Source organism: Aquila chrysaetos, chromosome 22, assembly GCF_900496995.4.
Source record: "Aquila chrysaetos chrysaetos chromosome 22, bAquChr1.4, whole genome shotgun sequence".
Lineage (NCBI taxonomy): Eukaryota > Metazoa > Chordata > Aves > Accipitriformes > Accipitridae > Aquila > Aquila chrysaetos.
The window spans coordinates 13,284,298-13,391,315 of record NC_044025.1 but is presented as its reverse complement, the minus strand read 5'-3'; the positions used below and the strand labels follow the sequence as shown (position 1 = coordinate 13,391,315).

Below are 107,018 nucleotides of genomic sequence, written 5' to 3'. Positions count from 1 at the left end.
AAGCTTTCCCCTTTTGTCCACTGGTGACACACTTGGCTTCTCTGTATCAAGAAACTTTTGGAACTTTTTGAGTAACTGTACTTCTGTTATCCCTGTGCTTGTTCAGATAGTGTAACAGAAGGGCTGGGCTTTTTTCTTTTCCTTCTCCCCCCTTTTTTTTTTTTTAATTAGGAAAACATCCAACAAAATGCTGCTTAATACCCGATGTTAACTTTGTCTCATCAAGTTTCATAAGGCATATATAATCCAACACATATTGTATACATTAACATTTCAGGGGTAGAATACTTCAAATGTCATTACATCCAAAAATAAAATCAGGACTTGCTGAGGTAAGAAAAGATCTCATCATTAGGAACAGGTGAATTAACACACTAGAGAAGACAACATTTATAATCAAATTTGCTAGTCAGTGAGTCACATCATCCTATGAAATGTGAAATGCCCATTTCCCTAGACTAACAGGCATATGCCACCCACTGCCTTCACTGCAGTGCCACCCACTGCCTTCACTGCAGCTACAGTCCATTGTTTTTCCTAAAAGCAAAGCTGTAACAGAAAAAGGGAAAACTATCACTGTTTTGACCTGACAACAGAGGAAAAAGTCAATGTTTTGGCTGAAAAAAGCCCAGGAAGCCTCCCACAGCTTTCTAAGGGTTTGCCTTAAACACAGAAAAAAAAATAACCTAGAATAAACAAATTATTTGTGAAACTTTTTGGAAAGTGAAAGCAGCCTTAATTACTTTTTAAATGACATGATCCCCATTTACCTCAATGGTTTCAAAAAAAGTTCATTGCAATTGTTAGATGCTGCTAGGACGCAGTATATTAACTATGCAGTATTTTGAAGCTGTAGTACCCAGGCCTATGACTTTATTAAAAGCATAAAAATTAGACAAAAATTAACAAAAAACCATTGAGCATCTACGACAGTTTTTTTTTGAATGGCAAAGTTAAAACGTCCTTGACAAACTGTAGCTCCACAGTGCACAACCTCTCTTATCCTAGAGGCACTAAATGTTTCTTCATATCTTCCACATGAAACAACATTTGCAAAATAGATACCAAATTAATTCTGCTCACTTGCAACTATTTTAGTTACCTACAAGCAATATAATTTAGATCTAGTCCGGGGAGAAAGAAGGAAACAGTGGTGGTTGAATAAAGGACAAAAGTGTTAACTTTGTAAAATTATTTACACATTTCTAAAAAAAAAAGAAAAGTTTCTCCTTTTCTCCTTCTTTATTGTTACTTATGTCACTTAAAAAAGCAGATGATGTCCTCCAATGAGTCAAACTCACTTCAGTTCATCTTTATCTGCACCGAGCTCAATCCCCACCACCCAACAGCTAAATACTTTTGCCTGCCCCTTTAAGCAACATTTCTGAAGACAGAACTATCAAGTGACACAGAGATACAGCTTGTTAAATCACAGTTAAAAAACAGAGTTAGTACAAGTTCCCTCACTCATAAGGTTTACCTGTTTTTTAGCTGCTCCACATACTTTGGAAAACATACATACTACAGTGTTACATGGCAAAAAGATGGAAGTAGGATTTCCCTGACAGGAGGGGCAAAGAAGCCACTTCTTCACTATCAAATCACTCTTTTCCTTTTGCTATGGGGGACTGAAACAACTCAAACGTTCTTTAAACATGATTGATATGGCTTCCACTTGATGGAATACTTGCAGGTTCTTCCAAACTTAGAAGTTCTCAATTAGTATAAAGGCTAATTATCCAATCAGACTCTCCTTCCTGAGAAAAATGCTCAGCTGGGCACAGAACCAACCTAAAAGGCAAATACAAACCATCTGCACTGCAAAATGATTCACTTCATGCATCTATATTAACTATGCAGGAAATATAAGTTAGTCTAAGCATCTATATTAAAAAAAAAAAAAAAAAAAGGAAAAAGTAGGCATTTTTGTAAAGTCAAGACTGGTTATGATTTACATCTAAGGAAATTAAAATCCAAATAGTTTTAATTCATTTAGTTGTTGAGACTCCTGGCAGCGTTTCTCTGTAAGGCAAATTACACCGTATTAAATCTGTGATAAAGGAATTTTTAGGTTCTCTTTAGTACAGTTTTATTATTACAAAACTAGAAGGGAATGCATTATGCAGACTTTACACTAATTTTATTTTTACTATTGCGTTACACATTCCTGAAAGGACCCACTGAAATTGTAAACAACTAGCACTTATTTGAAATGGAGGAACTGTCAGCTACAATTCCTCTCAGTCAGATCCCTTGCTTCCACACTATAAAGCAATTTAAAAACCAAACCAAAACAAAAACATAAACAAAGCATACCCGAAAAAAGCAGAAAGTGACAAACGAAGGTACAACAGAAAAAACTAACTTTAATCTGTGGCTACCACCTCACATGATACATTTAACAAAAAGTATGCTCTTTTGTTTCTACCAATAAACACACAGCTCACAAAATATTAAACATTTTCATCTGCCTAGTCACTCACAACCTCCAACAGGTGTACAATAAATGCTTTGTGTGCTTGTACTACAGCAAAGCAAAATACAACATATACCCTCAGATTTCATTCTGCCTCTCACTATGGTGAGCTAAAAAAAAAAAAAAAAAAAAAGTGTTTTCTTCATGTCATTTCATCAATAATGCTACACATTGCTGCATCTTTGTCTAAAACCTGGTCTCTCTTGCCACCAGAACGCTCTCTCTGCTTTTCGCTCTGTCCAATACAGTTGCTGCCATCATCAGCATCCATTGCTTCTGTTTTCACTCTCAGTCCTCCCTCTGAATGAGGCAGATCATCAGGCAAGGAAGCCAGGCAGTTCTGAATCATCTCTACAACTCGCTCTAAGTGCTTCTGAAATCGCTCTGCCGTTTCCAAACGCTGACGTTTCTGCACCTCCATCATGACTCTCAGCGTCTCCCTAGCTTGGTGAGGGCGATACTCATTTATAAGATGATGGACATGAACAAAAAGCAGTTTCAAGTCTTCCAGTTTCTCCTCTCGCTTTATACTCCCTGGACTCCTTATCAAGATATCCAAGAGGTCCAAAAAGTTGACCAGGATAGACATATTAAGTTTTCTTAATTCCTTCTTGTGATCAAACTGCATAGGATGTAGCCGTTCAATACCCTGGCTCTCCAAGGGTCGAATAATCAGATCATCACATTGAAACTGATTACCAAACATCATATAACTGTCTTTCACAGGTGGAGGTGGCTTTGGAGCCAGGCCTTTCCGGATGTTTTCATCAGTGTATTCTTTTATATATTGCATTGGAGGCGGAGGAAGGGCACTCACTTGCTGAGGTTCACCCATTTTTGCCAGACGAAAATACCTAGGGAATGTCCCAAGAAAGATATGTTAAACAATTTGCATGACAACCTTATCGTATAAATAGAAACAAGGGCAATACAAGAGAGCTGGCTGTGAGAAGATAAGCCAGAAGAAAGCCATCTTAATGTGTAGAATACAGGAAACTCCCGAATGAATCCATGTTAGCTTTCCACTGAGCTATACTTTTAGCAGGATTAACTTCACTAGAAACACATAAAGCATTCACTTCTCGAACCACGCAAGACCAGCCTGTGAACAGAGCAGCCACAAGAAGAGAGGGCAGACGCCTTTCCTAGCTGAGGCCTGGCCCGCTAACACCACACCCTGCCAGAGAAGAAACCGCGCAGCCCGGCGGCGGGCAAGCACCGCCCTCAGGGGAGGACGCGGCCCCGCGCCGCGGCTCCACAGCCGCCGCCAACGCCCTGCCCCGGGCCAGGCCGGGCCGGGCCAGGCTCTGGGAAGGCCCGAGCCGCGCCGCGGGGCTCTCCAGGCCGCTGCTGAAGCGAGAAGAGCCGGGGTCTCGCTACGGCGAGACCCCATCGGCGACTGACCACGTACCCGGCGAAGGGGACGGCCCCGCCGGGAGCCCGCGATCCGCGGGGAGCCGCCGCTCCTCACCTCCCCGCCGAGCTCCCCTCAGCGCAACCGCCGGCGCCCCGCTTCCGGCCAGCCCCCAGCTTCCCTTCCTCTCCATTGGCTCGCCGTCGGCAGGGCGGCACGCTCTGATTGGCCCTCCCGAACACCGGTCAGAAGCTCGCTCCACTCACCGCAGAGGGTTCCCTCGGGAGGCGGTGCCGAGCACCGCGGGGCGGGCCGGGCCGTGGCGGAGTGAGGAGGGCGGAGGGAGCGTTATGGCGGCGGTCGCCCGGCCAGGGGCTGCCCTGTCCCCGGACGTGGCAGCAGGCAGCCCAGGCGGGACTTGGGGGGCCGCATCCCCACCGCTGTTGGGGGTCTCCCCAGGGGTGCGGGGCCCCCTCACCAGAAGCCGCTCCTGAGGCGGCGAGGCCAGAGGCCTGTGGGGGGCGGGAGCGAGCGGCCTGGCATTGGCCGGGCTGGGGCCGGAGAGTTCGGCCCCGCGCTTGGAGGCAGGCGTTTGGGTCGGAGTGTCCCTGCTGCTGGGAAGCACGGACTGCTTCGAAGGAACGTACTCGGATCGGGATCGGCCAACACGATTCCTAGGCGTTAGCCGCCGAATTACGCAGAGATGCGGGGTGTGGTGATCCTGTGGTATGTCGTGCTTCCACGCATCAGAAATGCGGGCATTACCCCGGCCGTGAAATGAAGACGTTACCCTGGAACGTGTTTGCGTCGTTCCTTCAGCTGAATACACTAAACCTGACCACATAAAGACTGTAACAAACAGCCGGGCTCCGTTTTTTTTCTCTCAGTTTTGTTTTATGAGGAGTTGAAGAATAAATGGTGGATTTAAGTTTTTCACCTTGTGGATCAGGGGGAGCTGGGCTTGCTGGCATCACCTCTCCAGGAATTTCTCCCTGAAATGGCCAGCGGGAAAGGATTCTTGACGCTTGGCCATTTACGTCCCGTTTTCTCTCTTCCTCAGCAGATGGCAGCAGTGGCCTTTGGCTGACGGGACGCGTTGCGTGCACACGCAGTATCATTTTTGCAGATTTCACTTTTCAAGATTGATCATTTCACCAAAAAAAAGTTTTGATTGAGCGATAACTACTTTGGATCTTTTAATTATTTCTAAAACAGTGCAAAGGAACACCAGAATAGTTAGGTTTAATTGACTAGAAAACCTGAAAAAAATTTACTGCTCACATTTTACTGAACATCTGAATATATATTTAAGTACTCCAAACCAAACAACACTCTACAACTGACAATGAGCGCAACCCTGGCTGCAAAATAGGCTGATCTATTTTCTTTTGTAAGCAAAGTATATTTTTGGGAGGAAACAACCCCCCTTTGAGGCAGTTGTTCTCAGATTATGTAGCAAGGGTCTGTCACATAGGAAGGAACTTCAGTGAACTTGCTGAAGAAGTCTTTCCCATTATGAAGTTCGATGCCGTTGTTCTCTGACAGTGCAGTACAGTATTCACACATTTTACATGATGTTGCTAATTATTACATTGTCTCTTAGTCTCATTATCTCTTCATTACTTAGTCTGAGTTAAAGGTTTGTCCTTTTCTCTGTATTCATACAGATTGATGTCATCAGTATGATTGTAGTTTAGAATTTATCCATGTATATGTATATATGGATATGGCCTACACTGTGTTTTCAAACATTTCTTGCCATTTAGTAATGACTTACAACTTTGATTTAGGGAAAATTGACACTAAATTCATCTGGGCATAATCTGTATTTGTCACTAGTCTCTAGACTGACAGATCTGATGCCATCTGATATCTGAAGCAGTATGTTCACGTTTTCTGCCCTTGATGCCATTACTTCTACTTAAAAAGTGAGACAAAGGTCCTTAGATGAAGGATTTTGTGGTGCCCCAAGATGTGAATTAGTCTAGTGTTCTTTTCAGGAACATATCCATACGGACTGAAATGTCACAAATGTGAATAGCTTGCTCAGACCCAGGAGCCTGGGTATAGAAAGCTCTTATTCTTTGTGCAGAAATACCCTAATGAGCAGGCACGGTGGGCAGCACAGTGCAGAAAAAAATGTAACAGGATAAGGTGGTTTGCCCATGTTGTGTTCCGTTTTCAGCATTTCAGCACTGGACCTGGGCCAACCATCCCTTTGAAATGTAGGAGCTGTCCCAGTACACAATCTGTTAGTAAGAGTCACCTTTAAGAAAACTGGAAGGCACAAAAGGTAACTTGATTCTAATATAAATATTCTATGCTTTAATTATTTTGACAATCAAGACTTAAAAAACCAAACAAGTTAAAGAATTAAAAAGTTTAAAAGGTTGCTACCAGTCACCGCTTTCCTACCACGGCTATGGAACTTACGATCTCCACAGAGTGAAGGAGTGCTTTGGGTGCAGGCATTGAACTGGGACTCTGGGACTCAAAGAGCCACAGCCTTGCTCTTTGACATGAACCAGTCATTCAAACTCTCCATATTAAGCCACAATGTCCTTTGGGATCAGCAGGAAGATTTAAGAGACCTTTAATCTTCATTCATAAAATCAAAATACTTTACCACATTGCTTCTTTCATCAGCTGGTGATCTTGTCAGTTGAGAATCTAAACAGTTCAGAGCAGAAAATCGTGTACTATCAGCCAGGGGGATCCAAGATGGCTTATCTTTTCTTTTCTTTTTTTTTTTTTTTTTTTTAACATGGTGCTTGTTTCTAAGTACTACTTCAATGCATACAAAGAAGCGAAAGTACTCCAGAATGGAGATGCAGATCTTAGCAAGGCACATAAATATGGAACTGAGAGCATGGTTTTCAAACACAGGCAAGGATGCAGTTCCATACTGCATGGATGCAGTTCCGTGCCACATTTCTGCTTTGGAAAGGGAGGTCTCATTCCTTCACCCTCCTGCCCTACTCTTTCCTCCTGGTTCCGCTCTCTTTTCTTCCTTCACTGCTCCTCCAGCCCCCAACTTCTGGCTGTGGAGTCCTTTCTTCTCACTACTTCGTACCATCACCGTCAGGCATTGGATTGCAAAGCAAACTGATGCAACTACAAACCCCACAGAAAACATTTTGGTAATTTTTCTGGATTAAGTTTTCAGCTCTTCTGGTGAGTTAAATCAACTCACTGTGCTGTGTATCCTGTGAGCATCAGGGTCAGCTTTTAAGAGAGGAGGGCGCATAGGCAGAAGGAAGGGAGGAGGTCAGGGAAATGGTGAGGGGAATGGTTCTCCTTGTTTCTGTGGCAGCAAGCTCTTAGCTTGTCTCAAATCATCTTATTACATCATAACCTGAAAGATAGGCAAGGAATAAAAAGCACCACCTCCAGAGAGGCACAAGAAAACCCATGTAGTAGGAGGTACTAACACACCTTTGGTTTTATTGGACTTTCCAGACTTTGATTTCACATTCTTTCAACAGGAGCTGAGCTTAATTCTCTAGTGCCTTGGACTCAGTGAACTGTGCAGCAAGGATGTAAAATGCTGTGACTTCAAAAAGTAGAAGACAGTGGAGGGCCAAGCACTTGTTTTTTACCTGATCTCTGTGATGTTCTTGAGTCATCTTTCCAGTCTGTATGTAGTGGCCGAGACAGAGGGGATACAACGTCAACTAGTGAAAGAAGACAAATGGGTTTCAGTCTCATTCTTGGTAGCATGGCTGATTCTCAGAAGACCCATGGATGACCCTTTCCAGCCTATGGGGAGCTGCTAACATTTCTCTTTACAGTGGTTCCAAATGAGAAATTAAGAATGATGCTGAGTGTCATGCGTAGCACTTTACAATTTGCTTTCTGCTGCATTTCAGCTCTTTTCTGAAATAAGAATGCTATCCAGTACAAGCCTACCACTGATAATACAGCACAATTCCTACAGCATCTCCAAACTGTGGGAATGAACCTGGACACCCCTTCAGCAGATGGTGAATCAGTACAATGATATTCTCCACATCAAGGACACAGCATTTTAATTTATTGCTTTAGTTAAGTTTATGTTGTTTTTCTTCATAACTAATTTTAGGCAAATTGGCATGTTTCATTATCAGGCATTCCAGTTCTGTTAATTCAGCAGCAGTGTGTACAGTGTGTGCCATTGCAGTATGCTAAGTTATTTTAGCAGAATTTGAATCCAAGCATTGTACAAGCACAGTAAATACAAACCCCATGCATGGTCTTAGAACAGCGCTGCTCTCTTCTGTGCTACAATATATTTCTTCCATTTTTGATTGCTATTGCACTCTAAAGAGTAAATAAAAGTGTGGTGTTTTTTTCCCACGTTGTCTGAAAAATAACCCCAAAATGAAACTCAGTTCCAGTCTTTTGTTGGGTTTAGGTTGAGTGTTACATCTTACAGCCTAGTTAAGCAATGAGCTCAGGAATTTCCTTTTTTGGTGACTGTTATAGGCTTTGTTGCAGGATATACCAGGGAGGAGGGGAAAAGAAAAGGAGACTGTTGGGGGTGAAGGGGACTTAAGCAAGCTTTATGTCTCCATCTGCTGCAGTTAATTCCCATCTCCCTGTCTCCTGCTGTGGCTTTGGGAATTAATGAATTTGCAGTGCAGTACTGTGCTGCCTGTTCTCTCTGACTCCCCAGACTAAAATATCAGCTGCAGCCTATTGGTGTGTCTGCTAATGCAGGAAAGAAGTTTAATGTTCCTGTCATGTAAAAACTGGGGCACACCAATCTTCAATGCACATGACAGTTGAACTGTTTCTTGCTATACAACCTATTACCGGATTCAAACAGATTCAAACCTCAGCACAGAGCCTGCATGGTTATTTAGCAATGAAACAAGTATCTCACTACTGGTTAATAAATTGACATGGCTCAAAATCCAGGCACATGTTGATAGAATCAGCCAACACTCTTTCCTATGCTCATAGTCTTAATGTTGTTTCTGGAAGCAACCCCCCTACCTGATTTTTAAGCCAGACATTAATGCTGGGTCTTTACTTGGTCACACACCTGTGGTGACTGCCTGTTCTAACTCGTAAATGAAGATGTCTCAAAAAATGCATCTGCATGGCATGAAGAAGTAATCCCTACCCAGCCATCAGCAACCTGGGTAGCTACAAACGTGTCATATTGCCAGAATAAACTGCGGGATTTTCAGCACTGCAGTTTTGCCAGCAGTGTAAGTCATGCCTTTGTCTTCAGAAGGAAATAGTAACAGACAGGAACCATGATAGGCAGGCACTAATAAAAGGAGCTGGAACAAATTCCCAGTTTGGGTATGACCCGATGAAACTAGGTTTTCCTTTCTGCATTTTTGCCCTAGAGAACAGCTGAGCAAAGTATTATTTGTACCTTTGTCACAGAAGAGCCTGTCCTAACCCTGTGCAAGTTCACCCGTATAAAACATGTTCTCTATGTTACTGCCAACATCAGTAAGCCTGGGAGTGATTCGCTTCAGGCATTCAAATCGTGGATAATTCACTACATCCTCCTAGCAGATGCTCAGAACAAGGCATCTACTTTCCCGAACAGTTCACAGGAGAATCTTGCTCTGGTTCTACAAGAGCAACTCCCTTGGTCACTGGGATCAGTGTGAGCAGATTCAAAGGTGCAGTTGTAAGACCTAGAGGAAAGCTGGATGCATCTGGCTCGTAAAGACCAGGCTAATTCTTCCCTTTTTCTGCAGCTTTCTGTCTTGTTCTTTGGGTCTACTGGAGACATGTTTATTAGGGTGATAATGAACTGCCAAAGAAGCAAGACAGCTGAGTAACCTAAATAGAGTTTCTCACACTCTAAAAATGCAAAGTAGCAAAATGGGTTGAATTCTGGAAGCTTGGAAGTTGAATGATAATCATCATATTGAGCAGCTGGTGAAAAGGAAGAGCTGGCACCCAGGCAGTAAACCTGGCCCAAATATTACACGATAGAAGTATACAGGTCGTTTTATGTGAAGAGTGAAGATATAGTGGCAGCCTTCCGGTCTGTTTTTTTACAAAAATTAAACCTATCTATATTTAACTTTATAAATTTCTCTGCCGCCTTCAGGACATAAGCATTGGTATCAGAGCAGGATGTGCGGGTGGGGAGATTTCCACAGTCTGCAGTAATAAAAGTGTGAACTGCATAATCTGGGTAAATCCCCTAAGAAAAAATCCAATCCCTGAAATAACATTTTTCAGAGCAGAAATAGAGCAGTTTGCAGGAGGTAGCAAGGGAAGAACGAAGGTGATTAAAAGAAAAAAAAAAAGGAGCCCACTAAGGCCACATTTGATAAGTCTATCTGTAACCTCAACTTGCCCAGCACAGAGGAGAATTTAGTGCACACAGCAGCTCAAACTTAAATCTGAAACATTTAAAATATTTCAGAGTTTCTTGCATATGGATGGAAAAGTGTCAAAGGATACATGGTAGCAGGTTTTATAAAGGCACCTCAGCAGAGAAGATGCAGGATACCTAAAAAATTCATCAGGCTTTGTCTCCTCATCTTAAAGGATAGACTTACAATGGTTTTAAGATACTTAAGACAGTTATATTTAATTCCTTTCTATTAAGGATACAGAATTTCTGTACCATGCAATATATAGCGGTGCCAAAAGCCTTGAACAAAAGGAGTGTGCTCGTACGTTCAATGTACCACTGCACCGTCATACAAGGTCAGGTTCCAGAAATGAGATACCTGTGTTAGCGGGATATTCCAGCTCACCCAAGGAGCCCTTTCAGGAAGGCTACGTAGTTTGTGTATAGAGCTCTACAGACTTGTCCTCACATCTTCCAGCTCTGCAGTCAACTCGGCCCTGGACAATTGGTGTATTTCTACCTAACTGTATTTATATATATATATCACTCATGCTTTACTGTAGAAGGGTCCTGAAGCCCTTAAATGACTGAGGCTTTATTTAAAAGGATTATAACCTATTAGTCACCCAGGTGGATGATGACATATGTTTTATGTCTGCAGTTCATGTCTTAAAAGCCACGAAGAATTTTAATTAAAAAATGGACAAGAAATCATGATCTTTGAAATTAAATAAAATTCAAATACACATAAACAGGTTACTCTCTCATAAATGTATAATTAAATATAAATGCAATTCTTAGACCATATGTTTTTGTATATACATGTCAACCTGGTTATATACTCGTTAGAGTTAGAGAGCATTCATATTCTGGTTTTGGCTTGCTACACTCAAATATTTGCGTGTTTGCTACACATGGAGTTCAGGATTAAAGTGAAAAAGGAACATGAAGGGGTAGATCTGTGGCAAGAGTGGATACAAAAATATGTCAGTCCCTACCTTCCTCCCCAGTTCAGCAGTGAAGAGTTATCAGTTGATAAAGATATTGTAAAACAGGAATAGTTAGCAGCTGTCACTGAAATCAGCTCCTGTGTCTATGTCAATGACACTTGAATCTGGCTCTGTTGACTTGTTTCCTTCCTTACAGTCATTCTTATTTTTGTCCCTGTCTAATATCTGGCCCATCATCACCTTGAACTCGCCATGGAAAACTCAGAATGGCTGATCTCGCCTGTTAAATCCTGCTAGTTCTGATGTAACTACCAGATTCTTTATTACTCCAGGCCAAAAATCTGTGATTATGTTCTTAGACCTATGTGCGTCTTTCCTTCTACATGCATTGTATCAAATCGGTACCTTCTCTTTCACAACAGCTCAGCCTGTCCAGTTCTCCCACGTTTCTCTCTTGCCTTGACCCTCACGGCATCTTCCCGTCAGACCTCCTACAGCGCATCGCATCACGCCACGTTTACGCCAGATGAAGTGCAGTTGCCAAGCCCCCTATCTGAACATTTGATCACACTGCTCCCCTCTTCATGTCCCTCCGCTAACTCATCTCTTATCTCATGAAGAAATCAAGCTGCCAGTCACTACATTCAAAGAATTTCTTAGCTCTCCCCCCACTACTTGCCTCCCTTGCTGAATCTCTTCTCCCCCCACATCCTCTCACCTCCAGCAGCATTGCTGCCCTCAGAGGTCTACGTGTTGGTGTCTCATCTCTTTGCTGTCCTGTATGCCTTGCTTTTTCTGCAGAGCTGTAGTGTCACACCCTTGCATTTCTATTTATATTCAATTTTCTGAGAAGACAACATGTACATCTCTGCCAACAGACTGCAACCCCCTTGGCCCAAGCTACAAAGACTTTTCCGAAAGTCCTTAACACACTACGATTAGTGCAAAGAAGAGACTAGAAGGAATAACATAATCCTAAATAAGTGTTCATAGCAAAAAATGCAATGACATTACAAACTGTGGTTTGTTTGACACAAATCAAGCAAATGCTATTAAGATCAACAGCTTTTGGGGGGGAATTCACTGTGCTAGCAGAGTGAAGTCCATACAGTTTGTTGGGGCACTCTACTGCCTATGTTCTGGTTCATTAATTACAAGAAAGGGTCTCGGAGCATAGTTTAAACCAGCAAATTCTCAAGCATGAGGAAAGTTACATGCACGCAAAAGTGGTCCTATATTTTAGAGGTGCAAGCACTTAAACAAGGTCTGGAAATATCCGAATAGCTGCTGTTTACACAGAGTGTGACTTTAGAAAACTCACAGCAGACTGAATTTTTTATATATGTGCATTGTATGAGACGAACTGTTTTGTAGAAGAATTGGGAAATTTGGCCCGAGTATTGATTCTAATCTACAAATAGATATGAAATCCCCCTTGGTAGCAGTAAGTATTTTTCAGGAGATCACAGGCTTGTGTCATCTTTCTTGTTCAACCACAGGAGTTCCTTGGAACTCAGTCACTCTGCCAAGAAATGAAACACAACTGCGCTAGACTTGCGCACTCTATGCTGCATCTCGTCTTCAGCAAGACCACCACATATAGAGAGATATACGTAGGGATCAACTGCACAACAGCTTCTGTTTGTCCTTGTTTCTGTTCCATGATACTGGATTGCCTTTAGCAAATTCTCTTACAGATCTGTATGTCAAGTGCTATCTTTAAATTGTATTTTTATGGCAAAAGCAGGTTCTCAATTAGCATTGAACAAAATTGATAAGGAACATTTCATGATCCCTGGAACATGCTGCCTAAACAATATAACAAAAAAGAGCAGGGAAGGGATATGCCACCTCTTCTTTGGGGACGGATAACCAATACATTCTGTTGAGAAATACGGTTCACAAGTCTGTCTATGAACTGCCCTATAAAATCCAAGTCTTCATTTAAACAGAGTTTGCAATTTTGATATTTGTTCAGCTTTTTTTTTCTCGTGAACTGAATTTAAAATAATGAAGCATCTTCACTGGAGCTTGAAAACAACTCTAAAAATATATCAGCAATAGGGACCTGTCTCCTTATACCCTAATGCTACGTTGAACTAAAGCCAAAAGTCAGCACTGGTAAATTATTTAGATTGAAATAATTTTCGGAAATACCTAATTAATGAAAATACTTATCTTGCAGTTTCCCCACATTCTACCAGACTCCATCGCTCCAATCCTCAGTAGCATAAGCAATACACTTATACATCACTAGTAAAAAATAAACAAAATATTAAAAATGGAAAAGCAGCGAAAACCAAATTGCATTTGTTTTAAAATATAACAGTGCTGTTGTACTGAGTGCATTAGGTACATACTAATTTTTTTTAATTTCTATATTTAGCCTGGTGCAGACTTCCCTGAATGGTGCCCTGAAGTCCCGAGGAAACCAGTTGTGCTTGGTTTGATGTTTGTGCTCACTTCACTACTGATTACACTGGTCTTGATTGCATCCGCAGAGGGCATGTTGTGCCTGTGCCTCCTGGAACATCCAGCCACAGACTCATTAGACTGCACCTGAAGCAGTCAGTAATCAGTAAATAGTAACCAATGATAATTAATTAGTTATCAGTTACTGTAACCATGTGTTTTCAGTTTAAATATCTAACGACTGCAAACATTTATCATTCCTTATACAAGCATATCCTGGATATAATTTACTTTGCTTACATAGTAGGAACTTTCATGTTATTTGGGAAAATTCCTCAAAATAAGTTCTATGAAATCTCTGAGACACACAATCAACTGTTACATACTCTAAATGGGAAAGCACCACTCCTTCGAAAAAGAAATATGGATGCATGACCTATTTCTAAAAGAACAGGAGAGACACTCATCCTATACATCCATGTTCGGTGTGTGCATTTATAACTGTATTTACTAAATGGGCGAGTAGGAGACAGATGCTTAATCATGCCACACCTCTTTTTAATTAATCCTTAATCATTGACTCACATCTACTGAATGTCCCTCAAGTGTTATTTTTTCCACAACATTTACCTTAGCGTATATTTCAACATGTGCTGTTCGTTTTATGACTTCAGAGAGGATGTGGTTATGGTTTGACAGAAAGGAAGCTTTGCTGTAGATGGGAAGATAAAGCTCAAAGCACCTACGCTGCCTTTTGAACAGACTTTTTTTTTTTTTTTTTAAATTAACTGTCTTCCTTCTTGTGTCGCTTTCTTGGACAGGCACTCGGTGCTTAGGGCAGGCATCCCATGTCCCAGGAGACGACCATTTTTGGCTCAGCCATGAATAACTGTGTGCTCCTGGAGGAACTGCTGATCAAAAAATCCCAGCAGAAGAGAAGGACTTCACCCTCCAACTTTAAAGTGCGCTTCTTCGTCTTAACCAAATCCAAGTTGGCTTACTATGAACATCGCCATGGGGTATGTCAGCCATTTTCTCTCTCATAATAGAGTAACGGAGGCAAGGATGAAATTTGTTAAAGGAAGGGAAGGATGCTAATGGAGGGAAAGATGATCTTTGTTAAATTTTATTAACATTTCTGGTCCTTACTACAGCACCATTCACTGAAAATTGCGGAGTGGTCAAACGGGTCATTTAGAGCTCTGGTCAGTGGACATTTGGTGTGCATGGAGGAATAAGACCACCCTGCTATTTTATAGAAAGGATGTAGTTTTGTTGTAGGAATTTAGCATGGGCTGTTATAACCGGTGTGTGTAACAGCTGTCTGAGCATGTGCCTGGCAGTTCACATGAGTACAGGGGTGGCCTGGAGTGGCGTATTGTGAAGATCTCAAGTGTACCTCAATTACATCTGTGAAAAAAGTCATCCACAGATCTTCAGTCACTCAGTCTTTTCTTCAGGGCAGCAGACTGATGGCTGGTAGGAGACCAGTCTTGCATTTTAAAATAAATTCAGCTGCCATGTGTAAAATGTCTAGTCTTCGGAGTTAGCTTCAGAAGGGATGCGATGATGACATCCATGCTCAGACTAGGCATTGTTTCCCCAAGCTTGCATTTCCCTGATTAGCTAAGTATGAAAAAAATTAGAAGTCAATATGGGCACCCCATTGTGCTAAGTGTTCTAGTGAAGTGAGAATTATTTCCTTCTTCTATTTAGCTGGATGTTTGCTGAGCCTCATTACAGTTGTAAATAATATTGCTTGTTTTCCAACAGTCACTGAACATGCTGTTAATCTATTATATTTAGGCACTGTTACTGTATGCAGAGCAGAACTGGGGATCATGCTGCCTTGCTATCCAGCACTGGCAACTTCAGACCATCTGATCTGGCTCAGTTGTGGGAAATTAAGTTAAAACTGAACCCAACAAGAAAAGCGAAGTATGATGTGCCCTTGTATTTTATCATAACCTACTTGAGGTTGGACACCAGCTTTAAGGGTTGTCAATTTTGCTTGCAAGTTATTTCTCTCAAATATGCCCACCAAAATGTTTTTCTTGCTTTTATTTTATAGTCCATGTTTATCTTACCTCCATATTTAAATAGGATAATATTTATTGCTGCATACTGTGTCTATATTTGGGTTGAGACTCTCTTTGTCTGCTCTCCAAACTATCTTCCAAATGCCATTATTTTAATATTTTAAATTCCATTATAACTATCCCACTTAATTATTCTGGGTTAAATTTTCAAAAGCATCTAAGTGATTCTGCTGTAGGTATTTAGAGAAATCTTCACAACTAGTTTTCTTTGGTGCTTTTTGACTCTTGGTGGACTTGAGATGAATTCAACATACACTTTGCCTAGATACTTTTGCGGAATGACAGAAGGTGTCTGTTGTGTCAGCATCTTTAGACACTGAAATAGTTTGGAAAATCTGACTCGGTGACTTTCAGTGGGGCATAGATTTCATATGCTATGTGAGTGTCCTGGAAATTTTCACCCCTAGTCTCCCTAAAGGTCAATTAGGTGAGAGAAAGGTTTGATATATTATCTACTTTATGTTATATATTATGTATTTTAAACATGCACATATTATATATGTGTAGACATGTATATGTAAACACACATGTAACTTCAGGCCCTATACACATTTGAGGGACGGTGGGTAATTACAGGGCTTATTTTCCATGAAACACTGATTTTTTTCTGACACAAACTGTCAAAATCAGGTTGTTGCATGAATAGAACAACTTCATACGAAATTGGGAGAAAAGAGTTTGTCCTGTGAAATACTCCCAGAAACAATCCTCAGCCTCTTCAGTAATCATCCCCCAAAACAGACCATCCCGATGAGACCTCTGCGTGGTCAGGCCATTGCTGGTCTGGAGGGGAAAGCTTAGGGCAGCCCATGCAAGCACCATCTTATTTTGTGCTGAGAATGGAGTGAACCCCCAGAAATTGAGTTCACAGCTAGTGAAGGGAAAATTACGGTACCCGCCCAACACATGGGCTATGCCCATCACCGTGATTGAACCAGGACCAGGGAGCGTGTGCAGGCATTGAAATCAGTGGTCTGTCGTGCTCATTCTGTAGCGCAGGCCCTGGCACAGGTTTGGCTCTGCTCTGCGGGGACTCTCTTAGATAATTTGTGGGACTTGCAGGGGTTAGCACAGACTGTCCCCATTGCCAGCAGGCAGTTTGCATATGGTCCCCCTGTTCTGGAGGTTTAGGGCAGAGCAGTAGGGACGTCGCTGTTCTCTGCCAGCTGGCTGCAGTGATGGGGAGTATCCTCAGGCATTTGTACTGCACCATATATACGGGGCCAGCAACCGTCTGGGCTTTTGAAGTATCTATTTTTCAAGGGAAATCTCTGTGGATGTTTTCTATAAGAGTTTTCAATGAGTTTCTTTAAGAAGCCCTTACCAACCTGTCCAGTGGCTTACTGTACTTGGCGTTCAATACTATACAGTATCTACCTCTCTGGTCCCCAGTCAGTCAGTAAAAACAGCCTGTGCATAAAGTCAGCTAAAACAATTAGTGAACTGCTTAATGGTTTGAGAAGTCCCACGTATTTCAATTGGGTGGCTTAAAGTAAAGCATACGCTTAGGCATTAAGCCCAGGCTTATACGTTTTGCCTGTATTTAACAGTTTAGCACCTAGGCCCTTTCTTTGCATTCTGATGCTGTGGGTATAAAAAGATGTTTAAACATTTACTGTAGCAGTCTGAAGCAAGGAAATAAACAGGTCAAAGAGATACAGGGATAATTCTGTAAATGATACCAAAAGCTGTCCAGACAACTGACACCATAAAGGCAAATTTTTGCAATAACTGTAATAGCATTTTCATCGTAACAGCCGTAGCTAGACAGAAAGCACTGTTCTCCTCAGGGGCCAAGCACACACTTGCCATTAATGTTAATGAAAGATATTTACATATCTCATTAGGAGAATGAGCCCCCAATAACTGACAACAATAAGAAGCTGTGTTTTCTGGAATTCATTACACAGTGCACAATGCAGGGCTGTCTTAACATAAAGCAAAGCCCTGATAACAGGCACATGTATTCAACCCCCGTCTCTACTAAAATACATCAGAAATGCCTTTATTATAACATGCAAATCAATTCCACGGGCAAAAATTCTTCATTTCCAGGGTCTGATTTCATAGCTACTGTGCATGTGAGTAAAGAGCACATGGGAGTCATCATTTTAGCTATTTCAATGAGTTTGATCCTCAGCAGAATAACTGACAGTGAAGACACTATGTGATACTCTCAGTAGACCTGCAGTACTGCAGAAGAAACAGACAAATGAATCCCTTTGGAGAGGTGTCTAGGACAGAGTTTTACATATCCTTACTTAGCAAACAGACTTAAACTGGTGAGTTACCTATACGCCATCCGCCTAATGGCTTACGGTCTTTGGTAAATCCTTCAGGTTAGCAGACATGAGAGTGAAGAGAGGTAGTTTACTATTTCAGACACTAAGTAGAGGTTCTTTCATAGTCTTTGGCATGTCACATCCCTACCTAGATGGGGACAAGCAGAAACGAGCATCTCTCCCTGCATTTCAAGCTGTCTGTAGTCTAAAAGTGGCAAAGATGTCTGAGGCTGATGCCACACTTAGTGAATAGGCCACCGTCTTCTAGGCTAGTACCACACTAATGTGGTACCATTACCATTACACGATCTCTGCTTCAGAGCTGCTCATCTTGGCATGGCTCAGACCTGCGGAGAGTGCTTGGGTCTGTCTGTATCAACTATGGAGAAGCACTCCATGTCCCCGTGCCACACTTTTCTCTCTTCAAAAACAGGCATCTTGCCCTATACAGGCATTCTGAGAATCATTTCAGGGCTGGGAAAGTTGCACCTAACACCTGGGAAGTTCAGGCACATAAATATTTTTAAATTTTATATCTTCATGCAGTCATGGGCTATTACTAGTCCAGCTTTTAAAGGCAGCAATGAAAGGTGCACACAGAAAAGGACTGAGTTCCCTTTTCATTTACATCAGCACTATTCTTCCTACACTGGTCAGATGCTCAAGAGGTCACATAGCATGAGCCAGCCTTGTCCTGGGCTCTTTCATTCAGATCTTTGATATTCAGATATAAGGATGGGACTTTAGTGTGTTTTGAGATTTGCTTTCAGTCTCTTGTTCCAGGAGAACAAAGGAATAAACTTGGCTGAAAAGCCTTTTATCAGCATCCTAAAAATTCTTTAGCTGCTTCTGATGCATTATCTACACATTGGGTTACTTGCAGCAGTCCAGCTACCCACAGTAACAAAAGCAGCACTTTGTTCCTCCATCCGGCAGTCCATTTTACCTTTATTATTCTACACAGGATCCAACTTATCCATCCTGCCCTGGAAAGACTTGGTTTTTTTCCCCCAGACTCTAATGTAAACAGACTAAAACTTTTCTTCTCTGTTTTGGTGTTCCTGTTAATTAGTGACCGTTCATAGCATTTCTCATTGCTTTGTGTATTCTGAATACCTTAACATTCATGAAGCTATAATCCTCATCTAAAGTGAATTTAATTATGATTTTAAAGACTATCTTCCAAATAAATGCATATCTGAGTAGATACGTCATTCTTCATAACTTGTCATATATTTATTAACAAGTTCTGTTTGCTTGCCAGAATTTTCAATACCATCTGTCTTCTGATGCATATCTCCAACTAATTTATTAATAATACACGTATCTCCCACAAAGAAATCAGGCTTGGCATCTGTCTACTTCACACCTGTTTCAATGAACTTTTATGTAATAAAATCAATACAACCTTAAATAAGATGGAGACAAGGTACAAACCTGTGCCTGATATTAAATGAATCCTTTAGTACACCTCTGTAAATTTAAAATGGATTTTTTAATAATCCAAATTGTATTATTGGAGTTAAGGGAGGATTAAGTTCATATTGTTTGCCACAATGAGCCTCATTTCTATTGTGAAATCACAGAATTATGGTAAAACTGGCTAGAGGGTACTTCTTAAATTCATTTAGTCTGACTTCGTGCACAGGGCCACCATTACATCAACACTGGAGCGGGACTATCGCCAATACTAGAACAAGTCAGCTGTAGCATTGACTAGCCACTGCTTGAAAGCCAAGGACAGAGATTTCACATCTTTGGGCAACCTGTTCCGATGCATCTTATCGAATGTTTTTCTGGATACTTACAAAGTTCCCATCTATTGTAGTTCTCATTCACGACTTCTGCGGCATGATTCAGGGTGGTGATACTGTCTAGACAAGATTCCTTTAAACAAAATGCGTGTTGTTCTGTGTCTGGTATCTATGGCCTTTCTAACTCTACAAATATGTGGTAGAGTCTGGTAATAAAAATAGCTCCTTTTTGCTGGAATAACTAATTTTATCTTCCAGAATTTGATTATAATAATTTTCTTTTTACACTTTCTGCACATACCAGTTCTGCTCCTACTAGATCTTTGCCTAGGTATTTATTGTTCTTTAATCTTTCAAGAATTTTTAAAAATTACTTCTGAGTATTGTCTTCCCAGCAAACGTTAGACACTTCCATTTTCTTCAAATTACAAAGCTCAGATCTTTCTTTTGTCGGAGAACATTAAGGATGCGGCAAAATCTTCAACCCATGTTTTCTTTTATATCTTTAAGAACGAAAAAGGATGGCAAAAAGAAGTTAGTGGCTGCAACTGCTTTAGTCAGGTATGGCAGCGACCAGGGTCTGCAGTGGAGCGCCCATGGATGAGTGACAGCAGTGAAGCAGACACAGCCCTCCAGCTGCCTCCCCAGACTCCTGGGTGTGCTTCTCTGTCTCTACTGCTTAGATGAATGGAGGCATCTTAGGCACTGATTGCAGTTGATTTTGTCATTCAGCACAGTTCAGTGCAGTCTGCATCCAGGGTATGCCCACCTCTAGAACACCTTCATGTTCTTTAGATGTGAAAAAAACTGTAAAACAAATTATTATTTCTTTTAATTCAAGAAGGAGGACAAAATAGTCATGACAGACATGTAAACCAAACAGCTACGTTTAGGAATTTAAATGTCAAATATAATGGGGTATATTGGAGGTATTAAAGCATAATGCAACAGTCAGAGCTCTACTGAAAATCCTAGTATTATCAATTATCACCTCTTTCCGATTCTCCTTTGGAGTACTTAGTATTGGCAGGAAATGCAAAATCCCTTACAACTTTCTTTCAAAATTCAAATTTCTCAATTTAGGTTTCAAATTTCATTTTAAAATTGTTTAAATTGATTTATTTCCCATAAAACCTCAAACTATCGGTGTTCCTAATAAGAGAGAGAACTCCCAAAATACTTAACGATGCTAGGGTTCAGGCAAAATTTCTATCAATCTGGCAATCAACAGTTCTTAATATCCTAACTATTAATGATAAAAACAGCACATACGCAATGCATAGATAAGGGATATGATAAGGGCTAGAAAATAATTGTATCAACACAGTGTTCAAGGAGGTTCAAGTTCATACTCAAGTCTTTTGGTCAGTGGAAAATTACTGTAGCAGGGGAATTACCATTAAAAATAAGTCCATGTTGTTCCAGTGATACCTCATAAGCTCCTAGTTACTTTTTTCTGTGTTCTTCTTAATTGCTATCTCAGCACCAACACATGACTATGAGAGACCCAAAGTAGCAAATAAACTGGAGACTCTGCAACACCATAGGCATAAGCAGAATTTGGGCAGGTCAGCAAACCAAGAAATTCCTTTCCAAATTATTTTAGAAGCTCAGCAAGGCCTGAAGAAAATCATACTTGAAAGGCAGCAACATGTCACTAATTTAAAAAGATGAAGTTCACCAAGCCAATTGAGCTCTCTGCCATTGCAAGGTGTAACACCTTGCACAACGGTTCTGCTGCATGTTGATACTAATCTGTCTGCAAAGAGACAGACAGGTCTGTTGGAGTGGTCTGTTCGTTGACCCATTTATTACCTACCAGTGGTTAGACCGGTAATGGTGCCTCTTGCCTTGAAGCCATGCACTCATATCATCCATAAAATGACATTTTAATAGCTCAAGTAGAGATTTAACACTGTATGGCTATGGTAAATATTTTCATATGGAGTTATGTGGAGAGAAATCAGAGCAAGCAATGGATATGTGTTCCTATATTATTCCTAAAGCTTAATTTAAGCACATGAGAGTAGAAAACTGTGATCATAGATTACACCAGAGCTCTGTGAGCCAAGTGGCCTGTCTCTAGGAGTGGTCAGTACCTGCCATTTAGAGTAAAACTACAAAAATAGCCTCGAATGTTTTCCTGGAAGCCAATAGGGAATGTCTTGAAGGATCTGACCGTACAAACTTAAATGTTATTTAACCTTTTTCATCTCAGAGACAGCTCTATGAGAGAAAGACTCTTCAGCTTTGAATAATTTTTTCAATCATTTTGAAATCAGCCTGAATTATTCTGAAGATGGGCATTTTTATGGTAGGATTTGTTGGGTTTTTCTCATTTTGTGTCAGCTTGAGCTCATTGCTCTCAGGTGCTACCCAAGAATGTGTGCTGAGCCAGGAGCAGCCCACTCCGATACCCAGCTGTGACCGTGTCCCTTTGCTCTTCATAGCTGGGGGAATATTTAGAATTGATTACTGTGCTCTTAATAGCAACATCGTAAAATTGTCACTTTGTTACTTAAGACATCCACCCCTGTGGGCATTCAGCCACAGCTGTGGGCTCTGGGAACACAAGAGCCCTCTCTGGTTTTGCTTCTGTTCACTCTTAGCCCTAATCAGCTGAGTGGAAACGATTTCTGCTCTTTTTTCTGTCCTGTTTGTGCCTGTGTATCAACAGCGCAGGTGTTTCTGTTCTTAAAAGCAGCGGGGTTGCGTAGGCATGCTTGATGGACCAACTTAGACTCCATAGTCTTCATGATGTGATAACATACATGAAGGGCAAAAAAGTGTGAAGACCCCAGGTTGAATTTACAGCACTGAAGTTCAATAAATCCACTTTTCGATATGGAAGTGCAGCCAAAAGACAACAACACAGATGGAAGCTGAGCACCGTATTTCCAAATTTTAGAAAGGGAATTGATTTTCATGAAAAAACCCTACTAAAAGGCACACGTGAAGTTCAGCCTGCATTCAAGTACTGCCCTAGGGCAGCTGCATTGCCTCTGCTCCCTGAAACTAGCTCACGCCCTCACCTGAGCCTGTTTTGACCTCCCCATCACCATGGTGCACATGTACCATAGTTTAGAAACCAGCACGACAAAGCTACAGGTGAGAGTAGTATGATATGGTTAAGTCTTATTATTGTCATTACTAATTGTTGTTACTAGTAAGAGCTGTAGATAGGGGTCTAGAGAGCATTCACCGTGCAAGTATAAGCCCTCTGCAGAGGTACATTAGTCCTCTTAAGGCCAGTGCCTGCAGCAGATGTTGAAGGCACTGCTCTCACGAGCACAGCAGTCTCTCGTTGCCACTCTAAAAATACTTCAGTGTGCATGCAAGCCTCTTTTCACACTTACATGCACTTTATTCTAGTGGTGTGCAGAAGTTAAAGTTTTTGCTTTTTTGCTTTTTTTTCCCTGCCTGTTCCTGAGAGACTGTATATAGCATTGAAAAAAATAACCTGCTTTAATTTCACCACCTCAAGCCCACAGAGTAAGAAACCCCCAAATCGGCTTCTGCCTCTGTCCAGGCTGCACACTGAGCGCAGCCGGAGCAGGTGACACAGAGCAAGCGGGTCATGCCAACGCCCAAGGCAAAGACCCCTCATCTACTTAACCACCAATTAAGAATAGTTCCTTCTAGTCAAGACAGTAAGTGAAAACAGGGAATGAAGTTTGGCTCAGATTCTTAAAAAAAAACCCCTGACGCTACAGAGAAGATCATTAAACGCTTTTATTGATGGAAATGTTTTTGCGGCTGAGCTTACAGAGGACTGGAATTTCCTATCTTGCTTCACCGCAGCTATAAATTAGCTTTCCCCTACCCTTCTACCGAGAGAAAATATCCAGCTGCAACTGGGGAGCAGTGGGCAAACATGGGCTCATGGATGGACCTTGTGGTGGGAGGAAGGGCTCCATATCCAAGGGGGGACACAGCGGGGCTACAGGGGGGTCTCTGCTCCTTTCTGCTGTGAGGTGCCTGGCTGGGCTGGGAGGAGCAGCCGGCATTGCAAAGGAAGGGACGCGCGGGCGATGGGGATGAGGTCCAGGGAGATAGAGAGGTGAACGCTAACGCCCAGTGACGCAGGGCAAGGAAAGCCCAGCTGCGGCATGGAGAGCCCTTGGTAGTGACCGCTGCCGAGGAGTTTGGGGCCGCATGAATCTTAATTGCTTGGTTTTCCCCTCACAGCACAAAAGAAACAAGATACAAGTTCATATACCACTTTTGAACTGAGCCGGCTTTATGAAACATGGCGTGCTGCCTTTCTGCCTGCCAGAAAATGCTGCCTGCTCTCTCCTCCTGTGCTCCCTGAGATAAGGCTCTGCCTACCCCTGCTTTACCTCTCCCTGGCATTTGGCCTCCCTCCCTTCCCTCTGCTTCCAGCACCAGTGGCTACATTTTTTGCCAGGTCCGTTTGATAAATACAGTGGGGTTCAGCAAAACCTTTAAGCATCCACCGAGGGACCTTTGGCAGCACATTTGATGAATGGGCTTCACAAATAGCAACAGCAAAGTGTTAGCCAGAAAGTAGCGAATTCCTCAGACTGCACAGCCCCATATCTTACAAGATCTTAGACATTCGCAAAGCCTGAGGGTGCAGAGCCGCGGTCAGGAAGCGTGCTCACGGCGCAGAGCTGTCACCTGCAGCCGCTGCTGCCGGCTCGCCGCCGGCTCGCCATGGGCTCCGCATCCCCGCTCCTTCCCCTGCCCCGGACCATGGGCTGGTGAAAATTGATTCATTTTGTTGGGTGGCAAAGCTGCCGTGGCGTGGGTGAGTAGGAGTGTTGGTGGTTGTGTAGTCTTAGCACGTGATAAATGCCAGGTGGCTCGTTCCCCAAGCAAGCATGGTGAGATGCCGCCTTGTGTTGCAGGGCAGGGCTATCTCAATTGTACCGTAGTCAATTGTCCTAGTATCTAAGGCAAATGGGGACCATTGTGGTCATCTAGTTTATGCAGTAGACACAAACTAAAGGATTAATCAGTGAAAGAGCTGCTGGAGCTGTGTGGCAAGAGGAGGTGAAATACCAAAGATGAAGACAGTAACGTGTTGGGCTTGTGATGCACTTGGCTCCGTTCAGAGCTGTTAGCTCTCCTTCCTGGAATTGCCATATTGCAAAAAACAGAGCAAAAGAAATAGAATAGGACGGACTGGTCTGCAGCACACTGTACTCCTTGTGGGACAGCAGCATGCCTTGGTTATCTTTCCACACACATTATGCAGTAAGACCACTGATGTTTTTTCTGACCAACCAGCTAAAACATCTACTTAACTATACTCTGGGCAGACTGAAAACAACAAATGGAGATCTGTCAGCATATTTTGTCTTGCCTTTTTAGGAATAAGTCTCTGAGGTTTTTTGGAGACCATTTTTAAGAGGCTTTTCCTCTCTGCTCCCTTCCAAATGGCCCAGTTGCTTTTGTTGGATTAAAGTGCAGTGAAACATCACAAAAGCAGGGATATGTTTAGTTTCCAGCCCAGTTTCTGAGTAATGCCTGGTTTGTGAGTGGTAATTCCAGTTGTTTGTGCTGCTACAGGACTGTAATTGCTTTCTATCAACAAAGTCCCATCTGTGGAGGATCTGCAGGGCAATGCACTGGCTGTGAGACGCACCCTGACGTTGCACTGCAACATGAGATTATGAGGAGCTTCCGCTGCTGAATTATGTGATTAAAAGGAGCACAGTAGGTGATGAGAGCTGCAGAATCCCTGCACAAAGCTCCTTGAGAAGGCTGGACCTTGTCTTTCAGCAGAGTCCAGAAAGGTATCAACAAAAACCAGTCTGCAGTGAAAGAGCAGAGCGTGTGACTGGCATGGCATTGCTTCCTGAAGCCTCAGAGGAGGAGTGCATGTGGTTAAGCCCTGGGACTTCAAAGGAATAAGATGAAGGAGGGTTCAATGCTAGCAAAATTGAAGGTTTTTATAGGAAATAAATGGCTTTGTGTCTCATCAAAAGGGAGGTCCCAGGGGCAGAACAAATGATAGAGGAGGTTGTGGAGAAGAGACAGAGGAAGCCAAGTCTGGAAGAAAGAATTGAATAGACAAGAATGAGAGAAAATAGATGGTGAAAATGGGGTGCAGTAAGGCCTTCTAAGGCTTGGCAATACTCTCAATAGTTAATTGGTATTTACATTTGGGGGTGCTTTACGGCCTTGGGTTTATTGATCCACAAAAATCCCAGTCCACCTCATAGAGCTACATAGGCAGATGTTGTCTACAGGAGACAGTCCTGGCAGTAAATCCAGAGGCACTGGTTAAAGTGCAAGCAAATACAAATACAAAAGTTAAATACACCAGCAAAGTCCAGCAGGAGCAATGTGAGACCACACTGTAATAATTTCCCTCTCTTTCCTCAAGCCCAAGTATACAAAGGCAAAATAGCCAGTTGTGCAAGAATGAGGTTTGAGGAGCCCTGGGGCCTCTCTGTTTTGAGGCTGTTTGACAGCACACTGTGGCAAACCTCACCCCACCTCCAGTGGCATCAGCTGCTTCCCTGGTTTAGGCTAAACGTGACGATGAAAGGTAGCAACAGAGCAGCAGTGAGGGTCAGCACAGCGGTGGGGATGGCCGCTGCCGGCAGGGCAGAGCTGCAGGGTCACGGTGATGTAGGGAGCAAGGGGCAAGAGGGAGCCGGAGGGTGAAGGACACGAAGGGTTGGGGTCTGAGGGAGGGCGAGAAGGTTGCCAAAGTCTTGCTGTGTCTCTGAGTGATAACCCGTGACAGGTACAACACAGTCGCTGAAGTTCACGCTCTCTCCCGTTGACAGGCGCTTGTGTTTGAAAAACAGAAGCTTTTGCAGTGTTTTGGGGGGTTCTTAAATCTCACCGATTTCCGTCACGTTGTCACAAAGCTGAGCTAGGAGACAGCTACTGTTTAATCCCTACTGAAACGAATCAAAACAGGAAACCAGTTTGCCTCCAAAGAGCGAATGCATTTGTAGTGAATCCTTCAGAAGCGTGCACCAGATACCAAGCCTTAGTTTAGCTCCCACCTGCCCTGAGCCGGCATCTGCCTCACCCGTCTCTTGCAAAAGCTGAGTGCCACTCGACAAGGAGCTACGGGGCGAGGATTCGGTAGCAAATAGGGTACGCCGAGGCAGTTTGGATACTTGGATGTCTGTTCTCTTCCTACCTTTTCCTAACTGCTCATACTGTTATCTATGTATCTCGTGTATGATGGATAATAACGCAGCAGAAGCTGCCAGAAAAAAAGTTTTGTCAGCAAGCTTTTGAGGATATTATTTATTTCAAAGTTTCCTGTTATTTTTTCTTAGCTAAAAACCCAGACAGAAGAAAACCAGAGAAGTGAGTTTTTTCTTAGAAAATAGATGCAGTAAAAATGTTACATTTTAGATAAAATGCATAGTTTTGAAATTCTCAGTACCCACATATTTTTTAATAAAATACTTATTGTTTTATAGGTTTTCAGTATGAAACAGGAGTGTTATTAAACTGAACGTTTCATGAAGATAGTTCTTTTTGGTTAAAAGAGCATTTCATTTTGTTGGAAGAAAAAAATAACACCTGAATTTCAATGAAACATTTTGATTGCTTCTCTAAGAATCCATGTGCTGAGTTGAAATATGTGTATGTGTATATGCAATCCATATAAAGCTGCCATATATGAGAATGATTCTTTATACTTTCAAATGTCTTACATAATCAGTTAATTTTCTTCTGCTCCATTAAAATTAAATCTCCCATGGACTCAACAATCTTGTCTAATTATTCACTTAATCCACAATCATTAGCATTTACCAAGTGCTTTTCTCTGTCTTTTAGAAGAAAAGGACTTTGAAGGGTTCTGTGGAACTTTCCAGGATTAAATGTGTGGAAATTGTGAAAAGTGACATCATCATTCCCTGTCAGTATAAATATCCTTTCCAGGTGAGTCTGTCTGTTGACCATACTGATACAGATATCACTTAATTTTGTATTTCAAGAAAATTCTCCCTCACAGTGCAGTCGTTAATGAACCCAACACCAGGGTGAATAACAACAAAGGAAGAAAAAGCAGATCGAGGTTTGAAATGAACTGGGGAATCAGAGGCTGAGTGTTATTATAAAATCCATAAACTCTTCCACTCATTGGTTTTAAATTGGAAAGGATCATTAGATCTTCTAGTCCTATCCCATGTTTAACACAATATTCAGCTATCGCACCAATTCATATTCAGAGAAAGCCCATCTGTCACACGGGGAATCCACCCAGGGTTTTGGCCAATTTACCTGTGTGATGCTGAAACTAAATACATTCAGTGGCCTTTGCACCAGAAACTGGTGAGTGAATGTGATGCTTTAGGGAGACTGCTCCAGACGAGAGCAGAGAGGGCTTTTAGTGATGAGATGGCTTAACGACCAAGAGGTAGACAGTGGTAGCTCTAGGATGAGGAACACATTGTCTAGTGTTTATTAATACCTACGGGATATATTTACATTGCCATGTAAACATAAATGCCACAGAGTATTTGCTCAGTTATTGCAACAAGAATTCCCAGTTTATTATGTTATTCCCTGTGCTGGCATTTGTCAGAATTTTACCGTATTGGTGACAGTACTTTTCTTAATATTTGTGGTGTATGGATTTCAGTGAATACAGGGCCAGCTTTGTTCACAGATGGCTTTAAAAGAGTGAATCATCTGGACTCAGATTTGCAGATCAAAGCTAATGATTGTGACACATGTACACAATAACGTTAAAAAAGATAACGTTATAAAAAGAAAAAAAACCAACCAGAAAGCAAGATTTCTTTTTTTTTTTTTTTTTTTTGCTGTTCTTGTTATCTCAAAACCAGCATCAGTTTGGAGGCTTGGGTTGGTACTGTCATTCTGACAAATCATGAAGTAGCTTGTAGAGTTTTCACTAAATCTTCATTTGAACAGTAACTCTAATCTGAGCCCTGGAATATGTTACCTTGCAGAGACATGAGAAGGGAGAGGAAATAATTTCCCAAGCTAGGTTGGGTCAGGAAACCCTCCCTCCAGCTTGGGGTGGTCCCCAGCCAGGATCATAAAAATTGTCCTAGAATATTACAAAATGTTGCTATGTCGGTGCGTAATGAGCACTCAAGAAACCAGACGATCAGAGTGTTACAGCCTTGTTTATGGGCATTTGGGAGCAGGAGCAGATGCTGTGGTATGCTGCAAACAGCTCTCGATGAGCAGCCCGACAGGAAAGCTCTTAACTGGGGCTGGGTAGGAGCTGCCTAACTGGGGGAAGTTCAGCTGCTCATAACTTGAGTGAACATGGACTAGAGAAGGAACAAATGCTCAGATCTGTTTGGCTTTGGTCTGAATTTTCAAATCTGTATCTCCATATCTCCAATGCTTGTAGGAACAGCAAAATAAAGTGAAGGTAGTGGCCAGTACTGGTGGGATGGTAACAGGGGACCAGTCATGACGCACAGTGTTCCGCTGAGGTCGTGGTAATCGGTCCTGCTTGTAGCACATCTGAATTTTGTCCCACGGTCAGTTTTGTGGTATTTTGTAAAATGATATTGTCTGGGTTTTTTTAAAAATATCTGAGCTGCACCCAGCTGTAAATCTTCTGTGGAACTACCAGTGGCTTTTTGGTTTTGTGTGGGTCATCTGGCAAGTGAGCCCCTTGCAGAGAGGCATAAAATGAGTGATTTTGTGCAGTTGTGCATGTTCATGGCTACATCTTCTGGAGATCTGCTTACTGCATATTTCAAAATCTGCCTTAGATTGTCAAAACATTATACAGACATAACAATAATATCAACAGGAGTGGCTTTAAATAAGTGGGAATTATTCCTCCCCTATTTCTATTTTTTGTAAAAGAGGTTATAATTTATCTCTCCATAGCATGCAAAGCAACTGAGTCACACGGTTGTCTGTGTGTGCCTGCAAGGGCTTCAGGCCAAGAGATAGCAAATATTTCCTGTTCTTTAAACAATAATCAACATTGCCTCATCTACACCCCTGGAGAAACTTATAAAACCAGCTGCTTTCTTGTAGAAACCTCTGTTTAAAGACAGTGGTCAAAGTTTTTCAAAGCACCTGTGCATCAAAGAGACCAGGTCCCATTTGGAATTAAGTTGTTGAGATAAATATCGGAAGAGAAATACAGATTATGCATTACATCAAATTTTAGGCCCAAATGTAGTCATCCGATTCAGTTTCTGAGTCATTTTGGTTCTTGTGATGATTTTACTCCCTGCTCTGAAACTTCACAAATATTCTGTATTTCTCTTCCTTCGTTTGTTTGTCATTAAGGCCAAGTTGATGAAAACAGCATCTTGATTGCTCATTGTTCATCTGCTCCAGCTTCTTATTTCCCCTCTATAATCCTATTGAAAACTATTAAAAACTTTGAAGAATAATAGTAATCCAAATAATCTCCAGGGAGTTGCCCGAGATTTATACTGACACAAGAAAAGCTAAGTTTGGCTCTTAGATCTCAAGTGAAGGTATCTTGCAAGAAACTGCTAAGAAACAGATGCTATTTCCCCAGAGATGCTTTAGAAGGATGAAGTGCAGTCAGTGAGTAATGGCCTGAATCCTCTGCAGATTGAAATTGCTACATCTCTGTTGATTTCATGGGCATTTCTTAACAGCATAAAATTGATCTAAAATACTGCTTGTCTAGAATACTTTCTTGGTCAGGATTTCTGCTCTGTTTTAAATAATCAAAAGTCAATGAGGTTAAGAGATGCTTCTGAACAGACCCTGTTACTCCGCTTCCCCAAATCATCATTTTGCATGCAACTTGTTGGTATGAAGGCTGCTTCGTGTTTCCTTCAGTGACGCCATCGTGCCCAGCCTATCCGGGATTGCTTCTAACGGCTGGCTCCCTTCTTTACTCCCCTCTCCAGATTGTCCACGATAACTACATACTCTACGTGTTTGCACCCAATCGTGAGAGCCGGCAGAGATGGGTCTTTACGCTGAAGGAAGGTAATAAAACCCCTGTGCCCACGTAATTGTTGAAGTTACTTATCCCGGACCAGTTTTCTCACAAGCTATAATGCAGAGAGAATGTGCAAGAGGAGTCAATGTCTTATATCTAAGCATGCAAAGTGGTAGTGGGGAATGAGGTTATAAAATCAAATTGCTTGTAAATATGGTGAGTGTGTTTTCAGCAGCAATGGACAATTTGGACATGGAATGCTTTATTTGCCTCTTTCTAGGATAAACTGTTAATAAGTTACTGTAATTTGAGGTTTCTTATTCAGGAAGAAATGGGGATTTTTCTATGGCTAATTTTTTTAAGAAATAAATCTTTTCTGCATAGAAGATTTTTCATCTCTTATTAATAGATTTTTTGTTTAGATGACAACCTTGTTAGAGAATCATGACTATTAAGAAACATTTTTGTGGGTAGCTTTCATTTCCTGTTCACCTCCTGAATTGTGCTGTGGTTCGCTGCAATGATTCTGAAGTAAAGGCACAATAACTAACCACTGCAGGCAGAAACAAAGCATAATACTTGACATAAGGAAGGTGTTACTTAGTTACATGAAAATTACACTAGGCTTCCATCATAGCTTTTTCCTGTTTTATAACACAACCTGCTGTATTGTTCACTCTGAAAACATTGTGCCTGATAGAGATACTATTAAGTTCATGCACTTACTCTTGCAACCAGTTATTCTCCTTCTGGAGTGCACCTGCTCTAAGCTCCTACTTTATCACCTCTTCTCATTCAACTTTTTGAGACTGTCCCCTCCTTTGGACAATTTGAATAGTCTCTTTAAAACAGCCAGCAGAAATTTTTTGTTCTTTTTAGGAAAATTACTATTACAGATAGAGAGCCTGAGCTTCAAAAAGAAGTACCTTTAATCACTCACGCAGACATTCAAGACTGGTATTTACATGTGCAAAAAATGTTTATTGCTGGTGACTGCCAGCTTGTACAGCCCCTTTTGAACACCAAGCCAAAGCAGCAAGAGTCTGTGTCCTACATATATACATAGTGTAGAGCTGTAGCCTTTCGTGGGAATCATCAGTATATGGCCTGCCAGGTTTTATTTGTTTTTATGAGACATTCTTTCTGTGGTTTTGGTGTTTATCAATTTAAAGAGAGAGTCACTTTGGTAGGATTCTGTTCTCCTGCAGCAGAGAGGTACAGGCTCCATCACCAGCAGGAAGGCTGTTCCTCCACATCGATGGAGGCATTCACTCCTTTCGAGAGAAAGGAAAACATTAATGGAGAGGGCTGATAATATTCACCAAAGCTTGGTTTGAAAAGAATAAGAAGCTTCTTTGAAGTGCAGATTATTTCCATTCAGTTCTAGATGTGTTTCAGAGCTGATGTGAATGCAAATAAATTCATTTTCCCCCTCCTTTTTCTTCCGCTAACATTTTCCAGAAACCAGAAGCAACAACAGTTTGGTTTCAAAGTGTCATCCAGATTTTTGGATAGATGGCAGGTGGAGATGCTGTGCTCAGACAGAGAAGATGGCACCTGGCTGTGTGGAGTATGACCCCACCAAAAATGGTATGGGATTTGTTAAGACCGTTCTGACCTTGAAAATATTTACTCCTAGCAAAAATAAAGGATTGAATCTGTCTCGTACAGAACATCAAAGAATATCATGTTACATTTCCATCAGGAGACATGTTGCTGCCTTCTTGGTATATTCAGGCTTATCTTTTACTGTATATGGCATTCTTTGTTTTGAATTAACACTTTCCTCTGTGTGATGCTTGGTGCTGTCTGTGGAATGAGATGGCGAACTAGGAACTTGATCAGCTGTGGTCAGTCAATAAGCCATAATAACAACTTTCTTGAGATATATGCATTCATGCATATACGGCCTTAAGTAATCTGTACCCCATTTCAAACCCATGCTGTGCGGCTAAGAGTCACTGTGTAGGTGCAGGCTGTTGGCATGTCTTACTCTGAAAGACCAAAGCTTGCTATTCACTGTTTTTTGTATCACCTTTATCAGTTCATTACCTTGATGGTTTCTCCCCTAGTTTTCTCCAGATCTACTTCAAATTATCTTTCTTGATTTCATTTCAGCCTCAAAGAAGCCTCTTCCTCCCACTCCTGAAGATAACTGGGTGAGTGCAGTGAGGCATGCTAAGCTGTCCTTAGTGTCGTGTGTGTTTAACTAGCAGTGGTGAATATATCCTCATTAAGGTTCACCACGGTGCAGTGACCTAGAATATCACCTGTGATAATATTCCCCGGGCTTTTCTCTTACCTTTTCCATATTTTTTCATAAGTTGTAAATCAGCAGCATCCCACTAGAGCTAGGTTCAGTCCTGCAAAGACAGCTTGGTTTCACAAATAGCTTTCCAATGGTAAGTGAAGCTTCAACTGTGGTTTTTTTCAGTCTACAGAAAGGGAAACTGGGGGAGTAGGAGGGATATGAGAAAAGCTGCTGGGAAGAGGAACAGAGAAGTGATTTTCCAAACCCACTTGTGGATGGGACAAAATGTCATTGGCTTATTTAATAAGAAGGGAGAAGCAGGGTGGTTGTTAGGGCTGGCTGACTTACTGGAGGGCATTGGGACAGTCCCTCCAGGGAGGCCATGGAGATTTTATCATTGGAAGCTTTTAAGAGGAGTTTAGGAAACATCTGTGAAGAATAGATCAGACAGAAGAAACCCTGCCCTAAGAAGGAGTAGATAAGTATTTTCTGTGCAACTAAAATTTTTATATGAAATTCATTATTTGAAAGTGCTGGAAATTCTCATGTTGCCACCATACCCCACTAGATGCCTTGGGGTGCTTTCCTAGCTTTGAGGCTTTTGAACTCAGAGGACACCAGTGCTGCCAGGGAAATATCATTTCAGAGAGCATGCCATTGGTTTTTATGAATATGAATATGATGAGCCTTTTTCCTAATTTGTGCAGAAATTGTTGCTAGACCCAAAGGAAGCCGTAGTCATGGCCATATATGACTATGAAGCCCAGAATCCGCAAGAGCTGACGTTACAATATAATGAGGAATATTATGTGATTGACAGCTCTGAGGAACATTGGTGGCTGATTCAAGATAAGAATGGGTAAGTCCCTTTTCAACAGCCAATTTACAAATCCTTTCTAAATCCAGTTTGTTTTTCCATTAACATATATGCTGGCCTTTAATATAACTTTTGTGAAGCATCCTCTGACATACAGGAAAAGAGTGATGGAAGGTTATTTACGGTAACTTTCTTCCCTTTGATATTGCTTGTATCCAGGCAGCTGAAGAAAAAGGATCTGAAAGTTAATTTAAAAAAATAAACAGTCCTTAGCTCGGGCTGATATTCGCTGTCATACACATGGAAGAAAAAAATCATGAAAATTGCAAAACTCTCCAAGTTTAGAGGTGCAATCAGTTGTTCCCTTCTCCAGTAACCCTACTAAATACATAACAACCAACATTTCTATCATGCAAAGAGCAGGCAAATCTTTCGGGCCTGACTCCCACAGATGCAGAGAAAATCCTGTCTGTCTAGCACACTCACGCCGTGTCGCATTTTAACAGGCATGAAGGCTACGTGCCAAGTAGCTACCTGGCGGAAAAATCACCTGAGAATCTGCAAATATATGAGTAAGTTTTGCCTATGTTTTTCTTGTACCTCTAAGTGCCTTAGATTTGTTTTAGAAGCTACAAGCCTCAAATGTCCCTACCCCACATAATGTGTCATTGCTAGCACTGGGGACACTCGATTCAGAGGCTTTTCAGCAGAAACACTGACTTGGAATCTTTTGATGTTTTCAGATGGTACAATAAGAACATCAGCAGAAGCAAAGCAGAAACACTCCTCAGAGATGAGGTAAACCAGTGTTACGTGTGGGATGGACGGGCAATAATAATTAATGAATGACAAATGAGGAGAAGCCTGCAAGGGCTGCTTTGTGTAAGAGAGAGCTGAACACTGGGTTCCTGCTGCGTTGCTGTCCTCGGCTGCTCTTGGTGTGCGGTGCAAGATAAAGGACCACTAGCAGCCCCCCTTACCTCCATGGTAGCCGAGCGTGGGCAGAGACCTGTGCCATCCTTCTTTGGACAAACACACCCAATAGCTGGGGCTGATGGAAAACACTGTTTCAAACACTGTTGACCAAAAACTGTGATTTTAGCTCATCTTTTCTGTCTCTGCAGGAGGCCCGCAGATGCCAGTAGTTCTCTGAAAAATCTAACCAATCTCATGATGAAATGTTTTGGGTGAAAGCCAGGAGTATGAGTTTAGGTGGTTTTTTTTTTAGTTTTGTGTGTGTGTGTGTGCATGTCAGCATGCATCTTTAATTTTTCAGTTGAGCCAGACTTTTCCAGTGAAGACTGTAGTGAAAATAGAAAGAATACACCTCTTGTTCAAATTTTCCACACAAACACAACCTTAGTTTTTAAATCAGCTCTTACACTAAGAGGACACCCGAATAAAGTGTTGTTTCTTGGAATGATAGTATTTTATGGAAATAAAAGCATTTTTGTGCACCTTTAAAAATTCTTTCGGTTCCTATAAACTCCTACGGGACGTGTCCACGCATGGTTTAGTGATCTTATTTTTCCTTTTGGTCCTACCAGTGCAACTTTTCTGTGGCAACTACCCCTGTGTGGCTGCAGAGCCTTCTGGTTCAAAACCTCACAGCCCCCAAAGCTCCCCCCAAACATGTGGCCAAGCTCACAAATGATCTTTGGGCAGGTTTGCTGTCAAGTGGGAGGGAAGGGCAAGAACAGAGCTTAAAGTAACTCAGGCAGGATGCTGTCTCCAATACTTGCCTACCCGTGCAAGCAAACCCACACTGCCAAGGAGATGAGAGCCCTCACTGTGCATGATATAGATGCTTCTACAGCAGCGTCTGGAAACCCTTTTTAGGCTTCCCTGTGCTAGATATTGTATACTGTGGATATGGTACATGTTGTACAGACACAGATTGAAGAGACAGCCCTGGAAGGTTTATAGCTCAGTGGCCTGGTCTCACCTGGGCAGAGCTGCACGTTGAAAGCCAGCAGTTCATACGCAGGGGATGCAGTAGCAGTCTCAGCCTCTGTGTTGAGCTGGAGCTGAATCAGTCCGCAGGGGAGGTGGGAAGGAGGCCGAGGCAGAGTGCACTTGGTGGATTAGGTTTGTACCAAGTGTTGTGGGGTGGATAGAGGACATATAAAATGGAGGAAATCTACCATGTAAAGCAAAGGAAGGAATAAAATAATCAGGCACTTGGGATGCCAGATGAAAAGCATCTTTATCTGCAAACAGAAATAAAATGCTGGTTTTATTATCAATATATAGGTCAGCACAGCATATTACATCCAAACTGTGATGTTAAATCTTCTCCTCTGCCATCTGATCCATTAGTGCCTGGCCCTTCAGGATTATGGCCTATGATACATTTTAGCATTCAGATGAATAGAAAACAATTACAGTGAAAAATTAAACAGGAAAATTGTTCTGTGAGTGCCAGAGGGGAGGAAGCCTGCTTTCCTACATGTTTATGTTTAGATACTGGATGACTAGAGTACCTATGAAAGGGCAGGATCTGGGCCAAGCTTTTCGCATGTGTGGTACTTTGGTAAATCATCTTTCATACACTCCCATATGGAGTCTCTGGTGTTGAGAAAATTGTACTCTTGTTCTGTAGCTGCTTTCTTGATGGAGGGCACTCAAAGTGGTTTGCCTTTCCACAGCTGCCCATTTCATTGAACTTGTTGGAAATTGATACCACCAGTATTCCGTCAGATAGGGTTGAAAGCAATCAATGGGTTCAGAATTTCTAGAGGAGAGGCTCGGAGGGACAGACAGACACATGCTCATGTGCCCACACCCACACATACTCAGTACGAGCACATAAGTCTCATTTCCTCAGGAAACTGAACTAAAAATACATAGCACCCGAGAGAGACCAGCCGGGTGTACCTGCAGTCCCTGGGCAGCCATCAGAGCTGTGCATGGAACAGACCAAGTTCTGTCAGTTGGCTGATGGCTCTTTTTTCTCCTACATGTTTAGCACATCCTCGTGACTGAGCATAGACAGGGCTGAAACAAGCAGAGCTTTGCCCCCAGCCCACTTCTTTTTTTCCATTATGTTTCTAACCAGTTTTCTCTCCTTTGCTCCTGTTACAGGGTAGGGAAGGTGCCTTCATGGTGAGAGATTCGAGGCAGCCTGGCATGTACACAGTCTCCGTTTTCACCAAAGCATTAAGGTACAGCTGAGCTCAGCAGCTTTTCACATCAATTACATCAATGAAATGGCTTCTACGAGAGTGTAATCTCTGTAGCTGTTTTGGCGTTATAAAGACAGAGCAGAAGGCTCATGAAAATGATAGAGGAAAACACTTCCAAAAAAGGCAGAAGAGTTAGCTGCCATTCGCAAAGCATATTAAAGGCTCCACTTCTCCCTGCATCTAAATATATGCCTATAAATAGTCCCTTAGCTGGGGTTGTAATTTCAATGAAATTGTCCCCTCAACTGAAGTGTCAGTAGGATGAACATGGACTATATGCTGGACCCATCAGAGGTGGGTAATACAAGACTAGTGAAAGGGTTTCAGTGCTGGGGCAGAAAGTTTTGTTTCAGAAAGAAGAGGCAGAGAAACTTGGTACCCAACCTTATCGGGAAACCTCAACCTTTCTAGAGATGAGACCATCTATGAGTGAGAGGAAGAAGATACACATACACAGCTTTCGTTAGCAATTGCAGCTCACTACTTGGTCCTCTCCCATTCATTCTGCATAGGGAAGATTGTCCCCTTTGCTCACTTGCTACTCTTCCATTTATACCCCAAATTCCTGTCTTTTTGCTGCAACCTAGTTTTCCTCAAAGAAAACCTCCTCTTTTTCAGCACGGATAACAATCCTGTTATAAAGCATTATCACATCAATGAGACAACTGACTTTCCCAAGCGATATTACTTGGCAGAAAAGCATGTGTTTGACTGCATCCCTGAACTCATCAACTATCACCAGCACAATGCAGGAGGTGAGTGAAGGCTGATGCTGACCAGGGAAGCTGCTGTTTTACCATGCAGCTAGGTGACTATTTTGAATGAAGGCAGGCTTCCAAACCCTCTGTCCTTACAATGAAATGTTAAATGGCATCACCTTTTCTTCCACTTATCCTGGCACTTGGATGGCAGGAAAACAACCATCTCAGGCCCCTTTCCAGCATTACGTCTTCATTCTGGTTGTCCTTCTAAGGCTGACTATGACCAACACAGATGTCGTAATGACTTACTATAGAGAGCCCTTTCATTCCTGGGAGCCCATGGGAGTGTGTCACCACTGCCAGACCAAGCTACCTGTTTGAATTACCCTGCAGGGCCTTCTTGCCCAGGAGGCAATATATCCCTGGGACTTGATCTGACACAAAGTTAGGGACATGGCCAGGAACCCTAGCCAGACATGGGAGACACCAAAGACTCCCATCCCTAGAGTCCAGGAGTACCGAGGGAAATCCCGGGCTTCAAAAATACCCTACAAATAAAAGATATAATTTGGAATTTCATCTAAGTTAACAGAGACTCACAGCTCACATTTGCTGACATAGTGAAAACAGGAAATAAGCTGAAACTGCTTAAAATTGGCTTCCTTCTAGCAGCCAGGAAATCAGTCTGAATAGAGGTTCAGATGCCCTCAAGTGGAGCTGAGAACTCAGTACAATAAATCAGCTTCCAGTATCCAGACTGCCTTCTGGGGTAGCAATAGCCCCACTTCCCATGACTGTGACAATAACTGGAACCCATCCTTTTCCTCTGTTATTCAGGTCTTGTCACTCGTTTGCGGTATGCAGTCTCTTCGTGGAGAAAAAAGGCCCCAATCACTGCAGGGCTGAGCTATGGTACGGTACTCTCATGACTGTACGGGAATCACACTCCTCACTGGTTAGCTGGGTGATCTTGAATATTCCCATGGATGTTGATGAATATTCATGTGACTATCACCACAATAAATAGCTTTCTTCAGATCTTTACACTGCACTATTCACTAGATTATCATCTTTGTCATTACCATTAATAACTGAATGAACTGATCATGTAGTGCCTTGAGGGAGGTGATGAGAACCCCAGGGTCTCAATGAAGTCAACATTAAATACTGAAATGAATGCTGAAAAAAGGTGATGAGAGTGGGAGCATAGCATAACTTTATGAAAGCTGAGTCCCTCCTGAAAGATGCCTCCATCTGCGTATTGCTCTCTACAGAATTTTTCTCATATCATCTTTGTCTTGGAGACATCAAAGAAGCTTAGAACCATGTTGTGCTCAGTAGTGTACATATGCATGGTAGAAACAATCCTCCCTGAAGAACTGGATAGACAAGACAAATGGGGAAAGAAAGGGGATGTTGTTGTTCCTACTCTTGAACATGACCTGCAGCATGGACTAGTCAAATGAGCTACCAAAGGTCAGACAGACAATTTGAGGGAGAGCCAGAAAGTCTCACTTCAAGTCCTGTCTCAATGTTTAACCCACAAAAGTTTTTTGTTTGACACTCTACTGCTAGATCCTCACTCTTTCTCCCTTACAATCAACAGGAAAATTGGTCATTAACCACTCTGAGCTCACCCGTGTACAGGAAATCGGCAGTGGTCAGTTTGGGGTGGTCTACCTTGGCTACTTGCTGGAGAAGACAAAAGTAGCCATAAAGACCATTCGTGAAGGAGCAATGTCAGAAGAGGATTTCATCGAGGAAGCTAAAGTCTTGATGTAAGTAGTAGATTGACCAAGAAAATCAGACCCTGTAGGATTCATAAGACTGAACCAAAGTGTTGTGATAATGTTCAGCATTATGAATGGGGGATTAAAACTTGGATTATCTACTATGTATCTAAATAGTGTATAGAGAGACCAGTGAGCTCTGGTGGTTACAAAGGAAGGCAATTCAAAGTGTAGGTGAATTACTGTGCTTCTAACTCTATCAATATCCAGAATGGTCTCGGAGATCTCTGCTGTTCTGGAAGGCAGGGTTAATTGATGGTGTGTTTTGGAGAGCAAAGTGGTTTTTGTCAAAAGTAATTAGATGGAGAAATCTCTTAAAATTTGAGGAAAATTTTATTGAAAAAACCTTACATGCAAATTTTTTTTGCTTTGCACAACTGAAAATATTTCTCTTTGGTTTTATTGACTTTGTATTTTTTACATTTGCCTCCCTTCAAAATAGACAGAAATGGATTTTATTTTTGTTTGATTGGATGATTTTCCATGCAGAAGAGTCTTTTGGTGACCATTACCATTAAAATGGGATGATACTTAGTGCTACTTGACGTTAGACTTGGTCTACACATTTTCTTCTTTCTGCTTTCATGGTTGGCCTTTGCAGAGAGAGGCGTGCAGCAGGGCGACATAGGTGGCCATATATAAGGATAGAAGGCACTGAGCCTATTTCAGCCTCTTTTGCATCTTCCCTCCCTATCCCACAGGAAGCTGTCTCACCCCAAGCTAGTCCAGCTTTATGGCGTGTGCTTTGAGAATGCTCCCATAAGCCTGGTGTTTGAGTTCATGGAGAACGGCTGCTTGTCCGACTACCTCAGGAGCCAGCGGGGCAGTTTTTCAAAGGAAACCCTGCTGGGGATGTGCCAAGATGTGTGCGAGGGAATGGCTTATCTGGAACAAAACTCTGTCATCCACAGAGACCTGGTATGTTGGTCCCACATAGACTTTTTCTCTGCTCCAGCTGGGCTTTTCCCTGTGCTCTCTCCCTTCCTTAATTTCAGCTTTCACACTCCTCCTGCCTATCTGTTGACAGGGGATTCAGTATCTCCCCTTATTGCAGAAGCAGCATTAATATTTTAGGAAAAAAAAACATCCCCCGGAGCGCTAATTAATCTATTTCCCTTAATTGTGTTTGGGAGAGAAGAAATGAGGACATAAAGTTTGTCTCTTTTTCTGAGCGGACTCTTTCACTCCCCGAGAGCCCCTGCTCCCACAGTTCCTGGTACTGCCCACTCTTCACGCCTAAAATCAGCAAAGATGCCAAAAAGACCTATTCTAACATATGTATAAACATGCATTGCTGATAAAATACTTTTAATTACATGGTGTTCAATCAAGCTGCATCAGTCACTGCTGCTGTTTTGTTAGGGGAGCAAGGACTGTGAGTAGCTGTGGGTATTTCAGGGTCTTTCTCTGCCCTTTCTGGGCAACAAGGGCCTGCAAGTCAGACTGATGGTTGAACAGCTTTTGTGGCAGCAGGAACATGCTGGCCATAAAATGTACGGAAGGCACGAGAACCTGAAGTTTTTGCCCTCTTTGTATGGTACGATGTCACTTTGATTCTCCTTTTTTCAAGCACTATCTGCTCTGCCAGGAGAAAAGCAACTGAGCGGCTGCGATAGTCTTTCAGCTCTGACCTTCTGCCTTTGCACCTTCTTTTCTTGCAGGCCGCTAGGAACTGCCTGGTGGGGGAATCCCACGTGGTCAAAGTGTCTGACTTTGGGATGTCGAGGTAATGCCACCGAGGCTGCACACCCTCCCTGCAGGGCTGTCATGGGATGCGGAGGGTTACTCAGCACGCTCCCTTCTTTTCCTTTTCCAGGATTGTCCTTGATGATCAGTATACCAGCTCCACAGGTACCAAGTTTCCAGTCAAGTGGTCTGCTCCAGAGGTTTTCTCCTACAGCAACTATAGCACCAAATCTGACGTTTGGTCATTTGGTAAGAACCTCTTGTCAGAATGGAAAAAATTCAACAAACACCACTCAGAAAACCTAGGGGCTCAGTTCTCAAGTAAACTCTCCTAAACACTACATCCTCTGGGCTCCAAGGGTGTTTTGCCTGAATAATGGCTTAGGAAAGCAAGCCTAAATCATTTAAGTGAAAGAAGGAAAGAGTAGTAAACTACCTAGATACTTTGGAACAGTGCAAGTACCATCAATTTAATGTATTATACCTGTGCAATGCTATATAATACCAAATAATAAACTCTATTTCATGCTGATATAGCAGGAGTGCCCAAGAAAAAGTTAGAGAGTCACTGTTACGATTGTATAAGGAAAGGAATGGAGAGACATTTAGGCACTCCATCTCTCTGCATGTCAGTCCCAGGCACTGATGCTTCACTCAAACCCTCTGTCTTTCCAAGTTTGCTCTGCTGACTCCATTTGCTTTATGCCAATCTGCAAATATTATTTCACTGCTCACATTTTCTCACCTCGTTTCCTGCCCCCCAATGCATTGTTTTATGATTTGCGTCTGTTCTTTGGTCTCCCTTCTGGACCCTCGTAGATAAGAAAACCGTTGTATATGTTTTTCCCCAAAGTCATTGGCACTGGAGATAACAAAGGCTACCCCCTGGCCTGTTGATCTGGCACGCTAATGTATCTGGCCCATCTCCAGCTAGCATGCAAATCACGGTATTGCAGAATGAATCGGTGCAGTGTGCTGCGCACAGCACACAGTCAATGGGGTGCCACTCAGCTCTGGGCCTAGCAGTAAATAATGCAGGATTATGACCTTTGCTAGTCTGCGCTTGTGAATTCTCTGCTTCCCTCCCCCTTTACTGCCTTCTGCTGTGGTTGAAGTTGTGCATTCCTGTGGTGGGTTACCAGCAGCGCGGTGGGAGCTGGGTGCTCAGACCCACAGAACTGCCTTCGAGAACCTAACCTGCAGATGCTTCAGAGAGCACCATTCCTCTTTCCGTGTCCCCTGACATGTGGAGGAGGCTGTCAGCACTCACCACGTAATAACAAGGGACAACATTTGCCAGTGGAGCTATCTCTGACACCTCACAGCAAAGTGGCAGTGACATGGGGAGAGATGCTACTTTGGTGAGAATGTTCTTCTGCTTCACAAATTGGAAACTGGCCTGTACGCTGAGAGCCAGATGCTTCCAAAAGGGGTGCTCAGTTTGATTTACAGTCAAGCCAAGCCTGGTAAAGTTGGCTCGCTCCAGTTTCAGGGCTGAAATATTGGTGGGCTTTGTTTGTGTTGGTCAGTCCTTCTTTGTGAAATGTGCAGACAGCAGTGTTGTACATCTGTCAGACTTGTTATCTCCCCATCCAGTGGGGTTTGCATAAGAGGATTCCTCTGTCATGTCATGGTCTCATGGCTGTGAGAAGCTTTCTGCTCTGCTACTCTGCAGCCCATTCATCTCTTCTGCCAGGCCTGAAATCCTGCTGTGTTCAGGAGAACAAAATGGGTATGAGAAATTCCCAGTGCAGGAATCTGCACACTGCAGGAGTACAGCTGCTTTGCTTATTCTTCAGTAGAGCCAATATCACTGGTGAGGAGCTGCAATCTCTATGCATCTTCCTCTTTGAAGAATTCAAAGCTGGAAAGTTGGCATTATTTAGCAAAGTTGCCTGTGGAGTTACACAACTTTATTTCAGATCACTCTATCTATCTGTCTGTCTCCCTTTTCTAACACAATGTGAACACAATTTACCAAGTCGGTCATATTAGGTGACCAAAGAAATTAAACTTAATAATAACACAGATGCCTTGTATTCACTCCACTTGCAGAGCATCTCTGATGTGGTGGCCAACTGCGATGTATTCCACAGTCTTTTTGTCCTTGCCTGTCTCTTTCACCACACATGAATTTCTGTACTGCTCTGAGCAGTAATGATAGAAAAACATTTGGCTGTTTAGGAAAAGAGGAAAAATGTGCTGCAATCCTTTGAAATTCCACTGTCACTGCATGTGAATTCATCCCAGCAAATCACACCACCTGGGACGTTTTGCAGGCGAGGAGTTCCCAGTACTGAGGCTAAGCTGACTAACAGGAATGGAGCAGTTCATATTGCTTTCTTGCTCCTGAGTCTCCCCAAAATATAAGCAGATTCTGTTGTAGGACACACTGCAGACGGGAACATCAGTGACATTTCTCTTGTATGTGATTAATTGGAAGCAAAACAGATAAATTGAATGAGTGACAAAAAGCGGGTTTTCTTTCCCAGACTGCACATCTGGATGGAGTAAATGCACCAGCATTCCCTCTTCTTCACAGTTTGGGAGAAGATATACAACACTGCTTTCTGACACATAACACACTTGGACTTCATCTGACTCATGGGGAAAGACATCCCTGTCATGCTACACTATCAGGATGCAGAGAAGTCAAACTTGCAGTGACCAAACTGGTACTTCCACACAATCCAGTGCCCAGCAGAGATCTTAGTTGGCATCCTCAAACTGTACAGCTGTGTTAGGGCCTGACTTTTCAGATCTGTACTGAGAATCCAAGTGAAAATCCTTTTCCGAGTAACAGACATCAATGCTGAGCTGCAGAGAAGAGCAGGTGGAAGGTGGCCATGGGCCTACTGAGCATTTTATTTGCTTCTTTGTAATTTTTCTCATTTGTTTGTTTTAGGAGTGCTGATGTGGGAGGTCTTCAGTGAAGGTAAAATCCCCTATGAGAATCGCACCAATGGAGAAGTGGTGGAAGAAATCAATGCAGGATTTCGGCTCTACAAACCCAAGCTGGCCTCCAAGGCGATTTATGAGGTCATGAGCCACTGCTGGAGGATGGTTAGTATTGTAATGGGAAAGCCCTAGTTCCCAAAGACAAGAGCTCTCTCCCCCTTGGCTTTTAGGAGGAGAGAGAGGTATATACTTCACATGCTAACACAAGATAAAATCCTGGAGGTGAAGCACTCTGTAGCTTTCAGCTGCACTAGTGAGCAAACTCTAGGCTCTTTGCTTTTATTTAAGGTGCTGTTTCTGTAAAGTGTGTTGACTTCACTGAAAAGTCTATGTAGTGCACATAAGTCAATTCAACAGTTTGCTTCCTAAGAAAGCTGTAGATCTGTTGATTTTAATAGTGAATTTTAATAGTGATGGTAAAAATGACAGCCAACCTTGTAAATGTACTTAGTGTCCACTAGGCAAAATTCACTGCTAGTAGAAAAGAAACATTGCACAGAAGGAAGCTCATTCTTCCATTGGCATTTTCTCTATACAATAGATTGTATTTTTGTTAATGCTCAGATTCTTCACGAGGTTTTCCTTCCTAACCTTGCCATTCCTCTCAAGCTGACATTAATGTTCTCCCTCTCTCTTCTCTCCCTGCTTAGAGGAAAGATGACCGGCCGTCCTTTTCTCTTCTGCTGTATCACCTGAGTGAAATCTCTGAGTTTGATCTGTAATCATGGTACCAGCTGCTAAGCGAAGCTAAGAGAGTCCTGAGAGGTCAGATGGCTGGATTTTCCCTACACAAAGCATTAACAGGAATCCTCTCACCATAGACACTTGCCATATGCCTGGGGAGAAGGAGAGGGTAGAGGCTGGTACTTCCAGACAGACAAGATATCCCCAGGTCTTCCAGAGCCTAGACAGACACAGGCTTTGGTTTGGCCAAGAGCGTGGTTTGCATCTTACAAGCATAAGCAGCAATTGAGCACAGAGTCCTGAACCACACAATCCAGCGAGTGTGTTTCTCCTGAAGATACAGCCTCAAAACTAAGAGATCTGACATTGCTATTCCAGTTCTGTGAACACCCAAATGAAGGTCTTCCCTGGGGAAAAAAAACCCTGTCTTTAACTGAGGAGGAACATTTAGACATTTCTGTGGCTTTCTAATTCAGAGTGGGCTGGACCTGAAAGCTCTGAACAGGAATAAGCCTAGGACACACAGGAACAGGCTGGATTTAGTGACTGCATTTCTGATGCTGATATTTCAAAGTGGTTTTGTTCTCCCTTTGCATGATTTTCTCTGAAACTGTGGCATAACAGGAACAGGATTCTGGTACCTGGTAAACTGAAGAGGTGTCTGCATGTGCATGAGAGTTTGTAAGGAAGGAAGAGAAAAAGCAACATGTTGAAGAGTCTTGAAATTCTCAAATTGCATTGTGTAGCGAGTGGGAAAATGGGACTCTGATGCAAATGGAGACATTCTTGGAGGGAGGAAGTCTAGAGAAAGTTTACATTGTTTTTTTCTTCAGTCTTTCTACATCAGAAGATAAATACATGATCTCCATCCAATTTCTTTTAATGGAGTATGGAGGACTGAGCAGTGCAGAGTGCTATGTGTTTTCAGTCTAGGACAAGATGGGATCCCAGGATCTGATTATCTGTGAAAGGTACAGGAACCTACTCCTGAAGTGGTGTGTTTGGAAGGAAGGAGCCAGAGGGCTCAGAAAGGTAGCCACTAGGAGAAAACATGCAGAATATGTGCTCGGTGCATCAGTGATAATGAGAAGAGTTTTCTCCTACTTCAAAGAGTAAATGCATCATCACAAGTAAAGACTTTGCCATCTCTTCTGTGAACGAAGGGACTGATCAAAGAAAAAGTTCTATGTGAATGGACAGACTGCCTGGGTACTTACTGCACGAGGAGTTCCACATTACGTGGTGACAGCAGAAGAAGGTACAAACAATATCCATCTCCTGGTATTTCAATTAAAATATATATTTTCACCAGAAGACAGAGACACTGTTTTGACATAACTGACCTCAAAACCAAAAGTGTGCGTGTTGGTGTCCTGCAGAACTTGTAAATAAGATTAGGACTTTCTGCTAAGCATTAACCATAACTAGAGAAGTCAAGGAGACTCACAGATGATATGTGCACATATGCAGTATGTATTTTTCATACTTCTCTGTTTGGGCAGGTGAGAACATGAGTAAACCTTACGTGACAGCAGTTTACAAAAACTCTGAGGTGCAAACTTCCAGCAGCACTCTCTCCCATCATTACAGAAGTCAGGTTCAAATATGTCTGCCAACAAAAATGGAACAAGGAAATAACGTAATCCCATGATCTCACATATCCTGTGTCAAACTATTTCTTCATAGAAGGAGGCTTAATTTTTGGTATTTTTCAGACCCATGGTTCTAGGGCAGCTTTTAGGAGCCAGAATATATTTTCAGGTATATGGATAAGGGCAAGGCATTAGTTCCTGCCTTATACATCTTCCCACTTTGCTTTGATTCCACATTATTTTAGAATCATTTTCTTTGGTTTAGTCCTACAAATATCATGCAGAATGACTCTCCCAGGCAAGCGGAATCCTAACATTCAGACCAGAGGTTGTCAATCCTAAATGCAGGATCAGAGTGCTACCTTCAAATCAGGATTGCTGCCAAAATCTCTCAGTAGTCTGAACTAATATGTGGAATATGAGCATCTATAAACAGATTTTGAATTCTTGCCTGCAGTTAATTTAAGCTAAGTTTCTCTTTGTCCCTCTCATCCTTTAGTCTGACTTAGCCTGTTGTCACATTGTGGTGATGCTAAACTTGGCATTTAGCCAGTGAAGTTTTCAGGAGCCCTAACCATGTTAAACTGCACATCTACAGCTAAATTTGAGGATAGCTGGCCATAACCCTATTTTCTCCCCTCTCAATTGCACTTAGACAATCCATACAACCACAGGATGCTCTGAAATTATTCTTCCCTGAGCACAGACACTCTGTGGCAGGGGTATCTGCAGGCTCACAAAGTTGAGCTTCTGGCTTGCTGCCCCCTCCATCCTTGGAGGAATCAGGGGTCTGTCAAGCTTGAGGAGGTTGCTATTAAGTAGCAGCATTATTGCTCCGCCAAGTAATATTTCTGAGATTATATTTATATTTGAATGAGATAAGTGTAATATTTATTAGCTACCAGGTGTTGCACAAAATAATATTGTGATGTTTTATGTTCAGTTTTCTTTTGCAGTATTTCTATGTACGCGATACGTATTTTTACAAATAATAAAATTGCTGAGTCCCAACCATGGCTTTCACCATATGTTAGCAAAAATGCAAAAAACATCCTCACGCACTTGCACTCGTACAGCTTGCTCTTCCTCCAAATCCTCCCCACCAAGAAGCAAACAGGCTTCTTCTGGCTTTCTGAAATATCTCTGTTTCCCAGAACTATGGCTGTGTTCTGGGGTTAGATTATGCGCTGGGTTTACGGGGGTAGGAAGTATTGAGAATCCCTTTGCCAGTTTGACCCTCTTCGCTTGGCTGTATTTCAGGAAGGTGGGAGACCGTGCTTGTCCCTACTTTTGCCTGCTGGTTCGCAGAGGCAGTGGGTGCACGGCTCTGCCTACGTTGCACATTTGGCCGGAGCCGAGGCCCAGAGCACTGTCCCAGCGTGTCCCCGACCTGCTGCTGCTACGGCCGGGCGCTGGCACAGCCAGGCTGGCGTCCCAGCGAGGAAAAGGCAGTCAGGCAGTAACCTCATCTAGAAAGAGCAGCTGATGCTTCTCAGTGGAGAGCAGGAGCTGGAGTGCAGCAACATTAGCCATGAAAATCTCTTTCCTGGGCATGTGTTGGTCACCCTGGGGAAGTGAGGGTTGTCGGTACTTGTTCCGGTGGATAACTGCCTTAAAATCAGGCCTGAAAAAATCTAGAATTTCCTGAAACCTTTTCTAATGAACGTGTTTCTATGTGATGTTTGGTTTTGTCCTCTCTGAACGCTGCGCTCCTCAGCACAGCAGGATTCAGGTGAATGGCTCTGCTAAATCTCACTTGGCAGCCACTTCAAATTTGTGTGTATTCTTCTGTTCAGCTCATCCCACTATCACGTTATCTCTCCCCTCCACGCATAACCAGCTGATGCGCACACTCCTGCGCCTGTAGCTGTATGGGGCCTGCCCTCCACTGCCGTTCTTCCCAGCCTGCAGAGAGATCTGCAGGACAGATGCAGGGAAGCTCATTCTATTATTCTGCGAGCTGAGACAACACAGAGTAGAAAATTAAAATAATATCATAACATTCATAGAATTCCCATCCCCCTGAGCCTGGCTGATAATGGGAGCAGATTAAACTGTGCAGAAAAAAGTCCACAGCCGTTTTTACTGCCACAGTTTTCTTGAACTGACCCTGTTTCACCCACCGCCTCAGAGCAATATTAGCTGTTAAATCTTTTGGATCTGCATAACAATGCTCACTTAGCTGAATTTTTCTGACAAGTAATAAATAGTAAAAAGAGGAACGATGGCTACAAAATGTTTCAGTCAAAGGTGAGATAGAAGAAATACTATGCAGGGGAAGGAGAAGAGTCTACTCCCAGAGATGCTATTAATACATTTTTTCAGGTGTGGTCCTGTCTATTAACACAAAGATAGTTCCTAAGACCGTCTTGCTGCTTTTGTAGTTTGCGGCCCCCGGTGTCTTCATCCCATGGCATCCATTCAACTTATAGTCACAGAGCTACGGTGTAAACCTGGTGTCCAAGCTTCCCTGCAGAGCCAACATACACCCATGGGGAGGAAGGTCAGCCCCACACTAGCACGGACAACCGAGCAGCAGTCCCTAAGGAATCAGGAGCGGTCACTCTAATCCAGGAGGGACCAGACGGCAGTCCATTTTTTGCATAGTCTGATGCTCAGGAAAGGGACACTGCCAGGGCCACCAAGGAAAGGTATTTAGGCCTGTATCTAGACTTTCAACAGTCCTTGGGTATCCACCAATGCCTTTCAACAAACAGACAGACAGCAGCATCAGAAGCCGAGAGGGCTGCAGAAAAATGAATGAAGGCCCCATCCAGGGTTGCCATCAATCACCATGAGGCGATGTTCCGCTGAAAGCTGTTAAGAGGTCCAGTTTGGATTTCACAGTAGTTCTGAAGAGCTGTATTGGAGCTTTAAAAAGAAGCACGAGCAGAAGGACTGGAAGCTCGTCCCTGAAGAAATGCCAGATGCCAAAAATGCCAAAAGGAAGATCTTTTGGATGCGGTGCTGACTCAGAAGAGGCTTGGAGCTCTGAGCAAAGGCATTGCCTTGTGGTTTCGGTCCCTAACGTGCTCAGTGAGCCAAGGCTTTTCTATGTATTCTGTAAACAGGGCTTTCGTTAAAATGGCAGGTAAAACCTAACGGCGGGTGGCACGGGTCCTCTGAGGGGAAGAGAGGCTGAATTCCTGAGACCCAGCGAGCTCAGCAGCGGGGAGATGGAGAATCCCAGCCGGGTCCTACCTTCTCAGGGACCCAAACGCCTTCACCCAGCATCAGGCCTCCGGGGGGCTACGGCAGCCACCCCCTGCCCTCTCCCCTCCGGGTACCGAGCCCGGGGAGGGGGGGGGGGGGGGGTGTTGGCTGGCGGCCTTCCCCCTCCTCACCGGCGCCGCTCTGCCGCCAGCCCAACCTTCCCTCAGCGGAGCGGCAGGAGGCCCCTCCGCGGCGGGGGGGGGGGGGGGGGGTACGATACGGTCGGTGGGAGGATGCAACCCCCGGCCCCCGGCGCGCATCCCCCCCGCCGTTGCCCAGGGGAGGAGCCGCCCGCACGGCTCCAGCCCCTTCCCGCGGCGGGGGCCGGGGCTCTCCCCCCCGCCGCCGCCGCCGCCGCCGCCGTGCGGAGGGGCCGGCGGAGAGCCGCGGAAGTGCACTTGCTGCAGCCATTTCCTGCTCTTTGTGCGGGCGGCGCGGAGCGGAGCATCCCGCGGCGCGGAGCATCCCACCCACCCCGCCGAGCGCCAGGTGAGCGGGGCGGGGGTGGGCGCGGGGGCTGCGCGGCCTCATCCTACACCCCCCCGCCACACACACACACACACACAGACCCCGTCCTTCTCCCCGGGCTGAGCGGAGCTGCGCCCTCCGCCGAGCCCGGGGGGGTGTGTGTGTGTGTGTGTGTGTGTGTCCCGGCCGCCCCGGGCGGGCTCCGCGGGGGCGGCGGGGGGGGGGGATAGGCGGAGAGGGGGGGGGGGGGGGTAGCGGCGGGGCAGGTGCCGCCGCCCCGGGGGCAGAGGGAGGGCGGGAGGCCCGGGCGGGCCGGGATGTGCGGGGATGTATCCCACAATGCTTAGAGCTACCTGCGGCATTCAGCCTCCCCGCAGCCACCGCAAGGCTTGGGGGGGGGGGCTGGAAATAGCGCAGATCCCCTTCTCTTCCTTCCCACCCCCGCCGGCATCCCGGCTCCGAGGCCCCCAGGACGGGGCGGGGGGGGGGGAAGGGGCCGAGCCCCGGGCCCGGCGGGCGCTGCAGGCCCCGCCGCGGGCGGTGGGGCTCAGCCGAGCGGGGGTCGCGGCGGTGCTTGGCGCAGGGAGGAAGGGCGATGGAGGAGATGGATGGAGGAGCCGCGGGCTGAAGGTGGTCCCGGTGGGGGCTCCCGACCAGCGCCCGGATCACCCGTGGCGTGAAAATATGGTGTCCCTGGGGGAGGAGGGGGAAGGAGGAAGCGCCGGGGTCCGAGGCAGGGCTGGGAGCGATGGGCTGGAGCTGCGCCCGCGGGTTTCGGGCTTTGGCGTCGGTTGGAGTCGGCGGAACCTTTCCCGTCCAAAACCGCCGGGTTTCCCGTGCGTGAGACCGTTCGGGAGCAAGGTGCGCCCCGGGTAGCGTCTCTGTATTGAATTTTTCCACCCGAGGACGCTGGAAATGCGTGGTGCCAGCCGCATCCCACCTGGGGAGGAACGGATGGATTCTGCCGGAAATTTCCGTGGGTTGGAAGGACCGGGAGGGAATTAAGGAGAAGAAAAAGAGGCACATGCTAAAACCTTCCTGCATGCTCGGGGTTGTTTTGGAGAAGGGGGAAGGGTGATGGTTGCGTGTGCTGTCAGAGGACGCTGCCAGCAGCGGAGCTTGTCCCCCTTCGCCATCTGCCGCTTTCCACGGGGGGTTCCTGACCACAAAGATCTCGTAGAATTAGGCTGAGTCGCTGAACCCTCCGCACCCCTCCTGCCCTGCACAGGTACCAAAAGAAAAAGCACCCTCGTGTTTTGCATGATGACAGTTGTCTGGGGTTAGTCACTGAGATGGGTGACTAGCCTGGTATTTTGGTGTCTGTCACAGCCATGTAATTCTAGGGTAATTCCCTGCAAAGGATAATTCTTTTCTCCTTTTCTCTGTACAGTTAATTGTTATTAATGAAGCCTGAGGAACATGGAAAAAATCTTCCATTTTCTGACCAGGGTCTCTTGAGCAAAGCAGACTGCTGATTTCACGATAATAATGTTACTAACAATTACCATCCTTGCATGAAAAATAGGAAGGTTGGGTTTGGAAGATCAGTAATTGGCCAACTATTAACAATGCTGTCCTGTATGATTTAATTTCGCAAGAAGCGCTTTAGCTGTCAGCAGTGGGGTTGCTTGTAAACTTGCTCTAAATTTCTCCACTATATTGGAAATGTAGCTTCCTATACCTGCCTCCTTCCCTGACCCTCTTTCTTTGGCACCAGAAGAAAAATTATGAAGTTGTTCTAAAAGAAATAAACTCCACAATAATTGTGTTGCTGAGAGACAAGGGCAGTGTAAATGCCTAGAACTCAGCCCTAATGGAATGGCAGAAAAAGTAGAGTGGAGATACAGAAAAACAGCTTCAGGAGTCATGCACTTTGGCTTCCTTTTTTAATGGGAAGGGTAATTTCATGGTTATTAACATCTGTGTCTATGTAGGGCAGAAGCCCAGCTCTGCCAGCCTCGCTCACCCATGGCTGCATTTATTTGCTCCTGCAAAGAACCTCCTGACTGTGGTGGTTGCAATTACAAGTAATTCTTGCAGCATGAGAGAAGAGGTTGATGATTTGCATCCTAAAACACAGGGGACTAATCCCGTGCATTTTAGGCAAGGGTCAAACTAAACTTTTGCACCCTGAAGTTACTTCTTTTGACTAAAAATATGTTGGTGGCCAGGAGCATTTATCTTTGTCTTGCTGTGAGGCAGTGGGTATCAGAAACACTCTGCTTTTATGCACCTGAGACATCAGTCTGCTGGGGTACCTGTCGGACCAGGATGGTTCCTGAGCACTGGTTAGATGCTATTTTGGAGTAAGAGGGAGAAGCATTATCACAGGGGCAAAAATAAATTAAGTGACTTTCCCAGGTTACCCAGGGACTGGGCGTCAGAGCTGGAGAAGAATCCCAGATCCTCAGTAGGTGACCAGAAGCTTGTCCTCCTTCTCTACCTTGCCATGTCCCCAGCAAAAGTAATTTTGCTGCTCGTCTCACCCCAGGCTTGCAGGGCTTGGACCCTGTCTTACTGCCAATCTCTGGGGCAACTCCTGTTTTTTCTTGCCTCCTTTCCTGCTCTTGGTAGCTACTGCAGCTCCAGCGTGAATGTCTGCTGTAGGAGCAGGCGAGCTGAAAAACTGAAACAGCCCGTGCCACTTCCCCAGAGCTCTCAGCTGTGCAGCTCCGAAGCCAAGCGCACATGCATGCAACATATTCATTATGGCCCTGCTTTTAAAAGTCTTTCTTTGTTCCCCCAAGCTGCTCTAACAATAAAGTCGTCTTTGTTCCTCTCGCTGCGAAGAGGAAGATACTGCACCGATACTTCTGGGCAAGCATTTTGGTGGGGAAGGTAGGACCTGCCCTGCAAGTTCAGGCATATGCGATGTCCATCCTCGCTCCTTCTCAAAGCCTTCCTACACTGTCTGTTAAATCTGGCCCCCAGGATGTTACCACAACAGAGTCACCATGTTGGGAACTCTTTAATTTCCATTTCAGGGTGGTGGGGAGCCCCACGTGGCCAGCTCCCTGCGGTGTCTAGAAGCCTCTGTGTGACCATTTGGCTTTAGAAGGTGTAAGAGATGGCCAGAGGGGTTGCAGCTGAGATGTGGGGTGGGGAGGGGAAGTTTTTGCAGCAGATGGACAGAAAGTGTGAGCAGCACTGCACTCATTAGCACCGACGCTCATTATCAGAAGAAGTAATCAGCCGGGTGGCTGCATCCCTCTCTGGGGTTTCACTGGGCTGGGGTTGGCTTCTGACAGGCTCACGTTTGATTATGCCAAAATATGTAGGACCGGAGGGACTTCGGCCTCTCTGACCAGCGGCGGGATATGGAGAAGAAAGTAGTTTTGTGAGACTGGCTGTGTTTGAGTTCACGCCGGCAGGATATGCTTCCTCTGTGCGAGGGAAGGCCTCACCCCGCTGTGCACGTGTTACAGCAGCAGAAAAGCCCCGTTCCTGGGCAGGTTGCCGTGCTGCTTTTCGGGTGGTGCGGCCCCCAGCCCCACGGCCACGTCCGTCGGAAAACCACCAGCATGGGCTGACCCTCCTCTTACCAGCACGGCCGCCCCTGCCCTGAGGCCCAGGTGGTGGATGGCAGTTAAGGCTTAATGAGGACTTTTTGATGAGCATCCCCAGGGATCCCATCTTCCCTGGGCTGGAGCCGCTTGCTCGGCCGCTGCCACGTTACCTGCCAGCTGCCCCCCTCGTCGATGGACCGAGAGGATGAAGCTGGATTTGCTGGGGCAGCCCCAGCACATATGTGTTAGAAACCTTTTTGTGGGAAGGTGAGGGAGGGCGGCGTGGGTCTGTGGCAGTGGGGACTTCCCCATTTGGCTCTCCTGGGCAGCCCCCGTGGTGGGGAGACATCACGCAGCACCCCATGGATGGGGCCAAGCAATCGCTGATGCCTTCGGAGCCTTCCCCAGCCTTTGTACCACTGCACAACCCCTCTAACTGCTAGATGGGCAGTGGACCCCATCCGAGAGCAGAGCCCTACAGCCACCCCAAGGAGCAGGCGAGGGGCCGTGGCACAGGCAGATGGGGGATCGCTCGAGGCTGCTCCTCCATGGATGATCTGGGGTGAGGATCCAGATGTGCCAGCCCTGGACCAATGACCCCTCCGTCACGCGCTCCGGCTGCGAGGTTGCTGTCTGTCACAGTGTGCTACAGGCATGAGACCCAGGGGAAGTCCTGGCAGACCACACTTTTCCCCGTAGCCTCCGTTGGTTTTGCTGTTGGGCTTAAGAAAGCGTAGAACTGAAATTGGGAGTCCCCGTGAAGACTCATCTGTTAAACCCACAAAGTCTGTGTAGTTTTTCCATCTGCATCCAGAGTCTTGCACTCTGCTCTGCCATGGCAACACACAGGGTGGGCTGACGGCCGATTGCACTGCTAGCTCGCTATGGCTTGACACTTCCTTTTCTGTTCATGTATTTCTACACACTGCCTCTCTTGCTCCATTTGAGTGCAAGATCTTTGGGGCAGGGACTGACTTAGTCTTGCAGGTTTGTGTGCTGCCCGGCACAGCAGGACCCTGATGCTGTATTTGGGACAGTATCTTCTGGTGTGGCCCAAACGGCAGCAACAATTTTGTCCCTTGAGTTTCTGAGCAATTTGGGTGTCACAGGGTTATTGGGGAAGCATCTTTGATTACAGCAGTCTGCCAACACATTGCACAAATGGCCACAGAGTTTCACTTATGGAAAAATGAGAAAAGAGCCCAAATAAACAGCCACCATCCTCGAAGCTATAAAATGGAAGGGTCTTGTCTTCCCAAGCCTGAATTATGTAACGAAGCATGTGTGAGTACCAGGGGTGTTTTCTGGGAGCCCAGAAGCGAGTCTTGAGGCACTGGCGGATGGTGGAGAGCCATGGGCAGCCGAGGAGGTCCGTGGGGCCGGGCGAGTGGAGCCACCCACCTGGTGCGGAGCAGCACAGGGTGCTCGCAGGCAGGGAGGAAGCTGCTTCTGCCTGCGGCGTGCCAGGATGTAATGTCTGGCTTTGACAGTTTCTACCATTTGTAACAGGAAGCCATTTTTGCAAAGAGAGGTGAAGAAGGAAACAGAAATTTGAGTGTGTAGGGAAAGGGCTGCTTGAGATTTTTTTTTCCCAGGCACTTATTTCATGGTGCTTCAGCTGCAGGTATAACCAAGCCTGTTTCTCAGCTGCCTGGTACCTTGGGGAAGCATTTGTGGATGTGAAATGGGTTTTACCAGGCTCATACGTGTTCTCACAGCCTATGTGTGCAGGCAGCAACAATGACAAGAGGCACAGCAGCAGACTAGTCCTTCTTCACCCAACATGAAGCCGCCCCAGGACTGCACACAGCGTGCATCCCCCTTGGCCGTGGTCCTTGCTGGGTGCCTGTGTGTCTAATCTGTGGACATCCCAAAGCCATTGTCCTTCCATGCTCCCAGTGCTGGAAATGAAAAGCAAACTTATATTCTTGGAAACAGTGCATCAAAAAAATAAAAAAAGGACCTAAGGGATTTGTAGCAGATAATTGCTTGAGTATGAGCGTCTATGGAGCTGCTGTTGCGACCAAAGGGACTGGTGTGATTGTACGCAAGGAGAGAGGTTGGTTACATTGCTGTTGTATCTGGCACTTGTGCAGACACCACTGGAGCCTTGTGTCCTGCTACGGTGTCCACACTTCAGCAAAAAAGTTGCAAAATTGGATCAAGCTTAGAGAAAAGCCAAAGAGATGATTAAAGGATTGGAAAATACGCTTTGTAACAAGGCAGGCAAAGAGCTCAGTCCGCTTGTCTGAACCAAAGCAAAGGTTGCAGGGTGTTTTATTGAAATGTGTGTGTATCTTGATGGCAACTTGTAATAAAGAGCTCTACTGTCTTGCAGATTACAGTGATAAAACTCTGATGGCTCACATTCGAAATCAGGCTCCGAGTGGGGAAAAAAAGCACTGGTGGGGGTGATTTGCTAATTGAACGACATGTCAATATTCAAAGTGAGTTCTCTCACTGCAAGTGTTTAAATGCAATGGGGTGTTTTTCTAGGAGACATAAGTTTTAGGTCGGCCACCGCTATTGTACATGGATTAGGTATTAACTGGGGAAGCCCTGTGGCTGTGATTATACAAGTGCTCAGCCTGGGTGACAGCAGCTGTCCCTTTATGCTTGTGCTCTTACAGCAAAGGTAAATAGCAAAGGAGCTAAAGGACATAGAGATCTGTCCTGAGGTTCACATTAGGGTAAGTGCCAGTGAGCTTTCAGAAATGTTTCCCTTTGCTTTTTATTTCTTGTGCAAGTGGCACTGTTGGCAGCTCCACAGCAGGCCATGACTGGGTAGGACACACCATGTGTGTGGTAAAAAGAGGGAAAAAAATTTCACAGCAACTTCTTTTTTTGCTGCTTGCAGTGCCACAGCCTGCCTGTGCAGCACTCGATCCTTTCCGGTTCACCTTTGAGAATGCAATTTGTTGTTTACAGTTTCCAGCGCCATTTGTGTGTGTGAGAAGGAGAGCATGTGACTGTCAGCATCGGTCATACTTTTCTAATTGTGCTGTTTTGAGAGATATTTTTGATAGCTCCGCTTTGCATTTCGAAGCACATGCTTTCACTTGGGGCTGCTAAAGCTGCACTGCAGCACCCAGCTGTTCTCTGTCTTAAAGAGTTTGCATAGAGTTAAGCAGAGAAGGGCATGGGTGGGTAGTTGTGTTCCTCTTATTCTGCATATCTACTCTGATGTTGAATCACGGAAGGAGAGATGACACAGAGATGTAGGTTAAATACACAAGAAAAGGAAAACGAGATAAACCGGGATCATGTCTCCTGCAGTGCCAGGCAGTCGTGGTTCCGGTTTTGTCCTTTGGTGCTTTCCCGCTCAGTCTTCTGGCTGCCGTCTGTCTGTCTATCACACTCTCTTTTCCTTTGGATTTAGTGCAGAAACTGAACATCCAGAACCATGACCACTCACGTCACGCTAGAGGATGCCTTGTCCAACGTGGACTTACTGGAGGAGCTGCCTCTTCCAGACCAGCAGCCATGCATCGAACCGCCTCCGTCCTCCATCATGTACCAGGTACCTTCAGCTCCCAGAGGTGGTGGGGCAGGGAGGGTTGTTCCAGTAGCTCATGCAAAGCACAGGGGCACATGGTGCTGTGAGAACGAGCTGAAAACATCCTGGGTTCACCATGTTTAAGGAAATGTTCAAAACAGATCTAGCCACAAATCTGTTCCCAAAGGCTTTAAAAGGAAAGCACTAGAGATTGGTGAAAGGGATCTTTAAGAATGAGCAAGACATAGGGAAGTTAAAAAACGAGGACCAGAGTGCATGAACGGGTAAGCAGCAGGAGATAAGATTTGTGATAACAGCAGAAAGTTCTCAGCAATGTTTCATTATGCACATATTTCTGTGCTTCCTTTTTATGGTAGTACACGCATCTAAGTAGGTCAAAACCAAAGTTCTGCCTGACTTTGGCTGGCCTGTGCTGCTAGCACAGCTGGAGCTGCCGGTCTGGGGAGCTGATGGCGTGCAAGGGAGGACAGTCGCTACAATCGCTTCTCTGCCTTCAACAACCACAGATTTAGCTGCAGCTGCACCGACCAAGCAAAGCTTGGCATGAGCCCAGGGCAAGGCTCAAACTCCTGCTTTTGGATCCGCAGCGGGATGCCTCGGCTGCTTGGCCACCACACCACACCCTGCCCTGCAGCACACACCCAGGGTTAAATATAATATGGGGTTACTTTCTCCATCCTGCCACTCCTGAATTCGTGACTTACCCGTGGCAGGGTATAAATACACCCGTACAGTGATTGCGGTGCTGTGGATGCAGGGGTCTGAAGTTACAGTATCTCTTTCAGCAGGTCAGACTGCGGGCTCATTCAGGAGCGTTAGTATCTCTGTGGGTTATCAGACCCAAAGGCAGTTCTCGGCTGTTCAAATTTCAACTCTCTCTGGCAAATCTTCATGTCGCTTTTGCTTATCTCTTCTTTAAATCATTTTTACTCTTTGCTGGCTTGTGTCCTGGGAGGGGCTCAAGGTCCAGCCTTATGGCACAGCCTCCTTTCAGGGCCATGAGTATGTGCACACTGCCTGGCCTAAAAAACCTCATCTAAACTAGATCTAGAGATACTGGCCAAGCCTGTTACATCATCATACTTGGTTTGTATGTAGCCCTCTCCCCTGCTAGCCAGAAATGCATATGCAGCCTCAGCTTTTCTTGTCACATGCAATGTCCTGGAGGCACGAAGAAGAGTAGCTCTGTGGCCACAGATCTGTGCTCCCGGCTTTCCTACTCAGGAAATCAGTTATTGAGGTGAGCGTGGTCACTGCAATGCTAATGTCATTGCAAGGAGCAGCTCTGGGCGCCTGGGACTTCTGTACGCTCTGCCCTCCAGCAGATACCATCAGCCAGCCTCCGCGGAGGAAATTACCCCAGCACAGAGCGTGTGAACGGGCACTCGGTGCAGAGAGGCTGAGGAGCTGCTTTTTCATCCCCTGCCCTGCTCTGCACTTTCTTGCTCCCCTGTCCCAACCCAAAGCAGTAGCTGAACTTCCAAAACAACTGTTCATTCCAAAGCATCTGCTTGCAAGAGCAACACTAGTGCTGATAATAGCGTCTGGATGAGTGCTGACTTTCATATTTATGTTTTCCAGACATCTCGTTCCCTGCCCTTTCTGTATGTTTATTCTTTGCGATTCCTGCTGACAGGATGTGGTCTTCCCCTAGCAGCCAGGGCACAAATAGAAATTAATGAGGCTGCATCTGTCTTTGAGTTAGCAAGCTAAAATCCTTAGAATAATTGCTGTAGGTTTGCTCTCTGGTGTGGCTGCAATTCCATGTAACTGATCCCCACCTCGTTTGTCTTGATTGCCCTGTTTTCACACATATAACCTGCAGGGTTTCCTCTAATGAACATGTGTGATTCAGAAGCATCTCAGGCTGCATGTATGAAACTACTTCAGACCTAGAGGTGCAGCACCTCAAATTGTTCATAAGCTGCTCCCATGCCCCAGGAGCCTTACTGAGTCTGCTTTTTGCCAACACATCCCATGCTGGACTGTATCAGGTGAGCAAACAACCAGCTGTATTTTAATCCCCATCTCTCCCTTTCACCCATAGGCTAATTTTGACACAAACTTTGAAGACAGAAATGCCTTTGTGACCGGCATTGCCAGGTACATCGAGCAAGCGACAGTGCACTCCAGCATGGTGAGTCCCCCGGGCGCTGCCCCAGCGATGCTGAACCTTTGGTGCGTGCCCTACCCCAGCAATGCTCTCTTTCTTTCAGAATGAAATGCTGGAAGAAGGCCACGAGTACGCTGTGATGCTTTATACATGGAGGAGCTGCTCACGAGCCATCCCCCAGGTACTCAACCCATTCCCAGGCGGGAATGTTCCCAGAGCACCTAGCTGGTTTTGTCTTCAGTGTGGGTTAGTTTGGACTGGAGACAGAAGAACAAAAAAAAGCAGAGAAGACTGAAGCAGATTTAAAAGTTGAAAAGAGAGATCACTGACTCTTCAAATTGTCTTCTCCCCCCAAAGTTTCAACCACCAATTTCAGCAGCTGGTAGCCATTTCAGAAGCAGATCTATGCTGCTGCCCTAGCAAAGGGCATCTGCTCTGCACCCTCATGTATATAGCAGCTCCATCCCTGACACCCCCTAGTAGTGCCTCTCAGCTCAATCATGCTCACCACAAGCCATCTGCCTTATATACATTTCCTGATTTCACAAGGCCCTCCCGCTCCCCAAAGCAGTCGCACCTGACGTTATTTCATCCCTGCAGAACCAGCTTGTTTGTCCTACAGCTGCTAACAGGACTCAGCTGAGCACAGCTCTGGTCCAGCACCGTACTTGGGATTGTGCTGTCTTTTGGCACTTGGGTCTTTATCCACTTCTCCGTCTGGAGAATGGGTAGCCTTTGCTTTAATTAAAGCAGCGTGATTATTTCCTTCCCGGTGCACCGCTTGTATATTTTTCTCTCTCATGTTGTGGGGGGACGGAGTTTGCTTCAGGCAAAGGCAGTTAGCTTTTGGAAGTTGAGAGTAAAATCATCAGATCTAGTTTATATCACGCTTTCCTGATACCATTGTATGGTATCATACCATTACATGGTACCAGGAACTTCAGCCTCAGTTAAAAATTGTACCAGTGCCGAGTGGGACTCTTGCGTTGCGTGAAGAAGGGAGCCCAGGCAGCCTGGGATGAAAACAGTGGTTATTCTCAAGATGTGGCAGATTCAGGCTCTCCCTGACTTGCACTGAGCAGATTAGGCAGCTGGGGCACGTTTCAGCATCCCAGACTGCTGCCCAGACCCTGTGGTGCTCTCTCTGCCCCTGTGGGCACCCCAGAATTGTGGGTGTTGTGCGAGGATGCATGAAGGAGCGCTTCAATATGCCAGAAACATTTCCCCAAATGCCCTTTTTTGCTGCTGATATACCTGAGGATCCTGATCTCCCCCAAGTTTAATCATTCTCCTCCTCTGCTGCTAGTTCTGCTTCAACTGTTTTCTAGTCATTCTCTCTCCGTCCTGAATTTTGGTGGCTTCATCCTGCAAGCACCTACAGGCATGAGTAAGATTGCCCACATAGCCCACTGATCGTGATTCAGACTCCAGCTTAGAGCTCATCTTCTGCAACATGAACACATGCTGGATCACTGTAAAAATGCTGACTGACAATGCTTTGGGGTGGGTGCAGTGCACTTCCATTAACCCTACAGATAAAAGAGTTTGCAGTGCTTCTGTGGAGCCAGGAAAAAATATTTCCACATGGCTGGCAATGCCCATGTTTGTGATTCCCCGGGAGAGGTCAAACCTCAGTTCCCCTTGGGTTATACTCTGCTGATGAGACTCAGCCATGGGGAGGTTTCTGCTGCTGATGGATATTTGCTTATCTCCCATTTATATTTGATGCTGAGCTGCTATTGTCTCTCCTGACTACGCTAACAGAAGGCAGGCTGTGGCTGAGCTGATGGCAAGACAGTGCTACAGATAATCTGTTCTGGCACTTTAGTGTCCTCCCATCCCGGTCGCCCCTGTGATGTTTGTGCCTCTCCGAGCGTAGCTTTGGGGTCCCTGCTCTTTGCCCCATCCTCCCCCCCGGGGCTGCAGTCAGTGCCACGTGTGATGGAGGAGCAGGCAACACCACAGCAGAGGGTTCATTTACAGATTCACCAGATTTGATCTTGCAATGACCCCTGCTCTTTGCCATGGGGCACATGGCTGTGGCTGGGGGGGTCCTGTTCTCAGCCCCCCAGCCTGGGTGCTCGGTCACGTACACATCCCTGTGCTCCATCAGAGACCGTGGTTTTACAGGTGAAAAACAGAGCCTACACCTAAATGTGCACCACTCCTCCCTACCACCAGCTGCATCCTCATGGCCATCAATATTGCCTGACTGCAGTATGAAACACCAGGGCAGGAACATTAGATTGCCTACGACAGAGAGGGCAAAGCTACTTTTGCATCTTCCCACATGTCAAGCCGGCTGATTTGTCCCCTTGCACCCCATGCATCAGCTGCTGGGCTACTAAATTTGCACCAGAGCTGTCAGCCCCATCACAGCCTTGTGTGAGCAACAGCTGGAAACAAAACCAGAGGAAGACAGCAAGATCCATTGCCTTGGACAGTTGGGGTTTTCCCTAACAGTTTGGTAGTGACTCCAAGTAACTGGAAATGAGATGGATGACAACTGAGTAAGTCCTTAAATTTAGCTTCCTAGGATTCCAATGAAGGTGACTCACTTCATTGCTGCTAGCCACATACAAGCCCAGTGATTTTTAACAGATTGACAATAGAACCAAAATTATCCCAGCAAGTCTATAGCAGAGCCATAGCCTGGTGCCTTGTGTGTCCATGGGAGTTTGCAACACAAAGTCTCAGATAACTTTATGATATAACATTCCCATGTTGTGTAGCAAGTCCAGACTCCATGTTGCATGTGTTCTACCCCAGACAAATGCAGTAGAAGACTTTCGTTTGTCAGAGTCAGGATTGTGCCTGTTTATAATGCATGTAGAGAATTTCATGTCTAAGAAATAGCCCCTTCTGCTGTAACCTGCATTGAGAACAAGCTCCCTCTCAGGTCCCTCAATTGTCCTTAGATGGCGACAGGATTCACTGTGAAACAAGCAGAAGATGGTGGCCGTTACAGTCCACAGCTGTGTTAGAAACTCTGATGCTGACAAGGATGATATGTCTTTGCAACGCAGGTGAAATGTAACGAACAGCCAAACCGAGTGGAGATTTATGAGAAGACAGTGGAAGTCCTGGAGCCAGAAGTCACCAAACTTATGAAGTTCATGTATTTTCAGGTAAGTGGTCAAGGAAAGAGGCAAAAATAATTACTTTGGTGTTAACTTATTCTAAGCAGAGCTGTGCTCTCCTTGCCTGCCAGGCTAGCTTGGAGAGCCCCTGAGCCCCCTGATATGTCTTTTCCTTGCAGCCATCAGCAGATACCTGAGACCTGTCTAAAGGAAAACCTGTGTGTCTGTTGCTCAGCCCTGAAATCTTGTATACAAGTAGGGCATGAGCACACCTCAGCCGCTGAAGTTCATGGGGGACCAGAGCCCCCACTATGCTAATGGGTGGCACAGGCTCCTGTTTTTCTGGAGTGTTGGCTGATGGATGTGAAGAGCTGTTTCTCCACCAGCACAGCTTGCTCTTCTGCTCTTCCCTCTGAAGCAAAGCCAGGAAGAGCTGAGGGCTGGTGGTGTGGCTGGTGCCTGGGGTGGGATGCAACCACGCAGCTGGACACCCTCCTGCTGTGCCAGCAGGAACAGGGATGTGCTCACAGCCCCCTGAACTCGGGGGTCGGCTGGCAAAGAGCACCAAAGTTTATATTTAGCAGTTGCTACAATTGAGGCACTTGACAAAATAATACGCTTAGATCCCAATGGAGCAATGACCACATGGCAAACACAGAGCTGCTGTGGGCTCCAGGGACCTCTCCCTGTCACCGCCTGTGTTTATAACTGGCTGCAGCTGGGTTTCACCATCATTTTTAGGTTTTATGTCCTATGAGGTCTTCATGCCCCGCCTAAAAAACTGAAGTCTGATTTTGCAGAACACACTGCACTTGGGGCAAGCACAAATGGAGGGTTCGAGCCCCCTTCATCCCTCCAGCACTGAGGATGTTTGTCTACAGTGGTTTGTAACGCTGCTTCGTTTCATGGTGACAGTGGAGAGGGACCCTGGAGACTCCATCCCCAGCAGAAAAATGCTTTGGTTAAAGGAAGGAGGCGGTGGGTGGGTGGAAGGGGGTCCCAACGGTGGTGCAATGACCATGCATGAGCCATTGCTGGGATAACCCTGTCCCGCTGTCTTCCAGCGCAAGGCTATCGAGCGGTTCTGCAGCGAGGTGAAGCGCCTGTGCCACGCTGAGCGGAGGAAGGACTTCGTCTCCGAGGCCTATCTCCTCACGCTGGGCAAGTTCATTAACATGTTTGCTGTCCTGGATGAGCTGAAGAACATGAAGTGCAGTGTCAAAAATGACCATTCCGCCTACAAAAGGTGAGAGGGGGTGAAGCAGCGGGAGCGGGGACAGGACTGTACCTGGTCTGCAAGGGAGCGCCTGCTCTGCCCAGCAGTGAGATCAGGTGGACATCAGGAGGCTGGAGGCTGGGTTTCTGCACTGTCGCAGGCTCGCTGTGTGAGTTTAGGCAAATCTCTGAGCCCTGTTGTGTTTCGGTTCCCTCTTGGTAAAACAAGGAAAGGGCAGAGCTGTGCTGCAGGTGGGTCTGAGGCTGCTGCGTTGCAGCTGCAGGTCAAACAGGGAAGATGGGTGGTGAGAGTCTCACATTGGGTGAGCGATCCTTGGTGACGCTGAATTTCTCCCTTCCAGAGCTGCCCAGTTTCTGCGGAAGATGGCAGACCCCCAGTCCATCCAGGAGTCCCAGAATCTCTCCATGTTCCTGGCAAACCACAACCGCATCACACAGGCAGGTCCCTTTTCTTGAACCACCTAGCCTTTCCGTGAATAGAGGGAGGCAACGATCTTGCCAAGGCTGACAGCACTTCAGATCAGACTGTTCAGACCCAATAGTTGTTGGGTCATTGCCGCTGACTGATGGTCCTTTGGTCAGGCTGTATAATTCTAGCAATATCTCCTTCTCATGGGTCATCCGGGGTAGCTTTGAAGGTCTCTGTGTCAAGACAAAGATGAAGGTCTAAAAGAGCTCTTGGAGGGGGAGGTTCTGCCAGAACCTCTTCCCTGTTTTCCCCAGGAAATCCATCCAGTCCGTCTCTGCAACTGCATGGGGACTGCAGATCAGACCCCATGGCCCTCCACACTCCACAGGCTCTAGCTTCTGCTAATTAGGTAAAATATTGCACAGAGACAGGAGAGAGTCAGAAAGTCTGCTTCTGAGGCATCTTTCCTTACATCTCACTGTCTGATGTTTGGCTGTTGTGATCAGTCTGAAGGGGAGAGCTGTCCTGCAGAAGGAAGGTTGTTCCTTACAGGTGGTACCATGAGATCAGTCTTCTACAGGTAACTTAAGAAAAGCACACAGATGAAGTTTGAAGAAAACTCTTATGATTCTACTCTTAATCCTTCAAATATGTTTCTCCCCTGGTTTCTGCTGTTCCTCTGTCCATGTGGATAATGTGGCCCCTGTTGATATTTCAGTGTCTGCACCAACAACTAGAGGTTATCCCTGGCTATGAGGAATTGCTGGCTGATATTGTCAACATCTGTGTGGATTACTATGAAAACAAGATGTATCTCACTCCCAGTGAGAAACACATGCTCTTAAAGGTGAGATTTGGCTATGCTTATGGGGCTGGGTGCTTGCGTAGTTTCACTTTTGTTTTAGTAAAATGAAATTCCCTCCCAGGACAATGTTTCTCTTCATTTTCTTTATTTTTTTCCTCCTTTGGGTTTACATGCATCCCTTCTCTGTGGAGCCAGTATCCTCTGGACACAGGAGTTGCTATGAGATCGGAAAGCTCTCTGCGTGCAGCAGCAAAGCTGCCTTCCTCCTCTTGGTGTTTCCCTTCTGATCTCTGTTACTTTGTGTCTTCTGCTGTGATACCTCACCCCCCCATCTTCTTCCCTTTCACCTCTTCCTTTTAGCTGAACGGACGGGATGTGGCTGTTGGTCGGAGATGTCCCACCCCAGTGCTCTGTCGAGCCACTGCTGTCCTTTCTGGCCTTCTCCCATATTCCTATATAAAAACCTTCCTTCCTCTCTCCTCTGCTCTTCCCCATCTCTATGTCTATCTTTGCCCCCAGTCCTTCCCAAGGTTGTCAGCAGCTCTGCCTGCCTGGGACTAAGCACATGCGTGGTGGTGGTCTCCAGCTGGTGGGCGAGAGCACTGGTGGGTGCCCTGTGCTCTCCAAAGCTGGAAGGGTTTTTTCTGTTGTACATGGATGTGTGGGATCATGGGCTTGACCTGGGTAACTGTATAGGACATGCCAAAATCACCACCAACTTTGCAACCCTGAATTTTCTTCTTGATGCCCCCTCCCAGCAATAATTCCCTGCAGAAGGCAGATCCTTCTAGGTTTGGTTTCCTGACTCCAAAGAGCCCTCAAGATGAACATGCCAAAGTATCTGCTTGTTTTGTATATTTGTCCTTACTGTCAGTCAGTTATTATAGTGATTGCAGTCACTATTACCGTAAGAACTTCATTACCATGGTATGAGTCAACTATGGTTCTTTGAAGGATAATGTGGGTAGTTTGGACATCTGTAATGATTTGTACTGAATTAAAGGGGAAAAATCAATCCAGAAGAAATTTTAAATGTTCTCATTTCTTTTCTGGGAGTAAATGTTTGCCTTTGGGTGGAGGAGAGTTTTGGGTTGTTATGTGGGAGAGAGGAGGAATAAGTTACCAAAGTGAGCGTCATGTGTTTTTGCACACAAAATGGAAGCAATCCATCACGTGTCCTCTGTCTACCATGCATATCCTTGCAGATATGTGCATGTTTTATACAGTCTTCTCATGAGTGTTGGATGGTACAGGAGCCTGAAATGATCTTTCCTCACGCTAAGTGATGGAGAACTGTCTCTGACTTGTGCTGCTGACTTCACACTAATGAAACCTAGCTTTTCCATCTTCTCCAGGTGATGGGATTTGGCCTGTATCTCATGGATGGGAATGTAAGCAACATTTACAAGTTGGATGCCAAGAAGAGAATCAACCTTAGCAAAATAGACAAATTCTTCAAGGTCAGTGACTTGTCTGGGTGAGGCTAGAGTTTATTGGAGACCAATGAATTAGTGACCCGTACCATTGCACGTGCTGCCGGCAAAAAACAAACCGCAGGAATCATTTACAGGTCCAAAAAAACCCAAAGGGTTGAGAAATTATCTAGGCCAAAGGATGAGGAATGGGATTGCTGTGAACGTGCATGGGCACAGAGGTGCAGCACGGGTGAGATGCCGGCTCTCGGTGCCAGCAAGGCTGTGAATGGGTGAGCGGTGCCTGGAGCTGGCTCTACTCCGATGGCACCGGAGCCGGGGAGCCGGTGGGAGCCGAGGACCCTGCGTGTCCTTGCTGGGCAGCCAGCTCCTTCCGCGACTCTGCCCGCTTTCTGCCGAGGGGCAAAGGATGGGGACGGATCGTGGGCTATCTGTTTTGCGGACGAGGGAAGGGTGTGCCAGACTGACATCGCTTCTGTCTCTTTGCACCTTTCTGAGGCAGGCTTGCAGTCCCCTGAGGAGCACCGTGATTTCAGGCCACCGGCAAACCTGGCTGGTTTGCTGAGGTCTGTGCGGGTGATGGTTGCACTCCTCTTTCCCTCAGCGAGCTGCTGAGCTGAGGGACAGGGGACACAGCTGGCGAGCCAACGTGTGATCTGGCAGTCCTATTTTGTGTATGAACTGTGCTGCCTGTAGGACAGAAAAAGCTTCCTGGGGAGCTTGTGTCGACTGGGACTGGGAGATGTTCAGCGAGTTCCTCAAAGGGCTCACCCAGTGGTTTGATGAACCATTTTTGTCTTCTCTGAGATTCGGGTTTTGGGTAAAGGCCTGCAAGAACTGGATGCTCCCAGTGACGGGGTGGGAAGCAGCCGTTCAGCCTCCTTCTTCCTGTGCACGTGTGCATCTTGAGTCCAGCCACAGGCTAGTCCACAGCTGGAAGCCAGGCTGCGTTGCCCTGGGGCCACTCAGCACGAGAAAGGTTTGGGATAACCCTGTTGCTTCCCCCCAAAACCTGTGTTAGCCACCGGCCACCAGTGGCAGATGGGGAGGGGGGCTGAGACCCTGCACAGCACCGCCTGCAGCATTCGCAGGGGGAGATGATGCCTCCTTTCCATCGCTTCTGTGCACAGGCTGGGTCTAGAAGGCATTTTAGGTTTGGGGCAGGTCAGCTCTAGGAGGCATGGTGGGATCTGGCAAGGGACAAATGTATTGGCAGCAAAGAATAACAGTATAGCAGGAGGATAGCAGAATAACTTCCCAGATGGAGCAATTAGTTTTCTTTTAGACCTACTGAGCTTGAGCAGTCCTTCCAGAGTCCTTTTGCCTCCACTGTATTAATCTTTCTTCTGAGATGGAAAGATTAGGTTTTGTTACCAACATGCGCTCCACATCAGGGAAAATGAGAAGATGATGATTTTGGGGGGGCCACAGAGCACTTCTTCCCCGTCACTCTTTCAGCAGAGCGGATTCTTCCTGCCGCTTTACCCAGAGAGCTGCTGAGGAGCCTGAAAGAAGAGGTCGGCTGTGGTGACAGGGTAGTGGATGCCTCCCTGCTTACTGCCCCAGCTTGCAGTTTACAGATGATGTGCTGAGTCTGTGCAAGGGGAGGGAACAGGCGAGCCCAGATAACTGGTTTCCTGAAAGGTTGGTGTACCAGCTGCTGCATCCTCACCCTGAGTGAGTGGGGACCTATTTACCCCAATTTGCATCATCTCCTGGAGACAGCCCTGAGAGCAGGGCTGAAATGCCCGCATAGGGTACTATGGACAGACTCCATAACCTCACGGACAGGGCGATAATGAGGTGTTTGAATACCCTCCAGTCGCTGGGGAGACTGCTGAGGACTGCAGCTCTGCAAACGTGATTTATCGTGCCACCCCTCAGAGTCTTCTGAGTTTTCCCTAGTTCAGCACTAATTCAACTGAATCTCAGTTTAAATCAAGCCCTCAGTGTAATCTGTAGAGTTTGGTCATCTTGGTGCATTCAAACAGATTTGCTGTTCGTTGCAAAGTGCTGTGGGCCATCAGAGAATCAGGTAAAATATCTTCCGTTGCATGGAATAACTTTCTCCTTTCCAGCTTTTTTTTCATTTGCTCTTCTCCAACATCTGCTGTGGTCTCACCTAATCAGTTAAGTACCACTCCAGACTATCAGATCTCAATAAGAAAAGGCCAACTACTCCTCTTACTACATCTGCTTATTGCCTTCTGATTAAATTTCTAGTGGATTGACCAGGAATTTGAGTAGTGAAAATGAACTATCCCTTCATTTAAACCTTTTGTGAAAGCGCCACTGGGAATCCCTGATGACAGCATTACAGATCCTCCGCACAAGTCAGCCTGAGAAGAGAAGCATGTGGTAATAGGATAGGGAATTTGCCACCATCTTCCCTGAATTTTGGGGCAAGGCTTTTGTAGCTGGGTGAATTTGAAGCTTTGTATTTTATTGAAGAAATGTTGGAAGCCCTTGGTTGAATTTTGTTTGCAGCTGAAAGCTTAGTGAAGCAGGGACCTGTCTGAGTTTGAGGTACGTTCAGCGCACTTTGAATTTATTTTCCATCCAAATCCTCCTGAGACGTAAAGGGTGAGCAAAGCCATGTTATATTGCCTGTGTCTTTCTCTTTGTGGAGAAGTTTTAAGACACATCACAAGTAGCTGCAGTGCCAAAGTACAGTCTGAGTCCCTGGGGAAAGATGCCACATCCCTGGGAATCCAGGCAGCAAAGCAGCCTACAGCTCCCCTCTGAAGGGAGCTGCAGCATCTTGCTGCCACAATACCAACGTGCTAGCTTTTCATCCCTCTGTTCTCTTGGAGGATTATGGTGGGAGTCAATAAGCCCTGCTCAGGAATATGGTTCTCTCTTTTTGTTGTAAAAAGAGCCTTTCCTCTGGCTGGGTACAGCACTGAACCGTTCTGCCCATAACCAGCCCGGTATCGGTGAGGCCGGGGCTCCAGAGCACTCACAGGGGGCGATTTTCCTGGCACAAGAAGCCTTGTGATCATTTTCGGTCGCTTCCCAGGTGTGAAATGACCCTGGGTCCAGGTTTGCACCTTGGTTTTAACAGCCTGACACTTTCCATAGCTTCAGAGACGCAGGATGCCATTTCGTAGTCCCTTGTGTTGCGCTGGGGCCACGGGCTCTCTCTCCACCGTATTTCAACCATCTTTTGTTTTCTTTTCCAGCAGCTGCAGGTGGTTCCTTTATTCGGCGATATGCAGATAGAACTGGCCAGATACATTAAGACCAGTGCTCACTATGAGGAGAACAAATCCAAGTGAGTGCCTGCCATAATGTCTCTTGGCTTCTGTGTGTGTCCCGAAAGCCGCGGGAGCCGCAACTCTCCGGCGCGTGTGAGCTCTGTGCACGGGTACCCGTGTGTGTCCCTGTGAGGTGTGAGTCCCGGCGTGCCGGCTCTGTGTGCACGTGTGTACCTCCCCGTCCCCGCATGGGAAGATGTCCTCGCCGGCCCCCGAGCGTGTGCGTGCGTGGGCAGCCAGCTCTGAACCTACGTGTCCCCGTCCCCGCTGCGTGCAGGCAGGGGAGCGGGCATGCCTGTACGCCTGCTCCCGCCGGCAGGGGCTGGGAGGGGGCTCGGCGGCCGGCAGCAAGGCAGGGCGAAGGAAAGGCGGCTGGCGCGGTCCGGCGCAGCCGCTGAGTGCCTGCGAGGTGTGCGCGCCCGGAGGTGTGTGAGTGCGAGCAGCGTGTCCCCGCTCTGGAGAGATTTTAATCCACAGTTTTCATCTCGGGGACAAAATCCTCCAGAGCGTGAACACCGCAGTGGATCCCTTTGCGGTAGCCAGGGCGTCTCCTCTAGCTCAGGCAGGTTTCGTGAAGAAGGGCAGCGGGAACGAGGGTTGAACTGGGGGCTCAGGTGCGCTGGAAATGAATGAATTTTGTGGGAGAAGGGCAGAAATGGAGTCGTTATGAGAGAGCTCAAGAGCGGCGTGGCGGTGTAAAGCGCTGCTTCCCAGCCTGGGTTCACAGGCAGTTTGCTGCTCCCGTCAGATGAATTTGCAAGACGTTGTTTCAGATCGCGCCAGTTGTGTGCGAGGCCCCGCTTGTCTTTGTAGCTTTGCATCGTGCTCAATTATTGCTAGAAGAATCGGTGTTAGGTTTGGATATCCTTGGAATGGTGTTTGCAACCACACGTAAGCAAAGCCCACCTGAGCTGTGTCAGCCTGTAACGGCTGATGGCAACCCAGCTTTCACCAGTGAGTAGCCTTTCACCTGTGGGACCGTATCGTGTAGAAGTCAGATTTCTCCGGCGTCTGCAAGAAGCAGCCTAGCCGAGCTGTCTCTTCAGCAGGACAGGAACTAACTAACCTGCAGTGTCATCTCTCCGCTTCTGTTTGCTCGTGCCCTTCCACCCTAGAGGGTCCAGGTTTTCTGCCCGCCACATGGCTCACCCAGGAACGGCCCTCCCCAAGGCTGGTTGAAAAGTGCCGATTAATTATTCATGAGAAATTTGAAAACAACGTGGCAAAACTTCCTGAGTGAAAGGTTTTCGATTAAAATTTTTACAAAATGAAAAAAAAAATTCTTCAAAATGTAAATTTAAAAAATGTTTTTGAAAACTCAATTTAAAAGGGAAAAGTTGTCTAAAAATTTGCACCTTTTTATCCCAAATCATTCAGAAAGCACATTTCAATGAAACATGTGTCAGCTGCATTCATTTTCTCATCTCAAAACCAAGGTAGCTCGCGGGCTGTTTACCTGTGCACAATTTTAATGTCTGTCTTGAAATCTGTCTTACCAGGTCTGTGTGCCGTACCTTACTAACCAATGTTTCTTCCTCACTCACTTGCCTTCCCAGCAAATTGCATGGGACTACCGACACTAACTCTGCCAAGGTGGTTCCATATAATCCCCATTTCTTACTAATATTGTTTTTGTCACTTTCTTTCCCTCCCTGTCTCGATGAAAGTGGAATTAATTGGTGTTTTTCCTGCATGGCGCTTTGTTTCTGCACTGTGGACTAGGTTGTGTGTGGCAGGGAGGGCTGGTGCAGCCCTGGCCATTCCTGCTAACCTGCCGATTGTCTGGTGGGGAGCACAGGACATTGGAACGGGTAAGAGTCGAGTGATGGGACTGTGGGAGGATGGATTTCACAAGGGATGACATGGTCCAGCACTTCCAGGACCTTCCACCACCACAAATATTGGCAGCAGGTGCCTCACAGTTAACTGTAGGAATATGTCTTTGTGTCTATGTCCGTATCAGAGGCAGGTTTCTCACCTTCCTTTTGTACAGCCAATCTAGATTGGAAAAGATGACTATCTGTCTTAAGATGGACAATTATTTAGGGAGGAAAAAGCCAAGATCTGAACATTTACATTGTGGTGACAGACAGAGACATGAGAGTCTCACTGACAGACATTTGCTTGCACAAAGCATTTTGGCGGAGCCGTTCTGGTTCTATGTCTGTGGCTGATACAGAATGGGGAAAAGGAGATGTTAAATTAAATAGACCTGATTTGCACCATTTCTTCATATGACTGTGCCTTTGGAAGGAGAGTGCTGCCTTCTTTTAGGACATCATTACACTGTTACATGGTACCTGTGGGTCAATGCAAATGAAAATGTAGTTCATTTAATCATATTCTGCTCATCGTTTATACTCAGGGTTGTTCACTGAGCTGATAGTGTGAGCCAGAACCAAAAACAGGGTGGAAGGGATATTCCCTTGCTGACCTCTTGCAGAGTCTTTCCTCACAGGCGGAGGCGGCATGACCCAGCCATTTCAGACCTGGAGGGATAACCTCTAAGGGGATGATTAACCTTAGGTTTAGCAGAAAGGATGCAAATGATGCCAGGTCTTTGCAGTTCATCCTTCCCTGAAAGCTTGTCCAATGGTGGCCTGGGAAATAGCCATCTCTGCCCATGGGGGCAGGTGAGCCCAACACGGAGAGCAGCCTTCAGGGTGGATGGAGCAGAGATGTTTGGGCTGAAAGGTGAGGCAAGCGTCCCCATCATGCTGCGTGAGACCACCTCTGGAAGACCCCACACCCCAGGAGACATGAGAGAGACAACAGAGGCTGACATTTGCCCTGGAGGTGGCATGTCTTGAGCATGTTGAAATGAAGAGAGCAGTTGAGCACAAGGCTTTGTCCCTGGGGGTGTCTGAGTGGAGCCCCATGTCCTGTCCTTGAAACCCTTGCTTTTTTGCCCAGGTGGACGTGCACTCAGAGCAGCATAAGTCCCCAGTACAACATCTGTGAGCAGATGGTCCAGATCCGAGACGACCACATCCGCTTCATCTCAGAGCTCGCTCGCTACAGCAACAGCGAGGTAAGCTCGGCGGGTAGTCGCCGTAATCAGGCTCGTTAGACAAACGAGGCTGGGAGAGGACAAGCATGGCAGGAGTATGGCCTGCCAAGGACGTACAGTGAGGAGGGAAGAAGGGAACAGGTGGAACAAACCACTTATCAATCCAGCAGTAAAAAGCAAGTTATGAAAGGCCCCTGCAGGTGCAAAATCACATGCACCAGAAGATCTACTGCAACAGCTTCTGCTCTTTGGCCACAGCTTCTTTAAAATAAGAAGCATCAAAAATTTTGCAACTAAATGTTCATTATTAGCCCCGTGGCAGAACACCCATGACTTGCAAATGGGTCTTTTCTATTACACAGAGCTGTTGGTCAGGGCTTTGAGGAATGTTCACGAGGGCATCTCTGTTCTTTCATTACTGAATGTCAGCGCCCTCTCTGATGCCATTGTGACTGTTTTCTGCAAATATGTGATCTTTATTCATCAGTGTTAGTTTAATGAATTGTTAGCATTCTCAGCCCTTTTCTTTTTGGCATTTGTAAGTGCTTATTTGAACTTTAAATCAGTGAAGGACTCTGAAGGATTTCAGTAGTATTAGACCATTGAAAAGGAATGGGAAAGTGGAATGAAAACAGTCAGTTATTTGCTCTGAGGTGACAGGTCAGACTCATTTTTCTGTAGGAAATAAATGGACTGCCTGGGTAAAAAGAGCCTTGCCGAGTTATACCCCTTTTCCCGAGGGACAGTACATGCACTGCTCAATTTTTGCTTGATCGTAAGGTCACAAGGAATTCATTCCAGCTGGAATTTGAGAGAGAGAGATGTGACTGCTGTTTGGCTCAGTGAAGCCTCTGCAGCAAGTTCCTGAGTCTAGCCCTGACGTGATGTGATGTTCTCCAGGTGGTCACTGGCTCAGGACTGGACAGCCAGAAATCAGATGAAGAGTACAGGGAGCTCTTTGATCTCGCTTTACGGGGACTGCAGCTGCTGTCCAAGTGGAGTGCCCACGTCATGGAAGTGGTGAGTGCATCCATGGAAGCGGTAATTGTGTAATGTCCTCCTCTTTCCAGGTGAGCGTGAACATTTTAACATGGCATGTAACAAAGACTCTAGAAAGGTGAGCTTGCTTTCAAGCCACCTAACTTTAAGCTGTTAACAAACACACTAAGATCGGGTAGCTAATGACCCTGAATACCCTCTGTGCCAAATGGAGAAAGAGAGCTTGATCATCTCACCCTGGACCTGAACTGCCCTTTGCAGATGTCCCCACCAATGTTAGAGGGGGACTGGGTGACTGTTCTCCTAGCCTGAACATCTCAGTTAAGTACTGAAAGCTGTTTGGGATGAGTCTGGGTCTTGAGCAACTGAAACTAATTCAAATGATGATGGAAAATCTTAATTTGGAAAATTTTGACCACATCTCAATACAAGTCCATGGATGTCAAAAGCCCAATATGACTGGCAACCTCCCAAATAAACAAAACCAATATTCAGTACGGTGATAATAAAGCCAGGAAGAAGCACTAATTCTGCTCCCAAAGGAGTGTCAAACAACTTTAGTAATGTCTAGGGAGCATTTTCCTGGCATAGGGCCCCCTTCAGTCTTTCCAGCCTGGCTTCTTACTCATTGCAATGTTGACAGTGTCTCTTTCCATCTTCTAGTACTCTTGGAAGCTGGTTCATCCCACAGATAAATTCTGTAACAAGGATTGCCCAGGAACAGCAGAAGAATATGAGAGAGCCACCCGGTACAACTACACCAGTGAAGAGAAGTTTGCCTTTGTGGAGGTGGGTGCCAACTGCACAAGAGTAGGAACCAGCCAGGGCTCGTCTCCTGTCCCATGTTCCTCAGGCCAGGGGAAGAGGAGGGAAGGGCATCTCACCATACTTAGCCGGTTCCTCATCCCTGTGGCCCACGTTAAGGGATTAAGGGTTCCCACATCCCTGTGGCCCTTAATTTGCCCAGAACTAAGGGGCAAATTAAGTTCTTAGGGAATCCTGCTGGGATAAAAACACTGCACCAATGCATGATGAGAGCAATTCTCCTCTCTTTTTCCTGATCTTGCTCTTCTTATGCTGTGTTTGTGTGCTGGGGAAAGACAGATGAATCCTTATGGTTTCTTAATATTGCTGTATTAAGCCCTGACCTGAAAACAGGGTTCAGGGCTCCTGGAAAAAAACAAAAGGTGTGGGCTTGCAGAGCAGTGTGATCTGAAGCAAGATCAGGAGCTACATTCAGGTGCTGTGCAAACACAAGAGATCCTCAGCCAGTCCCCATGACCCATCAACCGTCGGTCCAGCTGTCTGTGGACTGTGGCTGTGGGAGGCCAAGGCCCTCACACCTTCATTTTGCCTTACACAGTCCAAGGTGTTTGAATATTGCCTTCATTTTTGTGGCTCAGTCCCTCCTGAGAATTGTCACTGTACCCTTGTCCAAGGAAGACTGTGCCCTGGGGTGGATGCAGGTCTGTGCAAGCCACGGAGCTGCACCCACGTGTGGAGCTTGCGCAGTTTCCTGGGATTGTGCGTTATTAAAGATATCAAGAGATCAGGAGTGGAAACAGAGCCTGCCTAGGGACAGGGGCCATTTGCAAGAAACTAGTGGCGTAAATGCTATCCTTGGCTGCCTTTGATCTGTAAAGCAGCTACCATCAAAAAAATTAGCCACCTAATTACTGGGCCTAAGTTACTTGAGTAGAATTAATTTAGTCCCAAATTCTCTTCATGTTGGATTTATGGACCTCTTCATACAATGGAAAAATAGCAAATACATCTGGTTTTAATTTTTGCTTCAGGTAATTGCCATGATCAAAGGTCTGCAAGTGCTGATGGGCCGGATGGAGAGTGTCTTTAACCAAGCCATCCGCAACACTATCTATGCAGCCCTGCAGGACTTTGCCCAGGTGACCCTGCGAGAGCCGCTCAGGCAGGCGGTCAGGAAGAAGAAGAACGTTCTGATCAGGTCAGTCTGTTCTTCTTGAATGTAATGCAAAGCCCACGTATTTATTTGTGTAACACATTTCTACTATATAAGCATGTGGCCCTGCATACACCTCAAGGTATACAACCAGCCAACATACCTTGGCCAGCAGTTCTTTGCAAGGTAACTTTTGGGCATGACTACCCCAATAACGACAGTGTATGTCCCCACCTCAGATTCTTTTCCTCCCATACGTGCACAGCAGTGAGTATTTTCATCCTGAAGTAGAATCAAGCTTAAGCACTACTTTCCCTCTCTCACCGACTCCAGTGTCCTTCAGGCAATTCGGAAGACGATCTGTGACTGGGAGGGAGGTCGAGAACCTCCAAATGATCCTTGCCTGAGAGGTGAGAAGGATCCTAAAGGTGGATTTGATATTAAAGTCCCACGGCGAGCAGTAGGACCATCAAGTACACAGGTATGTAAATGTCCATCTCCTGTGTAGGGAATTAATGGTCTTACAGCCATGTAGGAGTCTCCTGCCATGTGGATTAGCAGCGGTTTCCATGGTCTGTTCCACAAAGTCTTCACACTGTTGTGTGTTAAAGGCTGCTTTGGTGTCTAATTTGTTGTATAGTTCCCAAAACCTCCTTTTTTAGGGGTGTAATTATTTCTAGCTCAGAATGATAGTGGCTTATGGGTGCAGAGAGTAGTAGCCACCTGGGAGAAGTGTTATTTTTTGTTGCAGAGCACCATGGCTGTGTGTGGTGGTGTCTCACTGGAGAGTGGTAACTGCGTGTCAACTTTCTTCCAAAGCTTTACATGGTGCGGACCATGCTGGAGTCCCTCATAGCAGACAAGAGCGGCTCAAAGAAGACTCTGAGGAGCAGCTTGGATGGGCCGATAGTCTTGGCCATTGAGGAGTTCCACAAGCAGTCCTTCTTCTTCACCCACCTTCTCAACATCAGTGGTGAGGTTATGGCAAGGGGAGGCTTGAATCCAACTCTTGCATGCTCAGAAAGGCAAAGGTAGATCAGCTTTGTTCCTCATTGACCTATACAGAAGATCTTTCTTGATTTTTCCCAGATGTCCTACTTCTGCCTGATTCAGGCATGTTTCTAGGTAGTAATCATTATGTGAACAGGAATGAGTCAGCAACAGCAAATAGCCACAGGTGGTAGTTTATTTTCTAGGACTGGAGTTTTCTTTCTGTCCCAGACAAACTTCTGAGCCACTGGGCACAAAAGAAATCTTCCTGAGTAACTCTGAGCCATTGAAATGTTCTCCCTGGAGCTCTAGAGCAAAAGGAATGATCCCTTCTTTCTTCTTCCATTACGAACTGCTCAGACAGCATGGACATGGTCTGGGTTTAAAAACAGAGACATCCTAGAAAAATGTTCCATACCCAAAACCAGTCCAATATGAGGCTGCAGCAGCTGCCTCTCGTGCACTTCCCTCGCTGCCTTCCCCGTGGGGGTAACACGGGTGCCCTCCCGCCGGGGGGAATCTCCTCTGCATTTCAGAAGCGCTGCAGCAGTGCTGTGACCTGTCCCAGCTCTGGTTTCGAGAGTTCTTCCTGGAGCTGACCATGGGCCGCCGCATCCAGTTCCCCATCGAAATGTCCATGCCCTGGATCCTCACGGACCATATTCTGGAAACCAAAGAACCCTCCATGATGGAGTAAGAGTTGATGAGCTGTGTTGGGACCATGCATGTGCTGGGGCTTGGGATCTTGTTGTGGAGTAGGGTAGGCTGGTGATGAACAGTCTTTTTGACATGGGAGGGAAAATAGATGTTTCTTGACTTGCTGTCACATTAATGTGTACTGTATGAATACCTCCTTAGCAGACGCACAGGGGCGGCTTCCTGGCACTGGCACTTTTGTGTCATAAACCAGCAGTTGGCAACTGCTGTATTTGGATGTGGGCACAACTTGGTGGTACCATCATCTGCATGCAGCAATCAGACAGCATGTGCAACCAAAGGGATGTGGGCCCTGGCTAAGGCACCTAAACACTTTTTTTTTTTTATATACATGATAAACGATGAGAGGAATTGCTGTTCTGCAAGTATAATTATGTTCATAATATCTTCCTCATTAGGAAAATTTTGTTTTCCATTTTACGGCCAGTGTCAAAGCACTCTGTGGAGTGAGGGCAGGATGAAAGCTTTTTTAAGGGCAGAGGAGAAGAAAGTGTTGATTGAACAATTCACGGTTAGCTCAAATCCAGATCTGTTCTAGCTGCTTCCAGCAGGACACAAGGAGCAAGAGGGAGTGTCTGAGGGGCTGGAGTGAATGGAGGTGATAGGATTGAAGTTAGAGAAAAGCCATTTTTTGCACCGAGCAGGGCACATGCAGTGGCTGCCATTTATGCTGATATACTCCAAAGTTAATTTAAGACATGATCTGTCTTCTTGCCCTCAGGTACGTACTGTACCCCTTGGACCTCTATAATGACAGCGCATACTATGCCTTGACCAAGTTCAAAAAGCAGTTCCTATACGATGAAATTGAAGCTGAAGTAAGTTCTCTTCATCTTTATTGTATGGAAGGAGCTCACTGGAGTCACATTGCCCTGTTTGACAGCCCCACCCAGCAGTTCAGTAAATTTGTTATAGGCATCTCCTGAAAAAAATATCCATCAGACTGACAAGCTTTCAAAAGATCAAAATTTCCAGAGAGTTTACAGGCTCTGCTGATTAAGGGCTTCAGCTCAGCTGTACCCATGGGGAACAGTGGAAGCCAAAGGCTGTCAAACACTGGAGGCAAGGAAGGGGCTGTCTGATGGGCAGAGGGTTATGGGACATCAAAGGAAAATGAGAAACCGGAGATCCCTGAGAGGGAAGGATGATTGAGGATGGGGGACCAGGACCTGTAAGAACATGCAGAAACTATAAGAGAGAGATGTAACTGCAATTTTCTGCTTACCTTCAGCATGTGAGAACTGCAGTATGTTTTTTAGATAGTGTGATATATATGTACGTATTAAATTAGAGCTCTGTGTTGAGTTGTATTGATCTTGCATGCGTAGGAAGAAGCTGCTCTGTGCTGCTGACATCCTCACGATGTCTTTGTTTTTTCTCCCCCAGGTGAATTTGTGCTTTGATCAATTTGTGTACAAGCTGGCAGATCAGATCTTTGCCTATTACAAAGCAATGGCTGGCAGGTAGGAGAACCTGACTGCTGATGATGAGTGATGATATCACTGCATCCAAATTGCTGTTAACCAAAAGGTTCCCCTCAGGGAGTAGCTGCTGCAGGTAGACATAACAAAATAGATCATCCCTGTCCCACAGAGCTGGCTGTCCATGTCAGACCAGGGTAGATGGGGAAAATGAATTAATGGTGGCAAGAGACATGGCTAAAAGTGAAAAAATAATAATTGGCATCCTAAGTAGCTGTCTGAGTACAATTTGTGAGAGCAACAGAAAAGCAAACCAAGCCTATTGAAGACATGTCCTTGCTTGACTTCTGTTTGCGTACCAGGCAGATAAGGAGTGGAAGCCTCCCATCTCTAAGAAACAGGAACATGAACTTTTCCTCACCCTCGTAAAGCAGCAGGACTTGTAATGGCCAGAAGGGTACTCAGTGTCTTAGGTCACACATCAAACCAACTGACTGTAGACTTCTGCAGAATCGCTTGCTCCCTTGTGGGGAGATAGGCCCTTTGTGACATTTCCTTCTAACCATTTAAAGAACATGGATGAACTCTAATGAGAGTCCTCCTCCCATGGCCCCAAAGGCGAACCAAGTCTTTGGTGTAACTCTGCAAGGAGTTTTGTCTCTAGATCACATTTGGCCTTAGAGAAGGAGAGCAATCACCATCACCAACCAAATATTCCCACAGCAGATCTTCAAGGAGGGAGCACACCAGTACCTGGCACTAGTGATAACTTTCAGCACAGTCTTTTATCTTCTGGAATGTTTTAGCCATAAAAGCCAAGAATGATGGACAACAGCATGGCAGTCCCCAGATAACAACCACTGCTCTGTGATTTAGTAGTGAAATCGGAGTAATTAGTGTGGGGAAATTTCTTGGCATTCAGAGCAAGATGAAAGGAAGGATGAAAACAACTCTGGAAAAAATCCAGAGAGGAGCTGATAGTGTATGTTTCTTTTTTTCCCGACACTGCTTCCCTTTTTCAGTGTTTTATTGGACAAGCGTTTCCGGGCTGAATGTAAGAATTATGGGGTGATTATTCCATACCCACCATCCAACCGCTATGAAACACTGCTCAAGCAGAGGCATGTCCAGGTACAGTGCAAGCAGTACACTCTAGTACTCATAACTCTTGGTCTATTATCCTTTTGTTGGTGGCTGACATCCTAGTGCTGGGCTCAATCAAGGTCAGTGCTGGAATGAGAAGGGTTGAACCTGTTTCTGACACACCGCACTCAGGGCATGGGGCCCAAGGGGAAAATGAGTTATGTTCCACATTTCCCTCCTTCCCTCTTAAGTAATGGTAAAGTCAGCCAAGGTGTTTGCATCACCACTTTCACATTTAAGCAGACTTGGATATTTGGTTTTAATTTGTGTCTTTTCTCCACCTGTATATAACATGCAAATATTTTTCTTCTTTTCCCAGTTGCTGGGTAGATCAATTGACCTGAACAGGCTCATTACCCAGCGTATCTCAGCAGCGATGTACAAATCGTTAGACCAGGCCATTAGCCGCTTTGAGAGTGAGGACCTGACATCCATAGTGGTAAGAACTGTTACTGACTGAGAGTATGAATAGAGAGAATAATACACTGCTATGGATACACAGTCAACTTCAAGTCCCACCTACAATAGGTTTCAGCCAGTCATGTATCCTCCTTTATGCTGCTGAGTCTCTACTATTTCTATTTATGCAGCTTTAATGGCATTATTATTGGACCATTAAGTATCTCCATAAATCTTAAGGTGACAGTCAGCAGTTAGATTTTGCAGAGATCATATAAGAGAGTCCTGTGATCTGGGAGAAGGAAATCTTGACTTTAATTCCCCCTGTTGGATGAAGGTGGCTGAGACATTGTTTGTGTGTGTACAGGATTTGCTGCCTTTGATACATTACAGGAACATCAGAGTCAAGTAGTGTAAAATTAACAGTTTCCACCTTTGAAGGATTCTGATGTGAAAGCCAGCCAGTGCTCAGTGGGAAACAAATTAATTTTGCTTCCTGCAGGTTTAGGAGATACTGGACCAGGACCCCTTGAGTAGAAGTGCAATTGGCCTCGGCCACTGAGTTAAATTGATGTCTTTAGCATTTGCTATATCCTCACCTGGAAAGTTCTCTGTGGGTGTGGATATAAAATCATTCCCCTGGCAATTAAATCAGCTGTTTCTATTGTCATCTTGGTAATACGTTGCATTTGCTGCTGCTTTATGTGCTGCAGGAGCTGGAGTGGCTCTTGGAAATAAATCGCCTGACTCACAGGTTGCTGTGCAAGCACATGACTTTGGACAGCTTTGATGCCATGTTCCGGGAGGCCAACCACAACGTCTCCGCGCCCTATGGGCGCATCACCCTCCACGTCTTCTGGGAGCTCAACTTTGACTTTCTACCCAACTACTGCTACAACGGATCCACCAACAGGTGAGGAGAAAAAGCAAGGCAGGGGGCACCTGGAGACCCTGCTTTTCTTTCCAAAATGTCAAACCTGCCACATAAAATACACATGCATTGCAGTGAGGTTTTCATCGTCTATGGGATGCAACAGTTACAGTTAAAATGAAGTTAAAGCCCACCAGCTCCCCTTGGCCTTGAAAATATTAGTAACGCATTCAAGCAACAAAGTTGGACAGTGATAGCAAGCAACTGAGCTAGTTTCATTCAGAGGATTTGTTTACTGAGCAGCAGAGCTGTGGTAGTTGCTCAATATGGGTTTCTTTCCTGCCCCAAATGAGAAGAAACCCCACCTTTGGTAGGTTAAAGTGACATGGTTTACACCACCAGTAGATTGGGGCAGGAATTTGCATTCCAGTGCATGTAGCTCAGGTGATGAATTACTAATTAGTCTGCAACTGCAGCTCATCCTGGACCATGCCATACCTGTGCTCAGCACAATTAACCGGGCTCTGACCGCTTTCCTCCCCATCTCCCATGCCTGCCGCAGGTTTGTGAGGACAGCAATCCCGTTCACGCAGGAACCCCAGCGGGACAAGCCAGCCAATGTTCAGCCATATTACCTCTATGGATCCAAGGTCAGTAAATGAGCCAAAACAGCCGGAAGGGGTGGGTGTTGGAAGTATTTATTTAGGAAGAAAGAAATGCAAGAACTAGTTCGTTAACAGAATGGCGGGTGCAAATGTGCAGGGTCATGTTGCTGTGTGAAACCAAAAAGCCATGCAAGAAGCATATTCAGTGTGCTTTTGCTATTGCTTTCCCATACTCTTCTCCGTAACATGCCTATGTTAGGGGATGCTGACACTGCTCCGTGCTTGGTGTTGGCATTGAGACCAAGTCACATCCATCTAAACGCGTGGAGGAGACCAAGTTGGAGCTCCAAAGCAGTGCTCCTCCCTGAGGAAGGTACAATTTCAGGAGTCCCATTTGTAGTTCAAAATGGGAATGACTAAAACAGTTGTATGTGCAAATATAGACTACTTAATACTGACAAAAAGCTTTTGTCAGGCTGTGAAGACTGTTTATACAGGCGTTTTGAGGGCTTGGGGGGTGATGCTAGTGGAGGATCACTCAAGTGTGAAACTACTTGAGTGGAGTTTATTTCTTGTGCACATTGATTGATGGCTCTGAAGTGAACCTACAGCACTGATGCAGATTAGCTAATCACACTACAGTCAGCCAAGCGTGGCCGTTCCCAGAGAGCTGACTTGTTTTCTTTTGAAAAAACCCTCAGCAAATGGGAATATTTTTGTCACTTGACAAAAATCTTTCTCCCTGCGACCAATGTCCCCACCTCATGTTCTACCCTGGGAAAAACAGTCCCCGTGGACGCACAGACAGTCCTGTTGGCAAGAGCTGGGAAATAGCAGCACGAACTAAACCTCTAAGCAGGGTCTCCATTTATTTTGCTCTCACTGAAGGCCGTGCTGCGGCAAGATGGCCCTTTTATCGTCGCTGGTTTTATAGGAAAAAAAGCAGCGGGGGGAGCTATACGGACTCTCCCTCCTGAAACTGGAGCTCCTCATTAGCACAGTGGTCATGGGGACTTCCAGAAGCTCCTCTCTCAGTCCGTCGTTCAGTGGCCTCTCCAGTGAGCTGCTCCCTTCGCCCACTTCTTCGGGGCTGGTGTCGGGATGCTTCAGCCTCGCAGCCCGCTGGCACCGTGCGGACCAGAACTGCAGGCAGCCGTAGGCCAGGAGGGCAATGAAGCAGAGGAGCAGCAGGCTGCTCACCATCCACATGGAGGTGGTAGGTTCATGCTTAGAGCTGCCGAAAACCAGGGGGGTTTTGTCCAGAGTGTGGAAGGTGGTGCAGTGGTTGCCAGAGGGGTAAGAGTTCTTGCACGTGATGCAGAGGACGTAGATGGTGGATGGCGTGAGTCGGTGGAGGACAAGGGAGCTGAGGGGGTGAGGAACTCGTTCCTCGCGGTGGAAGTTTTGGCGTAAATAGCCGGCGAAGACGCTGTTCCAGTTGGGGCGGTACATGACATGGTAGTAGTTCTCTGGACAGGGGTTGTTCATAGCCCAGGAGACGGTGGCACTGGTGTAAGTGATGTTGTGCACTTCGATGTTCATCGTGCCCCTGAAAGCAGATGCAGGGAGAGGCTGTTTCCCAATTCATGTACAGGCTCAAAGGCCACTGACATCAGTGAAATCTTTCCACCAGCTTTACTGGCCCTTAGATTGAACTCAGGACTATGCCTGGCTAGCTTAGATTAGATGCTAGGTCTTAAATGGTTGAAATTACAAAAGATTAATCCTGATGGAGCCCAGACTACTGTATCACCTGCTTCATAACTAAAAAAACCAGCTGGGACATAGGGCATACTTTATGCTCTAGTTAGTGTTTTTTTAAAAATGTCTTCTTTCTGACTAGTTGTCTACATAGGAAGCTTTTTTAGCTTTTTTGTTTCCCATGGAATAGAAAGGATACTGCGAGTGTGATTAACATAAACTGATCATTAAACTAGCTCCAACTTGCCTTGTGAAGCTGCCAACAGATACTTTGATTTTACACCTAAATGCCATTTAAAAAGCTGCATAATGATTAATTCACTGGTTTAAGTTGTTGCTGCATTTTCTGTACCTTACTTGTTGCTTAATAGAGTACAAACTCTTTCTGTTCCTGCAGCATCTCACACTGTAATATTAGGATCTTAAATGTGAAATCTGAAGGTTGGTGAAATATAAAATCAATGCCTTTAGGGAAATACAAATAAATGAATAATAAGTACAAAGCTCTCCCCCAGATAAGACACTGAGCACTAACAAATTACTGTACAGCAACAGCCACAAATCACTTCAGTACATCACTCCCTTAGATCCCCAAAGTGCTGGCTGAGCCTTGTTGCAGGGTTCTCCCTCCCAACCGGCCGAGTGCTCTGAGCAAGAGCTACATGAATAGAACCAGTTTCTTTTCTTCCTCTCTCTTTTGCTATAACTACCTTTGCTTTAATTCACCCAAGACTCAGCTCGTCCTAACGACTGTTTTAACCATTCTTACACGAAGAGCAGAACAGCACACGCGCCCATCGCTGAGCCCTCCCCGAGCTGCGGGCAGCCGCTTACCTCCCCGGGCAGGTCCGCGGTGGCCAGTCGGTGCTGGTGAGCAGTGTGGCCACGGCCGGGCAGCGCCTTCCCCTCTTCCCACCGCTCGCCTCCCTCCTGCCTCTGCTAAATCCCTTCCCCGCGCGCTGCCTCGTATTATACCCATCTGGGGCTCCGTCATCTCTCACCATAGCAACCAATAAGAAAGGATGGGCAGGCATCTTCGAGCGATTTGGGAACGTTATCCCTAAAAGCTTCTGCCTGGGAGAAGTATGTCTCTCCGAGGAGGAAAAAAACAAGTCAGGTAGTCTTGTTTGCTGGCTTGTTTGGGTTGGTTGGGGTTTTGTTTTTTCCCCCTATCCACGTCCCCCAACAAGATCATCACTGCCCCCCAGCAGGGTCTGGGGTTAGAGACACGTTGGCACATGGTATGAAATCCGGGATCCTGGCCTGCGGTACACGTTGATAGTTTAGCACTCAGGGGTTTTGTCTTTAATTCTATCATTTCTTGCACATTTAAACTACTGATTTAAGCCAAAGCTAGATTTTCATCCCTGATGCTGCAGCAATGTCCATTAGCTTTTTAATATTTTCTAAGGTGTGTGATGGGACTCAGAACTGGGTTTTCAAAGACCTCGACGTCCTGCTGAACTCCTGTGGGATTAAGACAGGCTCTTCTTTGAATGGCCCTGCCTTACAGACAACTCGGGGATGTCCCCTGTCAGTCTGGTGAGAGGGCAGGAGGGAGAGGCAAAGCCAGTGCCAGCGGTGTTTTGGGGAGCAGCTGGAGTCTGTGGCCGGGTGGGGACAGACGTGGCACTGGGCCTGGTAAGGAGAGGCTCTGAACAACTGACTCGCTGCTCTCTGAAGCCAAAATGTGTTCGAGAGAGGAACTTTCCCAGAAGAAATGTTGGTTCTGGGTCCGGAGTTACTCATTCCATGTCATTACTGGAAAGGTGCTCGCAACGTTTCAAAGATCTTCTAAATATCAACAGTGATGAGATGATGCAAACTGCATCAGGAGGGGCTATTACAGTCCTGGGGAATATGTGTGACCCTTGCTTTTGATTTACGTTTTGCAGTTGTGGATGTTTTGGGTTTGTCTTCCAAGATCTGTATTCCCTTCTGTCTCTGCGAGTGAGCTGCAGCTGCCAGCAAGCTGAAAACTGGGAGCAGAGAGGAAAATAATTATGGGCAGTGATGGAAATGAAAGTGCTCCCAGGTGGCTTTCTGCCTTTTACATGGCTTGGTCCTCCTTACAAGAGCAGGGGGAAAGAGAGCTCTTAGCTGGTCCCATGCTGTGAGTAAAGTACATCCTTGCCTGCAGGGAAAGAGCTAAGGATACAAATCCATGCCTCAGAAAGGTGGATTACACAAGGTGGTAATGCTTTCATGAGAGAATGACTTTCTTACAGCATTTGTGTTGTTGAGTTTATCAGTGTTCACAGGTGCTTCAAAATTAAATTTCAGTTGTTCACAAATAAGATGTGTTAGCAGGAAGAGAGGAAACCAAGGAAAACAGAAATAGTTGTATTAGGCCAGCAAAGGGTCCTGCTGACCTTTCTGCATGCCGTGATCAATACCGCCAGCTCAAAGGAAACCGCAGCAAAGCTTTCAGTGGTGTTGGTATTACCTGCTCTCAAAACCAAGCTTGCACCAGTTTACACTGGTGATGAGCTTGAAATTCTCATTTCCCACGATGAGAAGATGCCAAAGCCATGTCAGTGCCAGGACCGCTCCTGCACTGGTGTTCCCCATATCTGCAGCTGGACCCAGCTGTGGCCCTGCCTGGGACCGCTCACTCCTCATCATAGGATGCAAACCGCAGGCACGCTCCAGTGGCCAGCAGAAACTGAGCCATTTTCTGTCATTCAGCCACTTATAAAACACAGCAGGTTGCCAAGTCTCTGACAAAGAGGCTGCAAAATTACCAGCAACCCGCTACTTACTGCTCATTCACCACTTCTTAGCACTGTAAATGCTTTAGATTGGGCTTCGTTTATGTATTTTCATAAGTCCTTCTGTTTTTCTTGGCACTGCTGGGCCCAGGGTCACACCAGACTCACTGGAAATCCGTTTCCCTTTCCCTGGTTGAATTTGCCCCCCACCCCCCTTTTTTAACAAGCGTGCAGGCAGATGTAACCTGAAGGACAGCGCATGCTGCTGGCGCTTGTAAAAATAGTTACAGTGTGTGAATGGGATGGAGCTGCTCTATTTTCTGCTGCCATGTCTGCAGCAACAGCACAAAGGCGTTAAGGACCTGTGGTTGCTGCAGGAGGTGTTGGCAGCGGGGGCTGCTGATCCCCTCCAACCAACTGCGTGGGATGTGCTACCTGGCTTGCCATGGCCGTTGGCTTGTTGTAAATAATAGCAGTGTATACAGTTCCTGAAAACCAGTAGTTGGTATAGTGAGGCATTATGCTGAGACACAGAATATACACAGACACAGTCTCAATACAGTATATAAACATGCCTGCTGCATTGTACGTGTCCTGTCCATCCCAGCTGGGGAAGATGTAATTTTTTTGCATGAAAGTCTTAGCAACCAGCTGATACAGCTGAATATGGTAAAAGCTTTATAGGGAGAGTGAAGGTCGCTTGTGGCAGGGAAGGAACCAGGCCATATTCAGCCTGTTTGACTTAGAGACCCTCCACTGACAATTCTGGTCAGAATTGTTTTTTACTTTCTAAGACACCATCTCGGCTGTCGCACTGAACTTAGGTTGGCTAGGAGCCTGGACTAGTCTTGGGCTGTGTGCAAGTCCTTTTTTGTCTCTAAGTATATTCCTCTTTTGTTAGCTCTTCATTTTTCCAAGGGGGTTCTAGCACAGGCAGTATTATCTATTATCTTTCTCTCTGATCTATTTTATCGGATAAAACTCTTCCTGCCTTCCCTCAGGTGAGCTCAGACAGGTCTGGGTGATGGCCAACAACAAGCTTAAAGACATGGAAATGACAACTAGGTTTTGTTTTGCTTCATCTGCTGCTGAATCTGCTCCAGAGCATCCCTAGTAATCTCCTGAGCTCCCAAAGCAACGTGGGGGTTTTCCGCGCATGCTCCCAAGTACGGATCGCTATCCCTGAGAGCTGGGTGCAGGGTGGGACACCTGGGCTCTGCGGGACACTGGGAATTCTACCCCACGGTGCACATCCCAGCCTGCCTGCACTCCCAGCCTCCCGGCGCCAAAACCTGCCCGTTTGGCCCCAAACCAAAGGTGGGGCAAACCTCCGCAGTGTCTTCGGCAGCTGCTGCTCCCAAGAGGTGGCGAGGTCGGGGCTTTGCTCTGGCTCTCTGAGGAGGTGGAAGCGACCGCAGCGCGGGGGAGCGAGCCGTGCCATGCAGCCAGCTTGTACCTTCAGCTGTTTTGTCTTAAAATACCCACTGGTGTCATTTTTTACATCCCACAGTCTTTACCCCAAGCTGTGTATCTCGCCCTTAAATGGAGTTATATTTTTAATTGCTGGCAGAGTATTATTATTAGACACAAGTCTGCTGCTAGTGCGCTGTGCGGCTCTGCGGAGAGCTCGATGAACCTACCTCATCTTGCAGACAGGCAGGGATGAATCATCCTGCTCTTCTGCAGCCAATGCACATCCTACAATGTCTCTTCTCCCAATCAAGCTTATTGCCGAGACCCCCACTTGAGGGAAAAGCCTGCTTGAAAGCTGCTCTCCAGCCCCATTATCCCGCTGAGAGTGCTGTGAGGTGGGCAGCTGCATGGCAGCACCGGCCACTCGCTGCCTGTACAGCAAAACGTCAGCCCTCGTACGAGGAAAATCTGACCAGTTGCTCCACAACTGGGTACCAGTGGTAGCCCGTCTCAGGGGACCATGGCACGTGCGCAGACAGAAGACCTGTCTCCTAGCCGTGGAGTAGCAAAGAGGCTTCCAGAAATGAGTGTGGATTCATGAGCCCGCTGAAATGGGGATATCTATTTCCCCCCACTAGTCCGGACGAGCCACGGGTGTGCTAACCGTGGGGAAATAACAGGGTAAAGGAGCCTACGGGGAGGCATGGAAGGAAGGTGTGAGGAGCCGTCTCGGGGCTGCCCGGATCACCCCCGCAGCACGGCACTTTCTGGGGATGCCCGGGGCTGGAATGATGCATTGCAAAAGCTACAGCGACAGAACGCTGCGGGAGCGTGGCCAGGCTGGGGCCCGGGCAGGTTACTGGCTTCCCTCTGGGGTGATTGTGTTGGCTGTTTGGCAAATGGTCCAGGCTGGGCGTTACCTGCTGTTTAAACAGACACACTTTTCAAAACATAAACTATTGCTGTTTTTCACGTGTGTCAGTGTGCGTATCTAGTGGCTTTGGATCAGTCTCTACCAAATAGATTTTTAAAGACTTGGTTATCTAAGGATGCAGATAGAAGCCCAAGCAGGATGCTCAAACACCATTCTCTTACCAGGAGTTAGCATCCAAGGAGCTTTGAAAGTAGGCTTCTGTCTGCCTAAATAATTTTTAAATTCTGGCCCATACTTACTGAGGGCCATTTTCTTTAGTTTTGATGGGAGAGAAAGTTCATGCTCGTTGTGAATGAATGCACTACAGAGCCTCCAAGGTAGCCTTTCTGTACGTAATAGTATTAAGAGGTTTTTTCACCTGCCAGGACCAGGTGGTGAAATTATATTTCACAGAAAGTAGGGGACTTTCTAACTGGGTCTTCTTTCTGCTAGCTCTTTCAAAGAGCACCTAAGAATTATAGTAGGCAATAAGCTGCTGGACCAGAGCAGTGGGGCTGTAACAAAATGAGGGACTATTAATTAATTGATTAAAGCAACTGACAAGTCTATGAAAGCACAATCAGTACATCAGTCCGCTGAAATTCTGTATCTGAGAGCAAAAGAAAATACTTTTCCAATTCTTAACAAGTGACTTCACTTTGTAACTCATTAGTACCTCAAATGAAGTGTTAAAGTAAATCTCGAGGAAGTGAGTCAGAATTGAAGGACAACTGAAGCCTTCAGCTGGCTGTATTGCAATTGCTGGGAGCAACAGTGTTGGAGGATAGACAACATTTTAGCCTGTTCTACCGCTTCAGCACTTGATCCCTTTCACTGTAAGTTCTTCGAGGCATTGGTCCCTCTGCTCCCTTGGCTCCATTACTGGCAGGGAAGGGAATCCCTGTAGAGTGGGGTCTGCAGTATCTGCAGGGAAGGAAGCTCCCTGCTGCATGAGGATGCAGTGTGCCTCGAGGATGCAGCATTCACACGAGAAGTGAAGTCAGCCTTGCACAGTGCCTTTGGGGTACAGTTTAATTTGTTTTCTTATCCTTGTTTAAGAAAGATCTTTTGGTAAGCGTGAGCCAGGCGTTTATCTGTGTTTTGCTGGAAGGGGCACTACGTGCCAGAATCTTTTCAAGAATGTGCTTTTTTGCTGTTTACTGAGGCTGCAGTTATAGATGTCGTGGGGGAGAGACTGCAGCCCTTCTCTGCTGGGCTGACTCATGATGCCAACACTTCTATTGCAGAGCCGGAGCCAAGCATGCTAAATCGGATTTTCAGTATGTTTTTGCAGATCACACAAGTGAATTAATTCCCCCTGCTTCTGTTTCCCTCACACCAAATGGATCCTATAAGTGTTCCAGTAATAAAACATTGCAGCAATTTCCACATTTCCAAGACTACAGATAAAGTGCATTCCTGGAAATCACTTTCTGTTTTCTGCTGCTAAAAATTTTGGGGGGCCAGAGCCCTGGGTACTGTTCTCTCTAGACCGGGGTTAGATTCTTGCCCTTTTTACAGTCCCATGGGTGTGCTTGTTAAGTACAGAGACTGGTGTAGAGCTTTGCAGGATGCAAAAAGGATCTTTCCTGTGTCTCTTCTGACTGCCCTTAAGCTCAGATGCTGCAGTTCCTCCTTTTCTTAATAAGCCTCATTTAAAGCAAGTACCCATAGAAAAAAAATCTGTCTGCTTACCTGTATAGAATGCTTTTTGTTTTAGTAGAGCAGAATTTGGGTTTGAAGAGGTAAAGGGCCAGTGACCTGAAATCCTTGATTGGGAATGTATGGGAGAGTAAATTACCTTGGAAATGAAAGTGGTGTTGCTACATAGCAGGATAACAAACCTTGTGACATGACAATGTGTTGAGATTAGAATATATCTGACTATGTAGGAAGAAAAGCAATCTCCTCTTTGCCACAAGAAGTAGAAGAAATGGAAATTTTCATGGGTATTATTATTTCCTTCTCTTCCTTAAAAATTATTTGAAGTGATGGAACATAATACTGTGATAAGAGAATTATTTACAGGTCTGGTAAATGCTCCTGTCTAACTGTCACTGTGCTTCTAATTTCTCAGCCTCTCAACATTGCCTACAGTCACATCTATAGCTCCTACCGCAATTTTGTGGGGCCACCTCATTTCAAGACGATCTGCAGGCTTCTTGGCTATCAAGGCATCGCGGTGGTCATGGAAGAGCTGTTGAAGATCGTCAAGAGTCTGGTAATTCTGAGCCTAACCCTGGCGATGGAGAAACCTCGATGCCTTGAGAGGCGCAGGTTGGACAGTCAGCCTGGGCTTTGGGTTCAGGGTGTTCACAGCTGGGCACCTTCATGTCCGTTGATCCACACTGAAACACTTGTATTAACGGTCTGATTTTCACTGTTGTTGAGGAATCCCCCTGATTCCTGTGGGATGATGGGAGTGTTTCCACCATCTTGTTAACTGTGATCAGCCACCGGCATGTGGGGGTGGGGGGGTTGGCATGCTGCTTTGCTAAAAGCCGCTGGGAAGTAGTCGAGTGGGACATGGCACTCACGGTCCCTCAGCGCTGCCTGTGCTGCAGTCCGGGAGACCTTCAAGACACATGCTCGTGCTCAGCAGTAGCACAGGAGCGCTCTGTCTCAATTGTGATACCCCTGGAGAGCTGCAGGAAGGTAGAGAGCAGGCAGCAAAACTGATGAAACCAACTTTTTAAGTCTTTATAGGAAAATTCCTACTATAGGTGAGTCCTTATTCAAGCCGTACTGTCCATTTCCATCAGGTATTCTGAAGCCAGGCTGCCAATAGCCCTATCTGCTTTCTAGTTCTCTCTTCTTTTTCAGAAGAGAAATGTGATGTCTGCAGGGAAATGATCCCATGTGCTCCCTAAGGGTACTAACAATACCGAGCATTAACAAGGGGGGAGGGAGTGTGCAAAAATGTATAATTTTTCAGGTCATGCTTTTCTACTAAAACCCCTGCTTTACTGGAAAGATGATTTTCATTCATTATAAATATTTAAATTCTGTTTTGACTACAATGACGTCATTTTGAACTTGTCTAACAAAGCAATGTAAAACTGAAAATCTCAAGCGTATGTCCAGTTCCCTACTGTAAAGCACCATAGTTACTGGAAATGTCATTTGTGTCACTTAGTTGAAAATGCTGCACCTGGTGTGCGAGATCAGACAGCATTCAGAACAAAGATTTTATGTTTGGCTAAATAGTGTTTAGTGCATAATCCCGTATATTGTATCTACAGGATGCAGCTGTATAACTCCAAATTATAGCAAGCACTTTAACTAAGAAATAGACTTTGCTCTTGTCCATATTAGTTCAAAACATCAGATCTGCAGAAACTTGTTCTACATGCATGTAAATTCTTTTTTAAACTCTGAGTATCTAGTGATCATTCCTCAGGTGGAAGGAGCATTTCCTGTGCTGGGGAATGACTCCTTTAGCAGCTCTAGTGAAATGCTTTTTGGGTTAGGAGCACAAGTCCAGCTGGCTCTAAGACTGCGCCTTGTTTGGATTTCGGCCGCAAACAATGCAAACACAGCAAGCTGTGTTTTGAAGTCGAAAATCCATGCAGCTGTGATTTATTATTTGGGAGGAAGCTGTAAAAGCACTCTTAACTCCATACACTTGGGCTGAATTTTATATTTGAGTGGAATCCAAATTAAGTAAGTTCTTCTTAGACTCCAGCTGAAGTTTCATCCTGTGCTGTCGGATGTGGACCCATCCACAGCCATCCTCTTTCAAAACCAACACCAGGAGAAGCCGTCGTTAACCTCCCTTTGTCTCTGACAGCTCCAAGGCACCATCCTGCAGTACGTGAAGACTCTGATTGAAGTAATGCCCAAAATATGCCGCTTGCCGAGACATGAATATGGCTCTCCAGGTGGGTGCTACAGATAGATGCTTGAGCAAGAGCTCGCCCACGTGTTGGTACAGCATTTACTCAGGCACACGCTAGTAATTAAACAAGGTTTGGCACCTGACATGCCAGTGCAACGTGCAGCCAGGCTTGCTGAGACATGCTTTCAGCTGCTTTGCTATTGACACTGCAACTCGTATAGGAAACTTTTCCAGGAAATCTCCTGTTGGAAATTTCCCTTTGAGCACACAGATGGCTGATAAGGGAATGTCTTCTGTTAGCTTCTGTTTTATTTTCAGGATTTTGTAAGCTTTTGTTATTGTGGGTTCACTGATATTTTTCAAAAGCTCTGCTTAGTTGATGCAAAGATTTTTTGCATCATGACTGCAGTCTGCTATTGAGCTGGATGGGGAAACTCTGGCTGGTATACATGAGCCAGCACCAAGACATCCATTAGAGTCTTGAATCTTTTTTCCTCTGATGAGGAAATCCAAGGACTTCATATGAATGACTCCCTATTTCCCAAGAGTTACTGAAAACAGGATGAGACACTGCGTGCTAGTTCTCCCCAATGCCAGTCTCCATCTATCCATTTACTTGCAATTTGTGATTAAGGAAATATCACGCACTGATTGTCTTTTTGTCCAAGTTATCAGAGGGTGATTCTGCTCTCGCTTTTCTGACTGTCCTTCCTTGTTTTTTAAGGAATCCTGGAGTTTTTCCACCATCAGCTGAAGGACATCATTGAGTATGCAGAGCTGAAGACCGATGTGTTCCAGAGCCTCAGAGAAGTGGGCAATGCCATTCTCTTCTGCCTTCTTATCGAACAGGCTTTGGTAAGGCAAAACCCCCTGCACCAACAGATCGTACTTGAAATTGCCAGCTCAAGAGTATAAGTGGAAATGGGTTCTCCAGCAGAAGAGTTTGGGAAATGTTACTTTCCAGCTTCGCGTGTGCTCAGGGTCTCTCTGGGGCTGTGTTATTGGGGTCTGTGGGCATGTCCATGGGGATGGTGTGCATTGGCGCTTGGTCACTGACATCTGGGACTGCTGAAGGAGAATCTGAATACTGGAAGATCTAGATTTAATTCTTGGACCCAAAGCTACCCCTTGTTCATCCTTCTCAGAAATAAAACCAACTGGAGCTTATTTCTAGATTGTAAGCTTTCTGGGGCAGGGATCAGTACTTTTTTATGTACATGTTTGTACAGTGAGAAGCAGATTTGAGCCCTCTGCTCTTTTGGGGTGCTAGTGCAGCGAAAAAAACCTGATTGATTCTAATGGTAATAAGGATAAAGCAATCCAGCAGGAAGAAAATCTCAGAAGAGCTGTTGATATAGTTCCTATGACTTCACTGAAAACGTAACTGGAGTGACAACTCGGTTATTGCCCCCTGCACAAGTGTTTTGCATGTGCAGAAGTCTCTCAGCCTCTCCGCTCATGCGATGCCCTTTCTGGTATGGGGCAAAGGCTATGGCTGAGTGCCACACATCTTCTTAGCTTCTAGTTTTTCACACAATAAATTTTCTTCATAATGAATTTATCTCAATAGTTTGGCCTAGAGCCAACTGAGGAGTGTTCAATAACACAATTTTATATTAAAAATACGTATTTCATGTCATAATGGTTTTGGCAGGTTTGTTGGAATTTTTCCAGAAATATTTCAGAAGGACTTCCCTAGCATAAGATGGGATTTCCAAGCAAAGCCAAAAAGTTTTGTTTAGAGCAAAACCAGAAGGAAGTTCAAACATTCCAAGTTTTATCCAACCATAGAGCACAGGAAAAACTGAAAATCTCTGCCATGTCCTCAAAATGGATATTTCTGCCCTTGCCTTTGCATTTTTAACCCCCGGGACAGAGACTTTTAGTTCCTGATAACGGTGTATCAAACACATTGAGTGAGCAGTAGTTGCGTAAGATTAAGAAAACTAGAGAGATGTATATCACCTAGCAGCTTGGCTTTATTTTATAGAATGGCCAACTATATCCTGGCAGTTTCTGTTCCTTTTGTGGCTTTGTCACTGCTTTCTGCTGCTCTCAGTGTTGGATTTTATGCTGGATGTACTGCATTTGCCTTTTCTGTCCCATCTTTAAATGGACACTTAAGGGACACGTGGTGGTTTCTTTTAGAAATCCTTCATTTCAATGCAAAAATGTTCCTCCAGTCCCAGGAGCTGTACATCAGCAGTATACTGGCATTTTAGAATAGCAGAAAATAAAGAAAAGACAACAGTGAGAATTTGGGGGTCCCTTTAGGAAGGCTGCCCATCAAAGTCCACGTCTGCCCACTTTCCATGCCAGCCAAAGTCTGTCCCTCTCTGATCCTGTTTTTTCACGCAGACATAGATTCAGAATATAAAGCCATTTTGCACGCAGCGGGCACTGGTTCTCACTCACTGGAAGATGTCAGATGCATAGAGCCATCACGTAACAAGATTTTCCCTCTAATGGAGCTCTTATGCAGCAGGAGCAATTGCTTTTACAGTGCAGTTATCTTCATAGCTGTCAGAATGATCTAAGGCTGGTGGTATTTGCTGGCAGAGACTGCTCTAGTGAAGATGCACAGTCTGCTCCATTCTACTCCCTTTTTATTGTTTAAATTTGAGGAATGAGGGGTTGCTTGGGACTCAATCTCTAAGCAGAATTCTTACTCTCAGGTAATGGGCCTTGGGGAGGAGATTTGTTAAAAACATGACTAATTAGGGGACAGATATCAGGTGAATGCAGGCTGCAAATGGTGAAAATACTCTCTTTATCAGAGGGAAACAGCAGTGAAAGAATACTCATCTAGGAAGGAGTAGTGTTTTGCAAACAAAATAACCAAGGTGACAGGCACACTCCGTTAGCATCAGCATCTCTCTGCCCATGGCGGGACCCTGGGCTGTTCCTGTCCCTCCAGCACTGTGTCACAAACTGCACTCCCACAAACTTGCTCTCATCCCAGCATCCATGCGCCAGTACAGCCTCCTGCAGCTCCATGCTACACTGTCCTCTCCCTCTTGGCTGGAGGGTGGGCTATCCACCCGTGCATCCCAAACACACCCAGCCGAGTCATTCCATCTGGCCCCCAAGTATCTTTTGCTGTGCTGTCATGACCTGCTTTCAAGTGTGTCTAAATCTCCACGATAAGCTCAGAGCAGAAAGCATGTCCTAGAACTAGACTTTTGTAGGAGCAAATTAATGCCTTGTTGTGACGCAATGCCTCTGTGTTAAACAGCTTTGGTTTCCTTGCTGCTGTTGCCCATTGCAGACTTTTGTATACAATGTATTGTCAGCCATCGCTCCTCAGTCTCCACCTGCCTATTTCTAGGCTTCTCCTCCTTGTGCATCTGTGTTTGGGATTATTTTTTCTCAAGTGCATTGGCATGCATTCTCTCAGGTGGCATCTCATGATGTTATTCCTCTCTGGACTTCTGTATTATTCTCCCTGGTGCCTACAGCACTGAGATTCTGGTCCGATAGCCCCAGCTGAGAACACCATATGAACAACCAAATAATTTCAGACCAATGTATTATGCACCTATTTGCAAGAGAGCCATGCATCAGTATATTTTACATATAGACATCCTAAAATAACTAAGCCAAAGGGTAATTTCCACCTGGGCACTCTGTAAAAATAAACAGCAGGAAGTCGTCAGGGTAAGATGAAACTGAAACCTCCATGTTCTTAATCCCCTCTTACAGGCAGTGCTAGTAAGTGGGACAGTAAATAAATATATAGCTCTGGCCTTGTACAGGCAGGAAGTAACTTACTTGAGTTAAGGAAACTTCCTGGCTTAAGTTAAGAGGTCTTTCTTCCAGTTTTAGTTCCTTTAGGTTCAAACCGTTGGACTTACTACTGAGCTGGGTTGGATTTGAATAGGTGCCGTAGACATGAATTGTTGTAGTGTTGCCCAGGCCCCTGAGCCATACACTCAACCCCTATAGGTATTTTTTAACTTACTTTATCTTTCTTTCTTCCTGCCTCAGTCCCAGGAAGAAGTTTGTGATTTGCTGCATGCTGCTCCCTTCCAAAATATTTTGCCCAGGGTCTACATCAAAGGTAAGAAGCTGAGAGGGAAGCAGTGGACAGACTCAGAGGTCTCTGCCCAGAAGCTGTTTCTCTCTCATTTCTGCTGAGGATTAGTTCTGGCCCTGCTTCCCCCTCGAAATAGATAAGTGGATACAGCCAAAAGCCAGGTGGAAACAAATACCAAGGGTGCATTTTCTGTAGCTTAGTTACAGACTGAAACCTTAGTCAGTTTGGGGGTTTCCTTAAGGTTTTAAAGCCGTTTCACAGCCTCTTTGGAGAATGACAGCATGAAATGTCCATCTCAACAGGAGTGATCAGTAACAGGGACATGCTTTTGGACATGTGTGATTAAGCTGCTGCTGAGACTGCAATCGCACATCCCTCCCTTCTCTGCATCACTGGTTCCCTCATTTGCTGTCGGTTTGGCTCACTGATCCAAAGTCTCGTTGGATGGTTGCTGGGGGGCAGCTCTGAGCAAACTCAGCGGAAATTGCGGGTCTCCACTTCCTCCTCTCATTTCACTGTTTGCTGCTCGCTTGACAGAAGGAGAACGCTTGGAGGTGCGCATGAAGCGTCTCGAAGCCAAGTATGCCCCACTTCACCTGGTTCCCTTAATAGAGAGGCTGGGCACTCCACAGGTAAGGATTTCATTGAAAGGGATGGCTGTTGAAAATTCATAGCAGTCCCCAGATGGCCTGTTTGGCCTTGGGAAAGTGATCCTATTTTTTTTTTAATTTTTTTTTTTTTGTTTTTTTTTTGCCAAAACATCAATCAGACAAGAAAATCAGAATCCTTGCCCTAGCAGACACTTTGAAGGGAAATTTGTGAGCGGGTCCAGAGATGGTGTGTTGCTGCCTCCAGTCTGGAATGCTGGTGGGGACCTGTAAGGCAAGCATGCTAGAAGCCAGCTCTGAATAAGAACAACTCCGAAAAATTCTTCTTCTCCATTTTAAAAAGATGGAGAATTGCTGGGGTGGTTTGAGGGGAAATGTTGTAGGGCTGTCCCTGACTTAATCAATTGCCATCACTTTTGGGGATCCCATTTTAGGACTGCAGTGTGGTCTGTTTTTAAGCTCATCCCTATCAAAGAATACATCTGAGAATGGTTTCCCTCCTAGCACATGCTTAGAGCTTCAGCACATGCTTAAAATTACGGCTCCATTTAAGTGTCTTCTTGAGGTGGGTCTCAGCTTGGAAAAGATCTCTTGTGCAGAAATTGAATACTGTTAAAAATGTCTCTGTAGATTGATCAATGTAATGGGCAAAATTTGAGCTCCATTGATATCAATAGCCAAACTTCCACTGCCTGCTTACTGGGGTTGATGGGATAAAAATCATTCAAAGTATTAAATGAATCAACACCCTTTTTCTGTAATGTACTGCCGAGGGAATGGAACGAACAGTCAGTTATACGAGGAGACAGATCTATGGCAGGCAGAAAGTTGTTGATTTTTTTTCTTGTTTTTCTGATGGATCAAGGACATTTTGAACTTTGCTTCATTGGAAATCATATGAAACAAAGAAATTGGCTGGATAACTGAGGGTTTTGTCTTACTTTGTAGACACTTCTCTCATTTCCCATTGACTTCCTTTTAAAGGAGACACTCGAGAAAAAGAATTCACCTCTGTGTTTTTGTGTCTTTGTGTTGGTCTTTCTATCTCTCCTTCTTTCCATGCAAAATCATCATTGAAATCTGCTATTAGAGTCCACTTGTTGCTTATCCCTGCCATAGTTATGATGGTGATGAAAACAAAAGGTATTTCATGTCCCACTAAAAATTAATTTTTCTGTAAACTGGTCCCATATTCATCACACAGGTACAGTTGAGTACCAGATCTTTTTTGAACTCGGATGTAAATGAACACTAGAGTCACTTTCTATAGGTGCCTCCATGGCTTCTAAGCTTGCTCCTTACGCAGTTTTGGACATGCATTTTGGAAATGCAGTTTTGGACACAGGCCGTACAGGTTTTTTCCTGCAGAATGCATAAGTGCCTTTTAGCAGTTGTCCAGAATCTCATCAGAAGTTGCCTGCTAGATGCCTCTCCCTAAAGGTGACCCGATGCATTTCATATAATTACATGCTGTGAAGGGGCTGAGCCACAGGCTGCTGTAGTTAGTGGGGATCTATCAGTCTGTGCAGGCTTTGGGTATGGTTCTTGCAAGCTTGCCAATTAACAAGCTGTAAAGAGGTATGGCACAACTGGATTTGTGCAACTATGGGAAAACTGTTGTTGATTGTTGTAAATAATTGTTTTGCATTGGGAATCCGCAAGCAGCTGTTTTATAGGTGATTCATAAAGAACAGGGGGGTCAAAGTGGTTCATTAAAGGAATCCTCTCCCTTTTAATGCTGATCATAGGGCTATTTAGTAAAGGATTTTCAGAAGTGCTTGGTCAGTCTGATTTTTTCACTGGAAGTAGTGGGAGCCTTTCCTTTTGAAGACAGAGGGAATAGTTGAACCAGCACAGTGGCATCCTTTGACAATTTATCTCGAGAGTACCTTTCCTCTCCTGATCTTAGAAATCAGTGGGACCTCAGACTGTGAGGCAGATCTGGCCACAAGACTAATAGCTCTCCAGCTGCCTTCACCATGTTAGGTATCTACCCAACGGTAGTAGTCCCGTATCAAAGAGTGGTCTTATAGGATGAATTTTAGAACCAAATTCTGTCTGTGAATGTGTATAACTGAGTGGCACTACATCCTTTGAAAGCCAGATACATCGCTTTCTAGATTAAGATTTCTTCAGAAACAGTATACTAAGTTCATTGGACTAGTTTGTTCTCAAAAGTACCTGTTCTATCACTATATCTTAGCAAACAGTAATGCTAACACCTAATTTATATTTGAAATGGCTTGACTTCTACTGTGTCCCCATTTTGCCATCATAGACTAGTGTGTGCAGATACTAATCTGTACCCATAAGAGCTTGGAGCAGGTGAGTGGAGAGAAAGTGTACAGCCTTTAGCTATAAAAAGAAGCTGGATAAAATAAATCTTTACTTGCTAAGCACACATATGCAAGTGCATGCCATGAAACCAGTGGTATTATTCCTGTGTTTAACAGATGTAGGGATCCCAAATCCAATCTGGCCTCTGCTCAGCAATACAGCTTTCCCTTGATATTTGCTATTAGTTGAACATTAATTGATCCGAGGTTCCCAGAACGTCCTTGAAATTGTGGCACAAGTGGGAATGGTAACGCTTCTAATTTCAATAGCCACCAAACTAAAAATGCTTCAGGTTACTGCCAGCATAAACTAATAGTCAGGAAAGGGGATGTCCAGGCACATTCTTTTTTTTTTTTACAGTGGAATAAAGATGACCCAAGTAAACCGAGCATAATTCATGTTCTTAACGTCTGGCCAGGACACGTGCCTGCCCGTTGTACGAGATGCTGAGCCCCCATCGTGATTCTGATCGGGATGACGGTTTTATAGGCGTTACAGGGACAGCTGGAAATAGAGCAAATGATTAGAAACTACTTAAAGCTCCGGGAAGTCCTCTGGGATAGGCAGGGGGTCAGTAAATGTCACGCTTGCTCTGCATGCCTCTGCCAAAGTGGTGAGAGGGGTAAAAGGCTCTGCCTGTGGGGCCAGGGTGCCGCGGCAGCCGCGTGAGCACGGCAGAGCCGGCGCTTCCCACAGCCGCGGGCACGACTCTAACAGCACTCGGCTCCCATTTCCCGTGTTATTTTTGGCAGCGCTGCAAAGAGAAGTCAGTAATGCCGCTGGAAATGGAAAGAAATGGGGCAGCTAAGAGGTTATCAGGGCAGCGAGCAAACTCCATGCTCGCACCCCAGCCCCACTCAGGGAGCTCGGTGGGGTCAGTGCTCCCATGCCAGGGGGAGGCCCTGCTTGCTTATTTAAAATCCCCCTTTTTTCTTCCTCTGGGGGAGCAATGGGGCTGAAATGAAGTCAATTTTCTTTTAATTTTCCTCTAGTGTAAAAGCCAAATGAACTCCATCCAATGGAGCCATTCCATATTTGTGTATGTAAATCTGAGTGGGAATGTCACAGAAATTCTCTACACATGTAAACCTTCCACATCTGGAAAAAATAGTATTTGACTTTCTTATAAACCACAGGTTTTCCAGTATTAAGGTTCCGGTGGCTTCTCATCTTCCTCAGAGCTTTTTAATCCTAACTACAAAAGAAATCAAGCAAGCCATAGGCTATCTGCATTTTAAAGAGATGATGGCAATGTCCTGGGAAGCAAAATGTCCCTGTTCTCTCCTGGTTTATTTTCATAATCTGCAGAAATCATGAAATTAAATCCGGCAATGCTGAGTAGCACTAATATAACAGAACAGCATGCTAGCAGAATTAAGGATCAGTATTTCTGATCAGAGCTTTGCCTTCAACTTTCGTTTTCTGACGTACATAGTTATTTCGAAAGATACTTAGGTTGGTGAAATATAATTGAGCACAATATTAAGTCTTCTTCCGTTTGAGGGATGACTATTCTCGGGTGGAGAGTGCCATGGGACCAGCCATCAGAGGTAAGGTTGGACGTTGCATGGGATGTGTGTTAACTTTGAAAGAGCCAGGGAGAGCGGGAAGCATTAAGTCCAGCGAGAGGGTCCGTCTGTATTACATTGTCACTTCTGTTTCTTTGGTTGTCCTCCTCCTCAGCAAATAGCCATCGCCCGGGAGGGTGACTTGCTGACCAAGGAGCGGTTATGCTGCGGGCTGTCCATGTTCGAGGTGATCCTGACGCGAATTAGGAGCTACCTGCAGGACCCGATCTGGCGAGGGCCACCCCCGACAAATGGGGTCATGCACGTGGACGAGTGTGTGGAGTTCCACCGGCTCTGGAGTGCCATGCAGTTCGTGTACTGCATCCCCGTGGGCACCAACGAGTTCACTGCAGAGTGAGTGTCCGTCGGCTGGCTCTGCCCTTAGTGCCGCTCATGAGCTAGCGGGGTTGGCAAGCGCCGGGATGTCCTCAGCTGCAGCGACAGCCTCAGCCGGTCTAGAGGTGGAGGGGGAATGTGGCTCCTTGATGCAAGGGCTTTGTTGTGCATGGACATAAAGAGATGCCCAGAGAGCTTTCTATCTGAAGAGCTGGGGAAAAGAGCAATGTAAAGGGACATGCCCAAGGTGACATGCAGAAGGAGATGGGTAGATGGGCCAGCAACCCAAGTCAGAGGGTAGGTCCTCATCCATCTTACCCTGTGATGCACCCTGCACAGCCTGGCCCTGGTGTAATTCTGCAGATCTCCTTCTGAGTTCATTTTCTCTAGATGTATACCCACTTTCTAGGAGTAGGACCAAATCTGATTTCCCTAGGAATTCACCAAGGAAAGTTCCTGGTGCCATGGTAGGACTCCTCTTACCTAACTCTATCCTGTCATCTCTCCCTACCCCATCACCCTGTCCTCCTTCCAGGCAGTGCTTTGGAGATGGTCTGAACTGGGCAGGTTGCTCTATCATTGTTCTCCTTGGACAGCAACGGCGCTTCGACCTCTTTGACTTCTGCTACCACCTGCTGAAGGTGCAGAGGCAGGACGGGAAGGATGAAATCATAAAGAACGTGGTAAGTTGAAGGGTGAGGTCCCAAAGGACCTGAACCAGCACACTTCTCTCTTTTCTATCTTGCTTTGTCCAAATTCATAAATTACAACCATGCCTGGTGTTAACCTTATTCAAACTGGACACACTTGCTGTGAAATTTCCATCTGCAGTCTCAGCAGAGAGGCCAAGGTTTTAATTGGCTTGGCAATCGAATCTTTTTTCTCCCAAAGCTTTTCCCTTCTTCCTGGGGTTGGGAAGCTGGAGCTGAGAAGCTGGTATTTCCAGCAACCCTCCTGTGATCTCAGTGGCTTTATCAATAAGCAGCTGGGAGTCTAGACTTTAGAACGGTTAACTTAAGACCACTCACTGACCTTGTTAATGCTCTGTCTTGAGTCATCAAACCCTATAATGAAGTGAGTCACCGGTCCCTGGGAGGTGCTAAGTGGAACTGTAACATGTGTTATAGCTGCTTTGCTTTAGCAGAGGTTTCCAGCAACAGGGCAAAGGTACTGGTACTTTCTAGCTGGTCAGATGATATAAGACTCTCTTCATTTACTGTTGTTCTCCCTCACCATCCCTCCAGCCCTTGAAGAAGATGGCCGACAGGATCAGGAAGTATCAGATCCTGAACAACGAGATTTTTGCCATCCTGAACAAGTACATGAAGTCAGTGGAAACAGACAGTTCCACGGTGGAGCACGTACGCTGCTTCCAGCCCCCAATCCACCAGTCGCTGGCCACCACCTGCTAGTGTGGACGTTGACCCCGCACAGGTTGGGAAGGGAGAAGGGACTGAACCCAGAACAGCTGGGAGGGCTAAACTCGACGGCATGAGACCTGGCAACAAAGTAAGACTGGGTATGCCTACTACACACGAGGATGCATCTTCCCATCCAGCCCTGTTTGAGTGCATGTTCTTCTGTACCATCCCTGTGATCGGTTTTACTTGTAGCTTTCTGACTTGGGGGTGGGTGGGGGTGGGGGGGCAAAATGTACTTTTCTTCCATGAAGTGGTCCGGTTTTTCCCTGTGATTCCTCCAATCGAACACATCACTCTGAAGCCATATTGCAGTCCCAAACGTGGGGGTCCTGGTGGAAGAGCTCCATGCTTCCACAGCGCCAGGAGCCCACTCCCACCGCAGAAGCAATGGGGCAAATCAACACCCCCAATGACACGTGCCACCAGCCACGGAGCAGGAAGGTCTGAAGACAAGCCCCTGATTCACTCTTTGAGGGGAAGAAGGGATGAAGGCAGGATGTCACCTGTGGCAGCACCCTGAGGATCAAGCGATGGGCGCAGAGGAGCCGTGCCGGGCTGGTCTTGGATGGCTGCATGCCCCAGGCTGGGGCTAGCTCCGTGCTCTCTGCCACATCGTCGGCCTTCCTAGCATCTGTTAAAGGGAGCTTTGGCACGTGGGTTTCAGAATAGCGATGATGTAGTCGCCAAATAACTCCTCAGCACTTCAGAGAGCTGGGGAAAGGAAAAATGGCCTGGCTTTTTCCCTGCTATGGGACATCTACTTATTTTAATGCAAAGGGTTCTCCCCCGAAGACACATCTTCCATGGACTAAACAAGATTTCTTGTGGACTACGGAAGAGGCTGCATTCGTGTGAATGTGCTCTTGAACATATTAATTTGGGTGGAAATAATCACTGGTCCTGACAGGACGCAGGTGTAGTTACCTTGAACATACGTGATCTTTGATCTTCGGCCAAGGATGCGAGCTGGGGTGTGTAATTTGTGTATGTTCTGGGATGCTATTTTCCCCTGTTTATAGACAAATTCCTAGTGGCACAGCAACCAAATACCTTTCTTCAGAGAATGGTGACTATCAGCAGGGTTTAGGAAACTTCCCATCACTCAGAAATGATGTGATTGTTTAGAAGAGGTAAAATACAGGATAAGCATTAAAAAATACCCAGAATTTTCCAAGTTTAAAGGTATTCAGAGGGAACACTGGAGTCTCTTTCTCACTCAGCTAATCTAAGATCCCTGGACACTGAGAACAAATTCAGCAGGAACTTCAAGGATTTCATAACTCATGGTCTTCCCTGCTTCCCCTCAGTAGTGTCATTGAAGTGATACAAAAGCTTGTGCTTGAATTTAAAGGAGATCAAACCACATGCTCCAAGAGAAAATGATGCTAGCCTCATCACTGGCAATATTTTAATTTCTCAGCTTTAGCCAGGTCACAGCAGGTAATTGCTGTTACGGTATACAGATGTGATAATATATATTCCTTTCATGCATTTCATCATGCCTTGTAAACTGCATGCTATTACAGATGTTAAAAAGGCAGAGCCTGGGCATTTATTCTCTCAGAGGGAACATATAATTAATTAGCAGAAATGTCTCAGCTGGAGTATTTTGTCTTAGGAAACAACAGCCAGCACACTACTATTAGCAAGAGGAAATCTTGCTGGGTGGGATGAATTTATTCTCCCAGACACTCACCACCTAATCCCTTGATAATCAATAAATACCCCACACGTGAAAACTGCTGGACATTTTCACACCTTGAGTTTCCTTTAATTACCGAGACAGACATTTAAACTGCAGGGAGGAAATTGTGCAGCACAGTAATTGAAAGTAAAATGAAATCTCAGGAAGTCTGGCTGAAATCTTTGAGTGGCAGGGAAGGACCCAGCCCACCAAGGTGAGTTGTTTCCTCCGTGTCGTGAGGAAGAGCAGCAGAAGAGCATTTGGGACTCGACGCTGCAGGGCTCTTGCTCTCTATTTACTCTTCCACTAAGGATGTCAGTTCTGGCTTTCCATCATATTCCAACACTTCTACACTACTGGAGTGAGGGTATCTACAGATATATATTTTTAAAAGGAAGAGGAGAATCAAGCACTTTATTTTTTGTGGAAAACAAGATATGAGGAAGATAGATCCAACCAAGATCCTATTTTTCCTGACCTAAATAGTAAGTGCTTGTTATTTTGGTATGAAAGTGTTGCTGAAAAAGTGGCACAAGTCCCTGTCTGGCTCTCAGAGCCACCTCTGGGCACAGCACAAATTAAATGTCCTACTGCGTCTGACATGGCATGGGATGTTGGAGTCTTCTCAGAAACCAGCATGAGCAAGAAGTTACTACAAAAGGATGAACTGTACCACACAGCCCAGTCTCAGCTACCTAGACAAAATAGGATATAGTAAGGTGAATTTAAATGCCTGTTTTCATCTGTTTAGGTCTGGAGTGAGTCATGAGATATTTTACCTAAACATGAAGATCACTTTGCATTCTTTTGCTGTAGTTTTGCCATAATAATTCTATGAAACCCTGCAAAACACAGTTGCATGTACTTGAAAGAACAGGTAGATGAAGTCTATTTGTTGCCCTCAGATCTGCTGGCAAAAAAGTAAAATCCCTTCGGATTCCAAGGGATTAAATGTTTTGAGCAAAATGTCCAGAGTGCATGCACAAACTGTAAAGTGTTTTTGACTGTAGAGTGTATGCAGATGTTTTGCCTTGTTGCTCAAGTAGTATGAGATATCAGCTAGGAATAATCTTATGGTCTTCATTTCTGTGATTTGATGTTACTGTCCTTTTATTATCTAAAGGATGCAAATACTCTTTAGCTTCAGTTCTCTAACCCTCCTTGACTGTGTATGAGAGAGAGGTCCAGGCTTAGGTCTTTAAAGAACTCCATGAAAATGGAATTTTTTTCTTCCTATTCTTTTTTTAATGTCATAATTGTTAATGGAAATAAGGAGCAAATTTGTAACAGTAGGGCTAAACAGTAACAGATTGCCACGGGGTCAGGCATATTCTCCACACTTGCAGACTTTCTGCCAAGTTTGGGTGTCTTCCTTGCAGATAAGCTCTAATCCTATAGTTTTATGCCCTTTACAATCTGCAGACCCCTAATTTTTTTTCCTAGGGAAATGTGGACCCATGTCTGGATACTTTAAGTCCACACACTATGGGCTTGCTTTTTTACCTACATTTTCCTGCTTACTCTGAAGTAGTCTGCAAACACCCCGGAATTTACCAGCCACCACTTGGAATGTCTACTTCAAAGACAAATTGTTGGCTCGGTACAGGAATTACCGAGGGGAAAAAGGATGGCCTGTGTCATGGATGAAGTCAGACTAGGTTATTTTAATGTTCCCTCCGGGTTTGACATTATAAAATGTGACTATTGGCAGTGCACATGCCTTTCTTGGGTGATGGTACACTTGACTTTCAATGATACAATAGAAAGGGGAAGCAAACTAGTTCAAGCTCAGCACTTCAGTGGTTTTCCTTTTAAATTGACAGCACTTATTAGCATTGAACAACATGTTAGTCCTTTTTCTCCTGCATTACTCCAGTCCAGTAGGTTCATGTGTGTTTGAGAACAAAAGAAAAAAGTATTGAAGGTGTAAAAAAACCAAGAAAATATTCTCAAAAACTCTTGTCAAATGTACCATATTTGTATGAAAAGCTGCTTGAAGTTATTTTGTACAATGAATTTTATTTATGGTGAGGTATATTTACGCTCGTGATCTGATACGGTGTTAAATTTTTGATCCATATTTGCTATGCAGCTGAAGATGATATTTTGGTTTTGTATTATTATTTTTTGCTGTTGTTCTAAAATTCAGCTAACAGAAGCTTCCATCTCCATTAGAAATGCTTCTGCAAGAGTAAAGCATCTGGTACATGGTGATATGTCCCGTAACACAGCAACCAACAGTGTGTACAACAAATGTGGGATGACTTTTGTGATGAAGAGAAATAAAAATTGGGCTCATTCATGAAATGGGCAGACTTTACCTTGTGGTGTCATCATTGGTGTGATAACTATTATTTGGGGGGAGCCTCCGATTGCACTTGGCACAAAGAAAAAGCTAAGAGGGATAACAGCATCATTTTGTTGATAAAAATGTTGAGCTTTTGTCAAAACCAAAGAAAAAAAAATGAAGCTTTTTTAGCCAACACTAAACCAAACAAACAAATTTTCCTATCAAAAAGTTATAATTTGTGAGGAAAAACATCCTTCTACAACAAATTTCCATTTGAAAACTTGTTTTAGTGTAAGAGGACTAGAGGAGGGAAAATTATATAATTATTTTTAATAGAATTTGACAGGCCCTACTCAAAGCAAAGCTAATTTCCTCTCATTACCACAGCCTTGTCAACTCAACAGAGGCCTTTTTATTCCAGGAGCCTCTCCTTGCTATTTTTTTCCAAATTTCCATTTAAAGCCATTCTTAGGTTTGTGTTAAAAGCATCTGAGCAGCTGTGGTTGTTGACTGCAGAAGGAGCAGTGGGAACTGAGGAGAAAAGACTTTCTGGGAGGTGAGGAATTAGGGTGAAAAAACTGATGTGGATCTATGGGAGCGGGAGCACCTATGCTTCATCAGCTCTAGACAAAATACTGTAACTGATGTTCCCTTTCACAGCTTCTTCCCGAGGTTTCCTCATGGGAACAGCTTCCTAGCTTAAGAGGAATAAAAATGCAATGATTCTTCACATAAAATTGGAAGTGAACTTTACACCATGACCGCAGCTCTGTTGATCTTTCCGATGTGCTTTGAGTCACGGGAAACATGATGTGCCTGCGGCTTTGTGTGTAACATACTGCTGTGGAGGACTATTTGCCTGATGGCTGAAAGTTGCCCAA

At 45.4% G+C, this 107,018-nt stretch overlaps 4 protein-coding genes across 7 annotated transcripts; 2 read left to right on the top strand and 2 right to left on the bottom strand.

The window, feature by feature from the left end:
• Positions 1–2,121: 2,121 nt before the first annotated feature.
• On the bottom strand, positions 2,122–4,021 carry MED7 (mediator complex subunit 7). Of its 2 annotated transcripts, none has more exons than XM_029998137.1 (2): positions 3,948–4,021; positions 2,122–3,330 (listed from the first exon to the last, which is right to left on the bottom strand). In XM_029998137.1, exon 2 carries the CDS (start codon positions 3,309–3,311, stop codon positions 2,619–2,621), a length of 693 nt encoding a protein of 230 aa, XP_029853997.1. In that variant the 5' UTR covers positions 3,312–3,330; positions 3,948–4,021; the 3' UTR covers positions 2,122–2,618. The 2 variants fall into 2 exon arrangements, with proteins under 2 accessions (XP_029853997.1, XP_029853996.1); XM_029998136.2 differs by having other exon boundaries at positions 3,888–4,014.
• A 10,044-nt stretch (positions 4,022–14,065) lies between these two features.
• Positions 14,066–47,168, top strand: ITK (IL2 inducible T cell kinase). The gene is made up of 17 exons (XM_029997789.1): positions 14,066–14,524; positions 27,420–27,524; positions 30,473–30,554; positions 31,969–32,097; positions 32,626–32,666; positions 33,466–33,617; positions 34,082–34,147; positions 34,319–34,373; positions 36,660–36,739; positions 37,379–37,515; positions 38,299–38,373; positions 39,068–39,239; positions 39,953–40,169; positions 40,913–40,977; positions 41,068–41,186; positions 43,843–44,000; positions 44,546–47,168. Exons 1-17 carry the CDS (start codon positions 14,354–14,356, stop codon positions 44,615–44,617), a joined length of 1,896 nt encoding a protein of 631 aa, XP_029853649.1. The 5' UTR covers positions 14,066–14,353; the 3' UTR covers positions 44,618–47,168.
• Positions 47,169–49,667: 2,499 nt separating this feature from the next.
• Positions 49,668–106,167, top strand: CYFIP2 (cytoplasmic FMR1 interacting protein 2). 3 transcript variants are annotated; one of them, XM_029997787.2, is made up of 31 exons: positions 49,668–49,873; positions 56,738–56,878; positions 58,923–59,012; positions 59,092–59,169; positions 62,015–62,116; positions 63,133–63,314; positions 63,646–63,742; positions 64,432–64,560; positions 65,874–65,978; positions 69,137–69,225; positions 72,122–72,239; positions 73,119–73,238; positions 73,881–74,006; positions 75,014–75,180; positions 75,469–75,616; positions 75,955–76,108; positions 76,662–76,818; positions 77,564–77,660; positions 78,229–78,305; positions 79,286–79,394; positions 79,726–79,845; positions 80,519–80,718; positions 81,239–81,326; positions 90,097–90,240; positions 91,810–91,900; positions 92,582–92,712; positions 95,845–95,917; positions 96,431–96,525; positions 100,522–100,760; positions 101,278–101,425; positions 101,987–106,167. In XM_029997787.2, exons 2-31 carry the CDS (start codon positions 56,762–56,764, stop codon positions 102,152–102,154), a joined length of 3,759 nt encoding a protein of 1,252 aa, XP_029853647.1. In that variant the 5' UTR covers positions 49,668–49,873; positions 56,738–56,761; the 3' UTR covers positions 102,155–106,167. The 3 variants fall into 3 exon arrangements, with proteins under 3 accessions (XP_029853647.1, XP_029853645.1, XP_029853646.1); XM_029997785.2 differs by having other exon boundaries at positions 49,669–49,873; positions 69,134–69,225; XM_029997786.2 differs by lacking the exon at positions 49,668–49,873 and adding an exon at positions 55,109–55,647 and having other exon boundaries at positions 69,134–69,225.
• FNDC9 (fibronectin type III domain containing 9) lies at positions 81,359–84,146 on the bottom strand. Its single transcript, XM_029997788.2, has 2 exons — positions 83,817–84,146; positions 81,359–82,830 (listed from the first exon to the last, which is right to left on the bottom strand). Exons 1-2 carry the CDS (start codon positions 84,014–84,016, stop codon positions 82,161–82,163), a joined length of 870 nt encoding a protein of 289 aa, XP_029853648.1. The 5' UTR covers positions 84,017–84,146; the 3' UTR covers positions 81,359–82,160.
• Positions 106,168–107,018: the final 851 nt, after the last annotated feature.

Bases quoted from the DNA above. Each gene is read 5' to 3' on its own strand.
- MED7 (XM_029998137.1), bottom strand. From the start codon at position 3,311: ATGGGTGAACCTCAGCAAGTGAGTGCCCTTCCTCCGCCTCCAATGCAA.
- ITK (XM_029997789.1), top strand. From the start codon at position 14,354: ATGTCCCAGGAGACGACCATTTTTGGCTCAGCCATGAATAACTGTGTG. The intron at 37,516-38,298 runs GTGAGTGAAGGC...TCTGTTATTCAG, and splicing joins TCACCAGCACAATGCAGGAG to GTCTTGTCACTCGTTTGCGG. The intron at 40,978-41,067 runs GTAATGCCACCG...TTCCTTTTCCAG, and splicing joins TCTGACTTTGGGATGTCGAG to GATTGTCCTTGATGATCAGT.
- CYFIP2 (XM_029997785.2), top strand. From the start codon at position 56,762: ATGACCACTCACGTCACGCTAGAGGATGCCTTGTCCAACGTGGACTTA. The intron at 65,979-69,133 runs GTCAGTGACTTG...TTTCTTTTCCAG, and splicing joins AAATAGACAAATTCTTCAAG to CAGCTGCAGGTGGTTCCTTT. The intron at 79,395-79,725 runs GTACAGTGCAAG...TTCTTTTCCCAG, and splicing joins TCAAGCAGAGGCATGTCCAG to TTGCTGGGTAGATCAATTGA.
- FNDC9 (XM_029997788.2), bottom strand. From the start codon at position 84,016: ATGCCTGCCCATCCTTTCTTATTGGTTGCTATGGTGAGAGATGACGGA. The intron at 82,831-83,816 runs GTAAGCGGCTGC...ATCTGCTTTCAG, and splicing joins CCGCGGACCTGCCCGGGGAG to GGGCACGATGAACATCGAAG.